The 144,179-nt window shown below is 39.9% G+C and overlaps 8 protein-coding genes and 2 long non-coding RNA genes across 13 annotated transcripts; 7 read left to right on the forward strand and 3 right to left on the reverse strand.

Annotated features, from left to right (window-relative positions):
• Positions 1 to 22,962: 22,962 nt before the first annotated feature.
• On the forward strand, positions 22,963 to 36,407 carry tbx20 (T-box transcription factor 20). 2 transcript variants are annotated; one of them, XM_086312262.1, is made up of 8 exons: positions 22,963 to 23,417; positions 24,340 to 24,571; positions 25,421 to 25,585; positions 26,589 to 26,697; positions 28,619 to 28,777; positions 29,845 to 29,921; positions 32,023 to 32,135; positions 33,041 to 36,407. In XM_086312262.1, exons 1-8 carry the CDS (start codon positions 23,288 to 23,290, stop codon positions 33,367 to 33,369), a joined length of 1,314 nt encoding a protein of 437 aa, XP_086168388.1. In that variant the 5' UTR covers positions 22,963 to 23,287; the 3' UTR covers positions 33,370 to 36,407. The 2 variants fall into 2 exon arrangements, with proteins under 2 accessions (XP_086168388.1, XP_086168387.1); XM_086312261.1 differs by having other exon boundaries at positions 29,845 to 29,920; positions 32,019 to 32,135.
• Positions 32,541 to 43,728, reverse strand: LOC147319554 (uncharacterized). The gene is made up of 4 exons (XR_015131556.1): positions 43,177 to 43,728; positions 42,215 to 42,304; positions 34,972 to 35,060; positions 32,541 to 33,941 (listed from the first exon to the last, which is right to left on the reverse strand). It is a non-coding gene; the product is annotated as an uncharacterized LOC147319554 (long non-coding RNA).
• Positions 42,948 to 47,621, forward strand: LOC147319555 (uncharacterized). Its single transcript, XR_015131557.1, has 3 exons — positions 42,948 to 43,101; positions 44,916 to 45,161; positions 45,877 to 47,621. It is a non-coding gene; the product is annotated as an uncharacterized LOC147319555 (long non-coding RNA).
• A 417-nt stretch (positions 47,622 to 48,038) lies between these two features.
• Positions 48,039 to 59,948, reverse strand: herpud2 (HERPUD family member 2). Of its 2 annotated transcripts, none has more exons than XM_086312264.1 (10): positions 59,843 to 59,948; positions 57,450 to 57,565; positions 56,066 to 56,436; positions 54,344 to 54,421; positions 52,473 to 52,574; positions 51,991 to 52,154; positions 50,779 to 50,904; positions 50,273 to 50,602; positions 49,995 to 50,100; positions 48,039 to 48,896 (listed from the first exon to the last, which is right to left on the reverse strand). In XM_086312264.1, the coding sequence occupies exons 3-10, from the start codon at positions 56,210 to 56,212 to the stop codon at positions 48,711 to 48,713; spliced, it is 1,239 nt and encodes a 412-aa protein (XP_086168390.1). In that variant the 5' UTR covers positions 56,213 to 56,436; positions 57,450 to 57,565; positions 59,843 to 59,948; the 3' UTR covers positions 48,039 to 48,710. The 2 variants fall into 2 exon arrangements, with proteins under 2 accessions (XP_086168390.1, XP_086168391.1); XM_086312265.1 differs by lacking the exon at positions 59,843 to 59,948 and adding an exon at positions 59,452 to 59,470.
• pkdc (protein kinase-like domain containing) lies at positions 58,262 to 62,163 on the reverse strand. The gene is made up of 2 exons (XM_086312266.1): positions 61,751 to 62,163; positions 58,262 to 60,039 (listed from the first exon to the last, which is right to left on the reverse strand). The coding sequence occupies exons 1-2, from the start codon at positions 62,161 to 62,163 to the stop codon at positions 59,448 to 59,450; spliced, it is 1,005 nt and encodes a 334-aa protein (XP_086168392.1). The 3' UTR covers positions 58,262 to 59,447.
• A 14,425-nt stretch (positions 62,164 to 76,588) lies between these two features.
• Positions 76,589 to 78,845, forward strand: LOC147319558 (lymphocyte antigen 75-like). The gene is made up of 4 exons (XM_086310053.1): positions 76,589 to 76,953; positions 77,794 to 78,138; positions 78,278 to 78,372; positions 78,531 to 78,845. Exons 1-4 carry the CDS (start codon positions 76,707 to 76,709, stop codon positions 78,624 to 78,626), a joined length of 783 nt encoding a protein of 260 aa, XP_086166179.1. The 5' UTR covers positions 76,589 to 76,706; the 3' UTR covers positions 78,627 to 78,845.
• A 10,062-nt stretch (positions 78,846 to 88,907) lies between these two features.
• Positions 88,908 to 93,016, forward strand: LOC147319559 (lymphocyte antigen 75-like). The gene is made up of 5 exons (XM_086310054.1): positions 88,908 to 88,989; positions 89,667 to 90,038; positions 92,001 to 92,345; positions 92,505 to 92,602; positions 92,765 to 93,016. Exons 1-5 carry the CDS (start codon positions 88,965 to 88,967, stop codon positions 92,858 to 92,860), a joined length of 936 nt encoding a protein of 311 aa, XP_086166180.1. The 5' UTR covers positions 88,908 to 88,964; the 3' UTR covers positions 92,861 to 93,016.
• Positions 93,017 to 105,413: 12,397 nt separating this feature from the next.
• LOC147319560 (C-type lection lectoxin-Enh3-like) lies at positions 105,414 to 109,525 on the forward strand. 2 transcript variants are annotated; one of them, XM_086310055.1, is made up of 5 exons: positions 105,414 to 105,438; positions 106,693 to 107,067; positions 108,534 to 108,878; positions 109,015 to 109,109; positions 109,274 to 109,525. In XM_086310055.1, the coding sequence occupies exons 1-5, from the start codon at positions 105,414 to 105,416 to the stop codon at positions 109,367 to 109,369; spliced, it is 936 nt and encodes a 311-aa protein (XP_086166181.1). In that variant the 3' UTR covers positions 109,370 to 109,525. The 2 variants fall into 2 exon arrangements, with proteins under 2 accessions (XP_086166181.1, XP_086166182.1); XM_086310056.1 differs by lacking the exons at positions 105,414 to 105,438; positions 106,693 to 107,067 and having other exon boundaries at positions 108,506 to 108,878; positions 109,012 to 109,109.
• A 5,335-nt stretch (positions 109,526 to 114,860) lies between these two features.
• On the forward strand, positions 114,861 to 115,687 carry LOC147319561 (C-type lection lectoxin-Enh3-like). The gene is made up of 3 exons (XM_086310057.1): positions 114,861 to 115,233; positions 115,367 to 115,464; positions 115,592 to 115,687. Exons 1-3 carry the CDS (start codon positions 114,861 to 114,863, stop codon positions 115,685 to 115,687), a joined length of 567 nt encoding a protein of 188 aa, XP_086166183.1.
• A 16,533-nt stretch (positions 115,688 to 132,220) lies between these two features.
• LOC147319562 (C-type mannose receptor 2-like) lies at positions 132,221 to 134,315 on the forward strand. Its single transcript, XM_086310058.1, has 6 exons — positions 132,221 to 132,239; positions 132,451 to 132,480; positions 132,654 to 133,010; positions 133,103 to 133,456; positions 133,575 to 133,669; positions 134,232 to 134,315. The coding sequence occupies exons 1-6, from the start codon at positions 132,221 to 132,223 to the stop codon at positions 134,313 to 134,315; spliced, it is 939 nt and encodes a 312-aa protein (XP_086166184.1).
• The last annotated feature ends 9,864 nt before the right edge of the window (positions 134,316 to 144,179 follow it).

Consider the following 144,179-nt stretch of genomic DNA (forward strand, 5'->3'; position numbering starts at 1 on the left):
CCGGGCCACCACACTTTTCTTTCCAAAACACGTTCCTCTGCTTTCATACTCCTAAAATAATTTTCTTCTCACTTTGTGCATCTTATCCAGATTTTTTTGTAAAATCAGGAATGACACTGTGCCATGACAATCTGCAGATCTCTCGCCTCATTGGCTAAAAACAGGAAGTTATCCATGCATTGAGTTTCCATACAAAACACAGCATTACACTTAAGCTTTAGATAGTTGTCATACAGCAGACAAACAAATGAGAAAAAAACAAAAGAACAGTCAGAATAAATCAGAAATATAACTCTCTTATGTGAACACACACACACACACACGGTCTGTTAAACACACATACACCCTGTCCAGACGTCCCTCCTTATCTCTCAGCTCCTTGGCTGCATCTTAACACACTAACCATGTACAAATATGGAAAGAGCAAAGCACTGTCAACACCATCCCAGTCATCCCAGTATGGGCCAGAGCCCTGCTAGTCCCACTCAGCATGCACACACACACACACACACACACACACACACACACACACACACACACAATCATAGGTTCAGAGACACACAGACGGTGACAGAAACACTGTAATGCTCAATAACTAGCCAGAGATAACACACACTCAGTTTCACTTCCGCAAAAATAAACCCACATGGGCTGACTCACAAACACAACTTTCTCTTTCTTACAAGATGTTCAGACACTTTCACTCTCACAGTCTTAAACAAACAGTGATTGAGACCTGCCCAGTTCACCCCTCCTCCCTGGGAAAGGGTGAGAGGACAGCAGGCCATCACTATTAGCGCTACATACCACTCAGAGCGCGCTCAGATAAGACAAGCAGAGGAGCCGAGTCCTTCAGAAGACCACAACCAGATCTACACTGAGCTGCCCACAAGGCTGTTGAATACTAAAAAAATATAAATGCATAGCCAATTACTAGGTTATTATTAGTAGTAGTAGTAGTAGCAGTATTATTATTATAGTATTTTTGCACCAAAAACATTCTGTCTCTCTAACTTTACTGTTTAGACTTTTGATATCCAATTACCAAAAGAAAGAGGCATGTAATCTTTACAAAAATGGTGCTATTATCATTTTATCATGACTATTTTTTGTTTAGGTTTTTAATTTCACTTGAAAATGACAAAAAAAGAACATTATAAACACACACAAAATGAAATCAAAGGTGTTACAATGGAATATCTAAATAGTAAATCAAAGTTTGAATCAATCTAACCAAGGAGATTAGAAACAAGTTGGGGTTGGGGGAAGTATGATGGCCAGAGTAGAGCTGATAAAGGGAGGACAAGGTGTTGCATTCTCTTATTTGCTAATTTAAGACGTTCTCTAATTGTGGCTCTGTGATGGGTTCTATGGCTGCTCTTAGGATTGGTGAGATAGTTTATCTATGAACTGACAGGATACTCTATCTGCTAACAGTTAGCTAAGCTGTTAGCTGTCCATGTGCTTGTTTGGTGCTCGCACACAGAGAGGAGTTTTATGGGGTTTTCTTTCAAGTAGAACCACTTGTGGGAAAGGAAGCAGCTACAAGAGGCTTCTTCTTCTATCATAGTTTATTAAACACATTTTCTCTGACTCCATGGTGATAGTGATAATACTCTCTAATCTAATCTAAAATACAATTTGATCCAAGGCTCTATCACTAAGATCGTATTCTCCTCAATGATATGTAAAGTATTAAAGTTTTTGCTTAATCTAATTTTTTTTTACCTCACTAGAAAGATGCAACTTTCACCGCATTAACATTAGTGGTTAAAGTGGTGAAAGTGCAGTTGGCCTTCAGTGTGTAACTGACTCTTTTTTGTGATCTAGCAGTTTGCAGCTCTGAGGTTATATCAGAGTTTGGGGTGGGGGGTCAGCAGGTCACTGTGGGAGGCCAGAGCGTTCAGGGACAGACTGTCTGTGGTCTAATCCTCAAGCACACACACTCACCCATAGACCTGACCTCTCTACCAGCAACACCTTCACAGACTGGACCTGGAAATTGGGAGTGAGTTTACATTTGCTTTGTGACGTTTGCATAAATCTGTCCTGACTGCACGTTTGTCACATTTGAGCACGAAAGAGTCCATATTACTGTGCATGTGCACTACAAAGTCCAGCATCAATCATCATGCTAGTTGCCAGATTGCAGTCTGCTGCTGCTGCTGCTGCTGCTGCTGGCGAACAGCGACAGACTGGGAGGCAGGGTGAGGGTCAAAGGTCACAGAGAAACAGAAGTCCCTGGCCACATCTATCTATCATCACTCCATCCTTCTGCACCTCCTTCTTCTGAGCAGTGCAGAGGAATGGTCAGCAAAGTCATGACAGAGTTATCAACACTTCATCAGAAAAAAAACTGACGTCTGTCGATTTGTTTACATCTTCCGTTTGCGCCACATCATTAACAAACTCAATACACTATTTGTAAGTAGTCACCAATCCTTCGAGCTTCACTGACAAAATGGATTTCTACCACAAAAAGTTTTCTCTTTATCGTTTTACTGTTTTTACAGTTTCTAGACAACAGTCGAGCTCTGTGACAGAAAAGGTGAGCAGAAAAGCATCCTCACTGCTATTTCACTGCTAAAATTGGCCTCATTTTTGTGACTGAGACTATAAGCTACATGAACATGATGGATTTATGACATCACTCGTTGGTGTCGGGACTCTCGATTTAAAGTCTTAAAGCAGTTATTAAGGCCATTGCCGTTCTTGGCTGGAGCCATAAGTGCCCATTTTTGGTATGATGATGAAGATGATGGTAACAGACTAATTAATAACTAGAAATAAAACCAGAGGCCAAACCTATTTGTGACAGTCTACAGTTTAGTACAATTACCCACACAGAAAGCCATGCTGTTTGCTGCATAAGTCCATTAAAAATCTACTAACACCAGCCAAAGGCTCCAGTTCAGTCCATGAGGCGAAGCCCAACAGAGCGCTAACATGGTCAGAGCATCCCTTTCACGACAGTACATACATACAGTTTAAACAGTTTAAACTGGAGTGCTTTAAAATAGAGTTACAAAATATAACCAGCTGAACAGCTGTCAGAAGCTCTGAGTGTATGACTAACTTACCTTACTGATCCAACTTAAAGTGAGCATTTGGACACATTTTCAGCCATGGCGGTTGCTGCTTGGCTAAGGCAAAACTACAAACTATAAATATGTCATCTGGTGCGTTTATACCAAAATAACTTGGATTTAATATTTTCCCTAAAGAATACTTTCCAAACGCTGAAGCAAATTTGTGTGATTTTCTCCATCACTTGTAAAATTAGCATAACTGATTATTGCTGGCTAGCTCTGTGGCAGGTTGGCAACCTGTACCACACCTCAGCTGGCTGAGAATGGACAGGAGGCAATTTATTTAGTTTGGCCTTTACACAAAACAGATTTGGTGAATATTGTAGCGATGCTATAAAATGGGATGCGTGGTGAGTCTCAGACACAAACTATGTGCAAATATTGGGAAACTGTAGTGCTTACACTCAAGCCCAAAGTCACATATGGAAAACAATCAATGATTAATGAATATAAAGTGGTGGCACCTGAATGACACTGGTGTTGAGTTGCATTTCTGACAGTCTGGTCTTCAGTTTGACTGTGAATGGGCTTGTGATGCCTAATAATTTGCTTAAAAAATAGGCGTCAAAGCTATCGGAAGAGCAATGAGACAGAAATTTTCAGAAGTCTATCCTCTTTCATAACTGCTGCCAAAAGATTTGGTGTAAAGTGCCTCGAGCTTGATTTATTTTTAGTGCTGTACATAATGTCCATTTTTTCTTTGTCTTTAAAACAATATTGAATTTTGTCTGTCTTTTTTTGTTACGTTCAGTGTTGAACTGATGCTGTAAGGTTTTACCATTAAAGTCATTCAAGTTAAAGGCAGTAGTAATTCAATTCAGGAGGCAAATTAATTCATTTCTTTACATCTCTGAAAGTGAAGCTGGAGACATCAGTCATGCATGCTTTAAAACCTGATAAAACATTATTTTTATGTAGCGATTGATTTTCATTCCTCAGCGTTAAATGCATCAGCTGACAAAATGGACATAATTTTTATTTGTGTCGAGACTTGTGGGCTGCAGGGACATGTGATAGTGTGTATTTGTTGTCAGCCACAGATACAAGTTGTGTGTGTATGTGTGTATTGTTGGGGGACCATTAAGACGGGACAGTGTGTATGTTCAGTCTTCTCTCGATTTTAGCAGCAATGAGCATCACTCAGTTCTTAACAGTTAGTGTTTCTCCAGAGGCCTGCAGACAAAGTGTGTGTACATACAGTGCAGTGTGCACACAGGTTTCCCTTAAGACTTTCTTGAATTGTTCTTTCTTTATTTTGTAAGCTTTCAAATATTACATTAAAGGTTATTTGTACATGTGTGCACTGTAACATATTTTTATATATTAAATGTCAACTTCATAAAACACCACAATTGTGGCTGAATCAGTGTTTTTTTTTGAACAGCAGAAATCAGAGTAATCACAAAGCTTTTCTGACTGTCAGCAAAGGTATTTGTGTTGTTTTATTTGTAGGAAAAAAGCCGAAGCTTGTCCAAAGCATGAAGGACTGTATATATGACTGTTGATTTGTAATCCTGACTGATTATTGTAAAACTGAGACATTGTCTCTTAGGAGCAGTATGTAAGCCATAGACAGGGTTAACATTATAGAGTTAGACATTTGAAAATGAAACAAAATGTATTTTTAAGTCTTCACACTGTTCATCAATGCATTTAAGTATGTTTGTCTGTCCTGGGGTTACAAAAAATCAAATAAGTCATATTTTATTTTTTTTATTAATAAGGTGAATAAAATCTTTCTGTATAAAGTAATACATTTAAATACATCCTCCTCAGTTAAGTGAAGGAGTGAGAGCTTTCTTTAACACAACCAGGAAGCCAGCATCACCTTAGTTCCTTTGATAATAAATCTGAAAGGAGTTTTCAATAAGGTTTTAAATTCATCCATCCATTCACTTCCGCTTATCCTTTTCAGGGTCGCGGGGGGCGCTGGAGCCTATCCCAGCTGTCATAGGGCGAGAGGCGGGGTACACCCTGGACAGGTCGCCAGTCTGTCGCAAGGCTAACACACAGGGACAAACAACCATTCACACTCACATTCATTTGCACATTCACACCTAGTGACAATTTGGGTTATCCAATTAACCTATCCCCACCAGCTGCATGTCTTTGGACGGTGGGAGGAAGCCGGAGTACCTGGAGGGAACCCACGCAGACACGGGGAGAACATGCAAACTCCACACAGAAAGACCCCGGCCTGATGTTGGAATTGAACTCAGGACCTTCTTGCTGTGCAGCAACAGTGCTAACCACCGTGCCACCATGCGTTTTAAATTATCACAGAAAAAAAGTCCTGTGTAACATGAATATTTATGATTCTTACATGTTTCTGTCAGTAAGAAAATCCCCTCAAACTATAACCTGTGATTCTAAGTATAATTTAAACTGAACTAAAATGGTAACCTTGGGCAAATAAACACCGCGGTCCATGAATAAATCTGAATTTATGGTACTGGAAATGTGTCTGTCTGCACATTTCCATTCAGACCATGAGAGTAAAAGGGTTTTCACCCACTCACCAGTGTGCTCCAGTGCAGACCTCCAAAATCCCAATTGCGCATTGCTGATAGTGGACAAGGTATACGTATGTTGAAATTTGATTGGTTGAGAGGTGAAGTGAAGAGTTCACCAGTATTGGGAGAACCACAAAAAAAGATTTAAAAAAATACAGGAAAAGCACTGACAGTGGCTGGAGTGGACACTAACACTCGTTGTCATTTCAGCTCTTGGTAATATATATATATATATATATATATACACACACACTAACAACACCACTCTTTGCAGGTACATCATCCTGGGCTACACCTGCTGAGCCATAAATTCCACTTTTGTAAATCACAGAGTTAGACTGCAAATATACTTTCCACATGTCTGCTAGACACCGCTTGGGTCCATATAAGTACATTTCACAAAATGGTAAGAATGAATGTCTGTGTGGATGTCTGAGTGCCTGTGTGTTATTTTGAGGCTATGTGGATTTGTCTGTGGAGAATTAACATTATAATGCATCAACTTTGCATGCACCCTAGGTGCATTTCAACCAGGTTTGCAACCACCAAAATAAATAAATAAATTTTTAAAAAGAAATGCAAACATTTGATCTTTTAGGAGGCATTCCTGAGAAAATCTTAACATTAGTCTTTCTTATAACAGTATAAACAAAAACTGAACATTATTAACTGAACTGAACATTAAAATTTAGCTTGACATACCTAATAAACTGGAAACTGAATATACAGTAGAAACAAAAAGATTCAAGTGTTCTCTCCAGAGGTTACAGCAGTTCTTTGCAGCTGTTTGGTGTTTGGTATGACACCTCTTCAGGAGTGCTAATGCTGGAGAGGCATTTAACAGCCAAGCAGTCCGATGATCCCGCTGCTCCTCCTCGCTGCCAGGAAACAGTAATGGATGGCTGGACAGTGAGGGGGGGCACGAGTGAGGGAAGATGTTGTTAGGAGGAGTGTTCCTCATCCAGATCCCATGGCGGCTCTCCTGCTGCGCTGGATGAAAGCTCCCCGACCAGCAGTCGTCGCGGTAACTAATTTGCTGAGATTTTCTGCTTGACTGGAGGCACGAGGAAGAACCCCCTCCCCACCAAACCCCACCTCATCCTATCTAACAGTCAAGTTCCCCTCACCTCCTCCTCCTGCCCACTCTCTAAATCTCTGCTCTTTGTCTCTATGCATCCTCTTCAGCTTTTCGGAGATCTAAATCTCAATTCTGATCATGAATAATTGCAAATGAAATTAAGAATCACATGAAAGTATGAAAAAAATCACAAAACTTCTTTGTTGTCAGAACAGCATCGTGTCAGAGTCATTTAGATATTCTTAGAAGTTGACCTGTCATGCTTATTTTTTAGCTTAGTTTTCATGTTTGGACTTTATAGCAATAGCATTGCATAGTTCGAAATTCTAAATAATTGGATTTATCATATACTGGGTCTTTGTGCAACAACTCATCCACTGCTTTAGCTGAACAGAATGTTTGGAAAGCAGCTGGGTGGCCTGTTGTGTTCACAATCAGAGCTATGCGAATGAGACAACCTTTTTAGGTTTATCCACTCTCATCGACATCATACAGAGCCAAGAAAAGAAAAGAAAAACTGAAACAAAGCCTTTAGAACAGTCTAAAGTCTGAGCTTTTGGACCACGAGCATTGTTGAGTTCATTCTTTGAAGTTTTGATCATGTTTTATATGAAGATGCAACATTGTAACAGTATGTATGTGACAGCAGATACAGTAAGTAAAAGTATAACAAATCTCCTTTAACTTAAAAGAAGAAAATCAGTTTTTAATTTTCTGACAAAAGTCAGTACAAAACGTTTTTTCCAATAAAACTCACGAAAATCTCAAAGTAAATGTTGAAATCAGTCTCTTGGAATGAAACCTCTGCTAAGTGAATTATGATTTGGTTTGCTAACTGATTTTATGAAAAGATGCATCCATCCCTTTTCTGTACCATTTATCCACTTTGCGATCACAGTGGTGCTGGAGCCTGTCCTAGTTGTAACTGGGCAAAGGACAGGTTGCCAGTCCTTTGTAGGGCCACTCCATGTATGGTACTGTCAAATCTTGCCATCCACATACAAAGAAAAAAACACCAGTAACTTAAACAGAAAATGCGTGAAGAAGAAACATTATACTTATATTTTAGTTACAATGCAATATAGTAATATGCTGCTGTTATTAATGGCACTGATGCAGGCATGCTCTGTTAACAGAAACGTAAGTAATGCAATTACTATTGTTTGTGTTATTCACTGATCACTCATCAGATCCTGATGAGGGTATGGGCTCAGTCACTCAATGTGGGGCATAGTGAATAAAACATAAAGTTCATTTTCAAAATTTTGGTGATTCCGCACATTGATTCTCACAGTCAGCGGAGCCTCTTGCTCACTGTGTTGTCATGCTTTGCCATGTTCATCATCTTAGTTTAACCTACAGTATGGGTATTTGCTAATTAGTAATTACTGTATATTTTGTGTATTTATTATCTCACTCTTATTGCCTGTTTATGCCCTGTCCTTATCTTCAACATCATGCTGCTCTGTTGTATCTTAATTGCCTCTTGGGGATAAATAAAGTCTTTCTGATTCTGAATTGGCACTAAACACACACCACAGCTACATCTTAAAGAGATGCACATAATTAATCGTAAAGTATTGGTTAACAATTTACCTGGTGGCGAAAGGTGTAAAGCCAAAGGATCATCATAGTGAGCTTAATTTGAGGATCTGAGGATGGTAATCCATCCATGTTGTAGTTGTTGAGCTTTTTCATACTCAAGCCAAAGTGGAGTCAACAGACCTGCTGCTAGCATGGCTCAAGATTAACATGCAGCCACTCATAAAACCTCTTTCACCCTCTTCTCTCCCTATTATGTCTCAGCCCCTTCATCTTAATAATATTCACTAATTACCGTCGTGGCACCCTTTAGGGTTCAAACGGGTCATTGGCAAGAGGCCATAATCCTCTTTCTGAACTCTGACCCGCGACGGCCATTTTAATGGGGTCAAATACTGGAAGCGGATCACATCACAACCCGACCAGCGTCGCAAACTTTGACATATCGGCTGCTGGAGGTGAGAGAATGAAGGCTTTTTGTGTCTTTCACACTTTGAATTCAACAGTTATGTACCAGGAGAGAATAAACATGAGGATTAAATGCAGAAGGATCAATAATATTGATTGAGACACAGAAGAAGATGTGATCGCTCTATGAAAACCATGTAAGGGGCACCTGCGTGTGTGTGTGTGTGTGATTTGTTATTAACAAATCTAAGGGAACTGTGTGAAAACTGCAAGAAATGATCAATGTTGTGCTTGTATCCTCCAATTTATTGGAGGATATGACTAATGAAATAAGTAAAGTGAAGTTCTGGCTTGATAAAAACAAATTATCATTAAATTTGAATAAATCTGAACTTATGTTATTTGGAAATAGTAGTTTAAATACAAATGCAAAGATTCAAATAAATGGTGTTGATATTGAAAGAGTCAGTGAAAATAAATTTCTGGGGGTAATAATAGATGAAAAACTTAACTGGAGAGCTCACGTAAGATATATTCATTCCAAAGTATCACGAAGCATTGCAGTACTAAACAAGGCAAAACAGGTATTCGACAGAACATCACTTCATATTCTCTACTGTTCACTGGTTTCACCATACTTAAGCTATTGTGCAGAGGTCTGGGGCAATAACTATAAAACCACATTACATTCACTTTTTACTCTTCAAAAGAAAGCAATTCGAATCATCCACAATGCAGGTTATAGGGAACATACAAACTCACTATTTTTGCAGTCTGAAATATTGAAAATTGACGATATAGTGAAATTCCAAACAGCACAAATTCTATTCAAAGCAAAAAATAAAGAACTGCCAGGTACTATTCAGAGTATGTTTTTTTTGAAAGAAGGAAGTTATAATTTAAGGGGTTTTTGTAACTTCAAAACAATGAAGGTACGTACTACAAGAAAAGGCTTTTGTGTTTCTGTTCAAGGAGTGAAACTATGGAACAAACTGAATATGGAATTAAAGCAATGTCCAAACATAAAACTGTTCAAAAAGAGTTATAAAAATATGATCTTCTCGATCTATAAAGAAAAGGAAAATATTTAAATTAAGTGAATGTCTCTATTTAAAAACAAACAAACAAAAAATTCATGATGTGATATTATAGTATATAGTATATCAGAAATCTGTTCACTATTTTTATTACAAATTATATCAGTAAGGAAGCTGACTAAATATTCACTGATAATTTATGGGACAGGGGTGGGATTAAATAAGTGTATACTTCTTCCCACTCCCTTTCAACATGTAAATTAGTCAGAATGTTTTTTTGTATGTAATTTGTATAGTATATTTTTTTTTCTCTCATTTCTTTTCTAAATGTACTTGCATATTGTTCACATGTTGAAATAAATTACCAATCAATCAATCAATCAATCAATAAGTGCACAAGTCTGTACGTGTCTTTGTGCATGTGCCCATGTGTGACACTATGTGTGTGTGCATTTTGGAGTTACTAAGCACAGATAATTCCAAGCAATAACAGCACTTGGACAACAATAGACCTTTTCTTGGGGCTGTTTGGCTCACCTCCAGTTTCCTCAGTGTTATTATAGCAGTAAGGCTAATCCCACATCTAGCAGTGTTCAGGCTAAGAGACTGCAAGATTATGGTTTATAGACTGTTTTTCTGCCTGACATGTAATCCATGTAAGCTTGTGTAACCAAAAGCTTGTACAAGTTTACGATTATGAATGTCATTCTTATAAAAAATACAATAAATGAAAAAAAAATTGGCTGAAGTATTTTGAACTTTAATAATATCTCTAATATCTTTTGGTCTTTATTTCTAGGGAACATTTAGCTAATGTTTTTCTGGTTATCTGAAATATACTACATGGACATAACGAACAGGGCCAGCTACAAATTATACCCACAGGAGTTGTTGAGCCATGGAAATCTATGTCTTGAAGCTCCACTGCACAGTTTTTCTGCTGATGTTAATGCCAGAGGAGGTTTGGAGCTCTGCTGTTATTGAGTCAGAGACTTGGCAACTTTTATGCATTTTGCATTTCAGCACTCAGTGACCCCGCTCTGTAACTTTATGTGGTCTGCCACTTTGTGGTTGAGTTGCTGTGGTTCCTAAATGCTTCCACTTTGCATTAATACTTCGTCAAGAGAGCCCCAGGTCTAAGTTCTGGAAGCTGGAATGGGTTCTGTCAAAAGAGGATGGGTAGACTAAGAATTGTTACCAGTGTACCACAATTTCTGGCCCAAATTGGGAGACAGCAGAGGGTGGACAGGCTGGTGAGTTTCTTGGTGAGCTTTCACAGGAATGCACCAACACAGGATTGCAGGTGAGTATTCTGCAGAGGGAGTTCATCAGTCGGTAAGGAAGGCTACACGACATTCGATAGTGTCGGTAAGGAGTCATGCACTTTCCAGTATATGTCTACATTTTATGTGTGTGACAATTTACAAGACACGTGTTTGTTACATTTGTCATTAAGAGTATTCCATTGAGTTAAAAGATTTCATTGTTGCAGAAACCAAAGAGAGTCACTGCGAACTAAAGCAATTTTGACTCTAAGATCACACTATGTTTTAAACAAACTTATGTGTGAATTGAGGAAAAAATCTTCAAAGCAACCTCAGAGTGGTGGAAGAGCTTCAATATGGGGGAGGAGAACAGGGGTGATGGGTAAGGGAGGGTACTCGGGGTTGTTGAGGTTATTGGATAAAGGTTAAAGTCAAACTAACAGGGGCTCTTTGCACATGTGGTGCCTTTGCTGGTTGTTAGCACCTCAGATCCCATTGCTCTCCAAGTCTGCTGGCCCCAACTGCCCCAATACACAGCTACGCACAAATAACCACACACATACAATTGTTAACTGATACAGATTGAATATTAAACTTCTGTTATCTGACTTTTAGTGAGCTTTAAGACATAGTCTGTTGTTCTGCTGGAAGTAGCCATCAGAAGATGGGTATAGTGTGATCATAAAGGGATGGACATGATCAGAAACAAAACTCAGGCAGGCTGTGACAATGGTCAGTTGGAACTAAAGGGAACAAATTGTGAAGAAAATGTTCCCCCTTGCAATTACACCACTACCACCAACCCAAACTGTTGATGCAGAGCAGAACATGCTTTCATGTTGTTTGCACCAAATACCCTACGATCCAGATGTTGCAGCTGAAACGGAGACTAATCAGTCCAGGCAACATTTTGTAATCTTCTGTTTTCCAGGCTTTATTGGCCGATGTAAATTGTAGTTTCAGCCTCCTGTTATTAACTCATAGGAGTGGCTCCTGGTGTGGTCTTCTGTTGCTGAAGCGAACCTGCTTGCAGGTTCTGCATGTTGTGTGTTCATAGATGCTATTCTGCATGCATTGGTTGTAATGTTTATTTGCTCGAAGCAGTTTAGCCATTCTCCTCCGACTTCTGAAATCAACATTTTCACCCAGAGAAACTGGAGCCCAGTGGATTTTTTTTTTTGACAATATCTGTAAACCCTAAAGATAGTTGTGTGGGAGAATCCAAGTAGATCAACAATTTATGAAATACTTAGACAAACAGATTTGGAAAACCATACCAAGTCCCAAATCACCTAAATCACCTTTCCCCCCACATGCTTGAGCATGCCTACATGCTTAATTGCATTGAGTTGCTACCATGTGATTGGATGATTAGATATTTGTGTTGAATAACTGAACAAATATATTATTCATATTGCGTACAAATGTTGTATTTCTAATATATTCACAGACAACGTCTCGTATTCTTTTCCAAAAAAAAGCAAGGCTCATATTAGAATATCTAGTGATAGTATCAAAAACATTTCTTCAAACCGCATGACCCTAAAAGACTTTTTTATGTTGTGCCATTTTCAGTTTTCTGAAAATTTGCATCAGAAGCTGACCTTATACTGTCCTTGACTTTTCAAAAGATGACTTTTGTCATCTTGTTGCACCCTGTTTTTCAACACACATATGACACATAACAGTATATCTGCAGAACAGTAGATGAAGACAGGTGTTAAGTGTGTATTGTATTTTGTTGATTTTAGTGAGTTTTAGCTGAAATGTGCACTGCACTTACTTGGAAACCTCAAATACAGTAATAAGTATAATTTGTAATAATTTGACCTAAAATTAGTTTTATATATTTATGAAATATTCAAATGATCTGCAACTTTAAAATAAACAAAAAAATGTAAACACAACACCAGCTTATCAGGACTCTAGGAAATTAAACCCAGAAAATACATGAAAAGTAAGTTTCCTTTTTTTTTTTTTTACAAGTTGTAAAATAACCTTAACTTTTAGTTTGACTTGTTATGTTTGGTGTGAAGGTTCCAGTGAGCACATCTTCTTTTCTCTCTTTGTCAAAGTGAAAATCTGTGGAGCTGAAGTGTGGAGTTCTGAAGTTGAGGTCAAACTAATACAAGGACATGGAGGTGAAGTCTACAGTCTAACATGTGGGGATAAATCCCCCTCACTCTGGCCATATTTAGAGATGTAATCTTGGCACATCTCAGAAAAAGTCTCCCTGGAGGTTTGAGAGGGTCGATCCGGTCTGGAGGACCACAACACAATTACAGTTCTGTTTCTTACAGAGATGTATAAAAGGGCTGAGGTGCACAGTGGGTGTATGTCTAAAATCCCACTGTTAGCTTTTAGCACCACACCCCTGTTGCTAAAATCTCCTGGATGTCCCTGCTATGTTGCAAAAAGGGTTCGGGTGTTGCAATAAGCGTGTTATTAACCTCTTGCTTCTGGCGTTTGTCACACCCTCTTTCTGACAAACACTGCAGGATCCTGTAGATGTGCATCAATCTGCCTTTTTCGTAACCACCAAGCTCCTCAATTATTCAGGAGCAGTGTGCAGTCAAACATTCCCATCTAAAGATCTAACACTTGTTTGACCAGCAGAATGTCCAATAGTCGTGTAGAGACATATGGAGGAAATGGCTCCAAAAAGCACATAGAGGATGGACCCAAAATTTTTTCAGGCTGAAAGACAGTCTGTATTTCATTTCATTTGAGCAAATATAAGCTAATGTTAATGGCATGGTTTTTTTTTTAAATCTTCTATTGATATTTTGCTGTATAGGTCAGTTTTTTAAAACTGTACCGATGTACTGATGTACTAATTCACAGTCCATAGTGTCACATGACAGAAAACCATAAATATTCACCAAAGTACTGAAATGTTCACTGAAACAGGCGTTACTAGTTACATGTGTTCTAACGAATGCCCGGACACAAAGGTCAAAAAGTAAATTAAAGCCATAGATGTACACACAATTATTATAATTTCTTTCCCCTTCAGATGTGGTCCCAACTCTGCCAACAGGAGTTGAGGAGTTGCCCCACAGAGATCCTGAAATATGTACGGAAGGGGCCGTGATACATCTTCAACTGCTGGATTAAACCATGAAATCTGCCTTGCTACTGCCTTCTCATGAGAATGGAATGAACCCAGATATTTAGTTACTTACTGTTCTTGTTTAAAAACATCGGGACCAGTTCATCATTGCTTGATGTCGATTTTGGTCTTGATGTCGCAAAGCCTTGGGTCTGTGTGTACAAATTGAATGACAAGTTTGTATCCAAAAACTTGGGAATTTCGGGTTGTTTTTTTCACATCATGTTCAGTGTGTAATGGCTTTCAGAAAGATAGAGTTCATGTATCACTAGCAATACAGCATAATACTTGTTTTTTAGTGCTTAAAAACAGCACTGCAGCACATTGATGGATAGAACCTGATCAGTGCTCTGTATGTGCCTTATTTAGTGAGTCAAAAATACAACAGTGATGATGTTTTTATTTTCTTTTTAGTGGCTTTCAACTTTTACTTTCAGTCAATAGATATATTTATTCACTAAAATTACTTAATAAAGAGAAGAGGGACCATCTGGCTTGTTGACGCCCTCACTTCAAAAGCCTGGTTTTCTGGTGGTATTGAGGCACATCAGTGCCTAAGGAACTGGCAGCATTTCCTGGAAAGGCACCATAAAGGTTTTACAGCTACATACACTCCCTTCCAGGTCACATCTTGCTCTGGAAAGATCTTGTGAAACAGCACACTTCATCTAATTCAACAGCATAGATTCACAATAGAAGAATCTGGGTACTGAACCAGGCTACCTGCAGTCCAGATCTTTCACCAAATGAAAAGAATTTGGAACATTATAAAAAGCCAAGCTACTGTTTCATTGAGAGGGGATGAAGGGGGAATGCTGCACAGTCATAATGTGGTCAATAGTAATACGTCCCCATCAAATTTAAAGTTTTTTAATTGTTTCTTAAAAAGAAAATTTTGTCACTGTAGACATCTGATATGTGTTCTGTTTTAATAAAATTCAGATTAATAAAAAATTAATTATTGCATTCTGCTTTTATTTACATCTTAAAAGGCATCCCAACTGTTTTTTGTAAATAGGGTTGCATAATATATCATATATGCCTTTTTTTTTTAAGTCAAGAACTGTAATTAAAAATACAGCTTGCCTGACTCAATCAATTGTGATCAGGCAGTGTAGAAAGGAACAAACAAAAAATAAAGAAAGGAAGATTTAGTTCTTCAATAGTTTTTGCAGGTGACTTTGTGGCCCTGTGATGATTCGTCATCCTCATCCCTCTCCTACACCCACCCCCTTCTCTTTTCGTTTGACCTATCCTTCACCAAGGCCCAGTGTAATCCCTTTGAGTTTGGGCAAAACAGAGTTTACAGGGGAAGGAGGGGTGAAGGTTGGACTGAGGTTAAGAGAAAGCCTGCTTGTTTATTAAAGAGTCAAAGATGTGAGCTTCCTGCTACAGCAGTGTTCTTCAGGGAATTAATGTATTAATGTACTTTATGTATTAACACTCTCCAGTACAATGAAAATGGTTTTGAAAAGCATTTTCAGCATTTTGCAAGTATATAGTAGCAAATACAGTGTTATAGATCATCGTTCAATTGTTGCTAGTCAACACTGCATAGCATGAAGAGTGTGCTCTGTTTGGACATAAAAAACATGATCATATTGACATCACTTCATTTTTCAACTCACAGTTCAGTTTATCAATTAACTAAGCCGACAAACAAGCTTTGGTTGGGTGTCTTTAGAAGACTTTACTCTCTCATCTGTCAAGCCAGCATTCTTCTGATTGGTTACAGCAGGTAGGTGGGGCTTCTTCGCTCTCAATGACTTCATGTAGAGCTAAGAGTAGAAAAAACATTCACAAACCATGAACCCTCACTACCACCCACCCCCACCAAAAGAAAAAAACAATGTAATATGCATTTGAAACATTTAGTGATGCATTCAATATCATCACTTTGTTATTTGTTAACACTTTTTTCTCATTTTCATTGAACTATACAAAATTTCATTGGATAAAAAACAAACAGAAAATGCAGTTATTTAGACTGTTACAAAGACCAGCTAATGCTGAAACCCAACTCTGCTTTTAAATCTTTGTTAAAATGTATACAAATGTAAATAAATGTATGCAAAATAAATAAACCTAATGGGTGGGATATGTAGCCTTGGTATATTCTTGACTCATTTCTATCCTTAGCTCTTTTGGGAGGGGCAGGGGGAGAGAGAAGTTAGTGGAGACGTCGGTCCTGCATTTGAACTTAACCTGGCTGTGGCCCGGGACTGACGCAGCAATTAGCACCAGGGATCAGCATCAAAAGGAACGGCACAGTGTGAAGCTGGTCTAATTAGTCATATGAACGGAGGCAACAGACCGACCACTGCATGCCTCAGGTTGTAGGGGTGTGGGAGTGTGTATGTGTGTGTGGAGGTCTGACTAAGTGTAGTCAACAGCAGGTGAATGAGAGTCCATGTTGGTGAAGACATGCTTCAGATCAAAGCTTTCTTATGTGTGCTAAGTGACCTGATCTGATCTGTTACTGAAATAAAGCAAAACATCCCCACTGCTTCTCTGCAAACTCTCACTACTCCAATAGGATTATTATTTTCATGCTTTGGCCTTGTTGCTTATCTCATGAGCAAGATGAATTCTTATCAGAGATTATTTGAAATGAACCATGCAACAAATTAAAAGAAGCAGAATAAGGTTTTAATGGTTGAGACTGGCCCTGAACAGAGTTTCATAATTGAGTACGTAAGTTGTGAACAGTTCAGGTGAATAGTCCTTGCACATTTGTTACATTAATTTACTTATCTTGAAAACGGTTTTATTGCCAGGATTAAGAAAGTATCATTTAAGTAATAATTCTTAAGATTTTAAATAAAGATTATAACAGGTTATTAAAATGTACATTTTATAAACATGAAGCAAGCTGACTGTTAACAGTAAGCGAAACGGAGGAGGAGGTTAGTGAGGAAGAGAGTAAATTAATTTGTTGAAAGGAGACAGGTTTTTTTTGTTTTTGTTCTTTGAAATCACTAATATAAAATTTGTTTATAAAGAGGTAAACAGTGCTGAACTGAAAATTTATTTGGTCTAACAGTTAACCATGGTAGCCCGTAGTCAGCAGTAACAGTAATAGCAAAAGGGTGCGGCACTAAAAAATGTTTTAATCAAAAAGATTGCTTTAATTGTTAGAAAACTGCTGCTTCACCTGTAGTTTGCATGAAAGAGTTGTCCAACTTATGCAACTTGTCTGTAAACAATCCCAAACTACTTGGCAAGCGGTACTGAAACTGGGAAAAGCACCACGTAAACCGGAAAAAGAAAAATGTTCATCTTGTAGGTAAAAAGTATTTTGAAATGTGCTGGTTGCTGTTTTTGAGGCACAACTTTTACTTTGAAAGTTACATTTCTTGATTTCAGGTTTATTTCACATTTCTGTATGTTTCACAGCTCTGTGGGGAAATGGCAAGTGTGTGCAGACAGGTCGACATCTTCCGTGCAACCACGGCAATCTTCTAATGATCAGAGCAATCACAGCAAAGCTTTTTAGTGCACCACACTCTTTGCAACCAATTTCACCTGAGGACAGCTAACAAACTTCAGCAACCACTTTTCAACCAGCTACCGGAGGTTGCCAGGGGGTCACCGATTGGTCTCTGCGCCTAACTGAGCCCTAGAACTCTTTCCTTTATTAACATATTCTTGGTCAAATATTAGTAGGAGAATCAGCACCTCCAAATCTGAAGCCATGGTCCTCAGCCAGAAAAGGGTGCAGTGCCCACTACGGGTCAGGGATGAGTTCCTGCCCCAAGTGGAGGAGTTTAAGTATCTCAGGGTCTTGTTTACAAGTGACGGGAGAAGAGAGCAGGAGATTGACAGATGGATTGTACCGGTCCGTCGTGGTGAAGAGAGAGCTGAGTGTAAAAGCGAAGCACTCAATTTACCGGTCGATCTACGTCCCTACACTCACCTATGGTCACGAGCTGTGGATAGTGAGAAGAACAAGATACAAGCGGTGGAAATGAGCTTCCTCCGAAGGGTGGCTGGCCTCTCCCTTAGAGATAGGGTGAGAAGTTTAGCCATTCAGGAGGTGCTCTGAGTAGAGCCGCTGCTCCTCCACATCGAAAGGAGCTAGTTGAGGTGGTTTGGACATCTGACAAGAATGCCTCCTGGGCGCCTCCTGGGTGGGGTGTTTGGGACATGTCCCACTGTGAGGAGGCCCCAGGACAGACCCAAGACACTCTGGAGGAATTATATCTCTTGGATAGCCTGGGAACACCTTGGTGTTCCCCTGGACAAGCTAGAAGCGGTGGATGGGGAGAGGAAGGTCTGGGCTTCTCTGCTGAGGCTGCAGCCCCCGCGGCACAGCCCTGGATAAGAGGAAGAAGATGGATGGTTGGAAATATTAGTAGGTGGGTGGCTATACTTGACTTCTAGTGGCATAGTGGTTTAATACCTAAACAAACAAGAAACTGGGAGACTACATGTGACCATCACTGACTTTTACTTTTCAAAAGAAATTTCTAACTAAATTCTACAATATGTTTTTGTAATAGACAATAGCTATACTAGCTGTTCAATAATACAGATCTACCACAATTACTGTGGTTAAATATTATTACAAAACTACTGCAATATCTACATAAAGTGTAATAAATATAGCAGACGTATCTTAATTTTTAAATACCACTTTCATTGTCAATATATATTTATCATTTCATCTGTCAACCACAGCACCTTAATGACAAAATCACCTTACAAAAAGTGTCAGTGCGGAGTTTCTCCTGAAGTACCAAAGGGTTTTCAAAACACTGATGACCATTAATAGTTCTAATGCTACAGTGAATAATGGGAATTTGAAAAATCCGAATGCATGGGTGCAAAAATGTTCACAAACCACATGTTTTCCACACATTCTTGGTCAATTTTAGTCAAAAACAGTGAAGAGAACATTAACAAAGAAGGAGGGATGCTCTTTATGGTTCTGATGGATGATCGTGCAGGCATTCACAACTCTTCTGATCATGCCCACTCAGCAGAAACACTGGTATGCAATGTACAACATAACAATGTAATATATGTATGTAGTATTTGTATTGTATTATGTACCATCTTTGTTTGAGAGCATCTTTGGAATTTGATGCACAAAGATAATAAAATATATGTAAATTAGATAGTTTAGAAAAAGCTTCACACTAAGGTATACACACTGCTGTTAAAGTACAGCCATTAACGGTGGCTATGACTGGTTGTGCATAAATCAGGTTTCTCAGCCCCCCCCCCCCCCCCCCCCCCCCCGGTGCCCCTTCGGGCCCTGTAGGTGAACAAAGACATGTAATATGCAGAAGTAGCTGTGATAATTGGGATTTACATTGGCAAAACAAACCTATGCACATATATTAAATATATTCCTGTAGGCAAATAGTCGCCCCTGCTGCCTGCCCTGTAATCTGGTAAAAAATCGTCAGGGAGGTGAAAGGGTTGGGTCACAACAACAGCCATTTCATTACTGTGGCTCAAATGTCCCAGGATTCAATTCAATCACAGGGCGATTATTTTTACTCAGTTTCCACTCTGCGGGGAATTGGCTGTCGTTTGTTGCTGACCTTTTCACACGGCGGCCATTTATCCCGAGGAATAATTGTTTAGATGGTTTCATTGTCATATCCCTGAGTGCTTGGGGCTCTCGTTGTGGTGAGATGTCACCTATCCTGTTATCTCCTGCCACTGATGCGTCGCAGGAAAGTACTGCAAACACTTGTATTGGGTCAAGGATTTTTTTCTTTCTTATTTTTAAAGAAACCTGTGAAATGACAGTTTTAGTCTTTCCTTGAAAACTTTTGTTGAGGTACTTTCAACAGTTTATGACTAAAAGTCACTGAAAAAAGGTGTGTTTTTACACTCAAACATGCAATGAGTATAAAAGTTCCTCATTCCTTTATTGACTCCATGTTACTGTTGTTAATTTGCTCCATGTTTATTTTTATCAGACTGCGAGGAGTCAGTTTAGGAAACCGTCAACTAGATTGAAGACTCATGGTGCAAACCACCAATTTTGTTAAGAATGCAGATACATATGAAGGATTTCATAAACTGAGATAGGATATGAATCAAATCTAGAGCAACACAGGAAGTTGATCCAGATCTCAAAATGTTTTAAAAAATAAATGTGTCCATAAACTTTGAAAACAAACAAACCAAAAATATAAACAAAAAGTATTTGTGTTATTTAAGCACAACCCTTTTTCAGTACAGTGGCAACAACTCGAGTTCTCTTTAATGATCACATTAACTCCTTAAGTGTGTTTACCGAAAGACTAAATATGAACAAACATGGACTCAGTGTAGGTGTGCTTGTTCCTTAAGCTTAATGCCATAATGGTCTTCTTCGGTTTAGGACATCGAAAAGGTCTCTCGTATGTTTATAGGTAATAAGATTTTTAGGGAATATTTAATGTAAAGTTTGGTGAAGATCAGAAAAGATTTAAATGCAGAGTTGGAGGGTGTGTGTTAATCTTAAAATGATGTTAAAACTGTTAAACATTGATGTAGGTTATATACTTTATAAAGAGTAAATCTTAACAATGCTTTTTCAATCTGGCCCAAGATTTTGAGGCAGGTTTTTGGGTCATTTGGCTTTGAATCAGCCACACAGACATTTTTTTCTGTTTTCTCTGTGACTCATCTTGTATTCAGGCACCAAGTCTAACCACCATCTGTGTCTCACTTCCAGGCCGTCTGCTTCTTTAAGGCTGCACCGGCCCCTCAAAGTGTGAATAATATTCAGTAAGGAGTAACGCTTAAGTGGGAAAGCTTTTAGCACATTATCCACTAGCAATTGCAAGGTAATCTAATTTGCCAGCGCAGGTCTCTTATTAAATATCTGCAGCAGCGGATTTGCATTCAGGAGTCTCCTAATGGGTTTAGCTGCCCGGCAGAGCTCTGGCTCAGTGTTTATGTAAGCCTCCATCTTTGAGAGAGAAGAGAGAGTGACATTGAGGACACACACTCGCACACACACTGAGAGAGGAGAGAAAGAGATACACCTTTAGAAGAAAAAAAAGTAGTCAACGCTTCAGAAATACGATGCTTTCAGGTGCTCTTCGAAATCTCAGTTTTCCGAGCTCAGCTGTGGCTTCCAGTGGTCTCTGTGATTGGTTGCTAGTGAATCAAGCAGTGCAGATGTTGTGTATCCAGGAAGAAAAAAAAGAAATTGTCTTGATAAACACTCTCCATTAGGTGACGTCTAGACCGGATTCAGTCCCTATCAAGTTAAAAGCAAGGGAAATAAAAGAAAAAAGATTTATTTAATCTGTCTTGAAAGCTTTCTTCTTTGATATAAGATTGAATGAGTGACTAAGGACAGTAATAAGATGATAACAGTAGGGGATCTGAGCCTGGCAGACCTGCAGTATAGACTACAGGCTGGACTTGTAGACCTGCTGGTGGGCCTCTTAAAAATAATGTGAATTTCCTGTTGTCACGTGAAAACTGTGTGTGTTCAAGATTAGGTGATTACTGGTGTGTGTCATAGAATGGATTAACTCCAGCACTCAGTAAGGTCCCTGTGTGTGTGTGCTTAAGGCTATCTTTGTGCAGACCAGTGGTGTAAGTTTTAGACCTTTGGAAAGTGTGGACATTTTGGTTGTTCCATTTTGTAAAGCACCCTCAGAGGGCTGATGGTGGGTTCATTCTTAATTCAGGTTAGAATTAGGATTAAGACTTGGGCATTATGCCAGTGTCAGAAAAGCAGAAGTACCAAAAATGATGGCAGAAACCCATGGACTGGTGCGCCTGGTTAAACTGGAGTTCAGTTCAGAGGACTTTGTCTGGATTTGGAAAGGTTAAAGGGTATTACACTGCAGTCAGCCAAAGATATTATTTGCTAATCAAGTAAATAAAAAAGACTTAAAATAAATTGGACTTAATACATTTTTAAATTTGGGCTAATTTCCACCTAAAATTAAATTTCTCATTCATGTTCACGTTGACTCCTTTTATAAATCATAATAATCTCATTGTTTCAACTTTAACAGCAATAACAACGTAATTTTACGCTTTTGTTTTTTATATATATTTAAACCTCCAGTTGTAGTTTGGGGCCATATTTAGCATTCTTTAGTTGCTGGATGTGCTAGCTGTTATTCCCATTAAACAACACAGAGCCACAATTATTGAGCTTGAAGTGAGGCTGGGGTCAGCTGTAAGACAATGAAATCATTGTGGAAGATTTTTTTTTTAAATTACAGAACAACTATATAACTCAAAAAATGATAACTTCTGGCATGAATAGATAGTTTCATCTATAAATGAATTGTGAGTGAGTGTGTTCACACACCAGGCAGCACTGCAGGAAGGGGTTAATATATGGAACACCCAGTCATCTCAAAAGGATGGTTAGTACCCAAAAGAAAGAGTGACCCAAAAAGGTTTTAACCACTTTAAAAAATGTGACTAAAATGCTTCAGTGTTTCTTTCATATCAATTCATAATTGTGACAGGAGCAGATATTGTGTATGTTAAGCTTTCCTCATCATCTCACTTCTGCTATTAATTATCAAATAGCTCCATCTTGGGCAAACATCTCCTGGAAAATCTCTGTTGTTGACATTTTGGGTTTGTGGTTCCCAACATGTGGTCTGGTGGGGGTCCTTGAGAGGGCTCCAAATATAAAGTACATTTCTCTGTTTATTTCTTTCCTTTGTGTTGTGCAATGACAGCAAAGAATTACATTTTCCGAACCATATGTTTGTCGTTTCCTTCTGTCATCACCCGAGTACAGACAGTCATAAAAATCTCACATCAGCCCTCTCCAACCACACTCTCTCTGGGGTCTTTGGCATGAAAAGGAAACCCTGTCAGGGTATTTAATTGGCTGCCTGGTAGCAGGGTGCCTGTGGGACAGTGGGACTGTGACGTGGAGAAAGAGGCAGCGATTGGAGGACAGACTGGAATTATAAGGGGAGGGTGAGCCGGAGTGAAGCGTCCCATAGAGCAGCCGGCCTCAGATCTGGCACTGCAGGACGCGCACAAGTCTGTGGAGTCAGCCCTCCTCCGCCTTCTCTCACCATGCATCCAGCAAGACTCTCAACTCGGCAGTGACAAGCGTTTCCGAAGTGACAAGTTTTAAAGCTGAGTATTTGCGCAGAAAGGCCGAAATCGAGGAGAAACTTTGCGTATTTCCCTGCACATTTTTCTTTACGTCGCTGGCAGTTGGAAGCAGGCGGAGTTAAGCCTTTCTGGGGATTTTTTTTCCTTATTCAAAGGGGAATATTCTGTTCCAGTCTCTTCATCAACATGGAGTATACTTCATCCCCGAAACCGCAGCTCTCATCCCGGGCAAATGCTTTCTCCATAGCAGCCCTGATGTCCAGCGGGAAGCCCAATAAGGACAAGGAGGCGGAGGAGAACACCATCAAGCCTCTGGGTAAGAGAAGAATTGAAGAATTAAATCAGAAAACTTAAACAGGCTCAACGTGAGTTTAGTTTTGGGGTTACACTTTCGAATTACTTCGAATTGCAGTTAAACATCCAATAATAAAAGCGAGTTTATCAACGAATGGCGTTTGTAACCTCAAAAATGTGGAACCGTAAAACAAATCAGTCACTATTTTACAAATAACGATGCGTTATAATAAAAGGAAAATGCTGAAGAAACAAATTAAATAAAGATGAACTGTGATAGCAGTGAGGTGAGGTTCTAGTCTGTAAAATGTAAAAGGAAATTCACGAGGATACATAGAGTGACAGTAAACATCCATGCAATTTATTATATACGTTAATCAAAAAGTAATGTGTTCAATGAAAGAGTTTTTAATATTTAAATGATTGCAAATAAAAAGGCTCTAAATTGACCCTGCGCATTCATTGTTCCAACATTTAATTTCCCTGTATTTTAAAGAGCATTTTCTTTTTTAATTCTTTATATTTTGTTTTGCCAATCGAATCAAAAGACGAGCTGCTTCTCCAAAATATCTTTTTATTTTTTTTAAGCGGGCATGTCAGACAAGTATTACACTTTAATTTTCAGATTTTCTGTAAGAATGTAAATTGTGCTTCTTCTCATTAACGACAGACGTGTTCTACAGAGCTGATATGTGTGTTTATTTTATTTGACCTTATCCATGATAGAAGCCGCTCTAGTAGAAATGAGGTATTATAATAAAAAGATTTATTACATTTATTATGCTGCAACACAACAGCATAGCAGGATATTTTAGCAGACTGTGGTTACATACTTGCTTTCCCTGTTTAAGACAAAATCTTGCAGTTGTTCCTGATGACATCAAAATCAAATGAGAATAATCATCCCTGTTTCTCCACAAATCCACCTTAATTAAATAAAACAGAGCAATTCGTGGAGAAGTCCTCCTGCAACCAGCAGTCCCTGGCTGACCTGTCCTCCCTGGACGGGCATGGGGACTTCAGCGCGCCCGCCGTGTGCACGGAGCCGCTCATCCCCACCAATCCAGGCATCCCAAGCGAGGAGATGGCGAAGATCTCGTGCAGCCTTGAGACCAAAGAGCTGTGGGACAAATTTCACGAGCTCGGTACTGAGATGATCATCACCAAATCTGGAAGGTAAACTACCGCTAATTTTATTTTCATATTTTGATGTAACCTATTTATTGTCCCATAAATAGGCTATAAATATATCAGAAAAAAAGACGGGTGAGAGAAAAATAAAAGACGATATTGTGAGAAATACAAATAGAGAAATGAATTATGGTTCGTTTTTGTTTGGAACTTCTTTGTGAGCCTTTTGAAAGTTGAAAAAATAAAATTAGGATAAAGCTCTTCTGCAGCTCTGTCTGACTTTTCTTTAGATAGAGCAGCGATCTAAGCAGGAAGCTGCAGACATCTGATGACTTCCCGCAGGTGCTGTGAAAGGACATTTACACCGTGATCTAATGTTTCACTGACCCAAGAGCCACCTGAAAAACACACCGCAGGTTACTTTAACATAAAGGCAGACACTGCAGCTGGTCGATGTGAACCTTATTCACAAAATTAATAATAATAATAATGATATATATATATATATATATATATATATATATATATATATATATATATATATATATATATATATATATATATATATGGGTGTAGTTTTAAGGGAAACGTGAGGCAATGTTAAGGACCTGTGAACGAATTCGTGAAACTTGAACTGCATTTAACACATTTACGGACATTGGTGAGGCGTAGCGTCAAACCCAGCAAATGCAAATTAATAATTCACTACTCAGAGCTGTATTCCTGCACTGAGTATGGCTTGAAAACACAAACTGTTTGTGAATATCCGAAAAAAAAGTTAACTGTGCATTTACTTTATTTATTTTTATTATCTTTTTAGCAAGCGCTACATTTAGAAAGACCAGTGTTCTAACTCAGCAATTATTTCTTTCTGCTCTAACAAAACACCATTAGGAGGATGTTTCCAACCATTCGAGTCTCTTTCTCCGGGGTGGACCAGGACTCCAAGTACATCGTGCTGATGGACATTGTCCCAGTGGACAACAAGCGATACCGATACGCTTACCACCGCTCCTCCTGGCTGGTAGCCGGCAAGGCCGACCCCCCTCTCCCCGCCAGGTAGGCAGACCTAAACTCCCTCTCTCTCTTTTTAAAATATGTATACCCTTTTTTTAAAAAATCCTCTGTGTAGACTTGAATTTGAATATGAAAATGTTCCAAAGACATTTTCAATATTTTGAACGACTTTCCAAGTTAGATGAAATGACCGTAATTACGTTGGAAGAATGGGTGGATATTCGAAAAACCTGAGAACAATTCGCTAATAATTCTGCTCTTTTCTGGCACTTGTGAATATTTTATACCTGATTTATTTCAGTTGCAATATCAAACTTTATTCTTTATGAAAATATGGACACCGCTGACTCTCTTCTGGTAGGCTGTTGTTTATGTAACCTGACAATCAGTTACATTTTGTCTTACCTTTAACTAAATATAAACAACTTATAAAAAAGTGGAGAGCAGACTTATATTGATTTGATTCAAGAAAGAGATCATTTGGAGGCCTCTTTTCAGTAACTATTTATTCTTATTTATTTATTTACATAGCTAGCCATTTATTTCAAGAACCTGGATTTTAGAGCCCATATGAAGATTGTAGTCTTCACTTAAATGCTGTTCAATTAAAAAATGCATTGATATGTGCTTATTAACGACTTTTCTATAGTTAGCCTATTAGGAATTATTAAATCTTACAAAATAAAATAAACACAACATATAATAATACTGAGTAAAAAAAACATTCTGACAAAGGTGTAATGCTGTTTGGCATTAATTACTTTTTGTGGTAGTTTTACATGTAGCGTAGCTAATTCGATCTCACACCAAGCGGCTGTTGTGAATTTATAAACAGGGCGTGTTAAAGTAGGCCTACTTAACCTCATAATTATAAATACAAATTCTTATAATTCTTATTATTATTATTACATCACAGTATTTATTGTAATTTCAATTAATTGGTTAGTCGCTAAGCGATTCTTAATTTGCCAGTTTGCTGAACGTTGATTGGATAGGAAACGAACGCCTTTCAGCCAATTAGAGGTGCTGTTCTTTTTCCCCGCAGGTTGTACGTCCACCCAGACTCTCCATTCACCGGCGAGCAGCTGATGAAGCAAATGGTTTCCTTTGAGAAAGTGAAGCTGACGAACAACGAACTGGACCAACACGGACATGTGAGCACCTGATCTTTCTTCTTTCTTTTCTTTCTTCACATCTTTTTGCCTCGAAACAACACGTCAAGTATTTATCTAGCATCATGGAGGCTTTAGTGTTTCGAAACCCCGTGAAAATGAGTTAAGCTAGCTTCATTTCAGGCGAAATATACGACTTAAAGCAAATTGTTCTTTTAATCCTCCCTTCACTGACATCATCATGGCAAGGACAAGCAGAGACCAGAACAGTGCCGAAAAAATAATAATAATAACTGTCATCCATTAATAAGTCAACAGAAGGGCACAGTCTGGGAAACGCGGCAATTATTAGTTTAAAGGGTGTGTGCACTTTCTCAGTCCAAAAATAGCACCTCAATTGAATCTATTGAGGTGGATGTCTCCAAAACAAATATACAATGTGATGAGCACATAAAATTAAAAATGCTCTACACTCCTTTTATTTATTTTAGTTTTGCCAGATTCTTTCTTCTGCCGAGTAACAGTGGAATGCAGCAGTAAAAATAATGCAGTGTATACATATAAATACATATCATGCGTTTAACAACGTATAATATATACAAAATAATACATTGCAAGACTATTTTAAATAAAATAAAAAATAACAGTAATATCGCTTCTTACCCCAATAATTCTTCTCATGCTATCATATAAACTGAATGCACACAAATTCCCATTATATACTCATCCGCCATTATTTCTGTAACACTGCAGCTTAAGTCTGATCATTTGAAAGGTCAGCAGCAACGGTAAAGACATGAAATTTACTAAAATATCACAAAAATATAATGACATTATATATTTAGAATTTAGAAAGCGATTTAAACATTAATTTTTAACTTTATAAACAGAATAATTGCCCACATATACACATGAACACACACCCACCACCACCACCAACAACAACAACAACAAAAAGTGGTGCAGAAATATAACTTTGTACTCTTAAAGACTGAAGTTATGTGCATAATATTCTATAAAATAAAAAATATTCGGCATAAAATTTTGATTACCTGTAGCAGAAAATTACGTTTTCCAATTTGAAGACATCACTTTCAGGTATAAATGAATTTTTCATCTCTGGGCTTCTTGAACCTTTTTTTCTGACAATGAATACTTGAGCCAGTTACTGTGAAGCAGTGTTTTCATATTGCATTATACTTTTTATACTTCATTTATTTTATTTTCCAAAACTACAATTCATAGTAAGGAAATAAAGAGAAGCAAGAAAAGAGAAAATATATCATAACCAAATGTAATATACATATAAAAAATTACATATATAAAACATAAACCACAGTATGACAGGGAGGGGCTAGATTAGAAAGACTCAGCATTTGTATACAAATTCACTTTATTTAGCTTTACACACCCCGTGTTCATAGCCTTTCAAATTTATACTAAATGCTTAAAATGATTTTTTTTTTCTTTATGGTTTTAATGGCAAAATTATCCTCCATGCAAATTAATCTTTTCTCAAATACATTTGTCAATTCTCATTTTGTGGATCATCTTTGTGGAAATCTTTTAAAATGAGTCACAAATGTCAGTGTAATTTGGTTTTTATATTTGTAACTTTGATGAAATGTTTGGGAACTATTTTATGCTGCACATTAATAGAACGCTTGTGGATTGCCGAGTATATCCAGCGGCAAAAGGGTGTGAATTGGATTGGGTAAAAGTAAACTGAAGTTTGTGTGTTCACACAATGAATAGTCACTGCGACAGTATGACTCCCTGGTATGTTTTAATGGACAATAATAGTGCTTTGTGGTGCAGAGATGGAATACATAATCGAATAGAATATATCTGAACTTGATCTTGATGCACTCTGACTCCAGTGAGCTTTCACATCATCATCATCATCATCTTCATCATCTACATGTCACTGTAAACTAATTCTTGCTCTTCTTGTCCTCTGCAGATCATCCTCAACTCCATGCACAAATACCAGCCACGGGTCCACATCATAAAAAAGAAGGACCACACTGCCTCGCTGCTCAATCTCAAATCTGAGGAGTTCCGCACCTTCGTCTTCATTGAGACTGTCTTCACAGCTGTCACAGCCTACCAGAACCAGCTGGTGAGTGATTGTTGACTCCTGCAGGCTTAAGGACTCTGCCAAAAATCTGCTGCTGGTTCCCATGAAATTTTTAAATTATAAAGATTGCCACAAACTCCATTTAAGAGTCAATCTGGAGCCTTTGATTGTATCACATGGGCCTTATCAGCACAGCGAGTTGTGCTGCCTGAGCAATTTAAGGACTTCTCATCCTTGGAAAGGGTAAAGGTTGAGATTAAAAGTGCACTTTAGACCTAACGAAGATCGAGAGATACCAGGTAAAAGCTCAAGCGTGCATCCACTTCTGCCTTTAAGACAGTATAGTGTAAATAATATATACAGTACAATATAGCGAACAACTTTGTTATTTGATTGACACCATATACCGTAATTAAAGATCATCTTTGTTAGTGCCTCATTGGTGGGTGTATGTGTTGGACATGTATACAGTTGGTTGTTTCTATACCTATTCAGTTTAAAATTTCATCTGTAATAAACCCCATGACGCTAACCTGAATGTGTAAATCAAATAACAAAGTTGTTCTGCATAATGAAAGTGCTGAATAGCTTGTCTGCTGTCTTTATCCCCTTCTTTGTGCACCTTGTAAGTAGGTGAAGTTCATCCAGAACAGAATTTCTATAAGAAAATCACGTTTCTTATGATTTTTAATTAGTTGTGAAATTCTCACAGTTTTCCCCAATAAAACTAAAATAATTGATTAAAATTTTGTGACCTGCAAACCTTTTGGTGCTGTGCTGGTGGAAATAAATAAATCTGGTCATTTAGAATTTAATCAATTTAATTGTAAAAGTGTCAATGAAATAAGAGCTGAGAAATTGTGCTGCTTTTCCTGTGTGTCCCTTTATTTACTGCTTCTTTTGTAGCACAAAGAGGAGACATGCATACAGACATTAAAAAATATAAATAGCTTTAAAACCTGGCTATGCTTTGGGCTTCTGTGGATGTGGTAGCTGCAGAGAACCAGCGTGAAGAGACATGTTGACTCAAAAAAAACCAAACAATAAAATGAGGTGTCAAACCTGACCTGACTGACTCGTTTCACTCTCCTGCTCCTGTGTTTTCCCAGATAACCAAACTGAAGATTGACAGCAACCCGTTCGCCAAAGGTTTCCGGGACTCCTCGCGGCTGACGGACATGGAGAGGTACATGGGATTCTGGGTCCTGCACTGTTTGTTTACCTCTCTCCCCACCGCTACGGATAAGATACACGATTAGGGGGGAGTGTTAGATAGCCGGGGTTGCTGCTCATTAGTAAATACAGAAGCTGGAGTGTTTATTTCCCTCTGTTTGTGTCAGTGGAGAACAGATAATCCATGCTCCACATACTGTACTCTGTCATTCTTTCTGTTCTTGCTTTCACATCTTTTATTCTTGTTTTCTTGTGTCTTCATACAACCCTTTTACTTTTTATTCCCTGTCTTTGCTTCAATTTTCATTCATCCATTTTTTAAAAATAGTTTATATATTTCTCCCCAGTTTTGTCTTTTTTCTTTTACTTGGTCTCTGTACTTTTCTTTATTTTCCCTTTTTTGATTCCCCTCAATCCTTTTTCATTGTCCCCTTTTCTTTAAAATTTTCATTTTACTTTTTCTTTTCCAGTTTTTTTTTCTAGTCTGTGTATTAGTTGTATCCTTCTTCTTCCTCGTCTCTATTTTTATTTATTAGTTCACATTCTCTTTGCTTACCTTCTTGATCATCCTTCCCTTGTATTTCTTTTTTTCTTTCAGTCTTCCCTTTCTGTCCTCCCTCTTTAGCTTCTTTGTTCTTCATTTCTGTCTGTCTTATCTTAAACAAATTTTAAACACTGAAACTCCCAGCTATCATCCTCGTTTCTTTCCCCCATCACTTGTGCCCCCCCCCCCAGTCCTTTTATCTTGCTTTTCCTTTTGTTATATGTTCTATTTTCATCTCTCTATATTCTGCATGAACAAGAATAGTTTGTCTGTCCTTTATATATATACACACACACACACACACACACGTAGAGTTATAAATCACCCCTCCAAAGGATTTTTTTTATGAACGCTGCCAAAACACACACTTCTCGTAATTCCCGATTCCGGCACTACGGCCAAAATCAGCTGACAAAATCAGACCATCTGCCCATTTCCTTCAATCAAATATCCCAAACAGAGACTGTCGAAAAACAGCCAGACAAACACTCCTCCCTCCTTCTTCTCCTCTGTCTTTCTCTTTTTTGAGGGCTGTGAATTAGACCAGATCAATTGATCTTAGGGAGCTGCAGAAATCACATTAGTCTGGAGTCGGCCACTGCACTAAAACACACTGTAATTCAATTGGCTGCAATGACTGATTGAAACCAGCATGCCCCGCCTCTTCCCCTCCTTGTTTGCCTCCCGCCTGATGCTGCGTATTGTGGGAGTTCACGGTGGCCCCTCTGCCGGAGGGGCCCGACGCTGATAAAAACACACACATTTGTACTCCTCTGCTGACAGATATTGCACTTTCCTAACCTAATTGGAGGCAAAGGGGCTGCAAGGAGGGGGGCTGCTAATGTGAACGCATGGCTCTCGTGATGCAGACCACTTGCCTGTCCACCCAGCCATGCACACGCACTCGTGAACACTCACTACCCCCGCCCCCCCGCAACAATTTGTGTCACTGTGTTTGAGAAGTGCTGTCTGACAAGACTCAAATGAGCTAATGCACTTTGTTGGATAGTAAACACACACAGAAGACGCACACACAAACCAAAATCTACATGCACAGTCAACACAAACGTTAAAATACACAAAAGGGAAATTCACACTTAGACATGCTGCCAAAAAAACATCACGTAAAGAGGAAAGATCCTGTTACTGCACAGAAACAAAGAATGGACCAAAAGGCAGATACTAGAAAATTGCACTGGTATTAAAAATAAATCTGTGACCTGTCAGTTTCAGTGTCACTAACCCCTGAACATTATCACATTAGATTATAGGTGAAAAACCCAACTCATTTTAAAAAATTTTTATTCTGCTCTTGATGTTGTATCTGTTTTATGTTGTCAGACATTAATGGATAATTGAAGTTTCTATCAAAACGATTCAACAAAACTATTCTGCAACTATTTTATTAAGCTCCTAATCAAATATTCTAGAAATTATGTTTTACAAAAAAAAGTGACATAGTTTCTTTTTTGTTAAGTCTGCATCTCATCAAATAAAAAATGTCTTTTAAAATATTTAAAATGACAAAAAGAGATTTATTTTGGGGCTCTCTCTTCGGCTTTTGCTGTAGGGAAAGTGTTGAGAATCTGATCCACAAGCACTCATACGCCCGGTCGCCAATCCGAACCTACGCGGGTGACGAGGAGAACCTGAGCGAGGATGGACACGCCTCACACACCAGAGGTAAACACTCATAAATGCAGACACCACAGATCCTGAGAAAGCATTATATTTAGTAGATTTCTTTCATTTCCTTTTTTTTCCATCTTCCATATAAAATAGAAACTCATCATTCTCTTCATCATTTTCTGCAGTTCCAATTTAAGTTAAGGAAGTTTACCATTTAAAAAAATATAGGTGTACTAATATTTGAGGGATAATTACAGTGCCACTGATAACCGAACATGACCTGGTGAGTGTATGTGGGAAGAAAACACTTTAACAGCTACTAATGAACAAATACTTGGAAAGTATATTAGCAACTAAGAACTACAAAATGCATAATAAAAATAATATAGAGGCTATTTGTCATATACACAATATATGACAAATATGATATTTTGATATAGTATTGAGATGAAGACCAATATCTGAGTTTTCTACTAAATGTAAACCTGTTTGTTTGGGGGGGGGGGGTGTTTGGAGCTTTATAACGTCATAGAGTCAGGAGAGAGGACTTCATTTTAGCTGATGCAACATCCAAAAATAACTGAAAAGAATAAGACTGCAATGTCTACACAAAGCAGGAATCCAAAAAACAAGCAGCTAAGTAACAAAAAAGGCAGAAAATAAAACTAGAACAAGAAACTCACCTTTAAAACAAAGCAGGAAGTATCACAGTATAAATAACTAATACTGAGACATGAAGACAAACACTTTACATAATGAAAGATGCAGGAGAATAAAGTAGATCAGGGAAACTAGAAAGATGGCAAAACAAACTAATACAGCAGATGTAGTACAAAAATCCCAGAGACCATGACAGGAATTTAAAGTTGGTTTAAATCCAGTTTTATTACATTTATGTGAGCCTTTTTCTGAAATCTATTTGTATCCCAACTGAACTGACATTCATCTGTCTCTTGTAGGCTCAGCGTTCACCGCCTCAGATAACCTCTCCCTGAGTTCCTGGGTCACCACGACTTCAGGTTTCTCAGGTTTTCAACACCCACAGTCCCTATCGGCCATGGGCACCGGCACCGCTTCCCTGCCCCACCCCATCCAGGGCTCCCTGCCCCCTTACAGCCGACTGGGCATGCCGCTGACACCCACCGCTCTGGCTGGAACCATGCAGGGCAGCGGCCCCTCTTTCCCCTCCTTCCACATGCCACGCTACCACCACTACTTCCAGCAGGGCCCCTATGCTGCCATCCAGGGACTCCGCCATTCCTCCACTGTGATGACACCATTTGTATGACTCTATCTTGGGGAGGAGATGGATGAACCTCGCTCTGACACTCACCCGTGTTTCGGAGCATCAAGCTCTTTCCTCACTCCTCATCCAGTTTGTATCTTTCCCTTCGGTCTTTGTAAATAGTTCACCTACAGTAAGTGAGGTGACGGTCATGACATAAAGAGGATGAGGTGTACTGACAGCCAATCAAAAAAGGACTGTGGCGCCATCCTTTGGACCTGCGGAAACACCAGCAGATCCTGTGGTTTCTACGAATGCTTAAAAGACACTGTACAAACACTTGTGACCTCAATACAAACTAAAAAAATCTAATGCAAGGTGATAACAGGAGTATGTTTGATCTTGGCCCTTCTTGAACAGAAAGTGGATCTTTGACTTATTTAAAGAAACAAGTAGAAAACCCTGTCTTCCCTTAAACAGGCACTAATGGTAGCAGGGGCTCGACCGGCTCTAAAGATGGCAGGCAATTCTGTGGTTCTCCAAAATGACTCACAACTCCACCGGATGGACACCGAGGCTCAGTCTGTGAACATTTCAGCATGTCATCAAGCCGGAGCAGCCATCTCAGGTTTCCTCTGTTTTGGAGAAAACCAGCCATATGTACAGTTGAAAGTTAGAACTTAACACTGTTTCTCCCACAGTGTTTCGAAAATAATGTCAAAAAACATGTTAAAATGCATTGTACAAAGGCAAACGTGCTACATTTACTCATAGGAAAATTGTCACTGTGGAGTTAAACAAATAATAGGACGCATGCTGACCGCAGTAGACATACACACTTTATATGGAAAAATATGAGCCAAAAAAAAAAATGAAAAGGTGCTTTTTGCTTTGTTTAAATGACCAGTTAATGGAAGCAGCAAAGTTGCTCAAACCACAGATGTATCGAAAGAGCTGGATACCATGCTACTACTGCTGATTTTTTTTTTTTTTTCTTGGTGCCCGTTTAAATCTCTATAGACACCTGAAACTCAAGGTTAATATGATTGCTGTTTGTTTAAATAGTGTTTAATCAGTGATCTAGAGGTGATTTGATAAGGTTCCTAGCAAGAAGATATTTTTGGCATTTTTAGGCAATTTTCCTCATATTTTAGTATTCCTAAAAAAAATGGCACTCAAGTGTCATTCAGAGGAGTCACTTTTAATTATGTGTAACTTCAAGACAAAGTACAGTCTAAATTGTTGAGTTACATAACAGTTCACTTGCACCACAGTTGTCATGAAAGGGGAAATTAGCTACAGAGGCCAAAACCAGTTTTTGTCACAGGCTGTAAACCTGTTTAATTCTCCTGTAAAGTTGGGCATTTTACCCTGGGTCAGCACTGACTCACTTTAGCAACAAGCCTCAAGTGGCCATTTAGGGAACTGCAGTTTTTGGCACTTCAATTTATTCCAGTTCTTATAACACGTCCATGGTAAACACATGCAGACCTTTAATCTAAGATTCATCTTTGAATTTAACACAAGTCCCACCACGGACCAACAGCAAACTTTCTAGACAGAGGTGTAGATAACCCAAAGCTATCATGGCCTCGTAATCACCACGTTTATCTGTGATAGAAGTGTCATAACGTCGAGTTCTTCAGCATTTAATTTTTTAAATACCTGATCAACTTTACTTCAGCATACAGTGTAGCTCAGTAACTTGTCCTTGACATCTGAAACCAACGATCCAACACGCCGCTTGCTCATCTCTGTGGAGTTGAGAAAGTACGCTTGGTTTGACGAAAGTCGTTCGGTTTAAGAATGATTTCACACAGACTGATGAATTTCACTATCTTTGTATAGTGACTGGACTCTAACTAAAATCACTTCAATGACACCTTTTTTATATAGCTGTATATTAATTTGCTTAGGTTAGTGAAAGTGGTTGAGTGGCCCTTATAAATCTACTCTGACTGGCCTCTAATGGGCTGAATTACGACTCATTCACTGTAGTCTGTTTTATATCAAAAGGCACATAAAACAGCGTGAAATGTACAGTAGAAATATAAACCCCGACTCCTCCTTGCTTTCAGCCTTTTGGTGATCTGTCTTCATTGGGTGTTACAGAGGCTGAATGTGTGTATGTGGTGACAAGACACAGCTGGAAATATTGGCTCTTGGGTCTCATTTAAAGCATGCAGAAATGAGGAAGTTGGCTCACACACTCGGTTACAGTCATTTATTTTAAAAGCTCTGATGACACACAACAAAGTCATTTTAGCCAGTATCTGTGGTCTATAACTGAGTCCTAAAAACTGCAGTTGATGATAAATCATCCAGGCCAATATGCAGACTGACATCAATGTAATCTGAGCCTTTATGCCAGAAAAATCCAATTAGTTTGTACTCAAAAAGTGAAACGATTTACCTTAACAGTTCGATTAGTTCAACCTGTGCTGTGGTACAGACTTTCATTTTAAAGATGAACTCAAAAAATAAAAAGAATAATCCCATCACTACTGATAAAATGTGCGGTATGGATGGAGTTTTTTTGTTTGGTTTATTTTGTGTATTTTGATTAAAGGTGTCCCTTTAACACTTCTCTGCAGTTGCACAGCGATCAGCACAGAGAAAAGGTTGAAATTAAGCTGAAAGAGCAACATGAGTTGGTTAAACAAACACTGTAAATGTCCCAGTTTGACTCATACCATATATTAACATCACATGTAGCCTAACGCAGCAGAACATGGGTGTAAGAGTTGGCAGTACTTGATTTTATCTCAGCTGTGTAGTGAGCAAGACGGGGAAATGTACGTGTTGTGGAAATCAAAGTCCTTTTCTGTTGTTTACTGAATGGTGATTTCCATGTTGATGTAAATGTTTAACACCTCTGAATCGCAATTCACCACTGAAAATGATTTGTTTTTGAAATTGTTTTGTTTTTAATGCCATAATCCAAATACACCCAGTGAGATTGTGTTTTGATGATTTTTAAGTGCAATATATTTATTTTATTCTGCTGTATGGAAATAATGTGTAATGTACTATGCCGCATCTAAAAAACAAAACAAAAAAAAAGTTATTTGTAAACCATGAGAAATATATATATATCACCACCCAGACACTGAGCGCCTTTTATTGATGTTTTTTCATTTACATCTGCTTGATCAAAATCACAGATACTCAGTAATGGAATGAAATATTTATGTTTTGTCTTTTCTTGAAAAAATAGATTATAATCAGGTATTTAGAAAGGTTTGTGTAATGCTGAAATAGAGTAAATATAAAAGCAAAAACAAAAGTTCAGTATAAAAAAACAAAACAAATGAAGCATCATCAGGATTTAAGCTGCTTCAGCACATCCTGCATCACCACCTAGTGGTCAGTCTGCATCCAAGCCTCACTTAATGCTGATGGTATTTTTTTTGCTCTCTGAAACTTTGAAGCTTCATGCACTTTGACAGCTGCACTAATCAAGAACACCACAAGTCCAGATAATACCAAAGAGCTTTGTGGTTTTGGTTATGCAAATGATGAGAATTTTAACATTTTCAAACTAAGGCTGTGAGTTACAACACAGCATTTAACTGCATTCTATTAGTGTTGTGGTTTATCTCTAAATACTGGAAAGGTAATCAATTTCAGTTCAATACAGAACTCTTTACTTTACTGTGACACTGGGCAAACTAATACCAAACTATAAGCCATTAGGTTGATTTTAGGTTTATAAATTGTGTTCATTGTAAAATGAAACCATACCTATGTTACAGTTTGGAGCATGGAGCGGTTCACAGGTGATAGCAGGAACTGATGCCACAGGTTAACCGGAGTGAATCTGAAGCAGCTACATGAAACTCAGCTGCCATTTATTCAAGTCTTTACATCTGTGCTTCTTCAACTGACCTCCACAAAATTGCAGTGGAAGGGAAGTCGATATTTACAATGGGGGCGGGATTTTTTAATTCAGTGGTGTAACATCAGGCCACTGCTGCCCTGCTCCGACTGCAGAGTATAGAAAAAAATGTGTGATGTAAATGATCTAAGCAGGAGCTAAAAAAAAAAATCACACTATATCATCTCTTTAAAAAAGAAAAGTGTAATTTATTTCGAATAATTCAGTATGTTTATTTATTTATATATATATATTGATTACTAGGAAACAAATGAAAGTGGTCACTGCACTGGTATACATATCTCAGCTATGTTTAAAAACTACCGTATTTCCTGCTTTTCATAAGCATGGCAATGAAACCCTGATAAAAACCAGGACATAGCAGTACATAAAAACTTTATCTGGGTGCAGAGGGTAAGAAAAAACATGGAGCACAATTAAGATGATACAAACTATAATCAGGACCAGTGTTGGTCAAGTTACTTGAAAACAGTTACTAATTACTGATTACTTCTCCAAGAAAGTAATCCAGTTACTTCACTGATTACTTATTTTCAAAAGTAATTAGTTACAGCAATAGACCTTTCAGCCCAATTTCTGCACAATCCATCATATAAAATTGAATCAAATTATTTTCAAAAGTAATTAGTTACTTTATTACTTCTATTTATTATGCATAATACAATTGAATCAAATGCTTTAAAAATTACTTTATGAGTTTTAATCTTTTAACTTTATGCACATTGCATCAAGCAAAAATTAAATTATATGTTACTGTCTTTGTCTTGAAGAAATGTATTTAACATTTAAACCTATTTTCTGCTTATTCCACCATATAAAATAAAATAATGGTTTGTTTGCATTCACTCTTTCAAATAGATGCAAGTAAAACACAGAAAAAAGTAAATAAAATCAAAGACTCAGCGTCAGTAAGTCCTGTCTCTCCTAAACCTACTGTCACCTGTTTAGCAGGAGTGGGGCCGGTGGAGGTTTGCCCGGTGCTGCAGTGGTCATGTCAGTGGGGGGATCTGGGGGTTTCTCTGTGAAGTTCACATTCCTTTGGCAGCGTGCTAGGTGCTTGCTCAGATTTTAAGTTTAATTTTTCGCTGTAGAAAGAAGTTTTCTTCCCATGCAGGGTGTACAGCGGACGCTAATGTTTTTCTCACTTTTTAAGGAATCAAACTCAAAGGAATGTCAGTACGTCCACGCTTTAGATGCTGGATGGTCGTACTCTCTCCCGCACTCCATATTATCCATTGTTAATCTGCACGTCTGTTGCTGCCACAGACTTTGCACGCTCCTACGTCATTGTCATGAGACACAAACAAAATTACGGTTTTGAAACGCAGTAATGCAGTGTGCTTACGGGAAAGTTACAGTAATTTAATTACTTTTTTTGCAGTAGTAATCCCTTACTTTACTCATTACTGAAAAAAGTAATCGAATTAGCGTTGCTGCCCATCTCTAATTTAGTACGAACTTAAAATCCTTCAGACTGCCTGCAGCAGAGTTTATTCCTACTTGTGATGTTTTACTTCCATGAAATTAGCCTTTTAAATTCATAATAAATACAAACAACAAACATAAAAAGAAAAAGCATCAAAATGTGTGCTTTATGCCATTCTGGAGCTTCTTTCACTGCATTTGGACTTGATTGGACTTTCAACAAGTGTCCAAGGCGACTATGACAGTTAGCCATCATGAACAAAACAAGGAAATTACTACCATTGTTAAATAAATGTCCACGTGTCCTTTTCCTGATAAGACACACTGAAAACTGACATAAGGGTGGAATTTTTGTTTCCATTATTGTTAATAGAAATATTATGCAGGAATTGGGTAACCATGTATTTAAAATATCTTGAGAAAATGATTTAAGGTTTTACCAAAACTGTGACCTAATTAACAGCTGATCTAAAGATAATACGTTGCAACGGATGTTCATACTTATTCTAAACGTTAAAATAAATGATGCAGATACCTGAAGCCAAGAAATTTTAGTTTTTAAATTTGAATTATTATCTATTAAAACATCTAAATGCTTTAAAATATATATATCTTCTTCATCACACTATGTTTAAACACTTCACCACTAGCAACGAAGAAATATCTGATGTAAATATCAGCCAACAAAGCCGATATTGGTACCAACATCAATATCAAATTTCATTTTAAACAGTTAAGAGGAGGTTAAGGTTGCCACAGACAAGAACACAATCATCCACTCAAGAAGTCGTTCAATTAGCTTATTGTAGTGAATCGACTTTTGCAACACCTGTGAGGTGATGTGCTTTGAAGGTCAGTTTAAATCAAAGAATTGCAACTTCATGCATTTATGTTTTTTTAAGGAGACAATCTTTATGGCAGTGCTTGAGGTAAATGCCTGAATGTGTAAAAAAAAAGTCATTTCTAGAATACATTAAAATAAACAAGGGAGAAATGAAATAATCTCAAAATCGACATCTTTTAATGCAATCTAGAACATTAAAAAAAAGAAAACAATGTGTGCACTGATGACTCTGTTGCACACTCGCACATAAAAACACAAGCAGAAAAAGTCTTCTATCACCAGACGCATCACCCGCCACCGCAGACGAACTGACAGATCGATGGCTGGACGTTAGTCACTGTTTCACCAGGAAGAAGGCCCTATTTCTGCCTTGATAAGAATCGGTTACATCCTTTGAAAATAAATAAATAAACAAATAAATAACATCCAGCGTGGCTTTGATTGGATTAAAGGGAGAAGGGAAGGGCAAGACAAGCCACCATGAGGTATGGCCCAACAAATTGGAGCTAACAGTCGGGCCAGAGAGTCCATTTTGGGGCATAATTTACACAGTGAGGAGCATGAGCTGAATCTAATGTCATTTCCATCAATTTTGCATTTTGGACCCCTTTTTTGCCTCCCTCGGGCTTTTAGCGGTCATTTGAATCATCTGGCAGAGGACAGTCGGCGAGCATTACAATGTCGGAGACGACATTTAGCAGCAGAGTGAGAGGTGGTTCTTTATGGTGTGGTGACTGGCTGCAGCACAGCAGCGCGTATCCACGGCTGCACCATCTCACAAATGGCTAACAATATGCTAATAGGTTAAGAGTACTGAATTGCTCCAGACAAGACACTTAATGGATGCTTTATCTGCAGGTCAGGAGTCTCATCAGCTGCAATCTCTCCTGCCAAGACGTGCCAAGTCAAATTTAGCGATAAAGTGCTTTTAACAAACAGGCCGCAAAGTGCTTCAGGCAGGACAAAGGACACAAACACACGGGAGAGTTTGTGGTGAAATGTGAAACCTGTTGGCAAACAATGGAAAATTGTTTTAGAGGAAATACACCTTGAAAGCAAAGTTGTCCGAGGACAGACAGATACGACAGGAATTCCTGACAAAGTACAGTCTAATTTCACTTCCTGCCCACAAACGCTTGGATTTCTACTCAAGAGCAGATGATTTTGCCAAAAGGTTTCCCAAATGTAGTCTGACATTGACGCTGCTGCAGTGGTTTCCAGATTTCTTCTGATATATTAGTTTTAGTAATGCCATTACGAGATGAGAAAAGTAAGTACAGTACCTGACTTCTTCCGTATGCTTCGCCACATTTCAGAGGGATTTTATACCATTACATTACCCCGACAGCTATGTTTACATGGGCGATTGTGACTTTGAAGCGTAGCATTGCTTTGAATATGATTTGACTATATAAAGAACAATAAAAAGACCTACTTCTTATAGATAGGTCATTTTATTGTTCTTCACTAGAGGGTAAAAAAGAATATATAAAAAAATGATTTTAGTTATCATTTAGACATCCATTAGTAGAATTATTAACTGTTATGCGCATAAGTCATAATTGCCCCCATTTTAGCTCTGTTTTGGTCTCCACCAGCTTCTTTTCAGTGAAGGAGGTGCTTTCCCTGAAAGCAGATTCAAATTATTTTGGAACACGAACTGAGAAAACGAAAAGCATCAACAGTAAAGAGCAGAGCAGTGATAATTCCCACTTGTTACCAGAGATGGGCAGTAACATGTTAATAGTAACACGTTACTGTAATCCAATTACTTTTTTCAGATAACTAGTAAAGTAAGGGATTACTATTGCAAAAAAAATAATTAGATTACTGTTACTTTCCCGTAAGCACGCTGCATTACTGTGTTATTAAACCATGATTTTTCTTGTGAGAGTGTCTCATGACAATGACGTACGAGCGTATAATGTCTATGGCAGCAACAGACGTAACAACCTAGCACGCTGCCAAAGGAATGTGAAATTCACAGAGAAACTCCCAGATCCCCCCACTGACATGACCACTGCAGCACCAGGCAAACCTCCACCGGCCCCACTCCTGCTAAACAGGTGACAGTAGATTTAAGAGAGACAGGACTTACTGACACTGAGTCTTTGATTTTATTTACTTTTTGCTGTGTTTTACTTGCATCTATTTGAAAGAGTGAATGCAAACAAACCATTATTTTATTTTATATGGTGGAATAAGCAGAAAATAGGTTTAAATGTTAAATACATTTCTTCAAGACAAAGACAGTAACATATAATTTAATTTTTGCTTGATGCAATGTGCATAAAGTTAAAAGATTAAAACTCATAAAGCAATTTTTAAAGCATTTGATTCAATTGTATTATGCATAATAAATAGAAGTAATAAAGTAGTTAATTACTTTTGAAAATAAGTAATCAGTGAAATAACAGGATTACTTTCTTGGAGAAGTAATCAGTAATTAGTAACTAATTACTATTTTTCAAGTAACTTGACCAGCACTGCTTGTTACTACATGCAACACGGTAATGTCACAAGCAGCCATTTCATCTTTTGCTAATACAGCACCCCCTGTTGTGTAGATTTGGCATTCGGGAAATACGTGGCTCACAAACCCAAACCAAGTTCTGTATCATAAAATGCAGCTCTCAAAATGACAGTCAGCTTATAACTTACTCCCTTTTAACTGTTTTAACCTGACCCAGCACTGGGCAGTGTGATGGCGGTGCACTTTATTTACAGTCTGCTTTACTTACGGTGCTTTTCAGCTCCTCACCGCCAGCTCAGCGTTGCTTGCCTGCAGCTGTTGCTGCTACTCCTTCTCTTCCTCGGGCCCCAGCATGCTACTAAAATAGGAGAGACATGATGGAATTGAAGAAGGTCAGCTGTGACATCCAGCCTCCCCTAGCACTGCCCCTGAACCCCCTGCTCCACCCTTCGTCTGCAGCTCAGCCACAAACAACACCCCACCACACAACTGTTCACATTTACATCAAAATGATACACGATAGCCAGAAATTGGGTGAACTTGAAAGAAAAACACAAACAAGTACAAATAAATTGGATTAGAAAAAAATATATATATATAAATTATTTATATAAAATTTATATTAAAAATGTATGTATTGAAACTCATTAGTGTTGTGCAATACTGCAAACTTCAGTATTGATCTGATACCAAGTAAATACAGGGGCAGTATTGCCTGTACTTCTCACTTATAAAGGCAGCTTATGAAGAGAGCAGTCTGTTTTGCCTTTTGAGATTAATTCTCATCAATTTGCACATTTGGAACATGTTTGAGGTACTTTTTTCATTTCTAAACAAAGCTAATAATGGATCCAAAAAATTCACTGGGCTATATACTGAACTTAGAGGATAGTTTTGATCCTATTATTACGGTGGCCCTGAGAGGCCAAACGGACTGCAACTTAAGAAAACACCAGCAAGAAAAATGATACAAAAGCACACAAAACACAACGGAAATAGGAAAAAACAGATTTCCAAAAGCACAAGGGAAGTGTTTCTGGGGAGACAATACCGACGGACCAGTTGCAGGAACCAAAATATGCTAAGAATTGCGCAGGGAGACACTTAACAGAAGTGGAGGATCTATCGGTTTTGTGAGAAAACAAAAGATGAGAGGTAAGTGTGTTAGCCTAACTATTAGTCTAAAACTCTGTCATCAGTATTATATGAATCATGATAAAACACACCTACCATTTTTTCAGTTCCTGCAACTGGTCCGTCGGGTTATTGTCTCCCCAGAAACACTTCTTTTGTTGTTTTTTCCTATTTCCGTTGCAGTCCGTTTGGTCTCTCAGGGCCACCGTATATTATGCTAGTACCGTCCAATATCAATATCAGCGTTGGTATCGATACTGTCGATATCTGGCTCAATCCATCCACCTCTATCTCACATTTAGACAAAGAATGTTAACCTTGTGCAAATAAATCCATGAGAAGAGACTGATGGCTCTAAACTGACTGCTGACTGTAGGTGTGAATGTGAGAGGATGTGGTTGCCTGTGTACATCTCCAGGGTGTACAATGACTTTAGCCCTGTGTGATCTGGGATAGGCTCCATCACCCCAAAACTCGGTTAAGAAAACAGATATGTGGAATTCAGCATTAAACCAAGGAATTTAAAATCAGGCAGAAGTAAAGACAAAATGGGAGACAAAATATCTCAAAGTCTCAAAAAAAGGGATAGATATTAAGCTAATAAGTCATCTCGCTTCCCTATTCCTTGGGGAACTTCCCATTGCCTGCGCCTCCTGAACAGAAGTTCTGAACAGCAGGTGGGCGGGGCTTCTGTTCTCACATTCAGAGCTGTGTACCCAAGATGACCATATAAGAGATCCCTGGTCTCCTTTACAAAACCAATAGTAGAAAAAACTTTACTTATTACTCCACTAAACTCATTACTTAACATAATCATGTTTTCTTTGAACATCAACCCCTGCAACAGAAAAATATTTTAAAAAAAATTCTGTCATATATGGTCAATCTATTGTAAAGTTGCCGAATTGTAATAATGACTTTGTCCTGTGTTCTTGGTTGGGTCTGTCTTGAAAAAAGTTTTAATCTCAGGCAGACTTCTATTTGGTTAAATTAAAGGAAAATTGAATTATACTCAGTATGGGACACTCCTTGATCAGTACAGTGAAACTCAGAGTAAATATCAAATTTGAGCTCCAAGCATATGCAAAAACAAAGGGATTTTTTCCTGATGTAGATGCACTTATGTTGGGAACCAATTGAATCACAAGATAATCACGTAAATCACAACATATCCTGTATGCACAGTGCTTCTGACAGTCGACAGCAGCACAATTACACTGGCCAAAAGACACAAACAGAAGTTTTACTTGCATTAATGGACACACCCAAAGAAATCCACTTAACATGTAATATAATTACAATGAAACCCATATATGCTAGCCTACCACACATATACTGTATATTAGTATCGACAGATATGCTTTACATGAAATGTAGAAAAAAAAACAATTTTAGTGGTCTTACAAGCACAGCAGGCAACATTAGCTAAAGGCAGGGCGGCATCAAGAAGTGTCTGACCATAAACTAGCGAAACGTTCATAAATAATGACTGTATAATTTTTTATTTATTTTTGTATAATGATGGCTGATATGGCATAAGTATTGGTGTAATATTGATTGGCTCTAAATATAAAGTTACCTCTGTCAACTGCCTGAGGCTAAAGTCTGAAGTTTCAAATGTAATATATACTCACCAGATGCTTTATTAGGTACGATTGCTGTTACAGGGTTGGAACCCCTTTTTCCTTTAGAGTTGCCTTAATGTCTTTGTGGCAAGATTCAACATGCTGCTTAAAAAATTCATGAGAGATTCTTTTGATAGATATTGACATGATAACATCAAACAGTTACTACACTTCCATGATGTGAATCTCCCTTTCCACCACATCTCAAAGGTGCTCTATTGGACTGAGATCTGGAGACTGTGGAGGCCATTTGAGTAGAGTGACCTTACTGTCATGTTCATGATGATCTGAGCCTTGTGACATTATCCTGTTAGAAGCATCCACCAGAGGTCTAGAGGAACACTGCCATAAAAGGATGAACGTCATCAGCAACAACACTCAGATGCTGTGGTGTAAATCGTGTTCATTGGTTCTGAGAAACCCAAAATACCCCACACACCATGACACCATCATAAGGTAGGTTGGATTCATGCTTCCATGTTGTTTATGTCAAATTCTGACCTTACTATCCAAATTGAATAAGAGAAATTGAAATTGAGACGATGTGATAAAATACTGTAAAATGCACCCACAGTTCCTCTTAAAAACTAGCTTAAGATATTCAGTTTATGGAGTAAAGCTAAAAAATCCCACTGTTGTTGGGCTAGGTTTGCTGTGAAACTGACAGAAACACTATATGAAGTTAAAACTATAAATATGACTAAACTAGATCAGTTTTGTCATATTTACATCTTGTCCATTTTTTAAATCAACTTGCACAATCTGTTTTTTATATATTGTTAATCCACCTTCCATAACTGGAAAGCATTTTGAGTCAAGCTTTGTTGTTTTTTGGATGTGTTTGCAACAGCCTACAAAAACGTGTGACTTAACTTGAGGATAAATTTACAGAGAATTCACAGCAATTAGTTATTTACGGTCTCTCTGTTACTGGAGCAGCAAAGCAAACGTAGGTGTTTTTCACTGTGTGACATATATGGATACATCCAAAGTAACACCTGGCCTAAACACACTGTACCATGTTTACAGCATGTGCTCAGTCAAGGCACTTTTACTGAAAGCACTGCATCCCCATATCATCCTCACAGGTGTCACACTCCATCTCTCCTCTCCATCTCCTCCGTGTTCACCTAATGAACTCAGTCTATCTCTTCTCCCCCCGCTGTGGCAGGTGTCCAGCCCAACTGCTGCCTCTCCGAAGACAACGAGGCCTGATAGCAGGGAAACAGGAGTGAGCCGGCTGCATAACAAGGACTTATTATGATGATGAAATGTCCTACAAGGCCCCAAACACCCTCTTAAAGAAATCTCTCCCACTGATAAGGGGAGTCTCAGCCTCACCCCGGAGCTGTGTGGAGGTAGAGGAGAAAGTGTGTGTGTGGTGGTGCGTCCTAACCTGATTGGATCGGCGGCTCAGAGGGGGCGCACGTTACAAAATCAAATGGCCGTCAAGCCGCTGTCATGCATAATTAATTGGACCTTCCACTCCCAACTACACAAAAATCCATGGTCATTCGATTAGGGGTTTTTGGAGGACTCTCTGAAGTGCATCGCTGTCTGAGCTGCTTCCCAGCTCACCACTCTATCAGTGAGGATTGTGTCAGCCTGCACATGTTCAGCCAGGTAAATTTTAAACTTTCAAGCCCCTAATTCATTGTTAGGCTGTTTGTTGTAAGGACCAGCTTTTTACACAGCTCGGCAATCGAAACATTTGCTGATAGTCATTAAAATTTGTAGATGCAGAAAGCCTGCAGGTCTCAGCAGGTAAAGTTGGGGAAAAAGCCATGCTCTGTGCTGAAGGCTCAGTTTGTAGTGCAAGCAGTCAGAAGCAAGCTAACCCTGTATTCAAATCTTCCATTTTCTTTTTACTTTTAGTATATAGTCTTCTGAAGCTGCCTTTGCCTACTGTAGGGGTTTTATTTTATTTATTGCTTGTTTCTGTACAGTTATGTTTCTGGGTCAGAAAAAAGCATGTAGTAAAATGTGACCAGATGGAGCATTCAGGTTCACTGGAAGCAAACAGGAAGCACTGTTAACAGGACAAATGTACTCTGTAAATGTATCATTATGATTAACTTGCTGAATCAGGATTGGACTGCCAAACTGTGAGATTATTGGTGCCGCCATTAATGACCATCAGCATCTGTATGAAAAGAGAGCGTTCTCAAAAGGCAGAGACCACCACTGTGGACCCAGACTGCGAATGCAACAGTATATCAGCTGATCTACTGTCACATCCATCATCACACAGGCTTTGTATTAGAAAGGTTAAAGACCCGCTAATATTTTCATTCTCACATGCACTCCTGTTGGGATAACATTTAGGAAAGTTCAGGCAGCAAAATATGCGTGAAAAAGATTCAAGTGTTTGTACTTGTTTACATTTCCCACTTCAAGCAGAGATAGGGAGCCCAATATATTTTATTTTCAGCACAATCAGTGGAAGCTTTCTACTGACCTTTTAAGTTGGAGAGGTTTGTAATGGCCAGGCATCTTAATTTTCCTCTCTGTCTTGTACTGTCTTTACCTCGTGTTTTAATCTGACCCCCTTTTGCTTTTTGCTGTGAAGAATTTTGCACAACAGTTCAGAAACAGAAATCACACACTGATTAAGTGCCCGAACAAAATTTGTGTAAGATGGGACATAATACATAAGGAAACAGAAGAAAAATCAGAACTGACTTCCTGCAGACATCGAGCTTAGGACGCCATCTTTGAAAGACATCTCAAATCTTAAAATGCATCTGGAGAACAAAGTGATGAGAAGAGCTACAATCAAGGATGCATCCTCTGTGGAAGTGTGGAAAAGAGATGAGATGCACAACTGTAAAGGCCAGCACAAAACCTGGCCAGAAAAGGCTTTCAGAGACAGAACCTTTATATTCTTATTTTTTTTGTCATTTATTATTGAAATGTTCAGTCAAACTCTCTACCCTTCAACTTTTTTATCTGTATATTCTTTAATATTAAGCTACACTGTAAATTGAATTAAAAATAGATTTAAATATATAAGCACATCTGACATCTGAGGTCATATGATACATTGGTATACTTATATTTTACTGAAATCACTTTAAAATGACGGCCTCAAAGCACAAGGGCGTCTTATTTTGTTGCCTCCTTATGTCTTTTCCTCAACTCCTGCTGCTCCCATATCTCTGATGGATGGAATAAGAGTGAGGAAAGAAGGAAAGGAAGAAAGGAACTGCAAAAGTATAATCTGGGAAACGAGAAGAGGAGGATACAATATCTGCGTGTGAATGCCGCCCCCTGCTGGACATCAGTGGAACTACATCAACTGCGCACTAGAGAAAGTACACCACAGCAGGCAAATTAAACTGCAGCAAGATTTTTTATTCAAAAAAAGCATATATTCAGGAATTAAAGATGCATATACTTACATGTGTAAATAGATATTTAAAATACACAAAGTGGGAAAACAATGTGCTTCAGTAGCTGCAATGTCTATATGCACACTGTGTGCATACATGAAAATGTCTTTGAGGATGTGTTTTCCATGGTTTGTTAAGGAAACGTTTCCCTATTATTTTAGAGAAATTCCTTACTTTGTTTTTCTTTTTATTTCTGGGTCACATCCATTATTTAAAAAAATAATGAAATAAAATATTCACAAGCATAACCATATCACAGCTCAAAATGGAAGACAACTCCCTTTAGCGTCTCTCGTCATCGCCAAGTCTTAATGAATTCACAAGCGATGAAACAAAAACAAAAACTTTCACTGCTGAAGCTTTTACTCCATTAACACAGCACAGACATGACTTTACCAAAGGTTCCATTACTGCAGCAACACACTGCAACTGCTCTTACACTTCATTCATTGGTTGAGGACAGGAGGCTAGGCGGGCACTTCGGTCAAGGAGTATTTGACCACATGGGATTGTGTGAAGATGCGTTTGGGTTATTTATGGCCAGTAAAGGTTTGGTGGGGGTGGGGGTCCTGTAGCAGGAAGAGGAAGTATTTTTAGAAGCAAGGGGGTCTACCTAGTTGTCTGGGTGGGGTCGTCCCTCGGGGATCAGTGAGGTGAAGAAGGTGCTGATGAAGGACCACGCGACTGTAATGAAACTCGGCTCGGCAGCAGCAGCCGCCGCCCGGCCCTGATCCTCCGCTCTTCCACCTCCATCCTCGCCACTGTCATCGTCCTCCATTCCTTCGTCCATCAGTCGTTCCTTTGCCACAAACAAACAGAGACAAAAAAGATTAAAGACGTTCTCTTTCAGACATATTCTGGACTGATTGCTTTAAACTCCACCTTAAAATGACAATAAGACCATTTATATTTTGAAAGCGCTTCCTGTGAGTTGGCAGGATATTATGTTGCATAATGCGCTGCAAGTTTATGTTTACTTGACACATCATCATGTACACAAATGAAACACTAAAAACCAAACGCAAACGAGTGAAGCTTAAAGATGAAGTCAGTGTTAAGAAACAGAGAATAAAAGCACTCTGAAATGCCAAGTTCCTTAAACCATTTTCCCTTTGCAAACAACCCTACAGCAGAAACCTTCCTGCTTTCATTTCTGTTTTTATCAGCACATCTCTCTGCTGTACTCTCATGTTAAGACTCAGAAAAGACCTGAAATTATTTGAAAAGATATGAGTGAATAAGAAGTTGCCTATTAAAAACAACTGTCTTTATTTTTTCCAACAAAAAAAATAGGCCTTGTTAGAATAAACAACTCTCTTGAACAATTGGTTTTATATTAGAGATTAAACTGCTACATGCTTAAACAAAAGACATTCATTTGGCCAAACTCCAAGATATTTATAATATCTAGTGACATCTACAGTCTTGTTTTGAGTTGTCACATTATCAGCAATCTGAAATTCTTTTTTTAACAAAGGATTTTTCTGTTTACAGGTAAAGGATCATCCTAGGACTGCTGTTGATCAGCTGTAAAAGCTATAATCTATTCTATAATTTAATACCAAAAATTATGATTTTCACATTGTATGTATCCACTTCAGACATCAAGGTAGCAAAGAAATGCACAGAGATCAGCAGGCCAAGACAAGAAACTCAAAGTACAGTGCAAAGTATTCTGCAGTCTCTGCACATATTTCAAGTGGGGCAAGTGCTTATTTTTGGCACATCATCATTGACTTCCAAAGATGGGAAACAGTCCAGAGTGTACTTGGTGTGATGCAGCCAAACTTCATCAGGTCGTCTGTCAGTCTGAGAAATTTTAATTGATATTTGTCTTTGAAAACAACAAGCTAGAAAAGTAAGGCAGAAAAACAGTGACAGACAGTGCCCAGCTCACCATTTCCTGCATGTCCTGGTGTCTCTCTGCTTCCTCCTGTGGAACTCTTCCTCCTCCTCTGAGGTTTTGCTGCTCTGGCCTGAAGGGAAACCAGCCAGCCTGGTGCCTGAACCATAGACACACACTTGACTTTAAAGTTGTTTTTAACAGATATATCTAAAATGACTGAAATGATTGGTGAAAATAAAGTTGCAGTAAAAACACATTCAGTACACTGTCATGAACACAGATGTGAAAATGTCAAAATTAAAAGTACAACTTCTGCAGAATTAACTCACAGGTAGACGAGCAACATGGCTCCGACCACCATGACGAAGCGGCTAAAAGAAGAGTAGAAGTAGACGATGCTGAGCAGGACGCCCACGCGAGACAATGTGTAAAGCCAGTCCAGCCAATCGCGGTTCATCTCGTCGTCATTTAGGACGGCTCCGCCCTGAGCGTTCATCTGGATGGGGTTGGGCGGCTGGTTCTCTGGCAAGGCGTTGGGGGCCGCGTTAGGTCCCAGTGGTGGCTGCACAGCATTGGGTTGGGCAGGCTGATGGGGTGAGGGGGTGGGGGAGGAGGGAGGGGAGGTGCTGGGAGGCTGCGAGGCAGCTACTGCTGCTTGACTGAGAAAGAAAATGGAGATAAAAAGAAGGAGAATAGGGAGAGAGAATGGAAACAAAATAGACAAACAAACAAATCAGCACGCGAAGTAATCATAGTAAATAAATGTAGTCTAACAAATATGTCACTGGGCAAACTGTCACTGGCATGATGATAGCAGGACAGTTTTTGCACTTACTATTGCATGTAGTAGTGACGAGCGTACATCTGTTGCCACCACAGCATCTGCATTGGCATGTACATGGGGTGGGGGGGCATGTTGGCAGGTAGGCCCCCATGAAAGGGAACCTGAGCAGCATCGGGCCTGTGGAGGGAGGAAAGCGTCATATTTGTTATTAAAGGCATTAACACAAAGCTGCACAACTGATACACATTCATAAACTGATGTTCCATCTTCAGGGTCGTCCCATTAGCTTCTCAGAACCACAGACCTGCTTTCAACCTGATGTCAAACAGAATATCTCACTAAACTTTAGTGAGTACTTATGTCATTAGCACCTGGCTGGCAATCTATTGCAAGACCTATTTATACAGTGGTGATTCCTTTGATTTAAATCATATTATTTTATTTTATATTTTAGCACAAATTTATATTTTCTATAATTTAAAGAGGCATAGATTAGTTTGGGGGTAAATGCTCAGATGTGACTCTGTCAGAACTTTTTCCCATTAATATATAATAACAGATAGCAGACATTATAGCTCTTTGCTCTGTAAACCTGTTAACTTGTCTTTTTATTGTTTATTAAACAAACAAAAAACAATTCAAAAAATAATTAACCATCTGAATTTTCTCTCTAGCCCAAAATTGTTTAGATTAGATTAGATTAGATAGAACTTTATTAATCCCTCGGGTGGGTTCCTCTGGGAAATTCGATTTCCAAAAAAGCAAAAAAGCACAGCACCGACAGAAGTTACAGAGTTACAGAATATTATATATATATATATATATATATATATATATATATATATATATATATATATATATATATATATATATATATATATATATATATATATATATATATATATACACACACACACACACACACACATATATATAAATACAGAGACAATATAAATAAAATATACGAAGGGGATAAATAGAATAAATAGGAATACAAAATAAAAATACAAGTGAATTGCACATTTCAAGTATATTGTTGAGGAGTAATGTGAAGTGCATGTGGTAAAATTTAGGCAAAGCTGATTTTTCGGTGTGTGTTCAGACAGCAGTACCTTGTGAATGCTTTGTGCTACCCTGATACACGGCACTTAAAAAGTGCTTGTAAAATTGCCCCTCTCCTGTATAGTGATACCATAAAAACCCACAAATGCTCATTTAGAGCTAAAAAAAGCCCAGTCTCGTGTCTTGGTGTTGTTTGCTTACCACTGAGGGATACCAGCGGTGCTCTGAGGATATTGGGCGAAGCCGCCGCGGTACCTCAGCCCATCAAAACTCGCTGGATCAGAAGAGGAGGAGGATGAAGAGGCTGACTGACTTTCCTGATTTGGTGTGGTGGCAGGAGATATGGAGCCAGCACTCTCTGAACTCTGTGTGAACACCAATAACAAACCAATAATTAAATCAAGCACACACAGAAAAGATCAAGTTTGCCCTGAGAGAAGATGAGAGGAGCATGGAGGCTGCAGCCTAATCAAACAGCTTTCATAGTTTTTACAGGAAATCACAGAAACACATCCAGTTAAAGTTGATTGCAACTTAATCAGAATAAGTCTCTAACTGTTTTAATTATGACAGGTCAGTTTAATAAAATGTTTTTAAAAACATTTGCTTACCAGAGCTTTTAAAACTGTAAAAATACATTAAAAGCACGAATAAATTGTGTTAGTAAGTGTTGATCTACTCACGCTGGAATCAGAAGCAGTCGTGCTGGAGGGACTCCGAGGCATAGGTGAGCCGGGGGGACTGTGAGAGGTACATACGAGATGCATCATGTGGTATTCATCGTGCTGTGGGTCGACAAGGCCAGGGAGCGATCCAGATGTGTGGGAGGAAGAAAAAGGTGGTGGTGGAGAAGGCACCAGCAGATCACAGAGACAAAGCAAGAAAGAGAGAGAAAGAAAGGATTAGAGTGGAAATGGCCAGAATTCAGACAATGCTCATCGTTTGTTGGTGACACACATCACATCGGCTATTGTTTCCCAGACTGCCCGTTTCACTTCCCCCACAGATGGAAATGTCTACGAGCAACAGCTAAACTACTACTGAGGATGTGAACAACTGACTACACATGCCTCCTGCACGGCCATCAGTCCCTCACACAATTTGTAGCTACTTAAATACCAACAGTTACAAAATTGCTTACACATAATTTCCCTATGGATTAATAAAGTATGTTGTTCTGACTTAATGCGCTACAACTACTCTACTGTAATTGTGTGAGACAGCTCACTCACAAACATCACTAATAAATTAGTTTCAGTGTTTTGTTTTCTAAAGCAAAGTACTTCTAGAAGCAAGGCAGACAGCCAAACACCTCAGAGGATGTATTTGGCAATTATATCAAAGAATCATCTAAACCACCTTTGTTTCAACACATTTAAATTCATGAATCTTTGAGAGCCGTGTTGGCTTCTTAAATTTCCCTGAAGAAGGAAAACAAAGATTAGTTTATCTCAGTTTTCATCTTTTGTTTCACATTTGGTTCAAACAAAGGCTACAAGTGGGACTGCAACGATACTAGAACACATTTCTTTCAATGCTTAAGTAACATTCTTTTTGAAGATTTAGACTGATATAAAATATAAATAAAACTGTATCAGCTAAATTGTATTAATATTTAAAAATATAAAAGTTTTTTTTCTTCCTTCTTATTTGCAGGCCAGTAAAACTCAGAGGCCACTGATCTGCGTCTGCTATGCTGGACACTGAATTATAATAAACATTAATTATTAACATCTACACTATCAGGACATCTGTTTTCTGCAACAGGAAACATTTCTTTGAATCTGAGGTCAAGCCTGAGCTCTGAGAATGTTGATATGCTCGTTTTTCTTCATTGCTGACACCACATAGTCCTTTAAAGGCTTAAAGACACACACCTGCTCACTCACTAGCACAAAAACAAAACCAAATCTACCTCTTTCTTTTTTGCTTACAGTTTCATAAAAAAGTCTTACAAGAAGACAAAGCAAAGCCTATTTTATTTTATGAACTGGCTCCGTTGCATGTATAACTTCTTTTGCTTGAGATTATTGTACTTGTGATTAGTTATCTTTGAATTTAAGAAAATGTTTTGGTTTTTTAGGAAGATGTTTTATGTACGTTGTAGGTGATTTAATATTTTTATTGTTCATTAATAAGACAAACATATTTCTTACCCGGTTACTCAATGGATTAATAGAATAGTCAAATACTAAAGTAACTGACAGCTGTGGCACTAATTACAAGCCAGTGCGCTCAACAAGAGTAAAGACACATCACGGTTTTGAACTTTGGAACAACTTTTGAAAATTTAAATTCAAACTCTGAACACACACGAGGTCAGACAAGAAAGGTAAGTTATTTCATGAAAGGCAATGCAGTGAACTTTATTTTATGCTTTGTTTTGTTAATGTTTATACTGTAAAACAAGGTGTGCTGTGTGCTACCTGGCTTGAAATTTAAAGAAATCTATATGATCCCTTATAGGATAAATCCAGATCCAATATTTTCTCACCAAGGAATTCCCAGGAACTTAACATCCCCTCCCAAAAACTCATCGATACGTGGCTCTCACCTTTCTAAGCACATCTCTGAGCTGCAGGTGGTCTTGAAGGAGTATTCCTGAGTACACCAGCCGTTGGTCTTTGGACAGCTGAAACACAAACATCACACAATGAGACAAAGAAGTGATACACACACACACACACACACACACACACACACACACACACACACACACAGTGAGGGTAATTTTTTTTCTTTCTTTCTTTTTTTAAATTATGCTTTTAAATATTCTGAAAATGACAGGCATTCAGGTCACTGTCTGACACAATCACACCAGTCTCCTCTATATAGTGTAACCTGATGCAGGATGATAAAACTGCTGGGCTTCTTCTTGAGACACCAAGCAGAGCTTGAACTGAGCGTCTGAGCAAACACAGCCCTCACAGTAAACTTAAACCCAAACATCCACAAACATGTTTTTATGGAAACACTGCCAGCTACTACTCTGTCACAACCAGCTCCCTTTAACCTTCATAGCTAACTCGGTGCAGCAACATCAACATGTTTTTGTTTCCAGTTGAGAAAAGCCTTTTGGTAGCTGATAGCAAAGTATGAGACATCAAACCTGTCATGTTTGTAAAGTGATTAGGTGCCTTGGGGTTAAATGAGAGTACTGGGCTGGATTAGATTTCAAAGCCTACTGAAAGCCTGTGATGTGTACAATCAAATATTCAGTTCTTCACAAGACTTTCGCTTCTCCTTATCCGTTTTATGAGAGCAACTTGACCGAGAAGGAATACAGACAATTCATTTTCACTGAAGAATCAAAGCAAAGTTGTCTTTGAATCACTGTTTCTCCACTTTTTCAGGAACATCACATCAGTGGTCAAATGATAATGTCTGCATGGGAGTAGTATTACATACTGGTGCATTAGGATCATCTGTAATACTAGAGAAGTACTCCAGTCTTAAAGTGGGGCACACCTCTGGGTGAAACACGAGTCTACAAATATAACCCCATTTTAGCACAGTGCTTGCTGCTGTGCTCTTTACCCTGCTGAAATATGAAGACCTCCAAGAAAACTTCATCCTGTCTTTAATTTTAAATCCATGTATTCTTTTAATAAACTGACCCCCCCCCCCCCACACACACACACACACACACACAAAAACTCGCCCCACAGAAAATCTGATTATTCTGTATCAAACATAATATGAGGTTGGGCTCAGCAATCACTTGGATTCAATGAAGATGTTGTCTGTCAACAATTAATGAATTAAATAAAATAATCTCAAAAACAAATACTTTGCTCTTTGTACTAATTTTTTCTATACATCTCTTATTTTTGTTGTATTTATATATCAAGCACATCCGTTTCCTTTACAAAGCGCATTTTTGTTTGTTCCTAAAAGTGAAACTTAATGGTGCTGTAGTTCAGCTTTGAACAACAGAACAGAAACAATCTTTGGTCACTAAGCTCTATCTAGAGGAAGTTAAAGTTGGACCAAGATTTGAACCACTGGACCTGTGGAAAGACTCTATTATGCATTTTGCAAGCTGCTAGGGACCAGCAGCCCAGGCCTTTCTTCCTATTGGACAACATGGTGTACATCATCTCATTTACATCTATTTTTTTTAAACTTATATCTGTAAACTGATGATAAATGCCTTTAATAAATGTCAAGCAGCCTACTGAAAAAATGAATTACTGTTTCAAATTATATATAATATGATTATTAATCAAAATAATCATGATTCTGGTTTCTTTCAGACGGACAAAACGCTACTCACCGGCTTGCTGGGGTACACACTGGAGATGTGACTTTTCAGCTTCTCCACAGTCCAGTTAAGGAAACAGTTAATGGTCTGGTCTTCATACTTCTGGTTGGGGGCCTTAATGACCAAGGTCACAGGACTATCAACTGCCCCAGAGTCCATGGCTCATATTACTAGAAAGTGGGCTCTGAGGAACCTTCACTGACACAACTCAGGACTGTCCTGAGGAGTAAGCTACCTCAAATTCTCTCCATTCTGGTACTTGTATAACACCAAAAACAGTCAATGCTGCAGGTAAGGGGCTGGTGGGTCCCCTTTTACAATATCTGCTTCATCTCTAGATCTTTTATGAGTTGGAATTCTTCTGGTAGCAGGTTGTTGGATTTCTGTTTTTAAAAAAGAGAGAGTAGCATATATAGATTACACATTATCCTAAAACATTTTGTTTTGATTTATACAAAGTATTTTTCTAATATCTATAATTTTATTTTTTGAAATTTAAATTTTAAGCACACATGCAACATGGAAATCTGTGTGGTCATCCTTCAGGTAAACTTCAAAGAAGTATTAAAGGGATAACTACTGCAGCTGTCCCTGTCCATGTCTGTGACAGAGTTAAATCCCTCCCCAAGTGTGCCAAAAAAACCTCTTAAAATATAGGATAAATAAACTAACTTACAAGCTATAAATGATTAATAAAGATAAACTCCAGCTTAACCATTCAGGGTTACGAGGCTGGAGCTGGTGTAGACCCTTGGCAGGTCACCAGTCTATAATTGTTCATCTGTCCTACCTGTCTGACACTCTGCCCCAAACTTCCTGCAACTGAGGAAACTGATCAACAAAAAGCTCACTTTTGCATACTGTAATAAGCAATGCACCAGCTCACTGCAACAACAATTCACAGCTGGCTCACAATGAAAAGCAATGTATCTACAAAATGTAGCACACGCAAGCGAAAATAACCGCAGGTGAGGCGGAGGGGTCGGGAGTTTCGGTTAAACTTCCTGATACCTGCCATGTTGGCTCATCTTTACAGTAAACAATTAAAGCAACTTTAACTATAAATCACACCGAGTCGGGTTAAACCTGACGGTTTAGAGTTAGGTGAGCTATTAACGCTGCTTATCTGTACAATCCTCAGGCGAACACGCGAACACACTAACACACATAGCAAACTAGCCTCACTGGGCCGGTCACTCCGATCAACTCGGCTTTTATTTTGACCCTTGGTTATGAAGCCAGGGTAACGCCGTTAGCTTCTTGGCTAATGCTAGCGTCGCTGTGGTTTGGTAATAATTCGGTGGGACTAGCTAGCCTCTCCCAAGGTGACAGCACATTTAAAGGTCTAACGATAATAAATGAGAACACGTTGCATCAGAGGGCTTTCTGTTTGTACCTGTTTACTCTGCAGTCAGTCAGTCAGCGTCGACTCCCCGTCCCAGCTCGGCTCGCCTCCCTTGTTGTTGTAATGTCGGGTGTGAGAGCGGAAACACGTCATTCTCTTTGCAACAGCTGATCAAAAAAACAAAGAAAAAACAAAACAAAACCTTGCACCGCAGTAATAAATACGCATTAAAGTTAGTATAGTTTCGTGTTTTTGATTTCACTTTGAAATTTAGAATTGAAAATCTACAGTTCTGGTTTAGTATAGTGGTTTCAATCTATTAGTTTATAGTCTTGTGATATAAAGGTGTTTTAGAAGTTGACCATATACATTGTAATTTCAAAGCAGACAACAGTAACACGCAGACTATAAGAACCAATATTTCGTTCCTGGTCATTTTATTAGGTATGCCTTTTCAGTAAGTCATTAATGCAAGTATATAGTATAGTAGTATAGTAGTATAGTATATAATGACAATGATTCAATACATTTAGGCATATAGACGTGGTCAAGACGAACTCAAGTTTAAACCTAACGTCAAAATGGACAAGCAAGTTGATTTAACTGACTTTGATGATTGCATGGTTGTTGGTGCTGATCTGGATTTTCTACACAACCAAAAAAAGAGAAAACAGCCATTCAGCAGCAGTTCCCTGGGCCAATTTTAAAAAAGCCCCGTTGATGCCAGACCGCACCAGATGCCACTCTTGTCAACTTAGAACTGGACACTGAGGATAAAATCTGCACCAATCACCAAAACTGGACATGTGGAGACTGGACATATATTGTTTGGTCTGATGAGTGTCAGGAAAAATACTACATAATCATCCAGCAAAGAATGACTCACGCAGGGTTGGAGCTTTATTTTTTTTTCTTCAGCAATGTCATTTAATTCCCCAAACATAAATATGAATAATGACTTCATGCCCCCAGTCAGCAGGTTTTGGCTTTATATATAGCCATGTTATTTCAAAGTGGAGTGCAATAAACTCTAAAAAGAGCCTAGTTTAAATTATTTATAGCTATAGAAAATGTAGATGGCAGCATATTTGCGTGTGCATACAATTCACAACACTGGTGCTGCACTTCGCTGATGATATGATGCAATATCGTAATTTATTCACCACATTTGGTACTCAGTCTGGTAAATTTTAAGCAAATTTAGGTCCTCTGTGACATGATGTTCTTACACAGTATAGTTTTGTATTGCTTTACCATTTGGTTACTAAAAGTGGAAAAACATGTAATACAATTAAGAAAACTATTTTTGAGACTTACATTTCATTATTCATCATTGACATTTTAGATACATTTTTTAAAAAAAGTCTATTTGTTTTATTTGTAAGATTTTCAATCTTTCCACGCCTACTTCAAATGAACCTCTTAAACAAAGGACTGATCGTTGGAATGGCACTCCACCACCAGAGGGCAGTGTAAGTTGCCTAACAGGCAAACTACATTTGGAGAAAATGTTATGCTTTTGTCCAACCACACAGCCAGACTTTAAGTCTCAGCGCTAAAGTATTTAGCACCTCCTCAAGTGCCGCAAAATTATTGAGTTTTTCCTTTCTCAAAATATTCGCACAGATTGTAGAAGTTATTATTTTAGGATTGTTTATACCCCACATTCTACAATAATAATGCTATTAGTTGCCTTTATTTTTTATCGGTGTTTCATAAATATTGCACATGCGGAATAATTTCCACTGAATACATCTTTGCATGTACTAGAATAAAATCCAGAAATGTTTTCAGCCATATTTCTTGCTTTTTGTAATGTGCGGTATTGATTTTAAAGTGCTGATATTAATTCACATCTGGGCAGCGAATTTGCAGTAGGCCATATGGAAAAGTAAAACTGCCTTAGCAGTTCAACAACTCTTATTTTCCCACAAATGACGTGATAAGCATGCTTCATTAAATGACACAGGAATGAATATGGGTGTGTACAGATTTCCTGGGTGCTTTGTGTGTTTATCCCAGGAAGACTTGCTGCATGGAAACTACTGATTACTGTTTCAGCTTGCGCAGAACCTCCTTTGTCAGCTGTTTACTGTATCGGTTGATCTTCCAGTGTCCCGGCCTCCATCCCAGCAGAAAACGATGAAAGTCTGTCCAAGCAAATGCAAACATTTCCCTCCACTCTTTCTCAAGGGCATGAAACTCTACGTCTTTTTTTAACGATAGCTTTAGTTCTGAAAAATAGTAGTCCAGTAGTCCTGGTACCCTCTTTTCACACTCCCTCTCCTCCATACAGCTTCCTAGAAAATATACAACATCTTTCATCCCGCAGCCCCCACCCACATACTGAAAGTCCACAGCTGCCACATCCTTCCCACTCTGGGAAAAACAGAAATTAGCTAATTTGGCATCTCCATGAACGATGGTCTTGAAGCGGCACTCACTGAGTATCCTGTCAATGTCGCCTGCTGCTGCTTTGAGCTCAGCATCATCCATGGCTTCCAACTCGTCTGGCCGGGTTTCCAGGTGCCAGTAGGTACCGACAGGCCACAGACCCTCTGGTGCCACACCCAAGAAGAGAGCGTGAAAGTGAGCAAGCCAGCTCAGGCAAGCCTTTATCTCCCTGTCTGTAACGCTCGTCCTAAAAAGAATAAAATATATTTTTTAACCACCATAAATTATGTTTGTTTCACTATTTGGCATGTCTTTATCATGGCTTTAAGGATATACCTATCCAGGCTAATAAAGGCTCTGATCTGAACTACTCCCTTTCAGAACTACTTTGAAAGTGCTCAGACACATCAAACGACCCCCAGAAGAGCTTCTGCCTATTTCAGCAGTTAATTTGGAAATGAGGCACCTGAAACTGAACAGTGTTTAAGTTACATTAAACAGAAATAAAATTAAAAATAACTAAACATCAAAAAAAGCGCCTTCAGACCTAAAATTACAAATGAATATTACAATAAGATGCCCTTAGAAAGTTAAATTATCTCTTCCCTCACCTAAAACACAATTTATGAACATTTTTGATGTCTACAAGAGAATCCAGTGTTTACTGCATTAATGCCAAGCCATAGTTTATATGCAGGCCTCCTGTTTTACTGCACGCTCTCACAGCAGTGGCAGAAAAATGGAAAAACATAATGCAAGTACAAAACACTTCATTACAGTTCTTAAGTAGAATTTTCAGGTATCTGTACTTGTTACGGCCCTAGCAGGGCCTCTCTCTCTCTCTCTCCTGAGGGTGCCTGTGTGGGCGTGTCCCACTACCTCCTGCCTGAGGTGCCACCTTTCCCTCCTGTACAGCTGACTCCCATCAGCAATTAAGGGTATTTAAGCCCAGAGCAGGGTGAGCTCTGAGCCAGAGTGCCAGTAGAGTGGTTTCCAGCTAGTGAGCTGAGTGTCTTGTGGTGTTTCCAGCTAGTGAGCTGCGCTTTCCTTTTGACTTTTTGCTTTATTTGACCAACGCCTGAGTTTTGTTTGTGTTTTGTTGGTGTTTTATGGTGATAACGGCTTGTCCGTCTCTTTTAGTTGAACTACTTCAATAAAACTGTTTTATTTAACTGTTTCGCCTCCTTGACTCCTTTTTCTGACCCGGTCACTTTTGTTACTTCCCCCTCACCGCCTAGACCCCCCCCAGGGGAACGTAACAGTACTACACTTGAGTATTTATTTTTCTAATGAAGTTTAACCTTTACTCTCTACATTTCAGCACAACAGTATGTCCTTTTTTGCTCCTTACACTTTCAAAACAGGTTCATTACTTTAGGTTTGTAGGGACTTATTTCCTGTCACTGTTTTCCTTCGCAACAATAACCGATTGTGGAAAGAAACAGTAACACATAAAATACAATCCTATTGGTGTAGCCATCACCAGTGCTCACAGGAGGAGATAAAAAAAAAAAAGGGCAAACAAATATGTAGATATAATCTGGCCCAATAATCAGGGGTTAAAGTTTGCATAAAAATACTAGACAGTATAGTGCAGATTGGGAAGGTTAGTTTGTCTGGTTAGTTTGCAGTACTGTTTAGTCTACAGTAATGTACTGGATTGGTGCAGGGTAGCTGTGGTTTTCATGGTCAGAATCAGACTTCAGTGCCAATTTAAGCTGATGATTCACTCACCAAATTCCACGTTTATACTAGCTTTATGCTGTCTATGGGTGGGAAATCAGCCATGACTGCTTAGGTATACAAACCATATACTTTATAAACATACACAAATATACACAAGTCACGGAGGAGGGGTGGGGGTTAGTATATCTGAATAACATGAACACTTCATAGACTTTTATGGATTTTATGCAACATGCTTTTTGAAGCTTTTTTCAGAGTTTCTAAGCTTATACCTCCTCTGATCGTAACCGGCCACGTCCAGATCCTCCAGCACGATCAGCATCTCATCGCCATAGGAACAGGCAGCTAGGCAGGCAGGGATGCGACAGCTCTGATTGGTGGAATAATTTTGGTACCAATGTGTCTCCACCTGGTAGGATTTCACTTTACGTGTGTGGGATCGATCTGTGTTCCAACCCCCGGGGTGCTCGGCTTCCTCTGGAAACTTAACGTGTTTTACAACCACGGAGGGCCGGTTACAGCCCTCCAGGTGCAGCCGGACTATCTCCCCATAACCACTCCACAGGGTCTGGATCTTAGCACCGACTCGCAGAGATGAAGCATCACATGCCTGCAGGATGAGGTCCTGGTACTCCTGTTTCATTTCCACAGCTACGGCTGAATGAAAGAGGAGAGTTAGCAACATTAAAAAAGCGTCCTTGTATGCGCTGCTGGAGGTCTCTGTTGAAGTGTCGCACTCACCTGATTCTTAAAAGTTTTTGCAGCAGAACACCAAAGGTTTCGTTTCACCCACACGATTCACTGAATACTGAATAAGTATAATATCGATTTTCTCGCAAATGTGTCAGGACACCGACACGGTTTAAATTATCCTACGGTTCAGGAAGTATTCGGCATTTAAGGAAACCCGCGCGAAAAGTGTGCAACGCTGCCACCTACTGGACTGGAGTGCACACAAAGAATCCAATAAAAAAATGTCATCGCTCATGGACAATGAAATTGGATGCAATCTTAGCAACCCAGAGAAGCCATTAAACGTCTGTGATTGCATAAAGTAGTTCTTATTATAGGTTTGTGAGCAGTCCAGATTTCAAGCACTCTAATGTAACATCAAATATTATTTTTTTGATTATATAAACAAAATAAATAAACTTTATAACAGCATAATGTCATCTCTTTTCTCTCAGCAATGTGTGAGTGTATTCTTAATGAAATTTAATAAAGAGTAAGATTAGCAATACAATAATCAATACAATTTAATTTAAATAATATTAAATGGTTGCTATGGTAAAAAACAACGTATTGAAAACATTAGTAACTGTCTAAGTAAATATATTTCTAAAGGTCTTTTTGACATGAAATTCTCACCAGATGTCAGTAACAACTGATCCACACATGCAAAGAAATCAAACCACAGATGTCTATAAATTAAATTATGTGTAATAATGTGAAATGACACATGGAAAAAGTTTTGAAGACGCTGAAATTTTTCAACAACTGTGAAATTTATTTAATATTTTGTACAGAAGCCATTGTTGATGATCACAGCTTTAAGATGCCTCCTGTTTGACGAAACTAGTCGCATGCCTTGCCCAGTCGTGGTTTTGGCACATCCTTCCACACAAACAGTCTTTAAATCCTGAAGGTTCAGTGGGCCCCTTACAAGAACTCTTAGCTTTAGTTCTTTCCATAGATTTTTAATTGGATTCAGGCAAGGTGATTGTCTGGGCCATGCTAGCAGCTTGATTTTTTTTTCTCTGAACACAACTGAGACTTTCCTTGTCTGTGTGTCCGGAATCATTGTCGATTACCCTCATTTTATCTCCATAATCTTTAAATGGCGGCAGATTTTTTTTAAATGTTTTTTTATTTTTTTAAAGTCAAGAATGTCTCACTACTACTACCTCCAAACTTCAATAGTGTTTCTGGGGTCATATACAGTGCCTCTTGACCACCAAACATGGTGTATATTATGGGACCCAAAGAGTTCAGTTTTGGTCTCATCTGATCAGGCTATATTTCACAGGCTTTTCTAAATGTTGTCCAGGAACCTTTAAATATGCTTCAACATGCTGTTTTTCAGCAATGGAGTCTTGTGTGGTGATTATACAGAAGGGCCATGGTGGTTGAGAGCAGAAATTCTTCTGTAACCAATGTGATCAGTATTTTTGCAGCAATATTGTTGCACAGGTCTTGTGAGAACTCATTGATTTCACCCATAATAAGATGTCTCTCGTGTGACACCTTGGTAATGAGACACCTTTTTATAGGTCATCAGCTGGGACTGAACCAGCTGATTTCAGATTTCAGCTGGTGTCATGACTTTCCCTGCCTTTTTGCACCTCCCTTTCGCCACGTGTTCAATACTTTTTATCCCCTGGGTTATTTCTCATTATTACACATAACACAATGTATGGACATCTATTGTGTGATTTTTTTTTCCCTTTGTGCATTGCATAGATTGTTACCAACATCTGGTGAGGATTTCATGTCAAAAGCACATTTAGAAATACATTTATTTAAATTTAACTTAGAAATTTATGACATGTTCAATAAATACCATACCATACCACCTTTATTTATAAAGCACTTTAACATAAAACCAGAGTTCACAAAGTGCTGTACATGCTAATAGCATAAGTAAAGAAAATTAAAATGAGATAAGATAAAATAAATAACTAAAAAAACTAAAATAAAATATTTTACCCGCTGCAAATACAAATCCCACCCACTTTGAATTGATAAAATAGAGTACAAAATAAGAAGAAAAGATGCATAAAAAAGAGCAGAAATGTTTTCAGGATCAATGGCTGGGCATCTGGATTGTTTCAGTAGGCCAGAGCAAAATAACTGTTCTTCCTAAACAGGGCAAGTACCTTAAAAAGTGACCTAGTTTTGAGACAGCTTGAGTAATTTTGAGACTGGTAAACATTTTCCAAACATTTTGGCCTGTAATGTTTCAAAGTCATTTAGATTCATAATTTATTACCCATTTTACTGTATGTAAATGCTCTGTGGTTCTAGATAATGGCCAAAAAGCATGCATGCTGAGATCTGTGCAGGGGGAATTATTTGTCTAGATATTTTCATCACAAACTGGAGATGTTGTTGCTTTGCAGCCAGTTTTTAACAGCAGGAACTATTTTAGAGAGGATCAAAAAGACCTGCAACCAAAGAAGAATTTTGTCTTTAGCTTATGTCCACACAGTCAAAGATGCATCACAGCTTCATTTTTGGCTTTGTCGGCTTCATTTTATGAGAGAGAAAACAAATATGCTCAAATTCTAAGTTTTCAAAATTTATAATCAAACAGTTAGAATTTCAAATCAGTTTTACATGGCATCATTGAGACAAAGGCTCCCACACCGAGGCAGTAAACACTTTTATTGTGTGTGGTAAAAACAGAATGTTAACATGATTGGTCAGAAGTTGGAGGAAATTTTTAGGTCCGACATCCGGCTCACGTTTCATCTCCTGCACCTTTTGGACATCTCGCTAATAAAGAGATGACACTTCTCACATCACCATGGCAACCATCCAATGTTGCTTTCTGGCCTGTAGAGTTAGAGAAAGGGGAGGAATTGGGGAGAGAGAAAACTTTCAAACACCAGAATTTATAGACATGTTTTGGTCTAGTAGAGTCAGCCTTTAAGTTTTGTACCTTGTGGTGCCAACACTAGTCCAGGGCTCCAGGCAGACTATCCCCATCAAATTCCTCAGTGAAGGGGCTTTACCCTGTTCGTATCTGTTAGTGTTTGAGTGTAACAGTCTAAATCTAAAACTATTCTACAATACACATCCAAATGCAAATGTTGAGGTTATTGTGTAATATCGAATAATGGGGGTACATAAGTATGAGTATATGAGCCTTAAAGATAAAAAATAAATTGTAACAGCTTCACAAACTAAACAATTCTTATTTTTAGAATACAATAATCCTTTCAGTCGGTTAGTATTCTGAAAGCAACTAAAATTCTAAAGGTCTCTTTGTAAATAAGGAATTTCTTTTGGTTAAAATGAACACAAAAAGGTTCCTGCAGAGGCAGAGAACAGTTATAACAGTATTAAGACTGAGGGTATGGAAATTGACTATGATGTGTGAAAATGAGCATTGGTTAAGTGGATATACTAACCAATTATCCTAACTATATACGTGAAGACCACACCTGCTGACATCATGAGGTCACCGGACTACGACAGGGTGAACACAGAGAATCTAACCCAGAGAAATAACAACACACATTCTCATTTTCCAGCTGTAGATAATTGAGAATCACAAATTAACCAAACATAAATGTCTTTGAGAGGAAATCCACAGAAGCACAGTCTGTGGCCTTTCTAAGTGAACGCCACAGCTGGGCAGCAGATTCAAATTCAGAACTTCTTTAGTTTATATTTCCAGTAGCTTATCCACAGTGCTATATGTATACAGGCATAGCTCACTTGCAATATGAAGTGGAGGCTTAAGGGTAAAATTTTACAATGGAAGAGCTTCCCAGGGTTTGCATTTGTAATCCTTGTTTGCGTGTGTTTTGCATACAATATACAAAATGCATTTGCATGAACACTGAGTCTACACAAAGAAAATTAACCACAAAACCTCCACGCTGTGTAACCCTAAATAAGTGCAACAAACAAAACAAAAGATTCTGGGTTACTTTCTATAACAGCATACAATGCACTGTAACAATACAATGCACTGTAACAATTCAAGTCATATATCAAATGTTATAATGCATTATAAAATTACTTAATACATATATATAAATACATCTAAAATAATAAAATAAATATACAGATACATACATATAAAAACGTAAATACAGTCTATTTGCACATTTATATACAAAATAATGGAGGTGCAGAACATGGTCCATTTGGATTCAACATCTTCAGCCTGTCTCGAAATGCTGTCGAAGTTCTACCGGAGGTGGGAGTTAAATATCGGACCCTGCAACCTGCAATTATGGACATCCTTATCTTTGAACATGGTGTGTTCATTATGGATAAACTGTCATGTGTTGACACAAGGTCAATAACAGAACAGACAGGCCAACAATTAGTTTGACTATAAAAACTTTACTAAGGCTTACAAATGACACTGATCAGATCAGGCTGAAACATCTGTGAAAAAAAATGAAAATCTTTCACTTTATTAAGTTATTACCACACAAATGGAAAATCATCCTCACTGGGGGAGTATTAAAGATGAATGCACTACCAGTAGAACACAAAGCAAATCTAGTGCTTCTGATCATGTGTTTGTATTGCAGACATGAACACCGACAGCTGGAGACTTAAGAGCTGGGTAATGTTTCCTGTATACTTTTTTTCCAGTCTGGTACCTGTCGCACATGTATAGCTCGTGTGCTGTAATGTAATTTTTTTTTTGCAGACAAGTTGGCACAGTCATAAAAATCATGTACAGTACATTAAAAGACACATATATAACAACATTCAAATGTTTGACACAGCAAAAGACAAGTCAGGAAAAAACTTGTCCTGACTTGTCCCATAATTGTCATTTAACAATATAAACCTGAAGCTACAGTCTCACACACCAACACAAATCCCTATCGTAATGAAGACACACACACACACACACACACACACACACACACACACACACACACACACACACACACACACACATATATAGTCAGGTCCATAAATATTGGGACATCGACACAATTCTAACATTTCTGGCTCCATACACCACCACAATGGATTCCAAATGAAACGAACAAGATGTGCTTTAACTGCAGACTGTTGGCTTTTATTTGAGGGCATTTACATTGGGAAGATGGCCCCAACTGACCGAGTGCTCAGTGAATACCTCAGGCAGCAGAAACCCAAGAAAGAGGAGGTAGACGAGGAACCATCATGGAAGGACAGGGCCCTGCACGGTATGTACCACCGGCAGATAGAGGAGGTGGCTGATATCCAGAAGTCCTACCAGTGACTGGACAAAGCTGGACTGAAAGACAGCACAGAGGCACTAATCATGGCAGCACAAGAACAAGCTCTGAGTACAAGATCCATAGAGGCTGGGGTCTATCACACCAGGCAAGACCCCAGGTGCAGGCTGTGTAAAGATGCCCCAGAGACAATCCAGCACATAACAGCAGGGTGCAAGATGCTAGCAGGCAAGGCATACATGGAACGCCATAACCAAGTGGCCGGCATAGTGTACAGGAACATCTGTGCCGAGTATAACTTGGAAGTCCCGAGGTCAAAATGGGAGATGCCCCCAAGGGTGGTGGAGAATGACCGAGCTAAGATCCTGTGGGACTTCCAGATACAGACGGACAAAATGGTGGTGGCTAACCAACCGGACATAGTGGTGGTAGACAAACAGAAGAAGACGGCCGTAGTGATCGATGTAGCAGTTCTGAAGGACAGCAATATCAGGAAGAAGGAACACGAGAAGCTGGAGAAATACCAAGGGCTCAGAGAAGAGCTCGAGAGGATGTGGAGGGTGAAGGTAATGGTGGTCCCCGTGGTAATCAGAGCACTAGGTGCGGTGACTCCCAAGCTAGGCGAGTGGCTCCAGCAGATCCCGGGAATAACATCGGAGATCTCTGTCCAGAAGAGTGCAGTCCTGGGAACAGCTAAGATACTGCGCAGGACCCTCAAGCTCCCAGGCCTCTGGTAGAGGACCCGAGCTTGAAGGATAAACCGCCCGCAGGGGCGTGCTGGGTGTTTTTGGTTTTTTTATATATATATACACACACACATATTGTATGTAGGAAGTAAGACAAAGCACAAAGCAAAAATGAAAACCAGCTCAAAGAGTTTTCAAAGTTATCTCCACTTTATAAACATTAACAGGGTTGTATTATTGTACATTAAGGGTCTTTACCTTACCATATAAAGCACTTTGAGACAGCTGTTGTTGTGATTTGGTGCTATATAAAAATATAAATAATATTACAAAAAAACAGGTAGAAACAGGGCTGCAGCCTGACTGCTCAGCCGCTTGTTACCTAATGAAGTCCAGTGGCAGCTGGCTTCACTGCAGCTCACAAATGATGGCCTAATTTGACTGCAGTTCTGGGCTGGGATCTGCATTCATTCAGCTTCAATGTCACTCTGGGTTCTTGGATAATGGAGCAGGTGATGCAAAGAACTGAAATTGTGTTAGCAGCACAACGCAGCTCTTTCTGTCATAAATGCAGTTTGCACTTCCCCATTGAACTCTTGTTTTTGTGCAATATAAATAAAAAAACTAAAATTAGCTAATTGAAGTGCAAGTGCAAGAAGCAGGATCGATAGGCAAGCAGACTAACAATTTCAAGGAATTCTCGAATTCTACACAGATGAGTGTATACCGATCTTTCTTATTGGCACATAAGCTTCATTATATATAGGCAGATGACAGTTAAACTTCAATGTCACCAGTAGAATTCACTTTTTAGTTGATTTGCCAGAGTTGAGTCACACACTTGCATTTTTTGTTTCAAATTTGTTGTAATATGCCTGGCCGGTCGACTGGATATTACAGTGAAGGGATGTAAAAATAAAAAACAATAAGTAAAACTTGATGAAAGGTGAATTGTATCTGTGTATCTGACTAGATAAATACAAATAAAATATTTTTGTTTTCTGATGTCTACCCCTTAGTCAAAGCCATGCTGTATATATAAATGGCTGTTTTTAAAATAGAACTGGTGTCACGAGTTATCAAGAGTTTAACATAAGACTTGCATATCATAAGAGTTGCTTTAAAACAGACCTTCCCAAAGTGTGTGTGTGTGTGTGTGGGGGGGGGGCATGAAAAGGGGGAAAAAAACAAAACAATGCTTGGACACTGCTAGCACAGGGCGCCCACACAAACGCAAAGCAGGAGATGAAGCATCTCTGTATATGTTTCCAAACCAACTTCATTCTAAGCCAAAGACTAGAAAATACGGTGAAGCATATCTTCCCTTTGGTTTCACCTGCACAAGTGCTGAGGTAGGTCTCCCCTGCTTAATTGGTTTTCCCTTTGTCGGGAGCAGCGCTGGGCTCTCCAAATCACGGACAAACAGTATCCCACATTCTTGATTTTTAGTTCACAAACTAAATATTTTTCTTGTAAAACAAAGGGGGGCCCAGCAAAAAAAGTTTGGGAACCACTGCTTTAAGCAGTCTTTATCTAGGCTAGTTTAAGTTTCACATTGTTACATGTTGTTTCATTGTTACTATGTTTAATGTTATTGAAAAGAAAAGTTAAAAGGGGGAAAAGTCGCACTGGTCACATTTTGCAAAAAATGTCCTTAATATATCCTTGAAAATTATGTCCTGAGCAGAGACATGACACTGATTTGGATTTGGCTAAAGAAACAAATGTCTTTAGTTCCTGAAAGATTTGAATTAATGAGATATGAAAAGGAGAGCAAGCGAGAGCCATTAGAAAAGTAATGATCCTTGAGAGATCATTTTCAAAACACATTAGGTAAATCTGTCACAGTACTAATTCCTTCTTGTTGAAGAGCTGAAATTGTTGGGTAGGGCATCACGCCATATCTCACTTAAAAAGAAAATAGTTTAATATTTGAAGATTTCTTTCTCTTTTCTTTTCTTTTCCTTTCCTTTTTTTTTTTTTTTTTTACTATTTTAATTATTTATGCTAATTTGATTATAATTGTTTAATTTGCTATTTTGTATTCATTATACATAAAATAAATATCTCAGGCCTTTTCTGGCTTTGAATTATTTGATTTACAAATAGTTCGTTTTTAATGGTATGGACTAATTCTGTCTGAAATAAATAAAGTGATAAATCTTTTTTTAGTACATTTGTAAATAATTAAACAGTCATAATCTGCATAGTGTGATCACAACAGGCTAAAGACTGAAAAGAAGCCAGCATCACTAAGAGAACAAGCTTTTCGGCCTAAGTGCCCAGGTCCCCTGGGTGTGCAGCTGCTCTGAGCGGAGGTTTTCCCCTCATAGCGGAAAGATTTCTTTGAAAAGGACCCAAGGCAAAATAGTCAGTGACGAGTGGGATCTGGAAGTGTTATTATTAATAACACTCAATTGTAGGTGAAATCTTAAGCGTGTGGGGTGAAGGTACAGACGACACAGGAGCTCTAGCTTTTTTCTCCGACTTTATTCACCACCAGACATGAACCCAACATCGTCATTGAACACGCGTCAGTGGTCAATGCGTACTCCGCTGACGGAAATGGGTGGGCCAGCAGGGCAGCATTGGCCAGCACCTACTTCGCCACGGTCCCATTCCTCAATGAACGTAACAGTTCCGCAACAACAAGGAGAACCAAAACTCTCTCATTCCTCCTTTCATTTAACCTCACTCTCTGCTGCTCTTCAACCAAGCCAACCCATCTCATCTTGTTCCGCAACATCAAAAACATTGATATGGGCATTCTCACTATCAGATTGGATAATAGTCAGATTCCAGACTTCTATTCTCCTCCTGATGATTTAGTATTATATTATAATAATTGTCTACTCTATTTCCTAGATTCTCTGGCTCCTGTATAAACCCACTGTTTCCTTCGCTCGTTCTGCTCCATGGTGTACCTCTGATCTCCCAGCATTGAGGGCAAAAGCTTGGCAACTAGAGCGTAAATATAAATGCAGAAATCTATAAATGTCATGTTCTACAGTATAAAGATCCCATCAATTAGGCCAAACAAAACTTTTACTCAGGTATTTTCGGTTTTTATGAGGGTAACACCAGGATCCTGTTTTTGCCTCTCAACAAACTTCTTCAACCCTTTGACACTTTACCACCACACTAATCACAGTACAGAAAATTCTTTAGTGTAGGTCACAAATAATGGCTTATTATAATAATAGATTAATTATGGCCTCTGGCAGTGGACTCATCTCTTTGCTTGTTGTTTTAGACCTAGGACTTCCAGATACAGACTGGTAATGGCTACCAGACATAGTAGTGGTGGAGAAGCAGAGGAAGACGGCGATAGTGATAGAAGTGGCTATACCGAGTGATAGGAAGAAGGACCACGAGAAGCTTGAGAAGTACCAGCTTGAGAAGGATGCTGTCTCATGGTGATGATGAAAAACTAGTTCAATTTATTAAATCTAGACTGGACTACTACAATATATTCACACAATATCTCCGTTCGTTAAGTTGACAAACTGAAGCCTATATTATAGCCTATATTTTGTCTGCTTTGGCTTCAAATTGCACTGTAAATAAAGTTATTTTGGCTGTATTACTAATTTGAGTTGGTTAGTTTGTATCAGCCTTAATAAACTGCTTGCTTATGTTAACTAGTTCCTGCCCTCCTGCGTCCTTTGCATTTGGGTCCTCTTTCTGCTTCAAGTTATCTGCGGTCTGCAAATGCTGACACTTTTCAAATGACTAAAGTTATTAATTGATGTCATTATGCATCCAGAAATTAAGTGTGTACCTGGTTTTATAGTATGCCATTCTGCCAGACAAACACCATCTAGGAATCATACTTTTGTACTGACAATGTAAAATTATTTACTAAATTAACATATTTCCACATAGTATGTTATTAGTATTATCATTTAATATAGTAGTATATAGTCTTCATAAAATTCTCCAGTGAGGGAAGGAAATTAGATGAATGCTAAACGATAATTTTTTGTGAACTGGTAGCATCAGTGACAAAAGCTCCGCCCTTTGTCACTGATGGGGACACTGTAATTACCTTGACATAAACAAAGAAAACAAGGTTGTTTTACATTCTGTATGAGTAACATTTACATGATCAGGATCTGGAAAGCAAAAGCGCGTAACTAATATAGTATCTAGTGCAGAGAAAATGACAGAAACCTCAGCAGAATACTTTTCAGGAGAATGGCAACTATGGCAACTCCTCCATCTAATGTACACAGTGCAATAGTTAGACCCTTCTGCACATGCTCTACAGTGCAAATAACAAAGTTTCATAGTTTACAGTTTAGAGTAAAATGCACCATATATATCTCTGTAATATTCAATTATACTTTATAATTGAGTTGTTTATATATATTAGAGCAATTTCTTATATTTTGTAAACTTTGTATTATGTTGTATTATTTAATTAAACTCAGTCTGTTACTATTTCTATTGTCTTGAAGCAACTATAACCACATAATTTCCTTAGGGAAGAATAAATTATCCTTATTCTGATTTTGTAGTATGAACCTATGTACTATAAGTCCTGCTGCATTAACACCATCTGGGAATCCTAGTTATGTACTGAAAATTAAAAAGTTTAATGAATTAGCATGTTAGCATGTAATACAGTATTAGTATAGTAATGTATGGTATTTAAATAAAATCCTCCAATGAGAGAAAGAAAAATATATTCTTGGTGAACTAGGAGCATTGCCATCAGTAACAAAGTCTCCACCCTGTATAATGCTGTAATTACCTTGACATTAAATTAACCAAAGAACAGGGTTGTTTTGCATTCTAGATGAGAAACATTTACATGATCAGGATCAGAAATGCAAACCAGCACAAAGAATGTAGTATCTGGTGGAAACATATAACAGGAACCTTCAGCAGAACTTTGTCAGAAGAATAGCAACTATGGCGGGGATCATGCATCTTCTGCTGCTGTCAGGTTAGTGTTGTAAAATAATGTTAAAAGTTTTGTCAACCTTTCAAACATCTTTAGCTTAGTGTATAGTGCATTTCAGTAAAAGTAGCTTTTTTTTTTTCTTTTTTTTTTTAGCATTTTCTATTAAAGCTCAGTAATGAAGTGGTAATAGTAGGGTAACACGGCAGAAACAAGACCGTACAAACAAACGTACCACGTAATAACCTGTTAATATCCAAGAAATATCATGGTAGCAGCAGTGGTTACACTGTGAAGAGGTTGCTGTGAAACTGACAGGAGCTACTTGTAACGTAGTGCCAGTAACGTAATGTAAATACAAATTTCAGTAATCTTACTGTATATTTTATTTACAGTATTGTTTTACTTTCCTTTACAGTATCTTCACTGTTTTTCCATTTACAGCATTACTGTAGTTCCTTTTACAGTAGTTCTACTGTGATCTCATTCACTTAATTTTTACTGGAATGTCTTGCGCCGCACTTTTTCTGTATTATCCATTTACAGTATTACTGTAACATCCTTTGTGGTATTTCTACTGTTATTGTTTATGGTACTTAGATTGTAGTCTTGCTTAAAGTGCTTTTGTTGTATATTCATTTACAGTACAGTATTTTCATTAAATACTGTAAAACTGTGACACTGTGAACAGTACTGTAAACCTACAACGTAACTGTAAAAGTGAGATACTCAATTAAGTTTGGCCTTTAAAAATGCCTTAAATTGATTGTAGAACATTAAAATGAAAACTTTTTTGGAAATTCAGTCTTCAACTTGTGGGTCTCAATAGTCTATTATATTAAAGCACTTTAAAAAGAAAACTATTACAAATTTTATAATATACCAAACTGACTCTGGAAATCACAACATCTGACATTAACCTCTGTGAAAATCTTGCCTTGTGAAAGCTAAAAAAACCTGGGCATCAAGAAAAATAAAAATACAATTTTGGCAAAAATATAATTTAATATTTAATAAATATAATTAAATATAATTAATTCAGCCTGCTGGTCTTCCTCTGGACCCTCTTTACAGACTTTTGGCTGATCTGTGACTTTGACGGGCATTTGGTTCCATCAGTATTCGTATGATTTGTAGAAGATACAGACAGAATGATAGAATGAACCTGCTATCATCTCTCTTCTTCTCCCCCCTTCCTCTCCTGTTGCTACTTCAATCATGAAACTGATCAATGATCAGCTGATCGGCTTTTCTCTCTTGTTTGTTTATCAGCGGATGTCGCGCTAAACAACAGCAGCACGTTTAAGCTTGATCAGCTGTTGTTAGAATTTATTTAATATTAATTTCTAGTATCAGCTGATGTTTGCTGGAGCCACAGCCGTAAAAGCTGCTGGTCATGATATCGGTTTGGATATGTTGTGAGAGGGAAACATGCAGATGAAACCAGGAGATGTCCTTACTGGATCATCAGAGCTGAACAGGTGATGGAGAAACAGGTTTACCTTTTAGGTGACATGAATGAATTGAAGGGAAGTTATCAACTGTTTCTGAGAGACAAATAACACCAGGATCCTTTTCTAAGTAGCTGACAGCTGGTAACAAAGTTTTGCCAGGGGGGCAGGTAGGGCATTAACAGGGAAAGGGGGGCACAAGGAAATACCTTTCTTTCTTATTCTCATTTAAAATATTTAGCTTTTATTAAATAACTTTCTGAATCTTGCGAACAAAGTTTTTATCTGACGTAAAATGAATAGAAATCATACATATACCAAAAAGACAGTGTACATCACTGTCACAACAGCGTTTGTTTTCATTCAAAGGCTTTATGGCTTTAATACCTGGTGGGCCGGTCTGTAGTCAAAATGCCCAATTTTTTGTCCCAGTCCAGCCCTGCAGGTTAATACTGGCAGTGTCACCATGCCAGCTGACTGTATTTCATCATCAGCCAGTGTTGTTCTTTATACATCAATATTACCAAAGTTTATCATAACGCAGCATAGAAAGTATTTACTTGCTTTCAGGTTTCATTCAAATGACTTTTTTCCTGTTTCAAAATTAAAAAACGGTTTGTAAGAAGATTATCTTCTTTTTTAACAGGCAGATAAAGTTTTGCATTGGCATTGGCTAATTTGCCAATTGTATGTTAAAAATGTTCGTATTTTAATATTCAAAAATGTTTTTGCCCAAAACATATGTGCACTATATGTCAGTAAAAATACTATGCAAATATTGATGTCCTCGAATGCTGAATAAACATTGACAAGCACTGATTGTATCTCTTGTACTTTATCAACACAGTATCTAAATACTTTGCACCGTAGTGGTTAAAACCTCATTCTAATAAGAGTTAAAAGCGTTTTCGGTTATTAGGTTTATAGGATTATTGAATTATGGTTAACAGTTGGTAGAATTTTTTTCTTTTTAACATTATCTGCCAATTACATCTGCCACCCTTCTCCAAATCTGTGCCCCTACCTGGCCCCCCAACAAAAATTTTCTAGACCCGCCACTGCATCTGTGAGGCGTGAGCGGTGTTTGTTTTTAACATAGTTCACAGAGGAGAATAGCTGCTGACATAATGTGGATCCGAAAATCCCTAATTGGCCTACCTGGGGTTGAAAGTCTCGATAAATGCACGGCATTTCGGCGGGTACATCGGCTTCCGCGAGTGTGACGCTTATTCTGTGCAATGAAAAATAATAAAATATAATTTTATTTTTGTATTTCAATATCACAATAATCTTCCAATTTAGAACTACAAGTTAAAAATAAAAGAACTAAACACAAATAAAATACACTTCAGCTAAATACTTCTAATTTATTTTCCCAAACCACCTGGAGCTGCAGTATAAGTAAAAAGAGCCGCATGCGGCTCCGGAGCCGCAGGTTGCCGACCCCTGCCCTAGGCCATCTGACCTCAGGAAATCACATGATAGGGTGGGGCTAGGTTTCACAATGAGCTCACCCAAAACTCTTTGGGGGGAATGCTCCTACAGGGTCTTTCAGTCAGTAGTTCCCCTATTCACTCCCATTCCACTGCTGTGAAAAAAAAGAAGCACACCATTTATTTAGGTTTAATATGGATTTAGATGAAATTAAAAATAGTTAGGACAATTGTAATATGTTTTTCCTACACTTGTGGAAAACATAGTGTGCATTACTTTAAATTGTCCCCTTTAACACAAGGCACTGCTGGAAAGAGCCAACTGCCACAATTGATATTACCTGGATAATAACATAATATCTAATGATGTAAATATATTGCGACTATCTGACAAATTCTGATAATTAAGCTCATGGTTTTTCTATTGTTTTTAGGTTTAACATATTGTTTGAATCTTCTACCTTAAAGTGTTTGTTAAGCAGATCTGCAGTGTTCATAAACCCACTTTATTTTTGTTCTAGACTTAATTTTCAGTGGTACACATGTTGCTGAAATGTTGACAAATTTTACAGTAAACATCTTTAATTACATTCTAAGTAAAGTTTTGAAATATCAGTTTTTGTGTGTGATTTTTAAAGATCTGACTACTGACAGTAGTGGGTTTTATAATGGCTTGTCATTAAGTATTTCATATATTTCTGTTCCACAGGCCTGTCTTTTCAATTTTCACATGGCCTCCAGCCCCAGTTTGTCTTCTTTCAAACACCAAAGACCTGGTCTGAAGCCCAGAGCATCTGTAGGGAGCAATGTTTCGACCTGGCCACCATTAATGACATGAGAGAGATGGAAATTGTACTTGAAGCTGTCAAAGATAAATATGATGATGCTGTGTGGACTGGCCTTTCAAAAGGCACGACCTTCAGGTGGCACTGGTCTCTGGCAGACGACGACTTCTACAAAGAGGGAGAAAGAAACTACTTGTTGTGGAGCTCAGTAACGATTAAGAACTGTGCAGTTTCCAGCAACGGGAAACTGAATATGATGGACTGTGCCAACCAAAAATATTCAGTTTGCTTTGATGGTGAGTCATTTTAAATAGTTGTTTTTGCCATACTCTCATCATGTGTGCATTATGTTCTGTTTTGCTTCCTCTGTCTCTTTGTCCTCTTGTTATCGTGTGTGTGTGTGTGTGTGTGTGTGTGCGTGTGTGTGTGTGTGTATTTAAGTCCTCAGTTTTCCCTTTTCCTTGTCACATCGTTGTTGTTTACCTGACTGTGTGTGCGCTCTTCTAGAGTCTTAGTGTTGCCTAGTGTTTCCTGGTCGCTGAGTATCAGAAATAAAGCGACTGTTTCAGTTGAGCCTCATATATGAGTCCTGCATTTGTGTCCTTCCCTTGCCTGCAACCCAGCAAATCCTGGCAAATTCATGGTTACCTGTTAGAATGTGTCTCTGATATTTAATGGAAATCCATCAAATAGGTAAATTTTCAGAGGGAGGAAGGAGACAAGACAAGACAAAAGACAGGCTGTGGAAAAGAGTTAGTGTTTAATAATAAGTAATAATTAAATGAAAAGTGGTGTATACAGTGATTGCATCAAGCTCGTGCCAAACACTCAAACTGGTTTTCACTAAATGTAATGGCACTTTTTTATTTTCAAATCTTATTTATCCTTCTTTGATTAGTACTGTAATATTTGTAAATAGGTTTAAAGTTAAATTTAAAAAAAACCTGTCTCTTTATTTTGATCAGTAGTTTGTCAGTACATAAAAACTGTCTTGCTTTGATTCTCGGGAATACTACAGAACACACTGCACACTCTCTTGGCTGAAACCTGAGGACCATTGCTACATAGTAAATGTTTTAACTGTGAATTTTGTGGAAATGAAAAGTCAGTGAAGCTCATTTTATTTTACTTTGCAGCAACAAAACAAGGTGCAGATCAATACATCCTTAACACACAAAACATGGTTTGGACTGCTGCTCGGGATTATTGCAGAACACACTACACAGACCTGACCAGTCTAAGGAATGATGCTGAGTACCAGATAGTCCAGCAAGTAGCCAATGGCAATGAAGTGTATGTTGGCCTTTTCAGAGACCCCTGGGAGTGGTCAGACCAGACTGACTCCTCATTTAGATACTGGAACCCAGACAAGACTGTCTGGACTGATAGCACTCAAACCTGTGTTGCTATGCTGAAGGTAAACTCTGGTAAATGGGGAGACAGGGCATGTACAGAAACACATCCTTTCGTCTGTGATTGCAGTGAGTAAAACTCTTTACTAGAAAATTTATAAAACATTTATATTTCAAATAGAAAAAAAAATATCTATGTCTTTCTCCATGACAGAAATGTATAAAATGAAGGATCCAGACTAACTCTGTTTACATGTGTTTATATTAGGGAACAAGCTGAGTTTCATTGAACTGAGGCTCAGCCCACAGGACTCAATGCTGGATCTAAGTAATCCTTCGGTGCAAGCAGACATCCTGGAGCAAGTAAGTGATGCAGATCTTTGTTAATGATGAGCAGTTAAATTTGAGTATATCATATATATGTTTATTTAGATTGCGACATGAAATAACTACTTCATCGCATTAGGACCTTCATGGTTTTGCTATAGTAAATGGAAACATGAATATTCTCTGTTTAATAGATGAACCAGAAGCTAAGGAGTTATAACACGACTGCTGTTTTTCATCTAACGTGGAGAAAACAATCTGATGGAAGAGTTTTTACCAAGGAGCCTTGAAGAAGTGGCTGACGAGAGAAAAATCAGGGGAAGTGATTAATATGGATGATAAATGTACTTTAACAGACTAGCACAGAGCAATGTGAACATAGAATAGACACAGTTTTACAGATTAGAATATTTTGGCGCGTAACAGCAAAGCCAGATTACAGACATTTGCCAACGAAACTATGTGTAAGAAAAAGTACACTATGATAATGAAAAGTTATACACCGTCTCTCTCTCTCTACATATATATATATATATATATATATATATATATATATATATATATATATATATATATATGAATATATATTTGTGTATCTTTTTTCTGTCCTTACGTGTGCATTTATGACTGTTTTGCATTGGAAAGTTTTTAAATTTGTTTTTGAGAAAACAACATCTAGCACTTGCTTGGATTAACTCGTTGCAATTCAAGGCAGTACGACTCGGCTCAACAATTTTTCAGTCGAGTTCCACCTAAGGCTGTTTTTATGCTCGCCACGTGGCTTGTGTCATGGGTGTCTCACGTATCACATAACATCCTGTGTTGTGCGACACAGTTTTTATTGTGTGTTGCCCAGTCATGCACCTCTTGATTTTTTTTTAACTTGTGTCAGATCATGCCTGTTTATACCTCCATCACTGAAACTCAGGGACATACAGACACACAGAGTGAGATGTTGCAACTGTTGTGGAAAGAAAGGATGCAAAAAAAAAAGCTTCCAGTTGTGACTTCTTCTTGTTCGTATCAGCGAGTATGACATGCATTTCATTGCCTTGTACATATGGCGTGTGCAATGACAATAAAGATGAATTCTATTCTATTCTATTCTATTCTATTCTATTCTTCTATATTGTCTTAGTAGTGACACCTATTTTTTTGGTGAATACTGCAACAGCTTCTTACGTCTTAACAGCAGGTATGAATGGTTGGATCTGTGTGATGATGGCATGGCAGTGAGTAAAATATGATCACCCTATGTTTGCTGAATGATAGGTACCACAGGCCTTCAAGCTTGCAGTATTTAAACCGTTATTTACAAAGCCATCACTTGACAAAGCTGTCTTAGGTGGGTCCTCTGTAGAGGAATGATTTCAGTCGGGCTTCAGAGTTAATCACATCACAAATACAGCTTTAGTGAAGGTTATAAATGATCTTCTTATGGCCTCTGACAGAGGACTAATCACTGTTCTTGTCCTGTTAGTGCAGGTACTGGTCAATACTACTGAAAATAACATTTTGTTACAGTGATTAGAGCTTGCTGTAGGTATTATAGGTACAGCACTACTGGAGTTTGAATAATATCAATCTAATAGACTCAAATGAGTTCATGTAAATGAAGAGTACGCTTTACACTAAGGTTAATTATGGAGGTCCACAGGGTTCCATAAGACCCTGTGGACCTCCATAAATGTAGACCTTATAAATGTAGAAACTTAAAATAATCTGCAAAGCTCTCTCAAAGAGACTAGAGAAAATAACCCCCCTCTTAATTCATCCTGACCAAACTGGTTTCATAAAAGGTAGGCACTCATCAACAAATACATGTAGATTACTTAATTTGATAGACTACTCATACAGTAAAAACCTTGAAACTCCAATATTTTCTTTAGATGCAGAAAAAGCATTTGACAGAGTTAACTGGAAATTTCTATTTGCAACTTTACACAAATTTGGTTTTGAATCCTCTTTCATTAACTGGGTAAAAATATTATACAATTCCCCAACAGCTTGTGTCAAACCATATGACCAAACATCCTCCAGCTTCTGTCTCTTGAGGGGCACCAGGCAGGGATGCCCACTCTCCTCTTCACTGTTTGTAATTTTTATTGAACCACTAGCAGCAGCAATTAGACAGAATTAAGTAATTAAGGGCATAAAATGCAAGAACGTGGAACATAAAATCAGCCTTTATGCGGATGATGTGTTACTTTTTCTCCAAAACTCACAAACCAATATCTCTGGGGTGATTGAATTGATAAACTCTTTTGCAAGAATATCAGATTACTCAATTAACTGGTCAAAATCTACAGTCCTCCTGATTAATGGCTCCTTCCATAATTCTTCTACACAACTGCAATCGGGAAATATAAAATATTTAGGTATTAATGTTTCTACCAAGCTTGCAGATCTAACTAAATTAAACCATATCCCACTTTTAAAGAAAGTAGAAGGTGATCTGGCTACATGGAAATGTCTACCCATATCACTCATGGGAAGGGTTGCCGCTATAAAAATGATGGTCTTACCAAAAATAAATTATTTATTCTCAATGATCCCAACTAAACCGCCACAAGATTGGTTCAGATCTCTAGATTCATGTATGTCCAAATTCCTTTGGAAAAATAAACCCCCACGTATAAGCTTAAAAACACTACAAAAGACCAAGGATAAAGGAGGACTAGAACTGCCTAACTTTCAGCACTACTTCTTAGCCAACAGGCTTCAGTTTATCTCAGGATGGCTAAAACATACCCTCTTAGATGAACCTTGGCTAGATGTAGAACAAGCACTTTGCAATAATCTATAGATTTCAGACCTACCATTTATCAGCTCAAACATCCAACGATATGAATGCTTCAAAAGCGTCCCACCATGCTGCTCTTCTCTGACAGCATGGTGGGAGTTTCTAAAATTGACGGCGTCTTCATTAATCCCATGCAAACGTACACCTATCTGGAACAACCCTGACATATTACAAAACAATAATATGATAAACTTTCCAGGTTGGAGTGGTAAAGGAATCAAATATTTAGAACATATACTAGAAGGAACAGAATTTATTTCATTTGACAGACTAGTTACACAATATGGGATCAACAAGAAAAGATTTTTAGAATATCGACAAATTAAATCCATAGTAAAAAAAAGAAATTTAAACCGGGTCAAGTTGAACTACAAACACCACCAAGTGTGGTACAATTTCTTACTCTTAAAACCCCAAAATTACTTTCCAAAATATACAGAATGCTTTCTAAAACAGATGAATCAATATCACTTCCTATTGCAAAATGGGAAGCGGACTTATCAGTTAACTTAGACCAAAACTTCTGGTCTCAGATTTGCTTAAAAACCTTTCATCTAATTAGAAATTCCAGTCTTCAATTAATTCAATACAAAATACTACATAGAGTGCACTATACCTGTCATTGGATGTTCAAGATGGGCTTTACGTCTACCAACAACTGCTCACACTGCCAAACCAATACACCGGACAATTATATCCACGCTCTTTGGTTCTGTCCACCAGTTCAGAAGTTTTGGCGCGAGATATGTGAAGACTTATCAAAGTGTCTGAAATTTAACATTCCAACTTCCCCCTTAGTGTGTTTGTTGGGCAGCTTAGATAATGTCACTACAGAAAAGAATATAGCCCATATGATTTTCACTGCCCTATGCATAGCCAAGAAAACAGTCCTCATGAACTGGAAAAATAAAAATAATCTTAATTCTAACCAATATAGAAATTATCTATTAGATTACATTAGTCTTGATACAGCCTCTGCCACCACATCAGATCAATTGCTCTGGGCTCCTTTGATCAGCTCCATCACCTAGTGGAGGAGGGGGGGGGTCATAGTTTGGTCCCACCTTCGCTGTTGTGATTGGTGTAGGGGTAGGGACAGGCTTGGGGCGTCGGGGGATTCCCCAGGAGCATCTTCCTTGGAGGGCTCCTTCTCTGGGCTGGAGCCTTGGCTGGGCCTTGGGGGCTTGGGTCCTGGTTGTTGTGTCGCTGGGGTTGCAGGCGGGTGGGTGTATGGGGGCCCAGCCCTGGCGCAGGGTACCGCCAGTGCATCGAGCCATCTGGGGGGCTCTTCAACTGGTGGGGGAGGCTGTTACATCTTGCAAGAGGTCTCCTCTCTTCAGGAACTCACTCTGCAGAAGGGAGAGATATAGGAGAGGTGGAGGAAGATCTCAGCCTGGGCGTCTATTGTCTTGTGTAGTCTGGAAGATGAGTGGATGACAGGGTGGGTGCAGTTTTCTCTGTGAGCTGTCCCAGGCTCTGTGGGGCCGGGCACGGGCACGTCACTGCAACTCCCCCTGGCTTCTGCTCCGCGGCTGCTGAGTGACCCCTCATCTGGGGCTCTCCTCAGCTCTTTCTGGAATAGTGGCGCAGCTGCCCCTCTGTTGGTCTTCCTTGGTCTCTTGTGTGCTGAGGGCCTCTGGATGTCTGGAGTCTTGATCTCCTCCATACCTGCTTCAAGCCCTGGAGGACGGGGCTGTGGCTCCCCACATCCTCTAGCAGATCATTACATGAAGGAACCTTTTAAATACAAGCGCGTTCATGCTCACAGGTGTACACACGGGTGCTCACACACACAAACTACACCCTTTTTGGCTTCTACCTCAAAGCACACTGTGCGCTGTCGATCTTACGTGCTGCACAATAATGTTTAATATTTACTGTTATATTCCCATAGATCATCGTAATGATGTTGTTTATTATATTTGCTCTTTTTTTCTGCTTGTTTTCTCTTTTTTCTTTCTCAACAGGTGATCCAGGTGACCGATATATGTATTCTCTGTCTGCTTATTTTGTTGGTTTTTGGTTTTTTGCCCTTTATCACCATTCCTCTTCCCCGCTGTTTTTCTTTCCCTCTTTCTTTCTCCCCTTTCTTTTCCCCAGTCAAGTCTGTCCCATATTTAGCAGGTTAAAATAAAATAAACAATAAAATTGGTCTTAGGTCGTGTCTCTTGTTTAGTATAGGTTCGGTTTAGTGCCTGGTCTATGCCTGTTTCTTGTTTTATTGTGAAATGTTGTGCCTCATGTCAGTGTGTCTAACTTTGCTCCCCATGTCTCGTTAGCCCAAACCCTCCCCGTTGTGTCTCCCTCCTATTTTCCATTCCCTGATTACTCCCCTGTGTAAGCCCTGTGTTTTCCTCTGTTCCCTGTCGCGTCATATCTTCAACTTGCTGTGTGTTCGTGATTTCCAGTCCTCCAGCACCTCAGTTTGCATCGAGCCCGGGAGGCAATACAAGTTCGGGACCGAGCCGGCTTCGCCGCTGCTGTATCGCAGTGGCCTCGGCTCATTCTAAGACATGTAGTGACAATATTGTCGAGGCTGAGAAATCATTAACTCAACCACAAGTTGCAACTTCACCACAAGCGTTGTTGCAGCCAGCCACTCCGGCTCTTTTTCAATCACCCACTCAGCCCTTAGCTGCAACCCTTTTAGCTGCCCAGCCAGAGGCCCGTTTAGCTGCTCATTCACTCAATCATCAACTCCACCTTCACCACAACTGCCACTACAAACTGCAGCTCAGGCATCAGCTCTCCCACCAGTTCATACTTCAGTACAACATCCAGTAGCTCAGCTCCCAGTGTCCCCTGTAGCTCAGCTCCCGGTGTCACCTGTAGCGATTTAGTCCCCTAGTAAGCTGGTACTCTACACACTCACTCACCTGGTCATCTACACATTCAGCCAGGGGTCCCTATACCCTCTGGCTCTACATCAGCTCCTGCTGGAAGCTCGGATGAGTCCATCCAGCCCTCCGCGGCTCCCACCCCGCCACCTGCCTCATCCGCTGGGGTTTCTGGAGAGCCCGGCCAGCACATCCTCATCTCCGCTGGAGGGTCCGAGGGGCCGCTTCAGCCTCCTGTATCCGCTGGAATGCCTGAGGAGCCCGTCCAGCCTCCTGTCTCCGCTGGAGGGGCCGAGGAGCCCGTCCAGCCTCCTGCCTCGTCAGCTGGAGGGCCCGAGGAGCCCGTCCAGTCTCTTGCCTCATCAGCTGGGGATCCGGGAGGACCCAGCCAGCACGTCCTCATGTCTGCTGACGGTTCTGGCGAGACCGTTCAGCCACCACCGGCTCCACCACCTGCAACCTACACTCCACCACCTGCGACCTCCACACCACCACCTGCAGCAGCAGCTTCATCCACGCCGCCTGCAGCAGCAGCAGCTTCATCCACGCCTGGTCCAACCTCCGCTTCAGCTTCTGCCTCGCCTGGTCCAGCTTCTGTGTCTTCGTCAGCCTCGCCAGTGACTGCCACTTCACCGTTGTCCGACCCAGCTTGGCCTGAAATACCTCGCCTTTGCCGGCCACTTTACAGGCCTTTGGTTGGACGTCTTCGCCTTTGAGGGCGGCCCCGAGACCGAGGTCGTTGCCGCCGCTGGCTTCGCGGCCGGCCTCCAGACCTGCTTTATTGCCGCCACTGCCTTCCGCGTGGCCGGCCTCCTGATGTGTCTCGTCTGCGTTGCCACCGTTGCCGTCCGCACGGTCGGCCCCCTGAACTGTTTCCCCATTGCCACCATTGCCGTCTGCGCGGTCGGCCCCCTGAACTGTTCCCACGTCGCTGCCGCTGCCTTTCATGCGGCCGGCCCCCTGAGTACCTTGTGTTTGACTTTTGTGCTGTCAGCCTCCGGGTTGGCTTCCTGAACTTTTTGCTTAGTGGACTCATGGTTGACCCAGTGGGATTTGTTTTGAGTTATTCCGGTATCTCGGTTCTTGGGCTCCTTATGTTTTGTTTTGTTTGTGACAAGAAACGGGGAGATGGAGGACTTAAATACACAGGCAGGATGACAAAAGGATGGGGAACAGGTGGACACACAGCTGCAACTAATCAGACATAACAAGCCAAAGGGGAAGCCAAACTGAAAACGCTCAACACAGGACATGAGACAATCAAAGTAAAACAGAAAACCAGAGACATTAACAAAGACGCGGACCTGACACTGAGACATAAAGACATGACTGACTTAGGAACCGAGACAGGGGAAGACTAAGAAAAATACAAAGGAAGGAAAAACTAAAATCACTAAGCACAAAGGAAAGATAGCCAAAACCAGAAATAACAATAGCCAAAGTATATGAAATCAAGATCTGAAACATAAATACTGGGTTGCAGACCCAGTACCGTAACACTATGTTTGTGCTCTGTCTGTTTTGCATGTCTTTGTTAATTTGCTCAAGCGCCTGGCTAGTTTAGGTTCTGTGGATTCTTGCAAAGTTCTGTAATAAAGTTGCTTTGCGTTCAAACCTGCTTCTGAGTTCTGCATTTTATGTCCCAAAACCCCCAGGAAATCAAAAAGGGCCACAGTCCAACACAAAACGCGGCCTGACCGCAATTCAAACAGCAACAGCAAAACAGTTCTGGAGGCCAACTTGGTGGGCGGTGACAAAGGCAGGACCACTCAGCTGACCAACCTCGGGTAAAGCAGAGGCAAAGAAACAGTTTGGGCGGCCTGCCACGGGTCCGGCGTCGGCAGGGAAATGGTTCTGGTGGCCGACCCGGCGGTGGCGACAAAATAGCTTAAGTGGATGGCGACACAGCACAGCAGGCGATCTGGGACGTGCTGGACATGGACGTGCAGGCCATACTAGATGTGCTGGACACGGACGTGCCAGAAAACTCACAGGAAGCTTGGCAGACAGCCGGCGTGCAAGGTCAGACAAAGCAGGACAAGGTGGCGCGACGACCTCAAGGGCAGGTGTGGCAGGTCCGGGCGGCTCACAGACCCTTGGTGCGGACTGAGCGGGTCCCCCAGGCATGCTGACGTCTGGCATGGGTAGAGTGAGTCCAAATGGTACAGGGACCTCTGGCTCGGGTAGGACAGTGGTTGGGCCTGCTGGTGATGTAAAAGGTAGTGCAGATGGTAGAGCTGAGGGCGGCGTACCTGCCACAGACGATGGTGATTGTGGAGAAGGTGGTAGCGTGGCAGCTGTGAGCTGTTGAGCAAGTGTGGAGACAACTAGCAGAGGCAAAGCAGGTCCAGCCGATGTGATGACCTCTGGCTTAGATGAGGCTAACTGTAGCTGCGCAGGGCAAACAGCCGGCTCAGAATGCAGCGGCTGGGGCTGCACAGTGCAGTCAGTCTGTTCAGGCAGTGCCCGCGAAATAAGGTCCATAAATGGCTGAGTGAACTCACCTGAGCACTCAGCCGATGACGGAGAAGGCTTTATCAACCTGAATAGGTGATAAAGTGACAGGTCTTTCAGCCCAATTCTACTTTTTCTACATAATCCATCATACAAAATGTAATCAAATGGAAAAGTCCCTTTTTAAAACTTGTTTTATTAGTTTTAATCTTTTAACTTTATGCATCATGCATTCTCTGACTGGAAGAAATTTGTTTAATATTTAAACCTATTTTCTGCACATTCCAGCACATAAAATAATTTTTTTTGTGTGTGTTTACACTCACTCTTTCAAATAGATGCAAGTAAAACACAGTAGAAAATAAATAAAGTCAAAGACTAGCGGTCCTGTTGCTCTATTTTCACCTGTAAAGCAGGAGTGCGGTAGGCGGAGGTTTACCCTGGTGAAGGTGTGCCGCAGCGGTCAGTGGAAGAATCCGCGAGTTTCTCTGTGAATTTCCCATTATGTCGTAGCACACTCGGTGCTTGCTCGGAAGTTTAGGGGGTTTTTTCGCTGTAAAAAGAAGTTTTCTTCCCACGCACAACGGACGCTAATGTTTTTGTCACTTTTTATGGAATCAAACTCAAAGTAAGGTCAGTACTTCCACGCTTTAAACGCTGCACGCTCATACTCTCTCCCGTACTCGATATATTATCCATTGTTGATCTGCACACAGCTGTTGTCACGAACGTCGCACTTGTTTACGTCACTGTCATTAGACATTCTCGCAAAAAAAATCACGGTTTTAGTAACGCAGTAACGCAGCGTTCCTACGGGAAAGTAAAGGTAATCTAATTACCGTTTTTGCAATAGTAATCCCTTACTTTACTCGTTACTTGAAAAAAGTAATCGGATTACCCATCTCTGGCAACATCACAACTAATCTTGATCTAAAAAGATCAGACCAACTTTCAGAGAGGTGAGAACATGACCAGAGGGGACCACACCGTTTCTGCAAGATTGCTTTGAATGCACAGACTGGGATATGTTAGAGAAGCTGCTACAGTACACAACCTTAGTGACCAACTACATCAGAAAAAGAATTGAGGATGTCACTGTCTCCAAGACCATCATCACCTATGCAAACCATAAACCCTGGTTCTCTGCAAAGCTACGCAACCCTATGAAAATCACAGACTCTGAATTGAATTCCAACAATAGAGAAGCTTACACTACAGCCAGAGCAGACCTGTCACAGGCCATTAGAGGCAAAGTGGGAGTATGCAGAAAAGATCAATACACACTTCACAAGTTCAAAGGACAGATGGTGCATGTGGCAGGGCAAACAATCACAGGCTACAATACAACACCTCTGGCATGCAGCAGTGATCCCTCCCTGCCTGACAAACTAAAGGACTTATTTGCACATTTTGAGGCAGAGAGCCAGCAAGAAAATGCCCCCCTCCCCCACAGACCAAGTACTCTGCCTGTCCACAGCAGATGTTAGGATAACAATTCGCAGAGCAAACCCATGAAGGGCTGCAGGACCTGACAACATATCTGGCCAGGTGCTTCGGGAGTGTGCTGACCAGCTCGCAGGCATCTTCTCGGACATCTTAAATACACCACTTAGCTCAGCTGTGGTACCTGCATGTCTCAAACCCACAAAAATCATCCCTGTGCCAAAGTCCACTGTGTCCTGCCTCAATGACTACTGGCTGGTGGCACTTACGCCCATCATCACAAAGTGCTTTGAGAGGCTGGTGTTGAGGCACATAATAACTCAGCTTCCACAGAATCTGGACCCGTTACAGTTTGCTTACTGCTCAAACTGCTCCACAAATGATGCCATCTTGCTCTTCACCTTTCTCTCTCCCATCTCGACAAAAAGGACACTTATGTCAGAATGCGGTTTATTGACTTCAGCTCAGCATTCAACACAGTCATTCCCCAGAAGCTGGTGAAGAAGTTGGACCTACTAGGAATAAACACCACTCTCTGCAATTGGATCTTTGACTTCCTAACTGACAGACCCCAGGTCTTTCTTCATAGGAAATACCACCTCCAAAGTCCTCAGAGTGAGTACAGGATCGTGGCAGGGCTGTGTGCTTGGTCCACTGCTGTTCACCCTGCTAACATGTGACTGTACTGCAGAGTACAGCTCAGCAGTCGGGACTCAGCACTCAGGAGCTGTGGGAGGCACCTTGGCAGCAGAAAATGATGGAACTCTGCAAATATGAAATAATTTTGTCTGTAATGTTTGGAAATATAATTACAAGGGTAAAGGATTACAACGTGATCATTTTAAAAAAGAATTACTATAAAGTGTTTTCCTTATAATGCTGTGACTAACTCCAGTAAACACGGACTAATGCTGTTTTGCATTCTGAGTGGGAAGCATTTGCATGACCGGCATATGGGAATCACAGTTCATATTTAAAAAAAAAGTAGAAAGGAGCAAGTGATATCACTCTGGCACATCCATCCTAGACAGACACTGAGGGCTCTCCAGCTCTCCCATATTTGCCACAAATTGACAAGTACGGCAAGGATCATGCATCTAATTCTGCTCCTGTCAGGTCAGTGTTGCTAACTGTCAAAACAGTGATCCTTTTTTACTCTTTAGCTGGGCATACCTGTGCATTTTAAAAGACAAAAACAAAATAATAAATAAATAAATAAAACTTTAATAATACTGTTTGCTTAAAGAAAGCCTAAAGGTTAGGGTTTAGGGTTTATATTTAAATGATGCTTTCTCTGTGTGGTTAATGAATGGTGAAATAATATAGGCTTTTATAACTCAACAAGTGCAAAAAAAAAAAAAGATGTTTGGTCGCCCTATCTAAAAAAGCCTGAGCTTTAAAGCTCATAAGTTGTCCTATTTTGTCCCTTTGTTTGTATATTTTTAAAATATTATTTTGAACCTTGTACTTCGTTTTGCAAATTAATTATTTATATTTCAGCTGTTTTTTCTTATTCGTAATAGTTGTTTCAATGACCTTAAATTGTTTGTTAGGCAACCCTGCTGTGCTAAACTGTTTTATACAAATGAACTCACTTTATTTTTGTCCTAGATTTCTTTTTGACTGGTACATATGCTGCTAAAATTTCAACAAATCTAACAGTGAACACTTTTAATTAAATTTTAAGTAAAATATTAACACATCATTTTTTGGTTATCAAAGACTTACTTACAGATTGCAGATCTTACAATGGCGATTGACTATTTAATTTGTGGATTATATTTATTCCACAGGCTTGTCTTTTCAATTTTCACATGGTCTCCAGCCACAGTTTGTCTTCTTTCAAACACCAAAGACCTGGTCTGAAGCCCAGAACATCTGCAGGGAGCAATGTTTTGACCTGGCCACCACTCATGACATGAGAGAGATGGAAACTCTCCTTGAAGTTGTCAAAGATAAATATGATGATGCTGTGTGGATTGGCCTTTCAAAAGGCAAGACACGCAGGTGGCGCTGGTCTATGGCAGATGATGATTTCTACAAAGAGGGAGAAAGAAGTTATTTGTTGTGGCGCTCAATAACTGATGACAACTGTGCAGTTTTCAGCAACGGGAAACTGAATATGTATTCCTGTGAGACCAATAAATATTCGGTTTGCTTTGATGGTGAGTCTTTCTTTTACATACTGTATGACCAGTGTTGGGAAGGTTACTTTTAAAATGTATTCCGTTACAGAATACAGAATACATGCCCCAAAATGTATTCTGTAACTTATTCCGTTACGTTACTCAATGAGAGTAACGTATTCTGAATACTTTGGATTACTTAATATATTATCGTGCTTTTTACAACAACGTGAATGTACTATTGCTGTGTGATTTATTACTATTACTGAAGGTCCGCGACTCCGAACTGTAGTAAAGGGACCTCTGACTAATACGGCGGGGTCCCTGTCGGCTCATAGCCGAAAAATAGCTTTACTTTGTTGTGTGGGTCAATTTTTCTTGCGAGAGACAGAGAGAGGCGTTGAAAGACTGCTCCAACGGAACTTATTGTTTTCGGAGGAAAACACGAACACGGTGTACAGTCGAGTCTTAATAGCTTACTTACAACTGGGCTCGTCAGGCACTCTTCTTGGCTGCAGTGGTTATTATTATATTTACATGCTTCCAGCTCCCGTTTTTCCTCGACGGCAACTCGTACCTTTCCACTCGCCTTTTTCTCCCTCCTCGCGCTCACAGACACATAACGTGTATGGCAGTGCATTCTCCCTGCAACACGGACTATACTGCCCATGATGCTACATTCTTTAGAGCTATGCTTGTAGCATTCTGCCTGTTAGCTTAGCACAACAACGAAAAGGCGCTCTCTCACCCAGGAAACACACAGTCGCAGAGAGAGAGAGAGAGCGTCGCCCTGTAACCATGGCAACCGTAACGCTGCCGCCTGGAACGAAAGAACGTAGCTGTCAAACAAAACCCAAACAGTCCTGACCCGCGACAAAATGAAACAGGAAAGTACCGCAGTGTAATCCATTTATTTCAACAAAGTAACTGTATTCTGAATACCACCTTTTTAAACGGTAACTGTAACGGAATACAGTTACTCATATTTTGTATTCTAAATACGTAACGGCGGTACATGTATTCCGTTACTCCCCAACACTGTGTATGACACAAGCATACTAATACTCATTAGACAAATTGGATGTGTTATGTCGTGAGGCATTCATTCAGAAAGTTTATTCTGTTCATTAGTGATGTGCGGATCGATCCTAAAATATCGATTCCTTCGATACCAGTCATTTATGTTCTAGAATCGATCCAAGTTACATGGTTTATTAAAATAATCAAATTACAGCATTTACATTTATGTTAGACTACTTTTAATTAACTGCTTGTTAACACAATGTTACAGTGTCTATCAAATAGACACTGTAACATTTCGGACTCGAACATAGTCAACTTTGAACTGTTCACCACTCTTCTAACAATTCAGTTTAAATGAATTGAATTCAATTTCATTCAGCACCAGATCACACCAACAGTCATCTTGAGGTGCTTTATATTGTATGGTAAAGATCCTACTAATCTACAGAGAAAACCTAACAAACAGATGATGCCCTGTAAGCAAGAACTTTATGATGAATTGAAGGAAAAACTCTCTTTAAACAAGAGGAAACCTCCAGCAGAACCAGGTTCATGGAGGAGCCGCCCTCTACTGCAACCACATGAAGGTGAAAGAAAGGAAATAAGACAAAAGTCAATGTTTAATAATAAAATGTAAAGTGGTGTTTACAGTGACTGTATCAAGCTCATGTCAAACAAATTAGTCTTTTAGTAAATGTAATGCTACTAAAATTCTCAAATCTTGATTATCCTTCTTTGTTTTGTACTGTAATCTCTCTGAAATTTTTTAAAATTGTCTCTTTATTTTGAGAATAAAAGATGCAGATCAGTAGTTTGCCAATACATAAAAAATGTCTTACTTGGATTCTCAGGAATACTACAGCAGCAGTCCTCAACCTTTTTTGCACCACGGACCGGTTTATGTCTGACAATATTTAAAAAACTGTAAATTTTGTGGAAATGAAAATTCAGTGAAGCTAATTTTACTTTACTTTGCAGCAACAAAACAAGGTGCAGATCAATACATCCTTAACACACAACGCATGGTTTGGACTGCTGCTCGGGATTTCTGCAGAGCACACTACACAGACCTGACCAGTCTAAGGAATGATGCTGAGTACCAGATAGTCCAGCAAGTAGCCAATGGCAGTGAAGTGTATGTTGGCCTTTTCAGAGACCCCTGGGAGTGGTCAGACCAGACTGACTCCTCATTTAGATACTGGAACCCAGACATGCTTGTCCGGACTGATAGCACTCAAACCTGTGTTGCTATGTTGAAGGTAAACTCTGGTAAATGGGGAGACAGGGCATGCACAGAAACACATCCATTCGTTTGTAACTGCAGTGAGTAAAACTCTTTACTAACACATTTAGTTTTACTTTTTTTTTTTCAAATAGCAAAAACTATTGTTATCTTCATTTTTCTCAGTGACAGAAATGTGTAAAATGAAGGAGAGTGTTGCAAATACGATTCAGACTAACTCTGTTCACATCTGTTTATAGTAGTCAAAAAACTGAGTTTCATTAAACTGAGGATCAGCCCACAGGACTCAATGCTGGATCTAAGTAATCCTTCGGTGCAAGCAGACATCCTGGAGCAAGTAAGTGATGCAGATCTTTGTTAATGATGAGCAGTTAAATTTGAGTATATTATATATATATATGTTAATTTAGATTGTGACATGAAATAAGTATTTAATCACATTAGGACCTTCATGGTTTTGCAATGGTAAATGGAAACATGGGTATTTTCTGTCTAATAGATGAGCCAGAAGCTACGGAGTTATAACAAGACTGCTGGTTTCCATCTAAAGTGGAGAAAACAATCTGATGGAAGAGTTTTTACCAAGGAGCCTTGAAGAAGTGGCTGAAGAGAAAAGAATCAGCGGAACAAGTTAATATGGATGATAAATGTACTTTAACAGAGTAGCATAGAGCAATGTGAACATAGTATAGACACAGTGTGTGTGTATCAGCCTTAACCTTCGTATATATTTCCCCAGCCCAAGTGTACTCGTGTAGTGTTCGTGCGTAGTTAACATAACCACAGTTTTCACTTAGCCACTACTGCACCCCACCTGTATATAGCCACTAAACTCCACTGTGTATTCACATTTTGCCACTTGCTGTAATAAATTCTTGTCACGTTCATACGGTGTCTGTGTTGAATCTGTCCAATCCGCCCTATATGACCCACGCCGTGACAGTTACATGCTTAAATATAAAGTTGAAAAAATGTAAGTGCAACCAGGCTATGGATCAAGTAATTGCGATTAATTACAGAAAACTGTGAGATGAATAGGTTAATTTTTTTAAAATCTATTCACAGCACTAATCTCTCTCTCTCTCTCTCTCTCTCTCTCTCTATATATATATATATATATATATATAAATAAACACCCAGTACGCCCCTGCGGGCGGTTTATCCTTCAAGCTCGGGTCCTCTACCAGAGGCCTGGGAGCTTGAGGGTCCTGCGCAGTATCTTAGCTGTTCCCAGGACTGCGCTCTTCTGGACAGAGATCTCCGATGTTATTCCCGGGATCTGCTGGAGCCACTCGCCTAGCTTGGGAGTCACCGCACCTAGTGCTCCGATTACCACGGGGACCACCGTTACCTTCACCCTCCACATCCTCTCGAGCTCTTGTCTGAGCCCTTGGTATTTCTCCAGCTTCTCGTGTTCCTTCTTCCTGATATTGCTGTCATTCGGAACCGCTACATCGATCACTACGGCCGTCTTCTTCTGTTTGTCTACCACCACTATGTCCGGTTGGTTAGCCACCACCATTTTGTCCGTCTGTATCTGGAAGTCCCACAGGATCTTAGCTCGGTCATTCTCCACCACCCTTGGGGGCATCTCCCATTTTGACCTCGGGACTTCCAGGTTATACTCGGCACAGATGTTCCTGTACACTATGCCGGCCACTTGGTTATGGCGTTCCATGTATGCCTTGCCTGCTAGCATCTTGCACCCTGCTGTTATGTGCTGGATTGTCTCTGGGGCATCTTTACACAGCCTGCACCTGGGGTCTTGCCTGGTGTGATAGACCCCAGCCTCTATGGATCTTGTACTCAGAGCTTGTTCTTGTGCTGCCATGATTAGTGCCTCTGTGCTGTCTTTCAGTCCAGCTTTGTCCAGCCACTGGTAGGATTTCTGGATATCAGCCACCTCCTCTATCTTCCGGTGGTACATACCGTGCAGGGCCCTGTCCTTCCATGATGGTTCCTCGTCTCCCTCCTCTTTCTTGGGTTTCTGCTGCCTGAGGTATTCACTGAGCACTCGGTCAGTTGGGGCCATCTTCCCAATGTATTCTTGGATGTTCCTTGTCTCATCCTGGACTGTGGTGCTGACACTCACCAGTCCCCGGCCCCCTTCCTTCCGCTTAGCGTACAGCCTCAGGGTGCTGGACTTGGGGTGAAACCCTCCATGCATGGTAAGGAGCTTTCTTGTCTTTATGTCAGTGGCTTCTATCTCCTCCTTTGGCCAGCCTATTACCCAGCAGGGTACCTGATCACGGGCAGGGCGTACGTGTTGATGGCCCGGATCTTGTTCTTTCCATTCAACTGACTCCTCAGGACTTGCCTGACCCTCTGCAGGTACTTGGTGGTTGTCATTGCTGTATAGCCTGGTAGTGTGGATCAGTGACTCGATGTCTCGTTCACTCTTGGCATACAGCTTGATGTCATCCATGTACAGGAGGTGGCTGACAACTGCTCCGTTCCGTAGTCGGTATCCGTAGCCAGTCTTGTTAATGATCTCACTGAGGGGGTTCAGGCCTATGCAGAACAGCAGTGGGGACAGAGCATCTCCTTGGTAGATCCCGCACTTGATGGTGACTTGTGCTATGGGCTTGGAGTTGGCCTCTAGTGTTAGCCCACTTTTCGTCAGGGTGCCCTGGTTCCTCAACACCTGACGCGGACCTTGTTGATCCGGGCGACGTCCGAGCCGGCATGCCTTCATATTTATTTGTCTCGCTCATGTCTGCGGTAGGCTCGCTTAGCATAGGGGGTCTAGCCTTAGGACCATTACTGGATACAGAGGCCCCAGGCAGGAATCGAACTTGCGATCCTCTGTTACAAAGGCGTGTAGTCTAACCACTACGCTATATATATATAAAAAAAAATCAGGTTTTATTCTATATATATTGAGATTTCATTCATATAATCAGACTATTATTGTGATATATATTTTATGTTTTCCTCAATCCTCATTCCACAATATGACTTTTTATAAAGTAAAACAAGATAAGAAAATGCCAGATGCAAGCCACACAATATACCCCTGAGTAAGTCTCCAGGGACTCCGCGGCCCGGGAGCCACTTGTGATCCACGTCACCCCTACTTGTGGCCTGTGTATTGACGTGAAGAAATATAATGCAATTTGGCCCATGAGGTGACTTTTTTTGTTACGGAAGATTTGTTTGTTGTTGAGTGCAATGTTAAAATAAGTTCTCTAAAAAACCAAAAAATGATTTAATATGAAGCCACTGTGAGCACTGTGAGCACAGAGTGCAAACATGTTGAGGGATTGGCTGTCTTATTTCAGTGAGAGAGTTATTTGTAAAGAAAACAATTTTCAGTGGCCCTCAAAAACTAATTTATACACTTATGCCTGCATTTTTATTTTGTTACGTACGAACATAATTATTGCAGAAGTGCTGCCATGTGTCTGGCCAGAGAGAGAGGACCAGTTTGTTTATTTGGTAGTTCAACGAAAGGCTTCAGTTAGTTAAGAGTGAGAAAAATACAGTTTGGAGTTTTGTCTTGTTATACAATATTTGAAATTTAAAAACAAACAAAGAAAACACTACATTTTTGGAAATATTTGCGGGTGCTTTCTTGTTTGCTTGTTTTGTACTACTTGACCACTAAAGTGGCCCTCCAATGAGATGCCAGTGCCAGCAGTGGCCCACAGCTCATTTAAGTTTGAGACCCTGGCTAGAGGCAAACATTCCAAACCACACAAGGTTGTTGGAAAATGTCTGTAATCTGATCTCCAAAAGTTGATTCTGTTCATCTGGACATACCGTTTTCAGTGTGAAAAACCCTTCTCACATCACTTAGTAATGACAACAACATTATTATCCTTCCGGCAGATAAGGGTAGGTGCACATTATTGCTAAACCAGAAAGACTATCATGAGAAATTTTTGTCACTGCACAGTGACCAAAATACTTTGAGCCCCTGAAACAAAATCCAGGAAGTGGTTACAGGAAGAGGGTGATAGACTGTCTGAAGCAGTTAGAACAAGACAAGGCTATTGACCGGACCTCATACCACAGGCTGTACCCGGGGAGTCTACACCAAGTCTGTATAGTTTACCGAAGATACATAAACAGGGTGCACCTTTAAGACCGATTGTCTGCATGATCAACTCTGTCACCTATAACATCTCAAAGTTTCTGGCTTCAATCCTCAACCTGCTGGTGGGCAGCTCTGAACACCACATCCAGAACACGTTGGATTTTGTTGAGAAGGTGAGAGATGTCATTATGGAGGCAGATGAAACTATGATCTCGTACGATGTTAGATCTCTCTTCACTTGCATCCCAGTCATGGAAGCGTTGGAGGTAGTTCGTAAGATATTACAGGATGACCCCAACCTCAGCAACAGGACCACTCTTAGCATCGACCAAGTGTGTTTGCTTTTGGAACTGTGTCTTCATTCCACCTACTTCACATACAAGGGTCAGTTCTACAGGCAGAAACATGGGTGTGCCATGTGCTCCCCAGTTTCACCCATCGTGGCCAATTTGTACATGGAAGAAGTGGAAAAGAGGGCTTTGCTATCCTACCTTGGAACACAGCCAAGTCATTGGTTCAGGTACGTGGATGACACCTGGGTGAAAATCAAATCTCAGGACGTACTACATGTCACGGATCACATTAACTCGGTGGACCGACACATCAAATTCACCAGGGAGGATATGAAAAGTGGCAGGTTAGCCTTCTTAGACTGTGAGATTTCCACCAGTAATGGGGGACATCTAAAAGCTGATGTGTACCATAAATCTACACATACGGATCAGTATTTAAGGTTTGACACTCATCATCCACTGGAGCATAAACTGGTTGTCATCAGGATGCTACAACACAGATCAAACACCATCCCCACAGACACAGCGGCCAGGGAAGCAGAACAACATCACATCAAGAAGGTCCTGAGTAAATGTAGTTGTCCCAGCTGGACTTTTGTCAAAGGTGGGAAGGCACCAAAAGAAAGCTCCAGCCGATCCAGGAGAGAAGGACAACCGCTGCCTAAGCGAAAACCTGTAGTGATCCCGTATGTGTCAGGAGTATCGGAACAGCTGAGACGCATTTTTTCTAAACACCGGGTCTCTGTTGCTTTTAAACCCCAAAACACGCTGCGCCGAAAATTGGTCCACCACAATGTTGCTATAGGCACAAGTTTCTAGGAGTGTCATGTGTTGTTGTGTGGCAGGCAGAGTTATAGACACAAAATGCAGAATTCAGACGCAGGTTTGAACTCAACAAGTGACAGGAGGAGACAGAGGTCTTAAATACAGACAAAGGGAGATGGAACATATCAGGTTATAACAGGTGAGCTAAACCAAACTAACAACAGGAGAAACAAAACTGAACACAATACACAAAGTACAAGAGATTATCAAAGCAAGACAAGAAACAGAAAGACCCAGACTGCAGACATACAAATGTGATGCAGGGGAGGAAATAAACATAGTGAGGAGACTGAGGAGAAAAGAATCACTAAACACTTCAAGCATTGGGCACAGAGAAACCTGACAGACATGGGGAAAGAAATGGAAATAACGAAATAGATGAGACAACAACAGAGACAGAAAAATAAGGTGATAACTTGAAAACAGGAAATAACAGAAACAGAGAGTAAACACTAAGACACAGGTAAACAGGAGACTGGACACAGGTAGACAGAAAAACACAGATAGAGACAAGACTGATGAAAAACATCGGACGCTATAGGGAGGACACACAGACACAAGACAAAGACTGCATGAAAGGGAACTGACTAACTCAACAAGGAACTAAGAACTAAAAGTAGAGATAACAAAATTCAGGTATTAGGAAAACCAAACATGAGACTAAATAGCGCATAACTTAAATATTTATTCTTATATAACTCCAAAAGACAGAATTGTGAGACTACAACAAAAACTCAAACACCAAACCGAGGGATCCAGGGAGACCCAGGGAAACCGAGTTAACGATAAAAACCCTGAAAACCATAAATTTCACACCTGAGCCTCAACTCTCGTGGCCCGGTGCTAAACGACTCACGGACCGGTACCAGTCCGTAGCCTGGGGGTTGGAGACAGCTGCTTTAGCCTATATACACTAAATGTGTGAAACTGTATGATTGACATCTAAAGCTAAAGTAAATAATGTTGAAGACTTTATCATTCAATTCAGTTCAAACCTCTTTTATTTGAGTTAGACAGCACAAAATTACCACAATATTACTTAATATTACTTAAGTAATATTACCAATATTACTTAAAAACCTTTTTTCAAATAAGTTCTCCTTTCAAAACAGCACTAAGCTTTGTTTGTTATAGTGTTAGGTCAGTCATAACATTAAAAGGAAAAACACTAGTAATTTTGTTCTAAAATGAGCACGTTGGAATTCTTTAGCTTTGCATTTATATTTCCAAATATTAAAGAGCAAAATATTTTCTTATTTGTAGATTTCCATCACTTTCTGATGCCAGGGTGAAGTCATTGTCATGGATGGAAATTCTGTGCAAATTACTTCCCAGAAGTGTATTCAAGCAAAACGTATCAGGTTACGGGTTTATTGTTCATTTGTTCATTTTACTGTTTTCTCAGTTAAAGATATCATGAAAATCATGAAAATGACTGTACATTGGAAATATGTTTAGTTCTTGTGTTGTTATTATTAGTTAGGATTTAGTTGAGTTTCATTTCAGTTTTTATCTATAACTCCTGATTTATAAGTGTTTTCTTATCCTCTGTGTACTCTGTCTTGTCCTCAATGTTTTACTTTCAGTTCTGCCTGTGCATTAGTCTATCCCGGTGTTCCATGTTGTAATTGTCAAGCTTGTGTTTGTTAGGTGAGGCTGTGTGCAGTCAGGAATAGGACCCAAGGTGCAGACTCCGGAGACAGACGTGAACTCAAAAAGGCTTTAATGCTGAACGCAACATGACATAACTAGAAAAACTCAAAATAAACTTACACCGGTGGACAGGCAAAACACACAGCAAAATAAACGGTAGATCGCGACACGGACACAGAGAAACACAGGGCTTAAATACACAGAGGGAGCAATCAGGGAATGAGTAACAGGAGGGAAACACAGCTGGGACAAATCAAAACTGACGAGACCAAAGAAGCATAAACTGAACACACTGAGAAAAGACAGACCTTCAAAGTAAAACAGGAAACACATAACACAGACTGAACAAAGACACAGCCTCACATGTAGGCACTACAGAGGGAACAGAGACGTGGGACCAGGGCAGACACAAACACTGAGTGGACACGGGGATATAGGAACTAAGGATACACATAGACGCGAACTAGACAAGGGGATGCAGGTGATAGGGGAGACAGAGCAACTAAAAAAGACAGAGACATAACCCATGAGACAGAACTCAAAGAAACCCAAAAACTAGAAAATATAAATAATATCATACACTCAAAAACCCTGGGTCAACGACCCAGGCATCCTAACAGCCCTTAAGGGCTGGCTTCCAGACAGCCCAAACCAAAAAAAACAAAAACAACCCAACCAGGGTGGGGGAAACAGGATGGAGGGCTCGAAACAAATGAAACACATTGAGCCAGAAACAAAAAAAAAAGTGCAAACACTGGAGCCCGGAAAGCAACAGAACAAAAAGCAGGCTCATGACAGGCGCAGGCAGCCAGGAAAAACAGTTCACAAAAAGTTCAGGGGGCCGGCCCGGAGGCTGACAGCACAATAGTCCAAACCCGGGCAGTTCAGGGGGGCGGCCCGGAGGCTGACGGCCCAAGAGCCCAGAAAACAGTTCAGGAGGCCGGCCAGGCGGGAGGCACCGGTGGCGACGGAGCAGATCAGGAGGCCGGCCGGGCGGGAGGCACCGACGGCGACGTAGTTCAGGGGGCCGTCCATGACAGCAATGACGTCCAGTCATCGGCTGGAGAGGACGTGCAGGACGAGCAGGCCGGACGGGACGAGCAGGACGTGCAGGACGAGCAGGCCGGACAGGACGAGCAGGCCGGACAGGACGAGCAGGCCGGACAGGACGAGCAGGCCGGACAGCATGGAGACCTCTGGAGCAGACGAAGCTGAACACTCGGAGGCTGGACCAGGCAGAGCTGCAGAGGCCGGACCAGGCGGAGCAGAGGCAGAGGCCGGACCAGGCGGAGCAGAGGCAGAGGCCGGACCAGGCGGAGCAGAGGCAGAGGCCGGACCAGGCGGAGCAGAGGCAGAAGGCCGAACGGGCTCCTCGGGCCCTCCAGCTGACGTGGCAGAAGGCCGAACGGGCTCCTCGGGCCCTCCAGCTGACGTGGCAGAAGGCCGAACGGGCTCCTCGGGCCCTCCAGCTGACGTGGCAGAAGGCCGAACGGGCTCCTCGGGCCCTCCAGCTGACGTGGCAGAAGGCCGAACGGGCTCCTCGGGCCCTCCAGCTGACGTGGCAGAAGGCCGAACGGGCTCCTCGGGCCCTCCAGCTGACGAGACAGGTGGCCGAACGGGCTCCTCGGGCCCTCCAGCTGACGAGACAGGTGGCCGAACGGGCTCCTCGGGCCCTCCAGCTGACGAGACAGGTGGCCGAACGGGCTCCTCGGGCCCTCCAGCTGACGAGACAGGTGGCCGAACGGGCTCCTCGGGCCCTCCAGCTGACGAGACAGGTGGCCGAACGGGCTCCTCGGGCCCTCCAGCTGACGAGACAGGTGGCCGAACGGGCTCCTCGGGCCCTCCAGCTGACGAGACAGGTGGCCGAACGGGCTCCTCGGGCCCTCCAGCGGAGACAGGTGGCCGAACGGGCTCCTCGGGCCCTCCAGCGGAGACAGGTGGCCGAACGGGCCCCTCGGGCCCTACAGCGGAGACAGGTGGCCGAACGGGCCCCTCGGAGCCTCCAGCGGAGACAGGAGGCCGAACGGGCCCCTCGGACCCTCCAGCGGAGACAGGAGGCCGAACGGGCCCCTCGGACCCTCCAGCGGAGACAGGATGCTGAACGGGCCCCTCGGACCCTCCAGCAGGAACAGACGGCTGAAGCAGTCCCTCGGACCCTCCAGCGGAGGCAGATTGCTGGACGGATGACAGAGGAGAGGAGTGATGATGGCGTCGCTTCCTTCTAGATGAGGGAACTGAAACTGGCGGAGATACGGAGACCTCCTCCTCATCCGACCACATGGCCGCCAGGAAAAAGGCAGGCGAATGGGCAGGCGAACAAGGTCCTGGCTGGTGTGAGGAAGGAGAGGCAGTCTGAGGTAGAGACGAGGCAGGTGGTGAGTGTGTGTTGTCCTGGGGCGGCGGTGAAGAAGTGGAAGTCAAGGTAGAGAGAGCAAGCTCGCCAGCCCTGACTTGCTCCCTCCAGGCAGCTATGGAGCTGCCCAGCACAGTGTCCATAGAAAACTGAGTAAGCCGAGGGTTGCTCCGAATGATGGCATCCACAGCACTTAGCCCAACTGCCATGGTCCTCAAATCATTGGCCTGAGCAATGCGGTCAAGGAGCCTAATCATCCGCTCCATCTCAGCATCGAATCCAAAAGCTGAAGAGTCTGCAGGGTCCATGTTCTGGTCGCGATCTTCTGTTAGGTGAGGCTGTGTGCAGTCAGGAATAGGACCCAAGGTGCAGACTCCGGAGACAGACGTGAACTCAAAAAGGCTTTAATGCTGAACGCAACATGACATAACTAGAAAAACTCAAAATAAACTTACACCGGTGGACAGGCAAAACACACAGCAAAATAAACGGTAGATCGCGACACGGACACAGAGAAACACAGGGCTTAAATACACAGAGGGAGCAATCAGGGAATGAGTAACAGGAGGGAAACACAGCTGGGACAAATCAAAACTGACGAGACCAAAGAAGCATAACTGAACACACTGAGAAAAGACAGAGACCTTCAAAGTAAAACAGGAAACACATAACACAGACTGAACAAAGACACAGCCTCACATGTAGGCACTACAGAGGGAACAGAGACGTGGGACCAGGGCAGACACAAACACTGAGTGGACACGGGGATATAGGAACTAAGGATACACATAGACGCGAACTAGACACGGGGATGCAGGTGATAGGGGAGACAGAGCAACTAAAGAAGACAGAGACATAACCCATGAGACAGAACTCAAAGAAACCCAAAAACTAGAAAATATAAATAATATCATACACTCAAAAACCCTGGGTCAACGACCCAGGCATCCTAACAGTGTTGTCATGTCTATGTCTCTCCTCTGTCTCTTTCCCTTTCCTATCCCCCAGTCATGTCTGTTCTGTTTGTAATAACTTAAAGGTTAAAAAAATAAATAAATAAAACAAATAAATACTAATAAAGCTCAATCAAGTGGACCAATAATGATCACTTAATAATAAATCCGTTGGGCATTTTTATTGGCCTTCAGATAATAATTCTGATTGCTACAGTGCTGAACGAGACAGGCAAAAAGGAAAAAAAATGTTTTGGATTTTTGATTGTATGGTAAAGAAATGTGGGATAGAAAGCATGAACTATGTTGTGAGATGGCAAAAAGAGAGGAATCAGAGAGATGGGAGAAAAAGGTAGCTTTTGATGAGATGTCTTTTTCAGGAGAAAGAGGAGCTGAAGTGGAAACAGGCGCTGCTAAGCACACAGCTCCACCACATATACATGCTAGCCTATTTCACCACCGTGTTCTTACGTCATTCTGCAGGCAGTGATGAAAGCCACTCCGATCTGAAGTCCCGCCCTCCCCGATGACCGAAACCACCACCATAAGAACAACAGCGCCAGAGCGAAGTGTAACTTTTCCAACAGAAAAGGGACACTGGAAGAGAGACTGTCCTAATCCGAAATTCAGAGGGATTGAGGACAGGACGAGGGACCTCCAGTCGGAGCTGCAGGCTGTGGTTTGCCCACATCACTATTAAAAACAGGGAGTGAAACAATGCAGACACACATACACTACATATGGATTAACAAAAATAAAAATGATATAAAAAAGTATAGAGCACCATCACCAACATAATTAAAACTACAATCAGGCCAAGTTTTTGGCTAAACGTTTTACAGCTTCACCTCCTCACAAACAATCTTCAAGGACAACTAAGCTCTCCCTGAAGGCAAAATACAGTTCCAGAGCAAGGACATCAACATCAAGAGTCAACAGCAGGTGACCAGACAACAGCATTGTCCTGAACCTTAGAGACCAGCAGCATATACAAACATGGATGGAGACATGCTCTCCCAATCACAAGCTGGCAGGTTCACCTCACCTGCATTATCATTGTGTGTGAATGGACTTGGAAAGAGTGAGTTTGACATAAGACAAAACTGAAGAAGAACCGCCCACTCGGCCGCTGATAATATATTTGTAACAACCACGAACTGCTGCAGGTTCTGGGAGAGGCAGACAGCAGCAGTGAGAAGGATGGAGAAGATAACGAGAAGGGAGAAGAGAGCATGGAGGAACAATGAAGGTTGTTTTTAGTGTGGGGACCAGTATTGGGCAAGTTACTTACAGTAGTTATAGTTACTGGTTACTTGTTCAAAAAAAGTAACTGAGTTAATAACTGAGTTACAATATTTTAAAATTAACTAATTACTAGGAAAAGTAACTATTGTGTTACTTTTAAAAAAATGTTTAAGAATCTGGGGTCCAGGATATAATGTGGCTTGTATTTGGTTTCTATTTGTTTGTATTGTTTTGTTTTTTGTGAGAAACTATTTTATTTCAGAGACTGCATTTTAAATTGTTTTTGAAACCATTTTACAAAATCAGTATTACCACTCAACCAAAAACTGAATGTAAAAGCTGAATGAATTGACTAAGCTCCTTCCATCCAGCCATCCATTTCTTCCTCTCATCCTGGGCTGGGTCAGAAGCCCATCCACCTCCTCTAGTTTGTCTGGGGGAACACCAAGGTGTTCTCAGGCCAGCCGAGAGATATAATCTCTCTAGCACGTCCTGGGTCTGCCCGGTGCCTCCTCCCACTGGAACATCTCCGGAGCGCTTCACCCAGGAGGTCCCGAGGAGGCATCCTTATCAGATGCCCAAACCTCCTCAACTGGCTCCTTTCGATGTGGAGGAGTACAACTCCACAATCCTCACCCTATGTCTGGGAGAGGCCAGCCCCCCTTTGGAGAAAGCTTGTTTCTATCTCTTGTATTCATGATCTGGTTTTTTTGGTCACTACCCTGAACTCATGCCCATAGGGTGAGGGTAGAGACGTAGATCGATCAGTAAAGCAAGAGCGTCACTACGCTCAGCTGTCTTTTCACTGGTACAGCGCTTCACTGCAGCCGCAGCACAAATCTGTCTGTCGACCTCCCGCTCCCCTCACTTGTGAAGAAGACCCCAAGATACTTAAACTCCTCTACTTGGGGCAGCAACTAGTCTCTGACCTGGAGTAGGTACTGCACCCATTGCCCACCTAGGACCATGGCCTCAGACTTGGAGGTGTTGATTCTCAGTCTCACCGCTTCACACTCGGCTGTAAACAGTTTCAGTTCAAGTTGGGGTTCTGCACTTTGAAGTTCTTCTATCCTGCATTTTTCTTCATGGTGCCAGCAGGAGGTGGCACCGCTGTCTGTAAAAACAAACAAATGAGGAGAAGCCTTCCAATCATTTAATTTTAAAAATGATCATTTTGAATTCAATTTAAAAAGCCAAACAGTTGATAGTATTTTTTTGTTTTTAATGGTTACCATGTGCGAATCACAATTTCCTACAGAGAAATTTAAATTATTTACAGAATTAAGATCTTTCTGGTGTATACAATCGTATTCATTACATTTTTAACTGAGAAAACAATAAAATAAACACATGATCAACAAACCCTTAACCTGATATATTTTACTTCAGTACATTTCTAGAAAGTAATTTGCACAGAATTTCCATCCATGACAAAGACTCCACCCTGGCAGCAGAAAATGATGGAACTCTACAAATAAGAAATAATTTAATTTAATGTTTGGAAATATAATTATACAAGATAAAGGATTACAACATGATCGTTTTAGAACAGATTTACTGTAAAGTGTTTTTCCTTATAATGCCATGACTAACTCCAGTAAACAGTGCTGTTTTGCATTCTGAGTGGGAAACATTTGCATGACCACGTATGGGAATCACAGTTCATTGTTTAAAAACTTAGAAAAAGAGCATAAGTGATTTTGCTCTGGCAGATCCAGCCTGGATAGACACTGAGGGCTCTCCAGCTCTCCAATATTTTCCACAGAATAACAGCTCTGGCAAAGATCATGCATCTAATTCTGCTCCTGTCAGGTCAGTGTTGCTAACTGTCAAAAAGTTTATCTTTTTTCACTCTTCAGCTGGACATACCTGGACATGCACATTTTAATCTTTAAAATAATAGAAAGATATCTATAATCACATTCTCTAATTGAGAAATTGTTTTTCAATATATATTTTAATTACTAACATAATGGAAACAGTAATTCATCTTGCCCAGGAATGTGATTGTCAAGCACTTTCAAAGCTCATAATTGTCCTATTTTGTCCTTTTGTTCTATGTTTAAAATATTACTTTGAACCTTATATTTTGTTTTGTAATTAATTAATTATATTTCAGCTGGGTTTTTTTTTGTTAAATTTCTAATAATTGTTTCAATGACATTAAATTGTTTGTCAAGCAGCCCTGCTGTGTAATTGTTCTGCAAAACTATATAGACATGATTTTTGTCCTAGATTTCATTTTGATAAGATAAGATAAGATAAGATAAGATAGAACTTTATTAATCCCTCGGGTGGGTTCCTCTTGGAAATTCGACTTCCAAAAAAAAAGCACAGCAACGACCGAAGTTACAGTTACAGAATTGTTATATATGTGTATATATATATATATATATATATATATATATATATATATATATATATATATATATATATATATATATATATGTATATGTATATATATACACACACACACACACACACACATATATAAATACAGAGACAAATATAAATAAAATATACAAAGGGGATAAATAGAATAAATAGGAATAAAAAATAAAAATACAAGTGAATTGCACATTTCAAGTATTGAGTCTATTGCACTGTTGACTATTTACAAAAAGTATTGCACAAGGTATTGTACAGTGAGGTGAAGAGGCACTACAGCTTAGTTGTTCCCCCCTCCTTTGTCCTCCTGTTTCCCCTCCCTCTCCCCTCCAGAGAGGAGTTAAACAGTCTGATGGCGTGTGGGACAAAGGAGTTTTTAAGTCTGTTAGTTCTTGTCTTGGGGAGAAGCAACCTGTCACTGAACAGACTCTTCTGGTTGTTAATGGCCGTGTGCAGAGGATGCCCAGCATTGTTCATAATGTCCAGCAGTTTCTTTAATGACTCGTACAAGTGATGCTAAAATGTTGACAAATCTTATAGTGAACATTTTTAATTACAAGTAAATAATAAAATGTGGACATATCATTATTTGTGATTCTCTAAGATATCTTACAGAAAGCAGTGGCTCTTACAATGCCCCATCAAGTATTTAATTTGTGGGTGATTTTTATTCCACAGGCTTGTCTTTTCAATTTTCACATGGCCTCCAGCCCCAGTTTGCCTTCTTTCAAACACCAAAGACCTGGTCTGAAGCACAGAGCATCTGCAGGGAGCAATGTTTCGACCTGGCCACTATTAATGACATGAGAGAGATGAAAATTGTCCTTGAAGCTGTCGGAGATAAATATGATGATGCTGTATGGATTGGCCTTTTAAAGGGCACGACTCCCAGGTGGCACTGGTCTCTGGCAGATGATGATTTCTACAAAGAGGGAGAAAGAAATTATTTGTTGTGGAGTTCAATAAATGTAAATTACAACTGCCCATTTTTCAAAGACGGGAAGCTGAATATGGTTTCCTGTGAATACCAACGGTATTCAGTTTGCTTTGATGGTGAGTCATTCTTGTTCATACTGGTATGATACAAACCTATAAACACTCATTAGACACACTGGATGTATGCATGTGTTTCGTGGTTCATTCATTCAGAAAGTTGATTCTATTCATCTGGGTGTAGTTTTTAGGGTGGGTGAAACATTTCATCACTCATCCAAGCGACTTCTTTAATCACTTAACTGAGGAGGGGGCCTAAGTCTCATTCGTAAAACATGTATTCGAGTAATGCTCGTGACCATTGATCAGTGATCAGAACAATTTGATCATGAATCTGACCTTGGAGACCATCATTCGTCAATAATGATAGTTTTCAGTCATTAAAATTTGATGAGAAACAGGAACATTTGGACCAAATGATTTGACATAATTCTTTATTTTAAGTTAATGGTAAAGGCATAAAAAAAGGGCAGGGCATCACAAAAGTGATTCGCAGTTACCTGTTAGAATCTGTCTATGATGGAAAATGGTGAACTGAGAACTGTTTTCTTTAAAGCCACTCTTAAAAGGCTTTAACTTTGGTTTATGTATACATAATTTATACATGTAGATTTTACAAAGCACAAATGGGCTTTAAATTAAGCGTCTTGATGAAGAAACACTCTGGATGGTACGGAAGCGTAGAGCTGCCACCCAGGCAAAAGGAAATTGAAGTATATCACATTATAACGTGAAAAGTTTAATGTTCTAACAAGATACTTTTCATGTTTGTACAATATACTTTTCACGTTCGAACAACATAATATATATATATATATATATATATATCAGATATGTTAATAATAATAATAATAATAATAATATTAATTATATTATTATTTATTTCTTTATTTTTGTGTTTTATTTGATTTAATTTTCATATTTTTTTCCTGTCCTAATATTAAGCATTTAGGTCAGCACTTACTGTTTTTAAAGCACTTTATCCAATTTCCCATTTTTCAGTTTCATTGTACTATTATAATATGTATGATTGTGCGACGACTATAAAGAGTTATCTTATCTAAAAATAAACTTTGCTTGGCCTATATAGCACTACATAACACCTACAGTCAACTTAAGACATTCATATTGTATGACCCAACAATAACACAGAGAAAAGACCAACATACAGATGAACCACTATGCGAAAAGCATTTGGCAAAAGTTGGAAGGAAAAACTCCCTTTAAACAAGAAGAAACCTCCAGACAACTTTTTTTTTATTGTCAAAGCTTAATTATCCTTTTTAGTCAGCTCCCTGTAGATAGGCTTAAAATTTAATCTAAAAATAATTATTTTTATCAATATAAGCTGTAGTTCAGTACCTTGCCAGTACATAAAAACTGTCTTGCTTTGATTCTCGGGAATACTACAGGACACACTGCACACTCTCTTGGCTGAAACCCGAGGACCATTGCTACATAGCAAATGTTTTAACTGTTTTGTGGAAATCAAAAGTCAATGAAGCTAATTTTATTTTACTTTGCAGCGAGACAACAAGGTGCAGATCGGTACATCCTTAACACACGACGCATGGTTTGGACTGCTACCCGTGATTTCTGCAGAGCACACTACACAGACCTGACCAGTCTAAGGAATGATGCTGAGTACCAGATAGTCCAGCAAGTAGCCAATGGCAGTGAAGTGTATGTTGGCCTCTTCAGAGACCCCTGGGAGTGGTCAGACCAGACTGACTCCTCATTTAGATACTGGAACCCAGACGAGCCTGTCTGGACTGATGGCACTCAAACCTGTGTTGCTATGTTGAAGGTGAACTCTGGTAAATGGGGAGACAGGGCATGCACAGAAACACATCCTTTCGTCTGTGATTGCAGTGAGTAAAACTCTTTACTAGAAAATTTATATAACATTTATATTTCAAATAGAAAAAAAAAATCTGTCTTTCTCCATGACAGAAATGTGTAAAATGAAGGATCCAGACTAACTCTGTTTACATGTGTTTATATTAGGGAACAAGCTGAGTTTCATTAAACTGAGGATCAGCCCACAGGACTCAATGCTGGATCTAAGTAATCCTTCGGTGCAAGCAGACATCCTGGAGCAAGTAAGTGATGCAGATCTTTGTTAATGATGAGCAGTTAAATTTGAGTATATTATATATATATATATGTTAATTTAGATTGTGACATGAAATAAGTATTTAATCACATTAGGACCTTCATGGTTTTGCAATGGTAAATGGAAACATGGGTATTTTCTGTCTAATAGATGAGCCAGAAGCTACGGAGTTATAACAAGACTGCTGGTTTCCATCTAAAGTGGAGAAAACAATCTGATGGAAGAGTTTTTACCAAGGAGCCTTGAAGAAGTGGCTGAAGAGAAAAGAATCAGCGGAACAAGTTAATATGGATGATAAATGTACTTTAACAGAGTAGCATAGAGCAATGTGAACATAGTATAGACACAGTGTGTGTGTATCAGCCTTAACCTTCGTATATATTTCCCCAGCCCAAGTGTACTCGTGTAGTGTTCGTGCGTAGTTAACATAACCACAGTTTTCACTTAGCCACTACTGCACCCCACCTGTATATAGCCACTAAACTCCACTGTGTATTCACATTTTGCCACTTGCTGTAATAAATTCTTGTCACGTTCATACGGTGTCTGTGTTGAATCTGTCCAATCCGCCCTATATGACCCACGCCGTGACAGTTACATGCTTAAATATAAAGTTGAAAAAATGTAAGTGCAACCAGGCTATGGATCAAGTAATTGCGATTAATTACAGAAAACTGTGAGAGGAATAGGTTAATTTTTTTTAAATCTATTCACAGCACTAATCTCTCTCTCTCTCTCTCTCTCTCTCTATATATATATATATATATATATATATATATATATATATATATAAACACCCAGCACGCCCCTGCGGGCGGTTTATCCTTCAAGCTCGGGTCCTCTACCAGAGGCCTGGGAGCTTGAGGGTCCTGCGCAGTATCTTAGCGATCGTGGCTCAAGAGTTGGGAGTTCGCCTTGTAATCGGAAGGTTGCCGGTTCGAGCCCCGGCTTGGACAGTCTCGGTCGTTGTGTCCTTGGGCAAGACACCTCACCCGTTGCCTACTGGTGGTGGTCAGAGGGCCCGGTGGCGCCAGTGTCCGGCAGCCTCGCCTCTGTCAGTGCGCCCCAGGGTGGCTGTGGCTACAATGTAGCTTGCCATCACCAGTGTGTGAATGTGTGCGTGAATGGGTGGATGACTGGATATGTAAAGCGCTTTGGGGTCCTTAGGGACTAGTAAAGCGCTATATAAATACAGGCCATTTACCATTTAGCTGTTCCCAGGACTGCGCTCTTCTGGACAGAGATCTCCGATGTTATTCCCGGGATCTGCTGGAGCCACTCGCCTAGCTTGGGAGTCACCGCACCTAGTGCTCCGATTACCACGGGGACCACCGTTACCTTCACCCTCCACATCCTCTCGAGCTCTTGTCTGAGCCCTTGGTATTTCTCCAGCTTCTCGTGTTCCTTCTTCCTGATATTGCTGTCATTCGGAACCGCTACATCGATCACTACGGCCGTCTTCTTCTGTTTGTCTACCACCACTATGTCCGGTTGGTTAGCCACCACCATTTTGTCCGTCTGTATCTGGAAGTCCCACAGGATCTTAGCTCGGTCATTCTCCACCACCCTTGGGGGCATCTCCCATTTTGACCTCGGGACTTCCAGGTTATACTCGGCACAGATGTTCCTGTACACTATGCCGGCCACTTGGTTATGGCGTTCCATGTATGCCTTGCCTGCTAGCATCTTGCACCCTGCTGTTATGTGCTGGATTGTCTCTGGGGCATCTTTACACAGCCTGCACCTGGGGTCTTGCCTGGTGTGATAGACCCCAGCCTCTATGGATCTTGTACTCAGAGCTTGTTCTTGTGCTGCCATGATTAGTGCCTCTGTGCTGTCTTTCAGTCCAGCTTTGTCCAGCCACTGGTAGGATTTCTGGATATCAGCCACCTCCTCTATCTTCCGGTGGTACATACCGTGCAGGGGCCTGTCCTTCCATGATGGTTCCTCGTCTCCCTCCTCTTTCTTGGGTTTCTGCTGCCTGAGGTATTCACTGAGCACTCGGTCAGTTGGGGCCATCTTCCCAATGTATTCTTGGATGTTCCTTGTCTCATCCTGGACCATGGTGCTGACACTCACCAGTCCCCGGCCCCCTTCCTTCCGCTTAGCGTACAGCCTCAGGGTGCTGGACTTGGGGTGAAACCCTCCATGCATGGTAAGGAGCTTTCTTGTCTTTATGTCAGTGGCTTCTATCTCCTCCTTTGGCCAGCCTATTACCCCAGCAGGGTACCTGATCACGGGCAGGGCGTACGTGTTGATGGCCCGGATCTTGTTCTTTCCATTCAACTGACTCCTCAGGACTTGCCTGACCCTCTGCAGGTACTTGGTGGTTGCAGCCTTTCTAGCGGCCTCTTCATGGTTCCCATTTGCCTGCGGGATCCCCAGGTACTTGTAACTGTCCTCTATGTCTGCAATGTTGCCTTCTGGTAGTTCAATCCCCTCAGTTCTGACTACCTTCCCTCTCTTTGATACCATCCGACTACACTTCTCCAGTCATAATCAGACTATTATTGTGATATATATTTTATATTTTCCTCAATCCTCATTCCACAATATGACTTTTTATAAAGTAAAACAAGATAAGAAAATGCCAGATGCAAGCCACACAATATACCCCTGAGTAAGTCTCCAGGGACTCCGCGGCCCGGGAGCCACTTGTGATCCACGTCACCCCTACTTGTGGCCTGTGTATTGACGTGAAGAAATATAATGCAATTTGGCCCATGAGGTGACTTTTTTTGTTACGGAAGATTTGTTTGTTGTTGAGTGCAATGTTAAAATAAGTTCTCTAAAAAACCAAAAAATGATTTAATATGAAGCCACTGTGAGCACTGTGAGCACAGAGTGCAAACATGTTGAGGGATTGGCTGTCTTATTTCAGTGAGAGAGTTATTTGTAAAGAAAACAATTTTCAGTGGCCCTCAAAAACTAATTTATACACTTATGCCTGCATTTTTATTTTGTTACGTACGAACATAATTATTGCAGAAGTGCTGCCATGTGTCTGGCCAGAGAGAGAGGACCAGTTTGTTTATTTGGTAGTTCAACGAAAGGCTTCAGTTAGTTAAGAGTGAGAAAAATACAGTTTGGAGTTTTGTCTTGTTATACAATATTTGAAATTTAAAAACAAACAAAGAAAACACTACATTTTTGGAAATATTTGCGGGTGCTTTCTTGTTTGCTTGTTTTGTACTACTTGACCACTAAAGTGGCCCTCCAATGAGATGCCAGTGCCAGCAGTGGCCCACAGCTCATTTAAGTTTGAGACCCTGGCTAGAGGCAAACATTCCAAACCACACAAGGTTGTTGGAAAATGTCTGTAATCTGATCTCCAAAAGTTGATTCTGTTCATCTGGACATACCGTTTTCAGTGTGAAAAACCCTTCTCACATCACTTAGTAATGACAACAACATTATTATCCTTCCGGCAGATAAGGGTAGGTGCACATTATTGCTAAACCAGAAAGACTATCATGAGAAATTTTTGTCACTGCACAGTGACCAAAATACTTTGAGCCCCTGAAACAAAATCCAGGAAGTGGTTACAGGAAGAGGGTGATAGACTGTCTGAAGCAGTTAGAACAAGACAAGGCTATTGACCTCATACCACAGGCTGTACCCGGGGAGTCTACACCAAGTCTGTATAGTTTACCGAAGATACATAAACAGGGTGCACCTTTAAGACCGATTGTCTGCATGATCAACTCTGTCACCTATAACATCTCAAAGTTTCTGGCTTCAATCCTCAACCTGCTGGTGGGCAGCTCTGAACACCACATCCAGAACACGTTGGATTTTGTTGAGAAGGTGAGAGATGTCATTATGGAGGCAGATGAAACTATGATCTCGTACGATGTTAGATCTCTCTTCACTTGCATCCCAGTCATGGAAGCGTTGGAGGTAGTTCGTAAGATATTACAGGATGACCCCAACCTCAGCAACAGGACCACTCTTAGCATCGACCAAGTGTGTTTGCTTTTGGAACTGTGTCTTCATTCCACCTACTTCACATACAAGGGTCAGTTCTACAGGCAGAAACATGGGTGTGCCATGTGCTCCCCAGTTTCACCCATCGTGGCCAATTTGTACATGGAAGAAGTGGAAAAGAGGGCTTTGCTATCCTACCTTGGAACACAGCCAAGTCATTGGTTCAGGTACGTGGATGACACCTGGGTGAAAATCAAATCTCAGGACGTACTACACACTGCCCTGTCACACCTGGAGAAGAGAGACACGTATGTGAGGATGCTGTTTGTAGATTACAGCTCAGCATTCAATACCATCGTTCCCTCGAAGCTGGACAGGAAACTGCAGGATCTAGGACTGAGCAGCTCCCTCTGCAGCTGGATCCTTAGCTTCCTGTCTGACAGACGCCAGGTGGTCAGACTGGGCAGCATCACCTCATCCCCCATCACACTGAACACTGGTGCTCCACAGGGGTGTGTACTGAGCCCTCTCCTGTACTCACTCTACACCTACGACTGCACAGCCACTAACAGCTCCAACATCATTGTGAAGTTTGCGGACGACACTACAGTGGTGGGTCTTATCACCAACGGTGATGAGACGGCTTACAGGGAGGAGGTCAGCGCCCTGACCCACTGGTGTCAAGACAACCATCTCACCATCAACGGCGCTGCTGTGGAGAGAGTGAGCAGCTTCCGGTTCCTTGGTGTACATCTGGCTGAGGATCTTACGTGGTCAGTACACACAAACAAAACAGTGAAGAAGGCGCAGCAGCGCCTCTTCTTTCTCAGGAGACTGAAAAGATTCGGCATGAGCCCCCGCATCCTCAGGACCTTCTATCACTGTGCCATTGAGAGCATCCTCACTGGATGCATCACCACCTGGTATGGCAACAGCACCGCCTACAACTGCAAAGCTCTCCAGCGAGTAGTGCTGGATATATCAGATATATATATATATCAGATATATATATATATATCAGATATATATATATATATATATATATATATATATATATATATCAGATATATATATATATATATATATATATATATATATATCAGATATATATATATATATATATATATATATCAGATATGTTATTAATAATAATAATAATAATAATAATAATAATAATAATTATATTATTATTTATTTTTTTATTTTTGTGTTTTATTTGATTTAATTTTCATATTTTTTTCCTGTCCTAATATTAAGCATTTAGGTGAGCACTTGCTGTTTTTAAAGCACTTTATCCAATTTCCCATTTTTCAGTTTCATTGTACTATTATAATATGTATGATTGTGCGACGACTATAAAGAGTTATCTTATCTAAAAATAAACTTTGCTTGGCCTATATAGCACTACATAACACCTACAGTCAACTTAAGACATTCATATTGTATGACCCAACAATAACACAGAGAAAAGACCAACATACAGATGAACCACTATGCGAAAAGCATTTGGCAAAAGTTGGAAGGAAAAACTCCCTTTAAACAAGAAGAAACCTCCAGACAACTTTTTTTTTATTGTCAAAGCTTAATTATCCTTTTTAGTCAGCTCCCTGTAGATAGGCTTAAAATTTAATCTAAAAATAATTATTTTTATCAATATAAGCTGTAGTTCAGTACCTTGCCAGTACATAAAAACTGTCTTGCTTTGATTCTCGGGAATACTACAGGACACACTGCACACTCTCTTGGCTGAAACCCGAGGACCATTGCTACATAGCAAATGTTTTAACTGTTTTGTGGAAATCAAAAGTCAATGAAGCTAATTTTACTTTACTTTGCAGCGAGACAACAAGGTGCAGATCGGTACATCCTTAACACACGACGCATGGTTTGGACTGCTGCCCGTGATTTCTGCAGAGCACACTACACAGACCTGACCAGTCTAAGGAATGATGCTGAGTACCAGATAGTCCAGCAAGTAGCCAATGGCAGTGAAGTGTATGTTGGCCTCTTCAGAGACCCCTGGGAGTGGTCAGACCGGACTGACTCCTCATTTAGATACTGGAACCCAGACGAGCCTGTCTGGACTGATGGCACTCAAACCTGTGTTGCTATGTTGAAGGTAAACTCTGGTAAATGGGGAGACAGGGCATGCACAGAAACACATCCTTTCGTCTGTGATTGCAGTGAGTAAAACTCTTTACTAGAAAATTTATAAAACATTTATATTTCAAATAGAAAAAAAATATCTGTCTTTCTCCATGACAGAAATGTGTAAAATGAAGGATCCAGACTAACTCTGTTTACATGTGTTTATATTAGGGAACAAGCTGAGTTTCATTAAACTGAGGATCAGCCCACAGGACTCAATGCTGGATCTAAGTAATCCTTCAGTGCAAGCAGACATCCTGGAGCAAGTAAGTCAAACAGATCTTCCGATCTTTGTTAATGAAGAGCAGTTCATTATTAGTATATCATACATTGCATGATGACCTTCATGGCTTTGCTATAGTAAATGTAAATATGAGTGGGGTTTTTTAATAGATGAGCCAGAAGCTAAAGACTAATAACACGACTGCTGTTTTTCATCTAAACTGGAGAAAAAAATCTGATGGAACCATCTTTACGAAGGAGCCTTGAAGAAGTGGATGAAAAGACAAGAATCAGGGGAATAGATTAATATGGAGCATAGAGCAATGTGAACATTGTTCTTTGTTGTTTAATTTTCTAAGATCCGAAGTCCTTCATGGCATGCATTTTTAATTTCTCTTTGTTATTTGGGACCCGATGAATGTAAAAACAAAGAAGTATCATTTTACCTGATGTAGTTCCCAAGAAAAATGATATCCCCATGAGGATATTCGTTTTAAATTTCGATAGAACACTAAAAAGTCACAATTGAGTAATGATGTGCAAAACTTTATTTGGTGTTAGCATTTTTCCTAAGTACAAAAACAAAATGAGAAACAACAATTGGGCCCCTTTGAACAATATGGCTCATTTGAAGTGCTTCTAACAGTTACAGGAACACGTATGTCTGTAACAAAGTAAAAAAAGTAAAAGATTTCTGAACATCACATGGAAAACAAAACATTTCACTCCAAAACTGCTACTTCAAACTTTTTTTCCCCCGTGGGAACATGTTTACTCAGGCCCTCCCAGGAATGGGTGGGCAGCACACTCCCTGCTGGTGGCTGATACCCTCAAGTGTCGGTGCGTTGGTGGTTCTCGGTGTTCAGGTCTGGGTACCCGCTCACTCCCGATGGCTTCTTGGCGGTGTCATGGTCCTGAGTCTGTTGACTCAGTGTTTTGTGTTATTTAATATTATCTTTTGTTTTTGTTTATTCTTGTTGTGTATTCTATTCTAAGATTTCTAGTCGCTAGGTTTTGGTTCCCATTTTCTCTCTGTTTCTAGTTCTGTCATGGTCTGTGAACGCCTCCTGGCCATCCAGTGTAGATGTAGTTAAACTGTTGGGAAGACAACGTTAGAGAAACGTGAACATTTTATTTGTACTGTATAATCTGCAGATTCTGACAGAAATCTGCAACTTTCTGTCTCTAAAACAGCAATAAGGATAATTATTAGGCCATATGTAAATAAAAAAATAACTTTAACTTAAAGCAAAATTGGGAAACGTAAAGTCCGAAACAAGTCTTTATATTAAGGGACATCAGTCAAACAATACTGTTTCGTCTGGGTCTAAACAGAGCGCGTTGTGTGTGACGTCTTCTTTTGCGCATGCGGGCCGCTTTGAGGGCCGTGAACTGTTCACACTAGAGCGCGTTTGCTGTCACATTTTATTTTTAGTGTGAACAACCAGACAAGAAAAATCTGATTTGATCAGAAAATCGCAAATGAGCATTAAGACCTGCAGTATGAAATTAGACTTAGAGTACACCTGTGCCTCCATGAGTCCTGCTCTTGGGTCCACCTTTCCTGCCTGCCTTCACACAGTCATGAGAGGCGGGGCCAGGTGGCCGTGGTTCAGTCGGGCCCTCAGACCTCTGGGCCTGAGGCTTGGTCCACTCTGGCAAGGCTGGCTGCGAGCAGAGCCTGTGGGCGCGTCACTGGAGCCCCTGTGTCTTCCGTACTGTGGCTGCTGGGTGACACCACGTCTGAGGCTCTTGTCGTGGCCTTTTACTTTCCAAACACCAAAAAAGTCCAAGAAAAGGCCGTGGGTGGCAACGGGAGGTTTGTTTTAGAACGCACTTCTGACTCCATTGTTTAAAAATCATATGTGGTTTATTTCGTGCAAAATTATAAACAAAAATCAACCAAATAACTTCTTAAAACTTAAAATTAAACGAAAGTTAATTTAATTTGCTTTAACAACTTCAAAAGTGGTCAAATCATTTTCTAACCCTCCCATCTTCCCATCTGACATTTGGCAAACAAAAAACGAAAAACCTCTTTACCACACCCATCCAGGGTGCTCTTAATCTCTTGATTAATGGGAGGGTCCATAAGCTAATAAACCAATCACTTTGCAAAAGTTTCTCCAATAAAATTAATTACAAATTTAAATAACAAAACCAGGTCAGTATATTCTTACACCTTTAAAGAAAAAACAAAAATGAATACAAATTGCATTTTATGAACATTCAACAAAAATGGCCACAACAGCTCTCCTCAGTTCTTTCCAGGAGGGTGGCACGGTTGCCCCTCCGTTGGTCCTCCTTGGGCTCCCGCACTCTGGTGGCCTGGATCTCCTCCATTCCTGCTTTATGCCCTGGGGGATGGGGCTTTGGCTCCCCACACCAGCAGAATGTTACATGGAGAAACCTTTTGAATACAGGCACGCCCGTTCACACAGGTATGCGCACAGGTGTACACATAGGTGCTCACAGACACAAACTACACCTTTCTTGGCTGCTACATCAAAGCACATTGTGCACTGTCAGTTTTGCGTGCTGCATAAATACATACAATATTTAGTATTTACTGTTACTTAAATTTATTTAGGTTATTGCAGTGATGCTCTGTATTGTGTTGCTCTCTTTTTTTGCTTGTTTTCTCTTTTTTCCTCTCAACAGGTGAGCCAGGTGATTTTTTTAAGTGCCCTCTCTCACTGTCCCTCTTCCCCTCTGTTTTTCTTCCCCTCTCTCTCCTTTTCCTATACCCCAGTCATGCCTGTCCCGTCTGTAATAACTAAAATAAAATAAAATAAATAATAACAAAGTTCGATCAAATGGACTAATATGGCAAGGCCGTGATGATCCACCTGGTAAAGTAAATCCGTTGGGCATCTTTCTTGGCCTTCAGACAACAATTCTGATGGCTAAAAAAAACAACCCAACAAACAAAAAACAAAACAAAATATGGGAACACCTATGTGTGAAAGGCTGTGTAACAGTTGTGATCTGCCTGTAAGCAGAGGAACACCTTGCATGTAACACACTTCTCTTGAGTTTTCCCTGAGCGGTCTTTTGCTCTGCAACACGCTGCATTCTTCACTTTCGGCGCCCCTGACAGATGTGCATTAGCCCTCCTGCGGAATGAGACATGGGGCACTGCCTTCACTGGATGCTTTTCCCTTGGACTTACACATCTGGGTCTTCTTCCTGCACTGAAAAGTCAAAGCTGTCATTGGCATGCTCAGCCAAGAAAGTCATGGCCACTTCCATGCGAAATTCAAGGAACTCCATGCTGTTCTTCTTTGGTGTGCCACATACAGTAAGGTCTTTGCGGTACAGTAGCCAGCTGTTGGCTAAAGGCAGATCCATAAAGTGCATTAGCATTCGCATGTGTGTCCATTTCTTTGTATGGACACACATGCGATAGTAACTCATCATTCTATCAACAAGGTCAACTCCACCCATCTTGGAGTTGTATTCAGGGATAATACTTGGTCGTCAGATTGTCACATATTGTTTTAGTTGTTTGACCCATCTCCAGCAGGTGTCGTCTGGCTCTCCAGCATGAACAGTAGACATCATACCACTTAACCATGCAAATCTTTCCATCCGCAGTGGTAACTTGTGCTGAGGTCCAGCTTCGTTTCTTTTTCATTGTTTTGTCAGTTGGTCACTTCTGTACTGCTGCAGCAACCTGATTCTTCATAACTTTAGAATCTGCTTCTTCATCATGTGTTCCACACCTTGGGTGGACATAAAGAACCGATCACAGTAAACATTTGTATTAGGATGCAGTATTTGAGACAGACAATCTATGATCAAGCCTCCCAAAAACAGATCCCCTGGTTCTTTAACCTGCTCAAGGGGTGCAGCTGCCCCTTGATAAATGTTAAAGTCCAGCACAATACCATCTGCTGTTGCGTAAACACAGTTTTTTATGCCCACTGAGTTTGGCTTCATTGACAGATATTGTTGACATGGACAAGCCCCTGTCAAAGGAATCATCTGCTCATCAACTGAAACGCATTCTGGGCGAGCCTGAGATTTGAAGCCTTTCAGAATGCGTTTCAGAAAAGGCCTCACCTTCCAGAATTTATTACACTCTCTCAGGTCCTCTGGAACATTGTCAATGAGCACTTTGAGCGATTGCCTCAGTCTGAAGAATCTGTCAAGAGTTTTCAGTGATGGCAAGGAATCTCAAGGATTTGGACCAGTCCATCCTGATTGTAGGATATGGTACGCAAGACATCAAAATACAGGCACCGAAAAAAATGATCAATTTCATCAGTTGATGTGTTGAGTGGATTCCCACTTCTAGCCAGTGACGTAGCATTAGAACAATCTGGAATCATTTTTGTCAGAGCTTTATCAATATACTGCTCTATGTAGTCCAGTGGGGTCCAGCCCTCTCTGTCCTGCACAGTTTCTTGCTCAAAGTGGTCTTGATTTGGTGTTAGCGGAGAAGCTTTCCATCGCATCCCACGCCCTTTCTTAGACTGCTCTTGATGGCTTGGTCCTGGTGTTGTCTCTTCTTCCAAGAGTGACATCTGGGAGTGCGTGATCTGCCAATGTCACAATCTGAACGATATCCTTCATATTCATCACAGAGATGTTTACGTCCCCTGATAAGCTGAGTGGGCCGTGGAATGGGGTCTTCACACCCACTTCTGTCCTCCTCACTGCTGCTTAGCCCCTGTCGTGGGGGTTGATATTCAGCATCCCCCACGGGATCGTCAATGTCTAACAAGTTGTCCACCACAGTAACTCCATTGCTCTTGTGAGAGAATAACACTCTGGGAAAAAAAAACTATGGAGATTTTATTTATAAAGCATGCTATATCTGCTTGAACTGTAGTAACCTGTTGTTTTCTACCTAAATCAACCAAAAATACAATTTCATTATCACATGTTGTTAGCAACATAACTCCCTCTGTCCACACAACAAAGCTAACAAGACTAAGTCCCTCTGTCCACATACGCGTACCACATGTTTAGCAACTTTAGTAACGTTTGTAAAATTTGACTTCCATAACACACATTAAACACTTTTGTACATATCTGAACAAGAATCAGCCAAGAAATGTGATTGGATTTTTTTACCTGGTTGAAGTGTGGCTCAGGAGTTGCCATCTGAACTTCTGGGTGTGTTGTTGGCCATCTTGAATCTAACGTGTAATGAGAAATACTCTTCTGCCATCACCAGGTGGCAGTATAATGTCCTCATAAGTGGATATCAGGCCCTTATAGAATAAAATTTAGTATTGTGGTCTAAACAACACAAAATGTGACGTCGGCATACGTGGACATCAGGTCCTAGAAGGTTAAAAAAGCATTTTCTAATAACTATAAACATCCCAAATATTGACAGGTCACAGCAAAGTCACGCTACAGACATTTGCCAACTACCTTGCATGACTTGGAATTAAAGCTTTTTAACTTTTGTCTTATTCAGCAGTATATTCTGTGGCTTACATTTGGTGTTTTGATTTTTTTGTTTTGGTGCTGGGTTTTTTGTCAGAAACTGTGTGTTAGAAAAAGTGCATTATGATGATGAAAGTTATACAACAGCTCTCTCTCATTATCTTTTTTCTGTCCGTGTGTGCATTCACAAGTGTTTTACAATGAAAGGTTTTAAGAGTGTCAGAGATATAGGTGCACTTATTCTTTGTTGTGGTACTTTAGTGTTCCAATGAAAAGAGCCCAAATGAGCTCATTTTAACGTACATTTTTTGCCATCCTGTGATCTCATGTGACATATTCTCTTAATATCTAAGAGCTATTTCCAGGGGGAGAATGTTTATGTTAGATCCTGTTTCAAATCAGGTTGTGATCGTAAAGTCACGTACATAGCACTGATTTTAGAGTAATGTACAACAATTGTAATCTCATTTAAATTTCCAAACTGCCTTTCGCCATTAAGGGTTATGGTGAAATGTCATTATTTGTGTGTCATTGCACACTGTCCATGAGAGGACCCCTTATCAGGTTTATATGTATAGTGCCAAATTACAGAGTCACCTGAAAGTGAGTCTGTTAATCACTGTTAAACAGTGTCATCTACGCCAGGCCTGGCCCATATATGGATGACATACCATTTACCATGCCAGAAGTCAGCCAGCGGTGCCGGCTTGACACCAGATCCAGCCCAGACCTGTCTGCTATGTGGGTAATTATTCTTTTGTAGTCTGTGCCCTAATCTCTGTCGATAGATTTTAAAATCAATTTAAAAATAATTTTATTTTTAACAATAAGCTGTAGTCAAATAGCTCGTCAATACATAAAAATTGTCTTGCGTTGATTCTGGGGAATACTACAGGACATACTCTTGGCTGAAACCCGAGGACCACTGCTACATAGCAAATGTTTTAACTGTTAATATTGTGGAAATGCAGTGAAGCTAATTTTACTTTACTTTGCAGCAACAAAACAAGGTGCAGATCAGTACATCCTTAAAACACAAAGCATGTTTTGGGCTGCTGCTCGGGATCACTGCTGTGGAATAAAATTAGGCGCAGGTAGCCAGGATGGGACAGAACAGTTTTTTCATATAATTTACATTCTCAGGAAAAGTTATTTACATAGTTGCAACAAACACACACCCAAGCTGCCTGAACTTTTTTGGAATTAGAAACCTAGACTAAAAGCGAAAGAATAAAGCAAACCATCCTTCCAGAGTTGTTTAATGGTTTCATTGCTTGAAGAGAAAACATAGCAAATTCGGTAGTTCACAGACACCAATTTAAAAGACACCAACATGTTAAGTAGGTTTTTAACCTTGTACACTCTCTTTGTTATTGCTTTGATCGTGGCTGTGTATTGTTATTCCAGTTCTACTGAAGGGCTGATTGTTAAATGAATAAATGTAAAAATATATGAAGTTTGTCTTGTTTCTTTAGCCTTCAGTCATCAATCAACCAAAGTTTTTAATTGGTGCCACTCACATACTCAACTCTGCTGCTCAACCCAGCAAACCTTGTTTACAGAAACCTGGAAAAGCAGGATGATTATGTTAGTTTAAATGAGTCACAATCTCAGATTCACAATAACTGTCACAATCCCCAAAGCACAGGCTGAGGAGGGGCCATTGCAGCATCTTTCACTCCAACATATTAATCAATCATAGACCCAGACAGTTTTAATTAATTTAAAAGCCTGACTCTTAGCCTTTTTCACCATAATCAGCAAACTGAGAAAACAGTTTTGTTATTTATCACCTCTTACTTAGAGACTCTCTCAGATTTCAGTTTTTACATTTTGTTTTTTATCTGATTTAGTGCTCAGCTCAGATAAAATAAATTGGGGTGATTTTAACATCCATATAGATGCTGAAAGTAAAATTACAGACCAGTTGGGAATGCATTTCATTACAGTAGTGTCACGGGGATGGAATGGACGCAGACACAGACCAATGCGTTCAGAATAAAAAGTCAATAGTTTATTTTAGAGATGGCACGATACCACTTTTTTATGTCCGATACCGATACCGATATCATAAATTTGGATATCTGCCGATACCGATATGAATCCGATATAGTGTTTTTTAATCAACAAAACTGTTTTTTTAAATATCTTGCTGCATTTTGTATAAGTTCATACTCAAGTTTAAAACAACAACTACACTAAAGCTATTCTGTTATACCTGTATGCAAAAAAAAAATTTCATAGTTCAGCAATACTGATCAATCTAATAAACTTAAACCTACACCATCCTCCCTATTCTGGTATTTTAAAGAGTACTTAGCATAAATATTAAGCAACCTAACTAATAGGGTTCCAACTCCCAGCAACAACAAAAATAAATAAATAAAAAATAGGGAACCACCCCTCACGCTCCACCTCATGATGCTCCTGAAGAAATTCTATGACTCTGTTGTGGCTTCTGCTATCTTTTATGGCGTGGTCTGCTGGGGCGGCAGCATCTCTGCTGGGGACAGGAAGAGACTGAACAGGGTGATCCGAAGGGCCAGCTCTGTTCTAGGATGCCCTCTGGACCCAGTGGAGGTGGTGAGTGACAGGAGAACGGCGGCTAAGCTGTCATCCCTGATGGACAACATCTCCCACCCCATGCAGCAGACTGTGACAGCACTGAGCAGCTCCTTCAGTGGGAGACTGCGGCACCCACGGTGTGGGACGGAGAGATTTCGCAGGTCTTTCCTCCCCACTGCTGTCAGACTCCATAATAAAGACTTTAACTGATCAAGCACACACATCCATACATATGTAATAATACTAAGTGCAATAATCCTTTCTGTCATCGTTGTATTTTTACTCAGTTGTATATAGTATTTGTATTTGTATTCTATTTTTATCTTATTGTATATTTATTTTATTTTATTCTACTGTATATAGTATTTTATTTTATTCTATTCTGTACAGTTGTGTACTGTATTTATTCTTATTGTATTCTAATTTTTGCCTCATAACTTTTGCACTGTCCACTTCCTGCTGTGACAAAACAAATTTCCCACGTGTGGGACTAATAAAGGTTATCTTATCTTATCTTATCTTATCTTAATCGACGTAATCAACCTTAATTTGATGCAGTGTGAAAAAAAATGCACAGAAATCAATTATTTTTCAAGAAATATTAAATAGATTCAACATCTTTCTTCAACAGAATTGCAGACTGCACAGATGGTACCTTCCCAAAGGAAAAAGTACTATAGCTTACTAGGGTATATATTAGACTTAATAGTTACTATATACAGTAATGGACTTCTATTCATTTTGCATCAAATTAAAACTTTGGGTGTCAGATAATTATTTATTAAAAGCTAGACATTTTAAATGAGAATAAGAAAGAAAAGTATGTCTTTGTGCCCCCTTTTCCCTGTTAATGCCCTATCGCCCCCCCTGGCTAAACTTTGCTAGATCCGCCCCTGCACAGTTACCAGCCGTCAGCTACGTAGAAAAAGATCCTGGAGTAGAAAGTAATATTAAATACATTCTAACAACAGCTTATCAAGCTTAAACGTGCTGCTGCTGTTCAGCCGCTGGTTTCCTCTTTCTGGTGCAAAGTGGGCCAAAAGCAAACTAGAGACACAGACTCGCGACAGAAAAGCCGATCAGCTGATCGTTAAGCAGTTTCATGATTGAAGTAGCAGCAAGAAGAGGCAGTCGCTCCATATATCGCTTGTTAAGCTTAACGCAGGAATGCTTTACAAACATTCAGAGATGGACTTACACACTTGCTTTACTTCTCTCGGGATAACTTTGTCGGAGATGAAATGCCAGGTTGCTAGCGAAGCTCCAAATGCTATCCAGACCACCGACAGGTCCCGCATGCCACAGCCGCTCTATCACGTGATGCATACTGCTCCGACGTGCTAACGTTCTGAGGTGAGTTACGGCGTGTTGCAAGTTTTGCGAGGTGCTTTCGTGATATTTAATGGATCGGATTACATTTTTTATTTTTCTCCGATATCCAATCCAGTAATTTAGGTCAGTATCGGACCGATACCGATACATAATATCGGATCGGTCCATCTCTAGTTTATTTATACAGAAACACCAGATGAAGATATATACAGTGCGAGGGATCAGGGGCTCCAGGGATGCAGGGAAGGAAGGTGTTAGAGTGAATTGTTAAATGTTGTCATTTTATGCATGCCAACTCTGATGAAAGGAATTCCACTGCCCCCCTCCCCAGATCTCGAGGTTCTGGGTGGGGGGGTTGTAGTCCTTTATTACAGACACATCCTTGTGCTTTTTGATGTAAGCTTCCTGTGTTTACGACCCTTTGGTCAGCAGGACGACACACGCACATTCTTACTTAGATACAAAAGTTCACACATATACATACAATGCCTTGTCTTAGAACCATGTGGGCGTTGCTTTGCTGTGATGTGTTTTGTGTGAACTGTTTCTCAATAAAAGGCAGCGAGAGGAGGCCGGATTTGGGGTCATTTCATGGTAGACATCAACGAGGCCTTTGCAAGTGAAACGATCGATCGCTGTTGCCTTGTTTTTCTTTCACGGGAATAAGTCCTGGATACAGCGGGGTCTGAGTTTAGACCCAACAGAAGGGAAACAGGTCCAAAATACACACTCCTCTCCAGTGTTGGTCAAGTTACTTGAAAAAAGTAATCAGTAACTAATTACTGATTACTTCCCCAAAAAAGTAATCCCGTTACTTTACTGATTACTTATTTTCAAAAGTAATTAATTACTTAGTTACTTTTTAAAAACCTGATTTACAACCTGAATAGGTGATAAAGCGATAGATCTCTCAGCCCAATTCTACTTTTTCTACATAATCCATCATACAAAATGTAATCAAATGGAAAAGTATCTTTTTTTTTAACTTGTTTTATCAGTTTTAATCTTTTAACTTTATGCATCAAGCAAAACTTAATTATATGCAACATTCTCTGACTTGACTAAATTAGTTTAACATTTAAACCTATTTTCTGCACATTCCAGCACATAAAATAAAATATTTTTTGTGTTTACACTCACTCTTTCAAATAGATGCAAGTAAAACACAGCAGAAAATAAATAAAGTCAAAGACTCAGCGGTCCTGTTGCTCTATTTTCACCTGTAAACCAGGACTGCGGTAGGCGGAGGTTTACCCTGGTGCAGGTGTGCCACGGTCAGTTGAAGAATCCGCGAGTTTCTCTGTGAATTTCCCATTACGTCGTTGCGCACTCGGTGCTTGCTTGGAAGTTTAGGGGTTTTTTTTCGCTGTAAAAATAAGTTTTCTTCCCACGCACAACGGACACTAATGTTTTTGTCACTTTTTATGGAATCAAACTCAAAGTAAGGTCAGTACTTCCACGCTTTAAACGCTGCACGCTCATACTCTCTCCCACAATTGATATGTGATCCATTGTTGATCTGCACACAGCTGTTGTGACGGTTTTAGTAACGCAGTAACGCAGCGTTACTACGGGAAAGTAACGGTAATCTAATTACCGTTTTTGCAATAGTAATCCCTTACTTTACTCGTTACTTGAAAAAAGTAATCAGATTACAGTAACGCATTACAAGTAACGCGTTACTGCCCATCTCTGCTCCTCTCCAAACTCCTCTTCACGCACTCGTGCTCACACTCCAAAAAACTCCACACCAGACTTCCAGACTCTCAGATAGGACAGGAAACAGGGATAAGTCCAGGAACCAAATTTTTAAAAAAAGATACAATCAGAAAACACTAGTGATGGCCCGCTTGAAGCTGACGCTCCGGAGCGTGTGTCGAAAAAAACAACACACTGGTTCAGAAGCACTGTGTCGAGGCTTGCTTCGTTTGGCAAAAGTCACGTGACCAGTGACGTCCGAAGCTTCATTACGCACGTAACTGCTTCGGTACCTGATTCAAACGGATATAAGGAAGTGAATCATCCACGGGATTCGTGGAGTGTGTTGATGGTGACAGATAGCGACGAGGTGATCATTCCACTGACAGATATGGAGCCAGCGAGGAAGAGAGGACGTTATGGCGTGTGGAAATATTTTGAGTTGATTTTGCTCAATTCATTTTATCTGCCGAAGTGAAAAACTTGAAATGTCCAAAATCATGTTTTCATAATGGAAATATTATTACAGCATATGACTTTAGGAACACTTCCATGTGAATTAAAGCTAATGAAGACTACAAAAATGTATTTGGCACTATACGTACATTACATTGCTACAGTTTAGAAAATCATTTTGTTTATTGTTTTTAGGTGATAGTCTGCAGGACCCAGGAATACCTGCATATCTACCAGCTTGCAGTGTGGTTCCTGCACTCCACAGCCTCTTCTGTTCCATGCAAGTGGAACCAAGTCACTATCCCGGAAAGAGCTGAGGAGAGCCCCAGATGAGGGGTCACTCAATAGCCGCGGGGCAGAAGCCAGGGGGGGTTGCTGTGACGTGCCCGTGAGCTCCGCCGTCAACCAGCTGTGCCAGAGTGACCGAGCCCCAGGAGCTCCACCTCTTCAGTGCAAATCTCCTTACTTATCCAGTCCAAGAACAACTAGTTGTAGATTCTGGTGAGGTGGATCTGTGAGCTGGTGTGTCATTCACTCATGGCATACAGTTTGCCGTCATCCATGTACGGGAGGGGACTGACAGTCACTTCACTGCTGAATCAGTATCCATATCTGTTGTTAGTGATGAGCTGGCTTGGGCATAGAGACCCAGCAGAACAGTAGCAAGGACAGTGAATCACCAGCTTAATTAACCTTGCATACACAGCTGTGGTTCTGTGAGCTTTGCAAAGTGTCTTTTTCACTTGTTACTTATTTATTTATTTGCCTGTCCCATTCGGCACTGTAGCAATCAGAATTGTTGTCTGAAAGCCAAGAAAAGATTTTTCCAAATTCTTAATTATTTGTTTGATTTTTTTTTTTTTTTACTTTTAAGTTTTTACAAACGGAACAGACATGGCTGGAGGATAGGACAGGGAAAGATGTAGACAAGAGAAGTTCAAGAAAAGGTCCCAGACATCTAAAGGCCCTCCAGAGCGCGAGAGCCCAAGGAGGACCACTGGAGGGGCGGCCGCGCCACCCTCCTGGAACGGCCTGAGGAGATCCTCAGACTGGGCGTCACCCATCAGCCACGGCGCTAAAGCTACAGGGAGCTGCGGCAATGTACCCGCAGGCTCTGCCAGCTGCGCCAGAGCGGACTGAGCCCCGGGACCAGAGGCTGAAGGGGCCCCCCACCCTTCAGGAGGGGCCTGACCAAGCCATGAGCGCCAGGCCCCGCCAAGCAGCCACTGCAAGTGAGCCAGCCACCAGCAGGGAGTGTGGTGGCTGGCTCAACGTGGAGACAAACAGAAATGAACACTGTCTTCTTGTCTTTTTCACTTGTTAAATATCAGCGTGGGATTTATTTTCAAGATAGACATCCAACATTTCAGTATAGAGTCATTTGGATTACTGAGCGTATTGCTGCTGTCACTGGGAATAAGAAGCTCAGTCGTCTGAGCAGCAAATATTGGAAAAATCACATTTTATTTCTTACCCTAATTTGTTTTAAGCTACTCACATATTCAATATAAAAGTCTTTATAAAGAAAAGGAAAAGTCTAAAAGAAACAGTTGTCGTCTTGTTAAGGTTCAAATATTTGCACACAACAATCACCCCCTTTATGCACTTTAACATACTTAGATTCAGCATAAGATATTAACCCCCTTACAACAACATATCATCACTAAACTATAAATTTCCTATCCAAATCTGCACTCCTGAACAGTCTGCTATACTTCCTCTCCTGAAAACCTCAGTCACACACACACACACACAGGAAGCTTCTTCGTCACCACTTACTCCAGCTAATTTGCATACTGAGTCATATCTCAAGAAGTTGCCGTAACAAGAGAAACACATGTTTAAACATTACCAACTTATTAAATTATTTTATTTCTTTCTACAGTGATCACTGGTTTTGATCACTCAGTACCAGGGCACTCCTAAGTCACTCTTTTAAAACTACTTAATCACTTTTCTTTTTTCATAACTCACTCCCTTGTCATAAAGCTTCTTTTGGGCTATTCCTCAACTTCAAACTCAAGTGTATTTTATTAAACTTTCACAGCATTCTGTCACTCATACAAATAGCAAGCTGATCTTCATTGCGTATGTTTGTGTTCTTAGCCAGGTTTAATCAATGTCTATGCATTAATCTTCATGAGCTTGTCCTTGTAAGGTTAATGCATTTTCTGCTTATGTATGTGAATTTGCATATGTTGCTTTTTGCAGTGTTTCAGACTCCTCCACAATTCTCCACTTAAACAGTCAGTTTTCTCTTTCCCAAAATTTGCTAACCCAAATTTTAAGTTCCCACCTTAAATAACAGCATTCCTGGTCCTCAAACATAGGTCAGAGTTTGATTGTGAGGTTCAGGGACAGGGACACATGGCGCTGTGAACAATTCAACCAGAAACTTGCCTTAACATATCCAGTCATGTTAACCTATAAGTTTCTTCCGACCACTGCATGTGGAGAATTGATCCAGGTCTGTTTCGCCCCTGAAGAAACACAACTGAGACATTTTCATTATTATCATGAGGCATCTGAATGCAATATCAATGCTGTAGATTATATTATTAATGCAATGGTAATGATGATGATTATTAACAATAGCAGCAAAATAATTTCCCTGATCTCCACACTCTTCAGTGAATAATGCTCATAACTATATCTTGTGACATGAGCTGTGTGTAGTGATGGTAAATTCGATTCTTTTTACTGAATCGAGTTTTAATGAGTCACTCACCAAAGTGAATCGGGGTTTTTGAGTCATTTGATTCACTGAGTCAGTTGACCAGAGAGTGCAAAAAATTTACATTTTCACTCAAACTTAATTTGTTTCTCTTTTCATGTAAATCCCACTGCTAAGATGAATGATTCTAAAAAAAACCCAACTATTTTATAGAGCAAAAAAAGAGCAAAAACATTTCTAAAATAAAGCAATTTCCTATCAAAATTGCTTAATAAACATTTATTTTGTTTATTTTTATTTTATTAGTATTTTCCTTAAATGTGTTAAATATATATTTTCTCATCGAAATGTCCACTGAGCTGCCAGGGGGCGGTAATGCACCTTAATATTGGTTGCCAACCAAGAAGAAGAAGAAGAAGAAGCTGTTTTTTTTTTGTTTTTTTTTTCCAAAAATTTTAACTTTATTAAGAAACAGTATACAGAACATGTATACAATCAGAACAAAATTAACATATGCCAGGGGGTGTAATACAAAGAATTACAAACATTCAAATAATTTGTAATTACTACAAATAGTAATAGTTTTCATAGCCTTTTTGTTAAGTGATCCACTAATCAATTTTATGTAACATAAAACATCATTATAGTAATGTTTAAAATTAGGTTTTTTGTTACTGTATTTGCATTTGTGAAAATAAAATTTAGCTAAGATAACTAACAAGTTTATTATAAAGTAAACGTCTTCTTTTTTTTGCCTTCGAAAGAAACAAAATACAACATTTTCCCATTTCACAGTAAAGTCTTTGTAGAGATGTCCAGCAATGAATCTACTGAAGTCTTTCCAAAATGTTCTAGCGTATGAACAGATCCAGAAGAGGTGTTGCACAGTCTCAGGATGGGTAGTGACAGGGTGAGAGTGATTCGTTCGTTCGCTCTATGTTTCAGCACAGGAGGGAGGGGGTGAGTGAGTGAGTGATTCTTTCGCTCGCTCTATGATTCAGCACAGGAGGGAGGGGGTGAGCGAGTGAGTGATTCGTTTGTTCGCTCTATGATTCAGCACAGGAGGGAGGGGGTTAGTGAGTGAGTGAGTGAGTGAGTGAGTGAGTGAGTGATTCGTTCGCTCTATGATTCAGCACAGGAGGGAGGGGGTGAGCGAGTGAGTGATTCGTTCGTTCGCTCTATGATTCAGCACAGGAGGGAGGGGGTTAGTGAGTGAGTGAGTGAGTGAGTGAGTGAGTGATTCGTTCGCTCTATGATTCAGCACAGGAGGGAGGGGGTGAGCGAGTCCTGAGTGATTTGCTTACGCTTACGATTCAACACAGGAAGGGAGCGAGTGAGTAGCTCAAATGTGCTGTTAGCATGTTAGCAGAGCGATGCTACTGTGAACCGAGGAGCTATTTTCTTGATGTGAGCTTCTACTCAGGGTTTTTTCTTCCAGTTCAGAGCAGAAATGCTTTTGTTAAGAAACTGGCTGTTGTGTCCCCCCCCCCCCCCCCCCCCCCCCCCCCCCCCCCCACACACACACACACACACACAATTTTAATTATAAGCTAGATATATTTCTACTAAGCGAATTAGTTTGCTAACAAAAACAGGGATGAGTCAGTGAGTCAGTTGGGCTTGTGAATCATGATTCACGAGTCAGTAAAGTGATTCTCGAGTATTGAACGATTCGTTCACGAATCGAACATCACTAGCTGTGTGCAGCAGTCAGGAATGGAGGACCCAAATGCAGACTCCAGGACGCAGAAGGTGAACTCAAACAGCCTTTTTGCTGGACCCAGTGAAAACTAACCTAACTGAGGAACACAAAGGCAGACATAAAACACAGCCTGATGAGGGTACAACATAACACTGACGAAGAGAAACACACTTTTTTAAATACACTGAAAAGCCGGCGATTGAGACACAGGAGAAGAGCACAGCTGGGAGCACAGCTGGGAGCAAAGCAAAACTAGAAACACTAACATGAGACATGGACTTTCAAAGTAAAACAGGAGTGACACAGAGACGCAGACTTGACTGAACTGAACTTGAATGAACATGACACATGGAACACAGGGAAGGTACAGATACTGAAACTAGAAACTACTACAACGAAATAACCCGAAAAGAACTAAAACCACGAATAACAATAATCAAGAAATATAAATAAAACACAAAACACACCCAGGACCATGACAGGTTAATGCCTAAAGCATATAAACTTAGCACAAAAAGTAAGGAAATTTATTTCGTTTGCTTATTTCTTTGTTGTTCATGTTGGCCATAAATCTTATACTGTTGGAAAACTTATTTTCCCTCTGTATGGTGCCATATTTGGAAGTACAATGCATGCAGGTATGTGTCCAGAGGGTATTTGTGGATTGGTACTACCATTATATCTGGCAATATTAAGGGTCAGGTTAAAGCCTTGACTTTGACTTTTCCTTTAAATGGAGAAGAATAATTTGCATTACTTAGTCCAGATTTCCACAAGCTTTGCATACTGAGGAAGAATTATTTGCGCATACAGGTAAATGTGTCAACCACTACCACCTCTTTCTGATAAACCCTTGTCAGTATCACATTTAGGTCCAAAGACTGAATCAGTTCTAGCATAGTAACAACTGCAGTGCAAACTGCAGAAATTTAGGACACATTTGCTCGTAAATGTAATTTTGGGACAGATCATGAAGCAGTTAACATTAGGTAAGATTCTTTCATTATCTTCTTTCATGTCATGTTTACATTACTTTTTGAGAGATAGATAGTTGACTGGCAACCCTTTCCAGGGTGTACCCCTAGGAAAGCTTGGATATTATTTAAGGCAGTACGTAAAGGTTCTGCTTTAAAGGATCTTGATTATTTAAAATATGAGGAAATAAATGTTCTTACATTATTCTTATGAATGTCTTTACAGTCTTGGAAACACACCTAATTCTACTTGCAGGTCAGTGAACTCCCAGTATTTCTGAAAGCCCTGTTTCTCCTCGGGTAGTATCTCCCACAGCAAATCCCTGTCACCTTCTCAAATGATAAAATTTACTATTAGTTGTTGTCTTAATTTCAGAATTAAGTAGCAATGTGTTATGCTGGCGTAAAATTATGACCTTTCTTCCACAGGGATGTGTTTTCTACCTTTGTATCCCTACCAGATCCAAAACGTCTTATTCTATAGTCCAAAAACATGGTATGAGGCACAAAGCTACTGCAGAGAGAAATGCATTGACCTGCTCACCTTTGACAACATGAAACAGATAGAAACAATTGTTAATTTTCTTGAGAACAAATACAATGATGCTGTGTGGTTTGGGCTTTGGAAAGGCAAGACTCAGAGATGGCACTGGTCTATGCCAAGTAACGATTTCTACAATTATTTGCCTTGGGGCTCCAACACAAATTACAACTGTGGTACATATGAAAATAGGAGTTTGTCTTCAGACCCTTGTCATTACGCCAAAAAATTTTTATGCTTTGACGGTAAGAGAGTACCACAGCTACAATATACCAATATACAAATTAAGTATATTAAGTTTGTTTGCTTTTCTTTAATTTTCCTTTCTTTTTATCAGGAAAGAAAAAAGGTGCTGAGCAGTATATTCTCAGTTCAGCAACAATGGGTTGGAGTGAGGCTCAAAACTACTGCAGAACCAACCACACAGACCTGACCAGTGTGAGGAATGATGCAGAGCATCAGATAATTCAGAGTCTAGCTAATGGTATGGATGTTTGGATTGGACTCTTCAAAGACCCCTGGGAGTGGTCTGACCAGAGTAACTCCTCACTGAGATACTGGCCAGTAGAGCAGAAAATTTGGACTGAAGAAACTGAGCACTGTGGTGCTTTGATGAAGAATGAATCTGGTAAATGGGGGCAACTGCCATGTTCTAACAAATACCCATTCTTATGTGTCTGTAAGGTCAAAGGTAGGTACTTAATTTACAGCATCTCTTGTTGTTTTTACTGTGTAAATATCTGAACTAAACACACAGAAATGATGAATGAACAATTTTCTGCTTATATGTTCCTTTCCACTTATAATAGAAACCACAGTCAAAGTGATTAAATTGAGAATCAGCCTGCAAGACTCTGGGCTGGATCTAAATAACCCTACCATACAAGAGAACATCTTGAAGCAAGTAAGTCTTGCAGATCTTTGCTCTAAGTGTTTTGCCTCCTACATTCTGCTCAGAGAATAAGAAAATACAGTATTAATGACCTACTTTAAACCAGGCCAAAACATGTTGTCCAGTCCTACCTGCAAGGTAGTAGCTGGGTTCAATGCAGGCTCCTCCAGTCTGTATGCCAAATATCCTTGGGCAAGAGACTAACCCTATGTTGTTCTCCAATGCATCCATCTGAGTATGAATGTTAGATACTAAGCATTTAACAAAACGTGATTGGGTGAATGAATTAGTTGAATAAAGCGCTTTGAGTGCTCAGATAGAGTAGAAAAGTGCTATGTAAGAACCAGTCCATTTACCATAGCACTCCTTTAATGATAATTTACTTGCTGTTGTTGTTGTTGTTTGGTAACGTGGCAAGTTAAATAGTTGATCACAGAAAATTTGGACATGTGATGTATCTACAAGATCTGAAGATCACATTATGTGCTTTTTGTTGTTCTGTTAGAACATTTTGTGTAAGATGTCAGATCTAAATGATCCTATAAACAGGTCTTGTTTTTTTTCTGTTTTCTAGCTGATGGCTTCAACTGGAGCTAACATAAATCTGAAGTGGAGAAAGCAATCCAGTGGAAAGGTTTTCATCAAAGAGATTCCCTAAAGTGGCTGAGCGCTTAACACCAGTTTTCTTATTTATTGATTGGTTTGATTTGATGATTTTGCCAAACATATAACAGTATGCTAAATCCAACAGCACAGAGGCAGTGTAGAAGCATAACCTACGAGTATAAAACAAATAATCCAAACTGACACTTTTTCCAGGTTTAATAAATATAGGCAACTATCTTACAAGCACCAAAATTAGATCTGTTTGACACTGTCTGAACAGCAAAACATTTCTGGATTTTTATATATATATACATATATATATATATTTATTTATTAGGGGTGCAACGATTCACAAAATTCACGGTTCGATATTTTTTCGATACAAAAAAATGTTCATGCCTTTTTAATTTGTCATTTATTAAAATTATAAATATATATTTTAACTCAAAAGTACAAGATTTCAATTTTATGTTGCTGAAACAACAAAGTAATAAAAAAATTTATCTATCTGATCGACAAATCACTCATCTTTGGAAAAGAGAGTTTATTACAGAGAAATGGCTCTTTCCAAAATAAAAGCTATACTATACGCTTCTTCTGGGCTATATTCTCAGCAGCATATTAAACATATCAGGTCCCCATAAGGACAATCATGTGCTAACTCAGTGAATCTGCGTTCGACTACGCCTAGGCTGCACTGTCGAGCGCAGATCCACTGAGCGCTCAACACAGACAGCATCGTCAGAAGAAAAGTTGATAAAATAAATTAAAATTCTTGTATTGTTCGATACATATGCGTACCAAACCGAAAGCACTGTATCGAACGGTTCAATATCGATACGAGTATTGTTGCACCCCTAATATATATATATATATATTCCTTACTTGGACTGACATTACAGAATGAAATGTCATTCATTTCATCTTCTCCTAATTTACATAATCCACACAGGTATCCATGTCTGCCAACTTCACAGAGTAGTGCAAGGATTCCTGTTTGGAACTCTGCAAGTAAACAACTCATGTTGCTGATAAGAATTCCTGATAAGTTTGCAATAACATACCGTTCAGGACTGTAGTTTTGCTTAATTAGTGTGAATGCTTGAAAAGCATTCACAGTATTGTTCTTCTAATCTTTATTATTAGTGTGAATGCTTGAAAAGCATTCACAGTATTGTTATTCAAATCTTTATTATTATTATTATTATATTTTATCTATTCCGTACGTTTTTTGTAATCCTACTCCTTCAAAACCGTTCAACTTAGAAAAACCATTCAAACACCGTTAGATTCCTATTCTTTTGGACAACACTGCTTCTATTTTTCATATTTTTAACATTTATATTTTTAATTTTATTCAACTTTATTCAACAAAAATTTCCCAAAATTTCCCATGTATTTCAATGGGGAGACCCTTCAAATTCTCATTCAACTTATTCATTTTTAAACTCTTACTACTTCCACATACATTGACATAGAGCCACCATTCAAACTTTAAAACGAAGACAAGACATTCAACTATTCAACTTGTATTTATCTTTTCAATATCTATTATACTTTTTCTTCAGTTCCAGTTTAAGTTTCATGATGTTTTTTCACCCGTTTCAAAATTTATAATGGGTGTGTATGGGACGGAATGTTGGGGCTAGAGTGAGACAGCTCAACTGCTAGAGTGAGAGGAGCAAAAAAATTAATCTTAAAATCTTTTTTAAAACTGCTGCTGTGTCCACAGCGTTTGCTCTACAGGTATGATTTTACCCTCAAAACGTAGCCATGGCTGTCCTCTTTCATCCAATGTGTTTACTATTGTCCTAGGTGTTACGGTTCTTTCATAAATGTCACCAATGCACAGCCTCCTCCTTCCAACTCTTCCATAGACTCTAATGTTAAAATGGCTCAGAAGGTTCGTTTGAAAATCAGAAGAGCATGGTGTCTTTACACTGTCACCACGTCCATATAATAAACTCCACAGGCATGAAAACTGAGAATTTGGTAGACTAGAAGCTGCTGTCGCTCACGGTGAAAGAATTTTGTCAATACGACTTGTACTTTTAATTTGGGAACGATTTGTTTCGGCCTGACTTTTCTGTTCATTTTAAGCAGCAAAAGTGAGGCGCATGTCTGTGTCGTGTGTATGGAGCCATTGTCACTATAGCAACCAGGCTCACACCTGCCTGCTTAACGAGCTGTCTCTCACTCTGCCAAGGTTAAACCTAAAAATGTTAGATTGTAGTAAGATTAACTTTTTCAAAAGTACAATAAGACAGATTTGACAGGGTTTTGCCACAGATTAATAGTTTGTCACTAGTTAGTATATGCCAACTAAGTAGAGCATTGTGATTGGCACAAAGGTTTTTCAGATCTGGGCAGTTGGAGTCAGTTGATGACTTCAAAATCATCCTTTCTGACTGGATAATTAAAGCTCTCAGCATCTATCGGTCTGTAGTTAATTTCCCCACCTTTTAACTAACGTTTCACTAACCTAATCTCATTTAATGTCTCTGTTTATAGTCTGTATAGTTTATCTCCCCACGAATACACTCAAAGTAGTCTTAAAATAAAACCCACAAAACAGTTCAAGATTTAATACTTTTTATTTGCTCATTTAATGCCAGTTGCCCTGTTTTTCTGTATGTCACTCATTCGCTTATACTTGGGCAAAAAGGACCAATTTTTACACTAGTATAGTGTATTTTTTCCCTCTATCTCTCTATGTCTGTCACACACAGAGACCAACACACAGACATGTATATGCTCATTATTGCTGTTCAAACTGATGGTCAAATTTCCAAGCACCACCTGAACGCCTCATCTGTTTTTAACCTATCACTGGACCAACTGTCGTCATTCCGCTTTGCTCTCTGCTGTGGTAAGTACAGTACACTCAGTACTGCAGTGTTTTATTTTTATGATGGAAAAAATACATGTTTGACATTTAAACTCACATATCAAGTCCAACAGAGTTAAAAACAATTCAAAGAAGAAAGAAAGAAAAAAGAATAACCTTCGCTATCATTTATATACGTTTATTACGTTTTGCTGTTAGCAGCAGTGCTAACGCTAGCTTCAATGCTAATGCTAGCAACAATGCTAACGCTAGCTATAGTGCTAACACTAGCCTTAGCAGTTGTTAACTGACAAAAATAATATTCCTGTGATATTTCTTGCTGGTCAGTGAGACAAAAGTAAGAAATTAGCTTTATTATTGCCATTGTGGCTCAGTTTTAATAGTAAGAGTGCTAGCGCTAGCAGCATTGCTAGCGCTAGCAGCATTGCTAACGCTAGCTGCAATGCTAACGCTAGCTGCAATGCTAACGCTAGCTGCAATGCTAACACTAACTGAAGTGCTAATGCTAGCCGGAATGCTAGCGCTAGCAGCAATGCTAAGGCTAGTAACAGTCTAACAGTAGCCTTACATAAGTGGCAATACTTCAGTTAACTAGTTTGAATTGTAAAATGACTGCTGTATCAGTTGGTGTGCTATATTACTCTATAATTACCCTGCTGACTAGAAGTTCAGTGTATCATGTCGTGTGGGCTTTGTATTTCTGTTAGTCTGATAACACTGTACAGACAACTAACGTATTATTTCTTGTTTCTTTCAGGAACCTGACTGACACTGTGCTTTGCCTGGTAGGTGTGCACATACTGTAAGAGAAGTAGACCAAAATAAAAAAATTATATGACTAATATAAGCTGTAAAGTGATGGGTTCAAACTTTGTGCTAGACCTTTTAAACACAATTTTATAATAAATACACATAAGTGCAGCTTAACAATTGGGCTAAAATATTTTTTTCGTACATTTTTGTAGTCACACTACATGTGATTAATTAATGATTCACTCAATCATATTTGTATTTAAAAATATTATTGCTGAATTTAATTAAATATTTATTCTTTTAAAAAGTGCCCAATTATGCAACTTTTTGCACATGGCAGCCGACAACAGTTTAGCTTGAATATTTGTTTTGTCCTTTTGCAGTAGTCACATTTAGTTCATACAATTACCATGTGATATAATTTTAATAAAATTATTTTTTTTTCTTGTTTTTTGTTCAGAGTGTGTAGAAGAAGAAGAACAAGGACCAGATCTCCAGTCTTCTCTCTCACATCCCAACCCCCCAACCCCTCTATCCTCTGTCCTGCTCCACCTATTGTCTCTGCCTTCTTTCCATCTGTATTTCACTCTGTGGTTTGTGAGAAATTTTGCCAAACCAACAATCCTTTTGCGGTTTGATTTAAAGCCGTGTCTCTCCTGCTCTGTCTGTTCTCTCTGCTAAATTTTCTCTCTACCTGTTTTTCACTCTTGGCTTGCTGCTGAAAAACGCCAAGCCAACAAAGCAATAAAGAGTGCATATTTTGCCTCAACCTATGAACAAACTGAACAAACAAAGAAAAATCTGCGGTTTGATTTAAAGCCGTGTCTCTCCTGCTCTGTCTGTTCTCACTGCTAAATTTTCTCTCTACCTGTTTTTCACTCTTGGCTTGCTGCTGAAAAACGCCAAGCCATTAAAGCAATAAAGAGTGCATATATTGCCTCTACCTGAGAACAAACTGAACAAAGAAAACTAATTCACGGTTTGATTGTGATTTCCCAGCCGTGTCTCTCCTGCTCTGCCTGTTCTCTCTTCTAAATTTTCTCTCTACCTGTTTTTCACTCTTGGCTTGCTGCTGAAAAATGCCAAGCCAATAAAGAGAGTGCATAATATTCTCTCAACTGAAGAACAAACTGTCAAACGAAAGACAACTGTTTAAGACAAATAAAAACTGAAATATAAAAACAAAGACAACATCTCCTGGTGTGTGCCACTCTTATCTTGTGAACATATTTTCTAAAGACTAAGAAACACTTGCAGGTGTGTGAAAATGCCAAGGAAGCAGAAAAAGTCACAAGCTGCAAAACAACGCTGGAAAAAGTTTCATGAGTTTCACAAAGTACCAACATGTGAACAAGCTGAGTTTGATTTTCCTCAGAGCTCTGCAGAAGACAGTGTGTCTACAAAGACCAATTCTGACAGTGTCAAACAGGCAGGTCAACATGTTCCTGCACATGTACAACAGGTATCTTATGCTGATGCTGTAAAGAGTGGACTGCAGCATAAAGTTAATGAACAACATGAGGTGTCAAGTGCCCCACAGGTGGGTTATGCTGACTTTTTGAAAAGAGGCTGTCACAGTGATGTGGCAGGACCATCTCATGCAGAAAGAGTGAACCTTGAAAACCAGCCCTCTGTTATACATGTCTGTGCATCTCGCAGCCAGGCTCATCCTAAATATGGAGACTCCAGAAACAAGCAGTGCACATGTAACTCACTCACATTTCTTGCTTTCCTTCATGAGAATGAAAACATGACTACAGCTGACCTTAATCTGGTCTTGGATAAAGGTGATGTGATGTACAAAGAGGCCAAGAAAAGATTTCCTAAAAATATTCATTTGGCAACCGATGAGCTGCCAGACAAAGTTGATGCTCGCTGGTCTATGTATGATGTCGACATGACACAGCCTTCCCGGTATGGGACATTTGAAGAACCTCCAGAGGAAGCAGTAGATACCTTTCTCAGCTTAGAAGCAGGACTGAGCTGCCTGTTGTCAGATGTGCAGTATGCCTTATTGATTATGAGTGGATTGTGTATCGCAGTGTTCAGATCCACATCAGGCAAATATGGTTTCTTTGATCCACACTCCAGAACACCCAGTGGTCTTCCTCTATTACTACAGTCACGTAATCGTGGTACAGCTGTGATGCTGAAATTCACACTCCTCAGTGACATGATTAAGAGGATCCAAGATTCTTATGAAATGATGGAGATATCACCCTCTTGTAACTATGAACTGAAGCCTGTGCAGTTCTACAGTATGAGCACAGTCAACCTGAGTGATACTATCACAGACACAGTCTGCAGACCAACAGCTGCCACTGCTGTGGCATCTACTCACTCTGATACAACTGTTGATGAAGCAAACTCCTCTACTCCAAGGAGAAACACAACGACTGATCTGACTGAGAACATCTTTTGTCAAATGTCCATTTGTACGCCACCGGTGAAACAAAAAGAAGTTCACGTGACTCAGTTCACATCATATGAAGATCAGAATGAACCTCCTAATATACCAACTGAAGAACTATGCAGTGAATTAAGTTTCCTTCCATCAAGTGATGCTTTTTCATGTCAATCAAATGCTGCCATAACAAATGTTGCTGCCTGTGACCTTTCTGATATAGTTTTACAAAAACTGAAAAAAGTTAATAAACAACAAAGGCACAAAATGAAAAGAAGATTAATGGCATCAGAGAAACCCAGAAATCAGAGAAAAGAAAACCAAAAAAGGAGAGAACAACAAAAGTATGCTTCAAATAAAGATTACAAAGAAAAGAAAAAATCTTGCGCAAGCGAGACATATAAAAACAATCCTGAAGTTAGACAAAAACAACAACAGTATATGAAAAGACGTTACTGTGAAAATGATGAATTCAGAAAGAAACAAAAACAATATGTTAAAAAACGTTTTTCTGAGAATGCTACAGTTAGAAAGAAACAACAACAATATATTAAAAGACGCTACTGTGAGAACGATGAATTCAGAAAGAAACAACAACAATATATTAAAAGACGCTACTGTGAGAACGATGAATTCAGAAAGAAACAACAACAATATATTAAAAGACGCTACTGTGAGAACGATGAATTCAGAAAGAAACAACAACAATATATTAAAAGACGCTACTGTGACAATGCTGAATTTAGACAAAAACAAAAAAACTATATCACTAAAAGGTATCAAGAAAACCCTGAATTCAGAGAGAGACAGAGATCTCGAGTGACTCAGCGTTATGCACGTGACAATGCATTCAGAGTAAGACACAGACAACTAATGAAACAACTAATGCGAGACAGGTATCAAAGTAATCTTGCATTCAGGATTATGCACAACATGAGATGTGCAATGAAAATAAAAAGGAAATACAGATGGGTGAACAGACAAACCCAAGAGAGTGACAACAGTGTGATCAACGAGGCCATATCTGTGTTCAAATCACAAATCAAAGCTGGACCATCATACCCATGTACTGTATGCTTCAAGGCTTCATTTCCAAACCAAGTGCGACCCTGCACAAGGTCAAAGTATGTCAAAAACCCACATGTAGTTGCAACATGTTTGACAGGAAAGTTTGTTCATGTTTGTGATGAAAACTGCAGAAATGAGCAGTGCAAAGTGCCTGATGAGAGAAAGAGAGAGTGGATATGTCACACCTGCCACGATCATCTTAAAAATGGATCCATGCCAGCACTTGCTGTTGCCAATAAGTTGGATCTTGCTGATATTCCAGCTGAACTTTCTGATCTCAACATACTGGAGAGACATCTCATAGCCAAGTGCATACCATTTGCCAAGATCATTCCTCTTCCCAAAGGCAGACAAAGAGCAATTAGAGGAAATGTGGTCTGTGTCCCATCAGAGGTACAGGAAACTGTTGAAACACTACCTCGATTGAGAATTAATTCTCAGGTGATCAGAGTGAAACTGAAGAGACGCTTGTCTTACAAAGGTCATCAGCTGTTTCAGACTGTAAGCTGGTCTAAACTTGTTCAAGCACTGCATAAACTCAAGCAGATTCATCCACAGTATAAGGATGTGAGCATCAGAGATGATGCTGAGCTGTGTGATCCAACTCTTCCTGATGAAGATGATGAGGATGATGATGATGAAAACATGAATGAGGACGATTATGATGAGGCTGATTTAATGGAAATTGACAGCTGTGAGAAAAATGCACTGAGTGAAGCACAAAATATAAATGAACAGGACATTGACATGTTACCCTGTGATGGTGAACAATCGCATGAACAGATGAGAGATGATTCAGAGCAAGCAGATGGACTGACTAATGGTGGTTTTGCACTCGAGTCCTGTTTGCAGCCCCCTGATGTGGCTGAGGAGATATTATGTTTCAGTGAAGGAATCTACTCTGTTGCTCCTGCAGAGAGAAACAATCCAATAAGTTTTTTCAAAACACCTAAACTGGAGGCCATGGCCTTCCCTGTGCAGTTTCCTACAGGCCAAAACACACTTGATGAAAGAAGGCTGATCAAAGTATCCCCCAGTGGGTATTTCAAATCAAGACTTTTCTGCATTGATGATCGTTTTGCCAAAGACACAAACTATTTATTCTTTGCACAGTTTGTGACTGAAATACACTTGGCTACATCCAGCATGACAGTACAGTTAAGGAAGGCAAAGCCTCTGACCAGAGATGGTAGAAAAATAACCTCAGGCATGTTACAAGATAAACATGAGGTGGAGAAACTGGTGCGAAATAAAGATGCAGTGAGATTCATGCAGCCTCTGAGAGGAACCCCAGCCTATTGGGAGAAAACAACAAGAGATCTTTTTGCCATGATCAGACAGTTGGGAACTCCCACGTTCTTTTGCACATTTTCAGCTGCTGAAATGCGCTGGCCTGAAGTGATCGAGGCAATAACAAGGCAGCAAGGTGAACAAGTGAATTTTGAAGGACTCGACTGGTCAGCAAAGTGTGACATCCTGAGAAGCAATCCTGTCACAACAATGCGCATGTTTGACAAGAGAGTTGAAGCATTATTCAGAGATTTACTCTTATCTCCCGCAGAGCCACTTGGCAAAGTCATTGACTACTTTTACAGAGTTGAGTTTCAGCACAGAGGAAGCCCACACATACACTGCCTCCTGTGGGTAGAAGGTGCTCCTGTGTTTGAGGAGGATGATGAGCAAACTGTTCTTGATTTTATAAACAAATACATCACAGCTCAGCTGCCTGATCCACATAAACAACCTGAACTGTACAAAAAAGTAACAGAAGTGCAAAAACACAGTAAGAACCACACAAAGACGTGCTTTAGGAGTTTAAGCTCCGGGTGCCGTTTTGGTTTTCCCAAACCACCCTGCAATGAGACAATGATCACAAGACCCAGTGAGGATGATGCACTGGAAGTAGAAACGGCAAAGAACAAGCTCAGACCACTGAACCAGCTGCTGAATGAACCTGAAACTGCTTCCATGAGTTTAGAGCAGCTCTTGGAAAGATGCAAGTTGACACATGCAGAATATGAGAGATACCTGAATAAAATGAACATGAGGAGTACGATCATACTAAAGCGTGATCCAAAAGACTCTTGGATAAACGGCTATAATCCACATCTGCTTGAAGCCTGGAACAGTAATATCGACATAAGCTTTGTTTTAGATGCTTTTGGTGCTGCAAATTATTTAATGAAATATATATCAAAAAAAGAGGGCGGGCTATCTGAGTACCTGAAAACTGTCATTGAGAACTCCCATAAGGACAGTGTAAATGAGTGCGATGAAATGAGAGCCGTCATGCAGGCATATTCAAAGAAGCGAGAGATCAGTGCACAGGAGTGTGTTGCTCGTGCATGTGGTCTTCACATGAAGCAATGCTCACGTGCTGTAATATTCATTCCAACTGATGATAATCCTGTGAAAATGAGTCGTCCCCTGTCAGTTCTGGACAACACAACACCTGAGTCTTCCAATGTTTGGATGACATCTTTGAATGACAAATACAAAGCCAGACCTGAAACACCAGAGTATGAGGAGATGTGCATGGCAGACTTTGCTGCTACTTGCAGGATTGTCTATGGCCAACAGAAAAAAGGTAAAGATGTTTTGCCCCTTCTCAATGAGATGGGGTTTGTGCAAAGGCGCAAAAACAATAAGCCTGCTATCATCAGATTTCACCGCTGCTCACAAGAAAAACATCCAGAGCAATATTACGGAAGACTGCTTAAACTGTACCTTCCTCATCGTTCAGACCACGAACTGAAAACACCATCGTTGCCAACCTATCAGGCTTTCTATGGTGCTGGCTGTGTACAGCTACCAGGTACTGACCATCTTGAGTACGTGCAACA

The sequence above is a fragment of the Aulonocara sp. 'chitande type north' Nkhata Bay genome, linkage group LG11 (assembly GCF_057382095.1).
Source record: "Aulonocara sp. 'chitande type north' Nkhata Bay isolate Kocher_YH1m ecotype deep benthic linkage group LG11, A_spYH_male_GT1.1, whole genome shotgun sequence".
NCBI classification, from domain to species: Eukaryota; Metazoa; Chordata; class Actinopteri; order Cichliformes; family Cichlidae; genus Aulonocara; species Aulonocara sp. 'chitande type north' Nkhata Bay.

Excerpts from the sequence above, each read along its gene's own strand:
- tbx20 (XM_086312261.1), top strand. The coding sequence starts at position 23,288 with ATGGAGTATACTTCATCCCCGAAACCGCAGCTCTCATCCCGGGCAAAT. Across the intron at positions 23,418-24,339 it reads GAACACCATCAAGCCTCTGG|AGCAATTCGTGGAGAAGTCC; the intron begins GTAAGAGAAGAA and ends TAAATAAAACAG. Across the intron at positions 28,778-29,844 it reads CAGCCTACCAGAACCAGCTG|ATAACCAAACTGAAGATTGA; the intron begins GTGAGTGATTGT and ends GTGTTTTCCCAG.
- herpud2 (XM_086312264.1), bottom strand. The coding sequence starts at position 56,212 with ATGGACTCTGGGGCAGTTGATAGTCCTGTGACCTTGGTCATTAAGGCC. Across the intron at positions 52,155-52,472 it reads CGACTGCTTCTGATTCCAGC|AGTTCAGAGAGTGCTGGCTC; the intron begins GTGAGTAGATCA and ends GTGTTCACACAG. Across the intron at positions 50,603-50,778 it reads CGTCACTACTACATGCAATA|TCAAGCAGCAGTAGCTGCCT; the intron begins GTAAGTGCAAAA and ends TTTCTTTCTCAG.
- pkdc (XM_086312266.1), bottom strand. The coding sequence starts at position 62,163 with ATGTTGCTAACTCTCCTCTTTCATTCAGCCGTAGCTGTGGAAATGAAA. Across the intron at positions 60,040-61,750 it reads GCCGGTTACGATCAGAGGAG|GACGAGCGTTACAGACAGGG; the intron begins GTATAAGCTTAG and ends TATTCTTTTTAG.
- LOC147319558 (XM_086310053.1), top strand. The coding sequence starts at position 76,707 with ATGAGAGAGATGGAAATTGTACTTGAAGCTGTCAAAGATAAATATGAT. Across the intron at positions 76,954-77,793 it reads ATATTCAGTTTGCTTTGATG|CAACAAAACAAGGTGCAGAT; the intron begins GTGAGTCATTTT and ends TTTACTTTGCAG. Across the intron at positions 78,139-78,277 it reads TCCTTTCGTCTGTGATTGCA|GGAACAAGCTGAGTTTCATT; the intron begins GTGAGTAAAACT and ends TGTTTATATTAG.
- LOC147319559 (XM_086310054.1), top strand. The coding sequence starts at position 88,965 with ATGCATCTAATTCTGCTCCTGTCAG. Across the intron at positions 90,039-92,000 it reads ATATTCGGTTTGCTTTGATG|CAACAAAACAAGGTGCAGAT; the intron begins GTGAGTCTTTCT and ends TTTACTTTGCAG. Across the intron at positions 92,346-92,504 it reads TCCATTCGTTTGTAACTGCA|TAGTCAAAAAACTGAGTTTC; the intron begins GTGAGTAAAACT and ends ATCTGTTTATAG.
- LOC147319560 (XM_086310055.1), top strand. The coding sequence starts at position 105,414 with ATGCATCTAATTCTGCTCCTGTCAG. Across the intron at positions 105,439-106,692 it reads TCTAATTCTGCTCCTGTCAG|GCTTGTCTTTTCAATTTTCA; the intron begins GTCAGTGTTGCT and ends TTTATTCCACAG. Across the intron at positions 108,879-109,014 it reads TCCTTTCGTCTGTGATTGCA|GGAACAAGCTGAGTTTCATT; the intron begins GTGAGTAAAACT and ends TGTTTATATTAG.
- LOC147319561 (XM_086310057.1), top strand. The coding sequence starts at position 114,861 with ATGAAGCTAATTTTACTTTACTTTGCAGCGAGACAACAAGGTGCAGAT. Across the intron at positions 115,234-115,366 it reads TCCTTTCGTCTGTGATTGCA|TAGGGAACAAGCTGAGTTTC; the intron begins GTGAGTAAAACT and ends ATGTGTTTATAT. Across the intron at positions 115,465-115,591 it reads AAGCAGACATCCTGGAGCAA|ATGAGCCAGAAGCTAAAGAC; the intron begins GTAAGTCAAACA and ends GTTTTTTAATAG.
- LOC147319562 (XM_086310058.1), top strand. Across the intron at positions 132,481-132,653 it reads ACACCTAATTCTACTTGCAG|GGATGTGTTTTCTACCTTTG; the intron begins GTCAGTGAACTC and ends TTTCTTCCACAG. Across the intron at positions 133,457-133,574 it reads ATGTGTCTGTAAGGTCAAAG|AAACCACAGTCAAAGTGATT; the intron begins GTAGGTACTTAA and ends CACTTATAATAG.